This window comes from Ascidiella aspersa, chromosome 8, assembly GCF_963924565.1.
Source record: "Ascidiella aspersa chromosome 8, kaAscAspe10.2, whole genome shotgun sequence".
NCBI classification, from domain to species: Eukaryota; Metazoa; Chordata; class Ascidiacea; order Phlebobranchia; family Ascidiidae; genus Ascidiella; species Ascidiella aspersa.
In genome coordinates, this window is record NC_139454.1 from 18090240 (window position 1) to 18234418 (window position 144179).

The 144179-nt window shown below is 35.9% G+C and overlaps 4 protein-coding genes, 3 non-coding genes and 10 pseudogenes across 7 annotated transcripts; 4 read left to right on the forward strand and 13 right to left on the reverse strand.

The window, feature by feature from the left end:
- Positions 1-3688: 3688 nt before the first annotated feature.
- Positions 3689-14079, reverse strand: LOC146136640 (aromatic-L-amino-acid decarboxylase-like). The gene is made up of 11 exons (XM_083396228.1): positions 13929-14079; positions 13081-13289; positions 12640-12757; positions 9886-10044; positions 9518-9636; positions 8407-8473; positions 8040-8134; positions 7622-7689; positions 7076-7166; positions 5580-5801; positions 3689-3889 (listed from the first exon to the last, which is right to left on the reverse strand). Exons 1-11 carry the CDS (start codon positions 14077-14079, stop codon positions 3689-3691), a joined length of 1500 nt encoding a protein of 499 aa, XP_083252354.1.
- A 2285-nt stretch (positions 14080-16364) lies between these two features.
- Positions 16365-32523, forward strand: LOC146136641 (aromatic-L-amino-acid decarboxylase-like; annotated as a pseudogene).
- Positions 32524-46920: 14397 nt separating this feature from the next.
- Positions 46921-79810, forward strand: LOC146136642 (uncharacterized). Its single transcript, XM_083396229.1, has 22 exons — positions 46921-47083; positions 48651-48859; positions 50400-50520; positions 51067-51225; positions 51296-51414; positions 58443-58509; positions 58627-58721; positions 59538-59605; positions 59726-59816; positions 61680-61901; positions 62195-62308; positions 68411-68612; positions 69357-69565; positions 70637-70757; positions 71060-71218; positions 71450-71568; positions 73036-73102; positions 73266-73360; positions 76899-76966; positions 77117-77207; positions 77672-77893; positions 79583-79810. The coding sequence occupies exons 1-22, from the start codon at positions 46921-46923 to the stop codon at positions 79808-79810; spliced, it is 3009 nt and encodes a 1002-aa protein (XP_083252355.1).
- A 25097-nt stretch (positions 79811-104907) lies between these two features.
- LOC146136643 (elongation factor 1-alpha-like) lies at positions 104908-111865 on the forward strand. Its single transcript, XM_083395953.1, has 7 exons — positions 104908-105120; positions 105687-105866; positions 106818-106990; positions 107185-107477; positions 109015-109271; positions 109884-110118; positions 111460-111865. Exons 1-7 carry the CDS (start codon positions 104971-104973, stop codon positions 111552-111554), a joined length of 1383 nt encoding a protein of 460 aa, XP_083252079.1. The 5' UTR covers positions 104908-104970; the 3' UTR covers positions 111555-111865.
- Positions 111866-118636: 6771 nt separating this feature from the next.
- LOC146136644 (elongation factor 1-alpha-like) lies at positions 118637-124149 on the forward strand. The gene is made up of 7 exons (XM_083396066.1): positions 118637-118792; positions 119267-119446; positions 119954-120126; positions 120324-120598; positions 121116-121372; positions 122031-122265; positions 124017-124149. The coding sequence occupies exons 1-7, from the start codon at positions 118637-118639 to the stop codon at positions 124112-124114; spliced, it is 1374 nt and encodes a 457-aa protein (XP_083252192.1). The 3' UTR covers positions 124115-124149.
- A 9318-nt stretch (positions 124150-133467) lies between these two features.
- LOC146136645 (5S ribosomal RNA) lies at positions 133468-133586 on the reverse strand (annotated as a pseudogene).
- Positions 133587-133636: 50 nt separating this feature from the next.
- Positions 133637-133755, reverse strand: LOC146136646 (5S ribosomal RNA). Its single transcript, XR_014501648.1, has one exon. It is a non-coding gene; the product is annotated as a 5S ribosomal RNA (ribosomal RNA).
- A 50-nt stretch (positions 133756-133805) lies between these two features.
- Positions 133806-133924, reverse strand: LOC146136647 (5S ribosomal RNA). The gene has a single exon (XR_014501638.1). It is a non-coding gene; the product is annotated as a 5S ribosomal RNA (ribosomal RNA).
- Positions 133925-133974: 50 nt separating this feature from the next.
- On the reverse strand, positions 133975-134093 carry LOC146136648 (5S ribosomal RNA; annotated as a pseudogene).
- Positions 134094-135667: 1574 nt separating this feature from the next.
- Positions 135668-135786, reverse strand: LOC146136649 (5S ribosomal RNA; annotated as a pseudogene).
- A 65-nt stretch (positions 135787-135851) lies between these two features.
- Positions 135852-135970, reverse strand: LOC146136650 (5S ribosomal RNA; annotated as a pseudogene).
- A 633-nt stretch (positions 135971-136603) lies between these two features.
- LOC146136651 (5S ribosomal RNA) lies at positions 136604-136722 on the reverse strand (annotated as a pseudogene).
- Positions 136723-136787: 65 nt separating this feature from the next.
- On the reverse strand, positions 136788-136906 carry LOC146136652 (5S ribosomal RNA; annotated as a pseudogene).
- Positions 136907-137720: 814 nt separating this feature from the next.
- Positions 137721-137839, reverse strand: LOC146136653 (5S ribosomal RNA). Its single transcript, XR_014501642.1, has one exon. It is a non-coding gene; the product is annotated as a 5S ribosomal RNA (ribosomal RNA).
- A 65-nt stretch (positions 137840-137904) lies between these two features.
- Positions 137905-138023, reverse strand: LOC146136654 (5S ribosomal RNA; annotated as a pseudogene).
- A 256-nt stretch (positions 138024-138279) lies between these two features.
- Positions 138280-138388, reverse strand: LOC146136655 (5S ribosomal RNA; annotated as a pseudogene).
- A 617-nt stretch (positions 138389-139005) lies between these two features.
- LOC146136656 (5S ribosomal RNA) lies at positions 139006-139149 on the reverse strand (annotated as a pseudogene).
- Positions 139150-144179: the final 5030 nt, after the last annotated feature.

The following is a 144179-nucleotide window of genomic DNA, read 5'->3' on the forward strand; positions in this document are numbered from 1 at the left end:
TTTTGAATTCCGGGCGCACCTGGCGAGCGAAGCGACTGCGATTTTTTGGGGGTATACCGTCATTTCTTTTAAATTTCCTGCTAGGTTTTATTACATTGCCGAAAACAATAAAAAATTGTTAAGAAATATATGTCTAATATTTTTTAATACGTTTTCCGTTTTTGCGCGACGCACTTGGCAGCCTTCCACGGTGCAACGGTAAAGAATCGCTAATCTAGTTGAAAAGGCAGCATCAAAACGTAAACAAACCGGACTTATAATGAACATTTGCGCGAAGCGCAAAAATTTTGGCCTTTACTAAGTTAAAATAGTGAAAAAGTACTTGAAATGGACTCGTGTCTATTTGTCAAAGGGTCGGCGGGCCGATTCGGCCCGTGGGCCGTAGGTTGGCGACCTCTGCTTTAAATATACATACATTTTGCCGCGTATAAAACGGTGAAACGCAACAGCAACCAACAACTTTACAAAAGAAAGCCAATTATTACGTAACAATGGTCGGGAAACTACTACAAGTTTACAGTACCGAAGTTGCCATTTAAGGTTAAAAGTTACCTACAGTGCTGTTTGTTACTATTTTATGTGAACTTTTTATAATTTTTTTTTAAGTATATTCATGTAACGCCTCCTTATGTGCGTTCAGCGCCCCCCAAATAAGAAAAAGACTCAAAACGCCCCCTTGTTACTCGCCAACGCCCACAAGGGGGAGGTACCGCCCACATTGAGAACCTCTGGTCTAACCGCATAGACCAGGGGTTCTTAAACTTTTTTTACCGCGGACCCTTAAAATTATTTTGACGTCGCGTGGACCACGATAGGCATAATGGACCCCAGTTTAAAACCCCTGGCATAGACATACTTAAACCTTGGAAAAAAGGTTGCATACGCCTGTACGAAATAATAGTGAAAGTAATGAGTTCGCGCAAAGAGCGAAACAAAATTTTTGTTGTATTTTCCTGGGCAAAAAAGTTTTGAATGAATTGCATGTTTATAATTTTTCAACTAACTTTCATGGTTAATTCTGGATTGCCCAATAAAGTGTCTGAAAATATTGCTGAAGTATACTACATTAAAAAATCTAGGACATTTTGTTGACGAGAAGGAAGCACGGATGTTCGTGTCTTCTCATAATGGAGCATACATTGAGGATTGCGAACCAGTGAAACAACCCGTTTAACGTTTACTATTATATGTACAACACGGATAAAGCATGCTATATGCATTTCGTTTCTATCGACTGTGGGTCACTGCGAAGTTTTAACTCTCACTGACATTCGGGCCACGATACCTAGTTATAATAGCTGTCTGAGTGTCTGCTTGACAAACGCAACTTTGTAGAAAAAAACGCTAACTATGACTGATTTCGTTTTTATTTCTCATGGCTAATACCGAACTGTTTCCGTCGCTTGAATGACAGACTGTGGATTATTTTTTTTTACAGAAGCGTGCAAAAGCTGCTCAAACAGTGCGAAAAAAGGAGCCTTCATAGGAGGAAAACGTTGCCATATTGAAAGAGATATAATATTCCAAACCAGTATTTTAACCAGTATTTTTTTGTCAAATGACTAATGCCTTACTTCGTTTTAATTTAACTACAAAATGCATCAAAATTGTTATGTTTAAGACTGCGAGTTGACGTTACCCTAGCCATTTTAATATTCTTTTATACGATTGCCAACACATTCTAAACTAGACTTTATTTTTCACACATGTTCATAGTATACAATACCTTAAATTCAACGTCCAAATTTCTATTAGTTGCTGCAGAGTGTTAAAACTGAGTATAGTACCATTAAAAATGCAAGAGATGCTGATTTTTAAAATATGAGACCTAATTGCAATTTGCAGTTATTGCTCTGGGACAGAATAAAGCAAAATATATCTAGACTCCTTTTAGCGTCTCGTTTTTTAATAAAAAAGTTTTTTTACATGTTTCGTTTTCGATAAAACTACTTTATTTATCTAAAATAAATTCACCCTAACATTACGCTAGTAGGCTACCACCGGCAGCTTTAGTCAGAGCGAGGGAGTTGTGTTTTTTTATTTAGCGTAACCTGTGTTTTTATTCAAAGTAAGCCGCCTTTTAAACGTTTTCGAAAGTTTGTTATATAGTATATACATGTTCTTGAACGTTTAATTTAAATCTTAACTTGAAATTTTCTAAAGGGTTTAAAACACTACATAGTTAAATCCGTAGGGTCGTCTGCGTTGCTTGTTGCAAATGAAAAAAAAATATTTTCCCACAATATTATAATGAATGGAATGCGTTTTGATGAAGACCAGTGTATTTCCTCTTTCTCACACTTGTCTTGCTTGCATTGTGCCAGCTCCCATCGGATATGACGTGAAGTTTGTACATGCAAACCGTATAGACCGTATTTGTATGAAAGGTATATAAAAGTTGGGTAAATTTGGGTTTTCGTTTTTTGTTTTTAGTAATTTTTTTATAGTTTTTAATCGCATGTTATTCAAACAATGTTCCTTCATTTAAAACTATAATGGGAATAGCAATAAAGGCAGTTTTGGGCATTTTATTGCGACATAAATGTTTTTGGGATGTGTCGCTAAACACTTCCAATTAAACTTAATATTTATCCAGTTAAACTGAACTTATTTGCGAAAAGCTTTACTACAAACTAAAATAGATGGATAACCCTTAGCTATATACGTGATGTTTGCATGCTGACTAAAAGTAACTTTAATAAATTTTAAATATACGTATTTTGCTCTTGAAGTAACTTCACTGTGAAGTAGTTGCTTCCGGTTTCATGCGTGTTATAATTCCAATGTAAGCTTGTTAAGCGCGAGGAGGGGAGGGGGGAATCATAGAGACATGCAAGAGTGCTGTTTTTTTAACAAATAATACGAGACTTGTAACCTGCACTTTAAATTAATTTTCTACAAACTCATAAAATATAGCTAAGCCACCATTATGGCTACACCGAAAGTATTTTTTAGCTAAATACAATATTACTCTGTTATCTAATCAATAGTGTTTATTTAAGTCTCAAATACTTTACTGTGCGCCTATGGTAATATGAATATTTTTTATAAAATTAAAAAAATATTTGCGGCACCCTTTTTTGGTGATTTCGCGAGGCACACTAATTAGCCGCGGTAAAATTATTTTTGAAAATCACTGTTTTGGAGAATATGTTATTCACTGCGCATTTATATTGTAGCCTATATTTATTAGTTGACTCCACAAAAAGAACATGACAACTGTGCGTTTTCGGGTCCTTGATTTTATATCTATGGAGGCCAAGTTGAAAAGAGTTAACCGATACTTAAGAAACTTAATTAAAAGAAATATTATAATGTACTTCAAGACATATTGCAAACAAACTAGACAAAAGCTTGGATGTAATCATACCAGAATGGCGTAAGCATTTTTGTTGTCGTTCGCTCATTTTCTTTCTTTATCGCCGGGTTATCAATTGTGGTTTGTTTGATCACTAAAAATTTACAATGGATAAAAATTGGCAAACTTTAGGCCTTTTATCTGATTTTATCATTAGAGGATTATAGGCAATCCTTTGAACCACGTGTTATGCTGTTTAATATTTGTGTGTAATATGTAGTTTGAATATATAAAGCTACGCCAATCAAATAATTATATATACAATACAAAACACATTTAAATTGAAAACCAAAACATTAATGTTGTTCCATTGGAAATTCGAGTTTGACGTCATTGTTGTTTCGAAATGTGAACACGTTCTGCGCTGCCTTGAATCACTTTCCAGCAGCCAATCAGCGATTCTCTGGTTGTGTTTATATTCCCTGTCGCAACTCGAAGAAAGTATACTCCGTTTACAAATGATTGTGTTACGTAGACACTTTTCTTTGCCATGACTTCTTTGAAGAGACGTTTGTTCAAATCATTCATCCCCTATATACAGAAATATTTAATTATCCTACCAAATATATCTAATGCAGTAAATCCTACTATACGTAAATAATTTTTCAATGGGCCAAAGCAGTGGTTCTCAAACTGGGGTCCGCGGTCCTTTTGGGGTCCGCGAGACAATTTTCTGGGACCGCGAAGCACCTAAAAAAAATCAAAATTATTGTACACTTTGAGTTGAATTGTCCATTGTGACGTCATAGTATTGCATTGTTCTAGTGAGAGTTACGTTTTTACAGCTTGCTGCGCTGAGCTGTACGGTCACGGTTTTAAAACTGTTCGTGATTGCTTCACACAAAAAAAGTGATTCGTTAGAGGTTAACATAGCCGAGCTGATAACAAAGAAGCAAGCGCAACCGTCCCATTGATACCATTAAAAACAAATTATTATTTTGTGTATATTTTTAAGGGATCGTGAGCAATTTAAAAAATTGCTGAGGGACCGTTGCGCAATTTTTCGAAAAAAGTTTGAGAACCACTGGGCCAAAGAAACATTCTCTTTTATTTTTCGTGTTTGTTTTGGTTGATAGTTTTGCAAGATGCAACGAATTGTGTTTGTAGACTTTGTTGTAATCAGGGTATAGCCCGCTTTGACAGAAATAATTATTATTTACTGCTAAAGCATTAATAAAAACAGCACCACGGCCGCTCACCAATCTAGCAATTAACTCGATTTTGTGTTACATAATTAAATCACCGCAGTGTTTTCCGCCGCTAACATTTCTATTCAAGTTTTCCAAACTATTGGTGAATAAATTGAACACTATTGTTGTTTTGTATAAACGTTTAGTGTTTCCTGTTTAAAAAAAAAACTCTATTTAATTGGACAATACGTTTTTGGTTCGTTTTGTTCTAATAACTTATAAAAACAAAGAAATGAACTTCAATAGAACAAAATTCTAGGTTGAGATTACTGAAACAATCATACTCAGAATTCGGCACAACTACTGTGATCTAGATTCTAGAGTGATCTAGACCTTCAAAAATTGTTAATCGGGTCAGTCGATCACTTAGGGATTTTCATGAAAGAACACTGTAACGACTGATTGGATTATATCAGTGGTCGGAAAACTTTTTTGTCGCGACCCAAAGTACTCTTTTTTAGACTTTTCAGAGCTATTGAAGGCCCACTACAAAAAAGTGGCGTATTCAGGATATTTGATTTTAAGGTAAAATATAACACGGTACATTGGTGCCTAAAACACTGACATATCATAATGTAAAACATAATATAAAACGAAGAATATACGCGCTAACGAGAAAAAATTTACAACGACACACACTTTAGGTTGGCAAAAAATATAGTTGGATAGCTAGGCTCCCAGGTCCACATTTGGCTGGCCTTTCCAAGCTGAGCCAATTTAAAACTTCTATGCCACGTCAACTTTTAAAATAAAGCGCAATGAATGTACGACTATCGCGCGGCCCACAACTGTATGTAACACTGCGCTATTCAGAAGTAACTCGCGGCCCACTAAAAACGGCTCTGCTGTCCACATTTGGGCCGCGGCCCACAGTTCGCCGACCACTGGATTATGTCTTCCGAAAGCTTCCTTTGTAGAAAGCGACTAGTTGGAGTGTATTTTTACTAACAAAAAGCAATTAAAACATTGTTATTAACAAAATGAGCTAGAGGTTGAAGGTACACGAATAAATATGTTTTAATAAAACAAACCTCTTTGTTTAATTCCTTGTTAAACAGACGAAAGCAGACCAATCCCATTGTCACTGGGAATAGAACTTCAAACCTGTGATCTTTGGCGACAAGTCCTTCGAAATATTTTGCCTCGGCAATTGACCGTCGCACATGAGTGCGCAAGCCTGTCAAACCAACCATGCGCATAACAAACCACAGCTTGATTGATCTAAAACGTCTTCCCATGGGAACATGCCAATTCTGAGTCAGAAATTAGGTGTTACATACAATAGGACATTTACCGTTTCTTAATATATGTCGCTTGAAATTGGTAAAAATTGCAACTTAAACAAAATGGCCTCCAAGGTAGCAAAATTCTTTTAAAAAAGGATGGGCAGAAGCCAAGTTTGGTAAGACAGACAAACGAAGGACTATAACTGTGTTACTTTGAAGCGGAGCAGTTTACATTGCGGTTATGTAATTTGTATCTACGGAAGTTTTGATTTATCAAATCCACGTCTCAAATACGTTTTCTATCTGTCTGCCTAAATTATTTTAAACGCTGATATGACTTGTAATGCGTGGCACACATTTTTGGTACGTTTTTTCCTCCCCTTTGTCAATTTTAAGGAAGTGGCTGTCAACTGGGCTGGAACTGTTAAAGGTTATGTTTGTATATTTTATTTAAATATTTTTTTCGTTTTTCTCTCAATTGTATACATCAGTGGTTCTCAAAGTATGCGTCGCGATCTAAACATGGGTCGTGGGGTCAAAAAGTGGGTCGCTCTATGGAGATTCAATCCTGCGCAAACGAACTTTTTTCATTTAATTTTTCAAATATTTCATTTCAATAACAACTGAATTATTGCATCATAAGCTTGTCAAGTGGCTTAAAATCTGTAACCTGGATTATTGCATCATAAGTGGTTTTATGAACGTTTTGATGGCAACAAGCTACAGTAGCTGCTAAGACTGGTGTATGCTTTTAATCACCAAACAAGCCACACTGATATTATAAAGGAAAAAAATTCAGTTTCACCAATCACAATAAAATCTGGTTGTCTGTGTCTTTTTTCTATTTCATGCATATCAAAAAAGTACATTTTTTGATGTTTTTGGCTTGGGTCGTGAGATGCTCATTAAACTCAGATTTGGGAACCACTGGTATACGTGGAAAAAAAGTTAGCTATATAGAGTTTTATAATGTCTCAAAACGGGTTTTCGGGGATTGAATTGCCACCCACGAAATACTCGTCATCAATGAAATAATAAAATGTATTTTCTTAAAAAATGGACGTGATAAAAACACTGAGATTGCTTTTGAAATAAGCATCCGAACATTGATCAGAATAAGAACTTATTTGATAAACATCATATTTTGCGCAAACAGGTGTTATATCCTCGCCTAAGTAGGGCAACGAAAAAGAGGTGGAAACGTAAACTAGTACGTCATTCGTTTATCAAAAGTGGTTTAGTTTTTTTAACTTTACTATTGTTTTATATTTAAATTCTTTTTCTTCAACATTTTTACTCACCATGTAGTCGATTGCCTTGTCTTGATTGTCATGTCGGAGATAATAAGGGTTGTGGTTGAAAGAATTTGAAAGTTCAACGCCGTTCTTTACCCTAAGAATGTAAAATATTAATTACTTATACGATTTTGCAGTCGTAGTTCCGTCATCAAGCAAATGCCTTAAGGTATTGTGTAGCATAATACCATTGCTTTACCTTAATCTTTGCTTTTAAGCGCACCTTACTGATCGTGGTATATTTATCTATTCTTATGTCCAGTTTATGATTATTTTAAAGTAATTATTTATTTGTAAGATTTTCAAACGACATCTTTGCGAGCCAAATGAGTTCAAAAAGCGTCAAACAATTAGGGCCATTTTTTTAAGTACTAAGTGCGTTCCTTAGAAATAAAGCTGGAGCTTTTAAAAACACCTATTTTGTCACAGAGTCAACCTATTCTTAGAACATCCTATTTTACAGTTTTGGAATTACACAACTTGGTCTTTGGTCACAACACAAAATTTGATTTACCTAAATCAACTATACCCAAAAACCTGTGTTATACCCACCAAAATGCCGAACAGTCGAAGTTTACCATCATCAGTTTATGCGGATCAAAACTGAAAGAGTCGGTATACTGCAAAAAAGAAGATCTAAAAAACATTCTCGTGACTAACCTTTTTTAATTGCGCCAAGTTATTGATTAAAAAAACGCGTTAAAGTTATGTGATTAGGGATTTAGGGATTAGGTCGTTATGCTAGGTCTGCAAATGTTCCAGGGGGAAGGGGGTGGGGGGGAACATGAATATATACACATAATTTATTGTATAAAAATTTTAACCTTCATAGGTAATACATATTACACTTATAAACAATAATAATAATAAACGCACTTTGAAATTCCAGATAGGGGCAAGCGCCCATGGGGCCAGCAGAGGTTAAAAAGAACTGATTTAAACCAAGTTAAAATCTGTTATAATCAGTTACCTCGATTCCCTTAGCAATGTAATGCAGCTCTGGGCAGAGCAAACCGACACCAGCATACGCAGCATCCACGTGAAGCCATATGTTTTCATCCTTACCTGTTCGAAGTATTAGATGTATTTTCATTTTTCTATTTGTTTTCTCACTAATATTATAAACCACATAAAGCATTTGCTATAAATAATTTTATATAAAACTAACAAAAACATAAATTTCCAACGTCTTATAGTGTTTTTATGTTCATTTTTTGCTAGGTTTACCGTCTAATTAACAGTGCGTTGGTTTTATCACACTGGGGGATGTAACTTTGCTATACGTTCTTGTTTTATTTATATTAGCGAATACAGTGTTTTGTTCGAAGAATACTTACATACAGGTCCGATCTCACTTAAGTTGTCGTAGGCGCAGCATGATGTTGTTCCTAGCGTTGCACAAAACTATACGCGAAAAACATTATCTTCTTACTTGCCATATTAGCGATTATATTAAATTTGAGGTTTTGACATAAAACGGAACTCAAATATTTTACGCTATATATTTCCATCATTTAGTATATTATCCAGGGTCATAACAGGTAAGGAAAAGAAAAATACCCTTGCAATTGCAGAGTATGATAAGACCCTAAACCAGGGTTCGGCAACCTACGGCCTGCCGATGTAATCCGGCCCGCCGCCTCTTTGACAAATTAGACACGAGTCCATTTCACATATACTTTTTGGCTATTTTAACAATTGCGAAAATATTTCGCGCTATGCGCGAATATTCATTATACGCCGGGTTTGTTTACGCTTGATGCCGCCTTTTCAACTAGATCGGCGATTCTTTACCGATGCGCCGTGGAAGACTGCCAAGTGCCTTGAGTTCAAACAGTTAACAAACACTGAGCTAGATTAACTTGAAATGTTATCGCGTTCCCTCAAGGTAATTTTATTACACTTCTCATTCGCTTTGCATTAACACTTTAATGCCTCTGTAAATGTAATTAAACACGTTTTTAAGTCCAATAAATATCCGAGCCTGCCTGATTCACAGTTGTCCTAACATTTTAATAACACAATTCTTAGTCATCATTTTGTGCGGCTCGCAGAGACCTTTTTAAGTTTGGTCTTGGCGCGCGACTAGAAAAAGTTTGCTGACCCCTGCCCTAAATGATAGCAAAAAAATATCATCAGATTACACCTAAATTTGACGGCAACAAATTTCTAGGCAGTGTTTATGTTTAACTTAATTTTGTCCTTAGGCTCTTCCGTCCTTTCTAGCTGTGACGCTTTTAACCTAGTAAGGTTAAATTTTGCCAGGTTAAGGTCAACTTGTAACATAAAGCATATCGCAAATAACTGGTCACTATAGTTTTAAGGCTTTTGAGCAATATTTTTATGCAGAACATAAGCACGTATTTTGTGCTATATAGCCTTAGTAGCCTAATGGTTAATTCAGCACTGATTGCTTCCTATAGTTTGTTATATAATGACAAAACTTACAAACATTGGGATTTTTCCGCGTTCCTTATCCTCCTTTATAGCCTCTAAAAGTGTGTTTCCCCGAACAGCTCCTGATTCGTCGGTCGGCAGTGTTCGCAGTTTTACAAGAGAAACGCAACCTGCAATTTTTTGGACTTGTTGACACAAAAGTTTCATTAAATAACGTTTTTATTATTGAGGCTAGTGGTAAGACATAGTAATTTAAATGAGCAAGGCATATCCCTGTTTCGATACAGCATTTTTACCTATTACCGGAATGCTATGTTATTTTGTTATTTAGCTTTTTAATAGTTAACGGGAAGTTAGGTTATTTAACACTCCGTTGATAAAAATATGACTATATGATGTTTACAACACGTTTGTCCTACTTGCTTTCTGTACAGATGAGTGACTACACGACGAGGTATAGACAATCAGGCGGTTGACGACATTACAAGGCGTTAGTTCAGAGTTGATTGCAAGTTGCTTTCGAACTGCTCTGCTCCTAGCAGCAAGCAAAGACGTGAGGGTGGCCTCGCTCGCTGATCCTATGATTTAATAGAGTTGAATGACATAAGTTGGCAGATTGCGTTTATTGTTGTTATTGCTATAACTTATTCAATTCAGTGACACTTAGGACGATTCCCACTGGCATCATCAGCCCGTCGTTTATAGGGATGCTCATTCGAGAATGAGAAACCTGGACGACAGAAAGCCAACTGCGTCAGCACATACGGAAATCGATAACATTTTTAAGATGACGTCACAAAGTTAAGTCATAACAGGATTTAAAAATAAGTGCACATTTGCACAATATAATTTAGAACAAATTTGGTAAATAATCCGAATGAACTCAGATAAAACTAATTATGTTTAGGAATTGCTATTCCTTTCAATAGCCAAAATGAACCAAACTTTCAAAAACCAATAACTCCCAAACTAAGGCTTGAATTGGCTATAAGGCATGGTAGTAGTGACATAGTTTTATATACAAATATTTCGCATAAAACAAACCAACTAAAAACTAAAGCCGTAAATTTAGATGGTACTGGGCAATTGACTGGATCTTCCTGAAAGCCGTTGTGATAGTATTTCATTTAGAAGGACATTCAACATTCTTCTCAATTCTGAAATAGGACGAAGAATTAAGAGTAATCCATATTAAAGCAATCAATTTTTAACATTTCCATACATGCTATTTTCCGATGACGATTTTCCGTTAAAAAATACCTGATGAAATTAGATTGTAAAAAGGATTTCCAAAGAAAAAAACATGATGTAGTGGAAATGTCGTTTGGTATTTTTGCTGGAGGATGCCAAAATTTTGACAATTCAATAAACTATATGTTTAACCTTTTTGAATATGGTATTATCGAAAATCATTTTGGCATTTTGGCTGTGTAGGGTGGAACGTTTTATAGTTTGATGAAATGTAAACCTGAGCTTGCAGATATTGCAGTCCAATCAAGTAGTGTACTTTATTATTACTTGCAGTCTTCAGGAAGAAATTTAGTTAACATCACAAAGGAGTCCAAAGAATACATTCCCGGCTTCTGGATAAGTATTCTCCGTCAGCCAACCTCACCAAGTCACCAATTGGGGTCAAACTTTAACGTTAGATAATAATCAGGGTGCATCAGAAATGAACTATGTCAGTAGGCTATCTTTAACACAGTTAGTGCTGTACTATGGCTGTGTTACAAGACTGTTTTTAATGCATGGATTCAACACGTAAGTTATAAATACATTAAGTTTAATTCCTATTATTACAATTTTATTTAATTCCGTCGGACATTGTAGACAGGGGTACGAGAAAATTTCATGAAAGCTCAAAGGGTATGAGCGCAAAAAAGTTAGAAAACACTAGGATAGAGTACACCGAACAAATGGAAAGCCATAAAGTAAAAGCACAGGAACGCCTGTTATGCCGCGGCCGTTATTCAGGGATAGGTAATCAATATTAGTTCAAAAAATCATAAACGTCGAAAATTTTAAATTGGGCTAAAAAGCAAAAGTACCATAACTCGAGAAATCACCCGTATCCAGTAATCAGGCTTTTATCAAAAAAATGTTATTATATTTTTTCACACAACCTGGCCGATCCTGCAATCAGACTCTTATCAAATCTATAAACAAGTTGCTATCAGTTTTAAGTTGGTTTTGCGCGTATTTTATTTATATTAAGTGGTGATCTTTTCGATAGAGTCATGTACAGCCGTTTGTTTTTGTTCGAAATGGTAGGTTCTAAACAAAAATATTCGTAATTAATAGCAAGCAGAAGTGGGTTTAAATTGTTATGCTAAGAGCACAACTGACAAGACAACAACATTTGGGGTGATTACGGTCATGCTCTAGTAGCACCTTCACCAAAACGCACACTGCCCCTGCGGATAGAAAAGCGCAAGTCGTTCTGGCAAACCAGACAGCAATCATCTACAATTTGCTCTACAACTGGCAAGTCAACGTTCTTACATTGGTGGGGATAGTTGTCTATGTTGGAACAATTTGACCCAAAATAATAAGTGGTTCGTGAACTGTTCACAATCTGAGGCGATAAGTCGCACAATCCAGGGAAATTCATTCAAGATTTGGAGGCAAGGAACCGCAAAGCGCCTGCACGTGCGACTCATTATCAATCTAGAATCTATTCCACGAACGACGCGAATACATTTTATCTGTTTTTTTAATAATGAAGTCCTAAAAAGGCCTTTCTGGTATTTTATGAAAAATATTCTTGTGTTTGTGTTAGTTACTTTTACCTAGGCGTATTCAGATTAAAAACTAATTCAAACTGTTTTGACTAAGAGACTAAAAAATGCTGTTGGAAAGAGTAGCATTTTGGCAAAACCAAAATTAGATTAGAAATAGAATTTGATTATAACAGAAACCATTTATAAAATAGATTATTTTTTGAATATATCTGGATTTTACTGTTATTCATTGAATTAAGCAACTGTAAGTGCCTATAGTTGTTCAATTCTGACCATAAGGTGATGCAAATAGATTTTTTTTAAACAGTTGTGGCATTTTCTTGTTTGATTTTTTACGATTATTCTTTTCAGTTTATGCCTCGTTAACAAGTCGGGTGATCCAAAACTATTTATCTCGGCATTTATAATAATGCTTTCATTCGTACTACCAACCTTGAATAACTCCGCCACCATTTCCACTTTCGTGCAAATAGAAATTTGGAAGATGAAGAGCTTTTGCGAGCCAATCCATCATCACCATTTCCAATTCAGTGCAAGCTGGAGAGGAAGCCTTTGCAATACAAGCGTTTCTATTTGATTTTATTCGAATCTACCATTTCAAAGAATATAGTAGCCTCAAAGAAGAAAATATATTTATCCTATTTGTTGTGTTTAAGAAATATACAAAGGCGCCGAAAATGCAACAACTTCACTGTTTACCCGCTGTAATTTTTACAATACATACAGTACTCAATGCATATTTAACAATGAGTTTATAGATATAACTTTACGGTTATAAAGTAATGCAGCGACAGGAGACTATATATAGATGGTAAGTACACACACAAAAAAATCTGTTTTCAAATTTAGAATATCGTTAAACATTAGTCTTACCCAGCTGAATCCCACACAGGCGACCGCAGTTGATAACATGTCTCCCAACATCGCTGGGTAGCTGTTGGCTGTAGGGTACAAGCCAAACATGTTGGGTGAATGCAAGTTAAGAACCTTTTTTGTTATGACTTCATCTAGGTCTTTGTAAACATTTTGCCAATTTTCACTCTCTTCTGGTGCTTCTCGGGAAACTAGACAGCGCAGCAAACCTAAATTTGAAAAACAGCATATTGTGAATTTCTATATGGAAAGCTTGCTTCAATGTATTGGTGTTCGCAACCAATCCAGTGATAAGACCATTGATACCCTGAATTCTTAGTAATTCCAACTATAGGTCTATTAGTATAGCATTACGTGTTTTTTTATTTTTACCCACCCTATGTTTGTTCTCCTAAATGTAAGATTCTTCGCAGTATTTCCGTTTAATAGGGGTGGCTTCAGAGTCTTTGTTAAAAACTCCTGAATATAGGTTACTCACTAACATTTTCATCTGCAACTTAAGTTTGCTTTAGGCCGATTGCACTAATACCTTTTTACGCCTTAAAATTAATGGCGTTTACGTTACCAGTCGTCACCACAGTAAACTCAGTTCAGTTTTGTTTTACTAAAGGCTAGTCATTTTCTACAAAATATACCTACAAGAAGGTTGTGCGCAGTTTACTTGAATAAGAGGATCATTCAAGTAGTAATGCAATATTTGTTTATAAAAAAATTAAACATTATATTGATTCGTTTTGCAAATTTAACATTTTCTTCTTGTTAACATCTTTATACCAAAATAGTATCAATTTGACAATAGCCATGCGAAAAAATAAGTATTTAATTTCTACAACTGTGGCTATACTAACCAGGCGAAACGTCGGGCCTAGGGGGCATACGTCTGATCTCATCGTTATGTTGAATAATATAGTTCACCATTGCAATTGCGGCCTTTCGATATTCTTCGTTTGTCAATCCTCTCCGTGGTAAAGCTTCAGAGATGATATCTTTTTTATCCATGATTTTCAGATAGAAGTAAGTTTTCCAAACAAAGGCGTAATTTGTGACAACTCTAAGTCCTAAAAAAAACGATGACGTAATAAAAAATATTAAAAGTATAATTTAGTCTAAACAGATCGTCCTTTTGCCACAATGAGAGTTGTCTACTACTTAATTTTTTTTTCAGAAGGCAATAATATTAAAATATCTTAAAACACAAACAAATGTCAATGAAGTACTGCCAAAAGGACCTTTTCTGAAGGCAATAATATTAAAATGTATTAAAACACAAACAAATGTCAATGAAGTACTGCCAAAAGGACCCTTAACAATTTGTAGCTATATTATTGTAAACGATGATACTAACCATGTAGCGTACTTTATAAATATTTTTACGCCGCATAACATAAGGAATATTTTAACTCAATAATATATATCGGTTATAAATGCAACATGTCATATAAAGCCAGATTTACTCGTCGCAAATCGGGTTATGACGCCATGTATATGTAGCATGTTTCGACCGTGTTTCGACGTTTTTCAAAACCGCATGTTTGCCTACACCCTACAGGCAAACCACCGACCGATCTGACAACTTTATAAACATCCTGTATACCCTATACATAATTGACCATGCCTATGAAATTGAAAAGACACTACGGACTTTACTTAGATTTTATATGCAGTGATATAATTTTTCATAGTGTCAGTTGACTTGGTTTTCCGTATTTAATATACAACTATTTTTTACAGTTTAAGCTTATATTTTACGAATAGACAGAATTTTAGCTGAGCAGAACAATTTACGTCAGAATCTATGTTAATCTAAATAAAATACCGAAAAAATAACATGTTATCAACCCGAATAAATATTAGGATCTTTAGCGTAACCTTTCGAATAGTAAAATGGTGTAGGAAACACTGATTGTCCAATAATCAAGTAGTAAGAAACACTGGAGAAATTAATTTAAAATATGTACTTATTTGTATCTACAGCTGTATAAATCAAGCAGGATCATTTCTTTAAAATTTTTACTTTTTTCGCAATCAGCGTTTTTTTTACTACGCTGCGAAACATAATTGTCGTGAGATCTAAATTTAATGACTCAATGTTAGTCAGCAACAGGGCTGCGATGGCGACTGTCTGTTGCCTTATGAAGCTTTTATGTGAAAAGGTTCATTGAATTCTCTGTCGTGCTATTGCATTGACCTGCCAACTCAACATTGACTTTAGTAGAAAGAGCAAAACAAGCATCGTGTACAAAATTGAAGGATTTGCAAACGAATTCAGTCTACTGTTTAGTGATACCTGTAGTATTTACGCTGATTGAAGATGTTGCCTCTAACTCAAATGCTATAAATTAGAAAACTTGTGGTATCTTAATTTTGCAAATTTTCTGTTTTATTTAGGATTTTAGGTAGGCCTACATTACTATATATATTGGATTGAATTAGGAGACTTGCGTTGTATGTTTTTAATATCATTTGAAAACGTATTAAATTTATATATACGGTAAGTGTAGATTTTTTGACCTATATCAAGTTTCACTGAAAATTAATAAACTGGTGATCACACTCACTATATTTCTAGCTATACTGAAGAATTTATGGTAACTGTATTAGAGTGTTAAATCTTTTTGCAACAGTTCGAAGTCGTTCAATAAAAGGAAAAAACTTGTGTAGGCAACATTGCGTTCTTTTATAATATTGTCTTGTTGTCTCTGCTGATTTCTCTGCCTGTTTGTTGAAACAAACGACCTGTCAGATAATTTCTCCTCGCGAAGTTGCCTAGAAACAAAATGGGTTGAAGCATGTATTGGTCCTTTTGTTTTAATCAAACTAAAGCTCGACTTACACATTAAACGTTAACTGAATTTTGCTCGAGTTAGCCAGTTTTCTTCGAGAGAAGAACTGTGATTTCGCTTAAGGTTGCTCAAAATTTACGTTTCTTTCTCAAATTTGTTTTTTCGACAATGGCGATTTGTGCGCTACTTATGTTACGCAAACTTTAAAATAAGCAAAATCTAAGTTATTTTAAAAAGTTATTGATACAGTAGGTTAACGGTTTGTTTTGGCTAACAAAAGTTTTTTTTGTAAAAAGCAAATATTTTAACAAATTTATCATGTAGGCCCCTTTAATAGCGGTACACCCTCAACAAAATTAAACGTATTATCATATTTTTGTTTTTCTGGCTTATTTTTGTCGAGAGATCGAAAATCGTATTTTACAACAAAGTCTTTAAATATCACAAGGCATAATGTGCTTTTATTTAAAGTGAAAAACAATTAACATCGCCGTGACAAACATGATCAGGCCTGAAGACAATGTGTTTGAAGCTTTACCACGCGAGGGACTAACCACTGAAGAATATCAACAGGCAGCGTTTGCAATGGTGGATTACATTATTAGGTACAACAAAGATGTCAGTAACGTCCATCCAACACCGAATGTTACACCAGGTAAAAATGAAAACAAAACACAATAGGTTTAAATGCTTAAAAAGGGTTAAAAGTGGCAAACGGGTTTAATGCTTTACATTTTTTACATACATTTTTAGCTAAATTTCCCATGTAAATTCCGGTAATTTTTATGTAGGCACAATGTATTTTCTACATATTTTTAGAGTTAATGATTTGCTCAGGCACTCTTGTGGGAAGGGTCTATACTTGGTCCACTTGGGTATGCTCTTCTGCCTATCGCTACATCCTTCTTGTTCTTACTTTTAGGTTTTATGCGGAATCTAATTCCGGGGGAAGCCCCGGAAATAGGAGAGCACTGGCAGGAGGTATTCAAAGAAATCAATGACGTCATAATGAAGGGGGACCTTCATTGGCAATCGTCTAATATGTTGGGGTTCTATTCCACCGCAACTAGTTACCCGGCGATGCTGGGCGACATGCTATCGACTGCAATCGCTTGCACGGAATCTACATGGGTAGAATTTATTATACATATGCCATTTATAGCTTATATGAAAGGATTTTTTTCATAAAGTCGGAGAACGTTTTTTCCAAATACTAACTTGGTTTATATTACATGAAGTCCTTATCGCCGTCTTGTACTGAATTGGAAATGGTAATGATGGACTGGCTCGCAAAAGCTCTTGCTCTTCCAAAATTTTATTTGCATGAAGAAAGTGGAAATGGTGGCGGAGTTATTCAAGGTCGGTTTAACCTAACATTATTGGCAATAAAGCGCCTTTAACATGACGTTCATAATAAGTAAGTAAGTAATGTTTATTTTTTGTTGGCGCTGAAAATAAAAAACACCAAGTTTTAAAAAAAAAATCATGAACGATAAACCCGAAGCAGCGATGGGTCCAATGGACCTTCCAGTCAGCGGCACGATGCAAGGCTTTAAACTAATCTAAAGTCTTTTAAAGACCGGCTAGTACCCAATTACTGACACTTTTGTTTCAGGCAGGGAGTCGAACCGGAACCGAACCAGAACTTTATGAACCGGTTTTGGGTAAATTTTTTCCGAACCGTAACTGAACCTGAACCGATTAATTTGATAGAACCTGAACCTTAACCGAGCCCGAACCTGTAAACAAAAGCGGTTCACTCCAGCATGACGTCACAACTTGTATTTTAAAGAGTCAAATTACGCCATGTTTTAAAAATTTTATGAAAAAATAAGAATATTAATTGAATAAAACGTTGATTTTTTTTATTTTTCCGATATTGTAATAATGAATTGCTGTTTTTTTAATACGTCACACAACCGATTAAATGACTTATAATTCAAAGATTATATATTCTCTACATTTATTGACCCACATTTTTAGAATTAACGCAACTTATATTGTATCCGAACCGGAACTTTATGAACCGGTTTTGAAATAACGACGGTCGAACAGGAGCTGAACCGGAACTTTTAAATTGCTCGAAACCGAAACCGGAACTGAACCGGATTCCGAAAAAAACCTTAAACCCGAACCGAACCTGAACCGGAAAAGTCAAACGGTTCGACTCCCTGGTTTGGAGGCATTCTAGCAAACATTATGACTGTCCGAGCACAGGTGAAAATTAAAATAACATCACCATTTTCCAGTGTTGTAAACAAATCATATTGAAATGGCTTGTCCCAGTAAACTCATTTGAAAAATAATATAAGCCCAAATCAAGTCTTTTGCAAAAATAACAAGTCAAGTCCCGTTCCAAGTCATCGGTTGCCCAAGTCAAGTCTCAGTCAAGACATATGACATCACGTCCAGTGTTCCTTCTAAGAAAATTTTCTACTGCGCAAATACTTCTTGAAGTGCGCAACAATATTTCTGTAGTGCGCAAGAATATTTTAAGGCTGCGTTGGCAGGGGCTCGCGGCAGATCAATGTTTTTTGTATTGGGGGCGAGGAGTGAAACTTTTAAAGACGACGTCACAAAGCGTGACGAAATGAAACAAGGATATAGAAAACAATGCGATCGCGCGAAAAAAAAATCCGAATATTTGGATTAAATTGAAAAAATGTTTAATTTTGCAAACATAATGCGTGATGCTTTTTTCGCGCACAATCAAAAATCACAAACTATCCGCAGCTGTATACAAAGCATGGAAGATAAAGCCGATTAGACAAAGTAATTTATTACGTCACAATCGTCGATGCGAATTTGAGTTTTTTACTTGCTTTTAGCTACAAAGATCAATTAAAAAATAGCCAATGCGAAATGCTTAAACTTTGTGGCAAAAAAGTGAAGATTTCTGGTTTTAGTTTGAGAATGATGTAAGTGCGCAAAAGCAAATTTTACTGCGCAATTTGTCTGGTGTGGCTGCGCAATTGCGCAGTTGCGCACCTTAGAGGGAACACTGATCACGTCTATTTCAAGTTATGTCACCGACATAAAAATAAACTGTGAAATCATTGAAATTGGTAAACTCGTCCGATTATAAGCAACAATTTAACTAAAAAATAACACAAACCCAATATACAGCAATAAAATCGTTTAATGTGCAAAACTTGAGATACATTAAATTTAATCCCAAGATATTTGACAAAAGGACTTAAGTCCAAGTCAAGTAATTTGCTTAAACGACTTAAGTTAAGTCACGTCATTTGGGTTAAAATACTTAAGTCAAGCCAAGTAATTTGAAAACAGTAACTCAATAAGTTATTACAACACTGCCACTTACTTTAAATGTAGTAATATATTTGGCCAGGAAATGCGGGCCAGGCCACGATCATGTCTTTACTTGCTGCACGCACCAAGGCGGTTCGAAATCATCTCTCAGCAAATTCAGAGCAATCAACGTGCGAAGTTGTAAATCGCTTGGTTGCCTATACTTCGACATTTGGCCATTCGTCAGTAGAGAGGGCAGGTAGGTTTTTTCTCAATGGAAAAACGAACAAACTGTAAGATGTGATATGTAAGTCAATCTTGAAGCATTGTAGAAGTGTCGTACTTTAAAGTTAGGTTTATTTAATTACTAACGACAATATGGGGTGAACATATCGAACTGGGCCGGTTACATATAAATAGACGATATAAGTTGCAAATTGCCTAAACATTTTAGGCAAAAAATAATTTAGTTTAAAGCTTTTACTTAGTACTTTTTTTTGTTATACAACAGTAAAATTTGTACAACTAAATGGTTTGTTACACACACAGATTTTATTGCTTTTTCAAACGCAAGATGTTTTTTAAATCCAGGTCTTATTTCCCTCATTGAAATGCGGCATTTAAAAACCGATGGTTTAGGAGCAGTTAGGGGAGATACCCTTCTGAAAGCAATTGCTGAGGACAAAAGTTTGGGAAAAATTCCAATTTATGTATGTATAATTTGTGGATAACGAGTATATGGGTCGTGATGTGTGGATCTATAGTTTATTTTATTCCATTCCGTCGAGTTTAATTTAGGCTACTCATATAAATTTATAACTGGGTGCTAGTGCGGGACCCATGGAACATGGGTACCAATGGAACACCTCAATATTGCGTCACGTGTTGGCGCAACAGAAAAAAAGTTTGGTTGTAGAAATGAGATTTTGTCTAAATAACTTCATCTAAAAAGTTCTACAGCGTGCTTTAGGAAATGGTTGATTTATTACAATTTTTCAATTTTCGAGGTGAAAAATGTAGGCCTACTTGTTAGCTTGATAAGGTGTTTTGATAGTCTTTAGGTGTTTGTAAAGCAGTAAATTTTTTTGTGGAAAGAGGAGATATCTAGCTACATGTTAAAAGTTAGTTTGATTCATTTGGTTAAGCGTAATGGCTATAGCCACGAGTGATTTTCTTAGAAATGGTGATCAGACGACCTTTGGAACAGTCTGTTCCATTGGTCCCTTGATCACTTTGGAATTATATTCTTAGATTTTAAGGCTAGTGTGTCAACTTTTAAGACCAGAGCATCTAATATAGAATTGTTTTCTAAGAACCTGGGCTGCGGAGTCGGACTCGGGACTTGACGCGGTCGATTTGTTTGGCTGGAGTCGGAATCGGGACTCTAGTTAAACCACGTAAAACTACCTCGAGTCCGACGTGCACAGTACCAAGTTTTGAAACTGATATGGCGCCAACTGTAAATTGTAAAGGTGGAATAGCATAATATGGGGGAAATTTTTCAACCATGTATTGTGAGTTGATGAATTATATGACACCCTTATGAGTGGATTGCTGAGTCCGCCGTATTTAGTTACATAAATTGGCGGAATACAGGCTTTAGAGTCAGAGTCGCACTCGGGACCAGTGTTCCCTCTAAGAAAATTGTATAATGCGCAAATATTCCTTGAAGTGCGCAAGAATATTTTTGTGGTGCGCAAGAGGCTGCGTTGGCAGGGGTCGCGGCAGATCAATGTTTTTTGTATTGTGGTGAGGAGTAAAACCTAAATTTTTTTTAAAGATGATATCACAAAGCGTGACGACATGAAACAAGGATATGGAAAACAATGCGATCGCGCGAAAAAAAATCCGAATATTTGGGTTAAATTGACAAAATGTTTAATTTTACAAACATAATGCGTGATGCTTTTTTCGCGCACAATCAAAAATCACAAACTATCCGCTCATTTGCTTTATCAAGATGATTTTGTCAATTTGTGAAGGCGCCATTATTGACCCCACAGCTGTATCTGCACCTAAATCGCGTAATAACCGTAATTGTGTTAATAAATTTACGCCCTTAAAATAATTTTTGGTTTCATGATTTTGGTTTTCATGATCCCGAAATAGCCAATGCGAAATGCTTAAACTTTGTGGCAAAAAAGTGAAGATTTCTGGTTTTAGTTTGAGAATGATGTAAGTGCGCAAAAGCAAATTTTACTGCGCAATTTGTCTGGTGTGGCTGCGCAATTGCGCAGTTGCGCACCTTAGAGGGAGCACTGCTCGGGACTCGACGAAATCGCACATTTGACTATTATTAACTTTGAAGATATGCTCTCCTGCAGAAGAAAAAGAATTGTTATAATAAATCTGGGTTGCAAATTCTTCCAGAAATAAAAAATATCATTTCTTCATTTTGTGCTGGTTTCCATGTGTTGTTTATTTTATTCTTGTCAATACATTTTCTTGTGCCAATTTCTACAACATAAATTTAGCAGTTATCCGCTTGAGCAATACTCAGCACACTTTTTTTAGATGCAGTCATCCTCTGTTCCATAGGTCCCATGGGTTGTTCCACATGTCCTGTGGGGTGGGACCGATGGATTTTTTTTCTTGTAGGTGCTTATAGCTGTAACCTTTCCAAAGAAAATACCCGCGAGTGTTTTTGAGTTGTAATTCGAAAGATATCACCGAAAAAACAAATCCATTCCATGGGTCCCGCACCTCCCCTACCATATATTGACTTGGATATATGATTTATCGCTATTTCAATATGTTCTAAACCCACTTCCATAAACTTTGTATTTTTGTTAGTTTTGTGCCACTCTTGGGACGACATCTGCTTGTACCTACGATAACCTATAAGAGATTGGACCAATATGTAAGTTGCATATTTATTTTCAAAGTTAATATATGTCGGTTTTACGACCTATGATTGTTATAAAACTCAGGATTATTTAAAATAATGTACTCGGAAACATTTCTTCTGTGCAAATCTCTTCGATTATATTTACCTTGTCGAAATAGTTGTTGCTAAATAAGCGAAGTGATATTTCGGGGCCGTCTGACCGAGATAGATCAAACAAAAATAATGACAGCCCTAAAATATAAGAATAGAATATAAACACAGCATGCCTGCATGGAATCAGGCATGCACACCTAGATACTGCAATTATTGTTTCTATCCCAATAAAGTGGAGCAACATACGGCTAGTTCTATCCGTAATTTAGTTTGTAATTTTCTGGTGTGCTCTATAGTTCTAGTTCTAATCGAATTTGAATATTATGAAAAATGATACTTTATTAAACTTTTTCTCAACGGAAACAAAGGGTTTGATTTATTAGTGTTTGGTCGGATCGCTTTGTAGGTAACTTAATAAATTTTAATCTAATTTTAAAAATCTCAAATAAATCTAGGTAAGGATGAAAACATGTGGCTTCACGTGGATGCTGCTTACGCAGGTGCTGGGTTGCTCTGTTCAGAGTTACGCTACATTGCTGACGGAATTGAGGTGAACTTATTATACCTGGTTTAAGAAATTTTCTTTAAGCAATTACACGACCAGTGTATCCCGGCGTACATCAACCGTAGCATGGATGTTTTTTCCTAGTTGGAACGCGTACCCGTCCGATTGTACCTGTAGTTGTCGCAAATGGCAGACGAAAATTTAGATTTACATCTTACATTAACAAAAATACCGATATTAACAATCTAACATAAACCAATAATTTTACTAAGTAAACGGCTTTGCATTAGCGACAAGGAAACATAACCACAAGAAATGTACCTATTTCTTAGGGATGGAGGAATAGCTTGGATATAATAATACACAGCTAATTTTTAGTTTCCATTTGAAATTTTATCAATAAATGACAAACAAACATTAAACTTAATATTATTAATTTCCTAAAAATTCTTAACTTAAAACAGCTAATCAATACAACAAATCTAGTATAGAAATCAGGGCTGCCACTCTCAAAATTAAAAAAACATTAAATTATACCATAAAAACCACTAGATCCTGAGAAAAACCACTAGATTGTCATCGCGACAACATATTGCCATTTTTATGTTGATTTAACATCTTCAGATGTTTAATCAATGTAAAAACAGACTATTTTTTAAGTCTGTGTACCATAATTGCGTTATTAAAACTACTATTTGCTAAATATACACAACAAAAGCTCTGCTTTTATTACCGTTTTTTGTTGAATATTAAGGCACTACTTAAAAAATGTAGCAACAGTGGTTTTGAGTTTGGCAGTATTATTCTTTTATCCGTAACACTGTCTTTGTACGGTACATTAAACGCCACTTGTGTTTGGTTGTTTTAACTTTATATAGCAAGCTTGGCATATTGCTGTATATCTATCAGTCTTGTCCGGTTTCAGTCAGGCTTTAAATTGTCATTATTTAACTAATTCACGGTAAAACAGGCGATAAAAACTTGTTTTTTCGTGGTGGAGTTATGTCACACTCCGACTACGATATCAATTGAACTGTAAAGTATTTACTATAAATGAGTATAACTGACCCTGGGGGTCCTAGCCAGAGATTGCCAAAAATTCCTCCCTAGAGGTCGACTTTTTGAAAAAGGAATTTTTATTTTGCCGGCTAATTTATCAGCTGTACCTATATACCCTACCTAGACCTGCTCCTTCCTCTGACTCCCCTCTTCTCCCTTTAGCACCTTTGGTTGGCAAGCGGTAATTAAATAGGCCCACACCCTATACAGTGCAGCACTACAGCTGTACAAACTTCTAAATATAGTCTGCTGTCCGACACTAACAGTAATCAGTATAGAAACTTGTTATTAACAAGAATCGAGCCATCGACGATCACCAAACATGATCAGGCTTTTACATTTGATTTAAAAAAGGGAATTTTTCATTCACTTTACCATTTTTAACAATAGAAGCCGGGAAATAACTTAAAGTTTATTACCCATTTCAAGGTTATAAAAACCACTAGATTCTCCAAGAAAACCACTAAACCACTAGATCTAGTGGAAAACCACTAGGAGTGGCAGCCCTGATAGAAATAACCAATTTACAGTAAGGAACTGAGAAATAAGAAATTGCGCCATATAATTCTAGCAACATTTTGCGAAAAAAGGGAGAACAATGGCATTGTTACGTCATTAACATAAAAAATTAAATCAAGTTTCTCCCTGTTACACTTTGGTTAAAGTGTTAATTTTGTCTGGTGCGAAGTGTTGATTTATACTGTTGTGTTATGTATTTTAGCAATAGGTTATTTGTTTTGCCATGTCTCCCTGCTTTGTCAGTTTTTTTGTAGAGTAGCCAATGTGAACGGTAATATTTAAAGGCGATTTTTTGTAAGAAAGCGATTCTGTTATCATGCGGCAACAATAGGTAAATCATACATGTTTGTCTTAAATTTATTACCGCTTTTCTAGTTCACTGACTCCTTCAATTTCAATCCGCACAAACACATGATGGTTAATTTCGACTGCTCGGCATTTTGGTTTGTAGGACAATATCGGTTTATATTTTTCTCGTCTTAATATGTTGACTTATTTTATTTTATTTATTAACTGTGACATGTACCTAAAATAAAATTTGACAATAGTTTGAGTGTATCAGTTGACTTTAATCATTAACTTAAATTTTTAAACCACTATTAACATCATGCCAGGCCTCTTTTAATTTTGTATGCTTTGAACATTCGTCAATTTGTTGTGTGTTGCAGAAAACCTCTGTGAAAAATAATAGGGATCGACTAAATTTATACTTCAAAGATCCACAACAGCGACAATGCAATATTTCTTTGGAATATTTGAAGATCGTAATGAGAGTTGACAATTTTTAGTTCTTTTTACCTAATCATCGTAAAACCAATTTTTAGTTGAAAGACTTACATGAAGATCAATTTGTTTTCAGGCTAAAAAATAGAATTTATTTGACGAATTCTTTCAGCCCCGAACCAAATCAACTCCTCAACGAAAATCAAGATGAAGCAATAAATTACATGGTAAGAAAATTTGCTCGAAATATTTTAGTTAACCGTCAAGAGTCCAGACCAAACAAATACTTCTTAAATGTGTATGCAATAAAACCTTTTTATAGGAATTTTTAAAAAGTATGTTGGAAGCCCGAAAATTGGCTACCGCGAACGCCGGTTTAAATCAAAATACTTTGTCTTCTTAAAAGTTTTGTTTATTTATATAAAGCAGAATCATCTAGAACAGTGTTTTTTACAAATTGCTGTAACTGTGAAGAAATAAAATACTAATATGTAACTGTGAACAAACAGTAGACTTAGCAAAATCTAACAAAAGGTTTATTTTATCAATAAAATTCATTTGGAAAAAGGTATTTTCACTAGTATTATTTACCAGTCTATAAAATAATAGAAGTTGTGCAGACCCCTTCAAACCTTCTGGACGCCAGTTTGAGAACGACTGGTCTAAAATATTATATTTGAAAGATGTAAGTGCAACAATAAAAGCAACATTTTTAACTATACATATAAGTGTTTAGTTGGTATTCCAAATATATTTAGTCGAAAGTAAGTTCAGTCTGTATTTTATGGTGCTTCATGCCAAAAATTTATGCCACCTTTTCAGGTTGCAATCAACTTTTCTACACATCTACTTTTCAGGCTAGATTATAAATATTTTTGGCACATCACAGTTTTGTGTTTTTGAACTAAATGCCCCTTGCTGAATGTTCATAACCCCTTTTTAGCATATCCTAGTGTGCCAATAGATTTCAGATCAAGATGTACAGGCTTATGTATAATGTTTTTTTTTACTTTCGTTTTTTTTCTTTTGTTGAATAAACAGTATATTTTGTTAAATACACAGTATATGTTTTACATGTTCGAGGTAATCCCGAGCGTGTCCAAACATACCCCGGTGTCGGGGTAACATTTAAATTGAGTTGTCTTATGCATATGACTGATTTGTTTAAAGCACTGCTTTTTAACCAGTTGGATGGTATACGCACTTGAGCGGATGAAAAATTTCTAATGCGGATAACAAACGTCTCAGTGGTTTCTTACAGCTTAATTAGGCTATCTATCTTATATTAAGGCTCATAATTGTAATACACAAACCCTTTCATTGTTATTTCAGAAATAGGGAAAACAAAGGTTGCAAACTTACTGTGCTTGTTTTGCAAGGATGAAAATTTTCCGAAATAACAAAGTGTGAACGGTTCTTTTAAAGCAGCGGTTCTTACACTTTTTTTACCGCGGACCCCTAAAATGTTATTTTGCTTTGCATGGACACGGGTAGACAAGAAATGATCCAAAATGACGCCATAAATTGACGTCACAATACAAATAGACTTCATGACTCTGTTATTTCGTTCCGAGAAATGTGAAAGTTAAAGGAGTCTAACTATACATTCAGTACAAAACCGTTTAATTTTTAATTAAAGTGTTTTCTTTTAAAACTTAATAACTTTAAGTATACACTAGTTCTTTAATTGGCCTTCATGGACCCCCTAAAACTAGTTCACGGACCCCCAAGGGGTCCATGGAACCCAGTTTAAGAACCCCTGTTTTAAAGGTTGAAAAGCACTGATTTAAAGGAACTATAATATTATCATGGAGAGACAGACGTTTGCATTGGAAAACAAACTTACGAGCCATTCCCTGTCTACTCTACCAATGTAGTATTCAACTTCGATCTTTCCAAGCAAGATTGCGCCGCTAAATGTGACGTTTTAAAGTTATTTTAAAATTGTAGAACACGGTCAAAATTGAGAAAATTTTCTTTGACTTGTTTTCATCATCGAAAAAAAAAGAAGAAAAAAAGTTTTGTACATTTTTGCAGCCTTTCAAGTGTTCGACGCTCTTTTTAGTTATTCAGACCTTAACAAATGGCTGAAAACTTTAATATTTATTTAGTTTATTGTGTCACCCAGGATTGGCAACTACCTACAGAGAGGCGTTTGCGGGCAATCAAGCTTTGGTTTGTGATGCGCATGGTTGGTTTGGAAGGCTTGCGCACTCATGTGCGACGAGCAGTTGCCGAGGCAAAATATTTCGAAGGGCTTGTCGCTGAAGATCCAAAGTTCGAAATTGTATTCCCAGTGACCATGGGACTGGTGTGTTTTCGTTTGCATGACAAAAACTTAAACGAAGAGGTTTGTCAAATTCAATACTAATTTAAAAACGGTTTGTATATCTTATATAGGAAGGGTTACCATTGGCTCAGACCAAAAAATAAGGACGCTACTCCAAAAATTAAGCACACGACTTTAAGATCCGGGGCAGATCCAGGATTTTGGGATGAAATCCAAGCTTTCAGGAATAACGTCATAAAATAAAATAAAAACCTAAAAACACCTATTTTTGTATAATCGCGCGAGCGCGAAAAAAAATGCGTTTGTTTGGTTAAAATTGGCAAAACCATTTATTTAAGACGAGACTTAATACCTTTAAACTTTTTTCATAAAGAACTAGATAAGTAAGTGCTAACCATCGGGGGGCCAAGTATCACAATTTTTGTATTTTTTGATGCTTTATTCGTAGATGAGTCGATCGAATGACAGCGCAACACAACATGCAACTAGACGGGGGTGCGGTTGTTGTATATTTTGTCAGGGGATATATTTTCAGGGCTTAGTGTTTATTTTCAATTTTTACTTTATTTTAATTTTTTTTTTTTAATTTTTTTTTAATATTTTGTATTGTGTACTTTATATTATATATTTTGTTTTTCATTTTCCTTAACTTGTTTCTGCAAGCAAAAACAGATATGGGCCGAAAACTTCCCCACTTAAAATATGCCTTTGATGCGAAAGGGGTTCAAATATGGCGTAGAATTTGGGGAATGATCGAAACATATATTTGATAAATAGAATTTACTTAGATAATGCATATGGCTATTTTATTAAATTTTGACCAGCTGACGTGTTTGAAAATCAAATATTATCATTCTCTTAAAGACTAAAAATGGTTTAACGCCTATGGTTTGCTATACTTTTGCAAACTTTCACTAGGTAAATTTTTACCATAGCTTGGTCCGAGCAATCACTGTTAAAACAGGCTTTAAATCTGTCGTTTCAAACAATATGAAAAACACTATTACGTGCCTAATACGCAAACTATTAAATCGAAAGTTTTGCTAGATAAGTTTAGGCCTGATGTTGGTATGCTGGTTGAAGCAAGATGCACAACAGGTGCTAACAGAGAGGCGTAGACTGCCTTAAGATTTCGCATTTAAACTTGCGGCGGTAAATACACCCTATTGACACTTAATTATTAGGCGAAGCTTATCGCGAAGTAATTGGTCGCCCCAAAAAATGCTGACGCCGCATTTAAAGCAAGCATTATAAATGTGTCGCCGATATTCTGCCTTGAACATCCCTACTCGAAATGCTTCCCTCCGTTAATTGTACGGTGGGTGAAACTTTATTCACGGCCTTACCTCTTTGTGTATTACCGCGACAATACGATGAAATACGATTTGGAGAATATTGGAAACATCGTATTTGGAGAATATTTGCTATTTGCACCTGTTCTGTATGTTACTCCAATCCAACATATCTACACACAATTATAAGTTGTGTATAATAATATAATAACTTATGGCTTTGAAGCGAAGGGGGTTCAAATATGGCGTAGATTTTGGCAAATGATCGAAACATACATTTGATCAATAAAAATTTACGTAGATAATGCTTACGGCCATGTTATTACATTTTGGTCAGCTAGCATGTTTAAAAAGTCAATATTTTCATTCTCTCTAAATTATTTAACGTCTATGGTTTGCTATACTTTTTCCAACTTTTACTGTGTAAATTTTTACCATGCCTTGGTCTGAGCAATCACTGTTGAAACAGAGTTTAAATCTGTAGTTTTGAGCAATATGCAAACACGTTTATGTGCCTAATAAGCCACGTTTTATATTGAAAGTTTTGCCAATTTAAATCCAATAAACGCAAGATTTATTTATTTATGACGCCATGTTATGACGTAGCTTTGTAACGTCGTCGTTAAGAATGCGTTAAACTTAAGCTTTTTGTTGTTGCGGCCCTTGTATAATTATATTTGCTTAGACCTGGTGTTGATATGTTTGAATGGTGCAACAATTACAAAATGTGCTAACAGAGATGTGTACACTGCCTGTAGGATTCGCATTTAAATTTGCGGTGGTAAAATATTTTGTGTTGTAAGAGCAATAGGTTTTTTTACTTAGAGAGGCCTCTTTATGAAAGGCAAGTCGCATGTGCATAGTTTTACTAGGCAAGCCACTTCCAACACAAATGTTGCACGCGCGGGACAATAGGGCGCAGCAGGGATGCCAGCAGCCGCCTCGTCGCGACGCGAGCTGGACAAAGCAAGCGAATATGAACGAATTTTGTATGAAAGTTTTTCTGCTGCTAGATGGCTGTCGTTAGCTACAAAGTGCTAAAACGCAATATTTCAGGTTTTTACCCCCCAAGCAAAGGCCCCTGGGAGTGCAGCCTCATAAACTTTTACAAAGCACCTACATACCACTCTACGCCATGTCTGAAAATTTGAAGGTTCTACGATGTCTACTTTTTCTATAAAGCTTCGGACAAAACTCGGTCTGAAACATACCATAGGAAACCATAGGAAACCATAGGAAACCATAGGAAACCATAGGAAACCATAGGAAACCATAGGAAACCATAGGAAACCATAGGAAACCATAGGAAACCATAGGAAACCAAAAAAGAATAACGGCAAAAACAAGATGTGTCCCGAAAATAAATTTTCGGCCCATATAATTATAAAGCACAACACAAAAAAGGCAAATTTCAAACTTTGCTAAGCGCGAGCCGACGCGCAACCATGAACGCCACAAACTATGGAATAAAAAGTGTAGTTAACTTTAAGAAATTGTCGTGCAGTTTAAAATGTTATCAAATCATAGTTCTGTATCGCAAACGACAACATTTCAACGGTACTTAACCCGTAGCGGCGGGCCGTTATTTGATGACCCGTAGCCTTGGCCAGTGATTCTCAAACAGTGTGCCTCTGTACAACAGTGTGTATCTGGAGATTCGTTAAGTGTGCCGCAAAAAAATTAGACATACAGGCATTTGCCGAGACCAAAAAATAAGCACGCTGTTCTGTGATAACGTAGTAAGTTTACTTACCAACCCTTTTAAAGCAAGCTTTGTTAACTTTTTTGCGTAAGAGCGCACCTGTACACCTTTTGAAACGTGGTACATGGCAGCATGAAATGCTTTCAGCTGCCCCTGCCTGGTAGTCAAGTTTAAGTTACTTGTCGTAGTTTTGCATGTAATAAAAATATTACTGACACATGTTTGCCTAAAACTGAAATGTTAGTCCTCACGTCAAACCGAAAGTTAACTTGATTACTAAAGGCAAACTACTACACTTATATAGGTTACTATGTACTACTAGGAAAAAACAGATGTCATTATGTAATATAATCATCATCATTCAGTGCCATGCCTGAACCACGCTTCGGCTGCCATGAAACACTGTTTTCTCCATATGTTACTATTTCTTGCTAATTCAAAAATATTCTCTGCTTTGATGTTCAGAAAGTCCCTCAGTTGATTTATAAGCATTTTTCTTTGCCGTCCAGGTGCACGATTTCCACATATTTTGCCACACGAAATTATGAATTCTTGTTTATGATGTCTGGTTATATGGCCGAAAAACTTGAGTTGAAGTTTTATTGTGCTTAACAGTGATCTCTGTTGATTGGTCTGAATCAGTACCTCTTGATTGGTTTTATGGGACGTATAAGATATACGCTGATTTTCCTCAGGAACCACATCTCAGCGGCACTCAGGTTGTCAATCAGTTCCTTTGTGAAAGTCCAACTTTCACACCCGTAGAGAAGAACAGGCCACACATAACTTTTAAGAACTCTCACACGGGTATTTACATTTAATTTTTTGTTTGTCAAAATTGACTTGAGTAATATAATACATTGTTGTTATATTTCTGGGTCAAACTTGGTAGATATAAATTAATTAAGTCTCACACTCCTCCATCAAAGCAAAGAAAAATAGTTATTTAAAACTCTTTGTTCAAAGTAAAATAATTTATAAAAAAACACTTTAAAAAATTAAAATAAGACAAACTAAGCACACAACTCTAAAATAAGCACTTTTCTTAGAAATAAGCAAATATTGGCAAAGGCGCTTTGTCCATAACGAATGCGTATTTTCCAGGTCAAATCATTCTCGAGTATAGGTTAAACAAAATGTATGATTCCATCAAGCTGTGGCCTATTCATAACTATATTACATAATTATTATGTCGTACCCTGCGTCATTTGATAAAGCCGCAAGTTATCGCGGATGAATTAAAAAAGGCAATTTACCATGTTACTAAAACGAAATGTTATGGATAACGTAAAATCCTGCCAAGAGTGCTAAATAGTGTGTAAAGTGGTAAAACATTTTAATGTCCCTAACCGTTACAATGCGTCGAGCTCCACGTTCGGTAAAATAAATGTAATATTATGTGTTTTTTTGTATTTAGCAATAATTAGATGGAAAGCTTATTAAAGTAAAAATGCAATGGCACTGGCGGCTGTTCGTCCCTATGATTTTAGCCGCTGCGGCGCTAACCCAACCGGCACTACATCCAACGTAAGCGAACTCAACCTAAATTTTACGCGGTAACATACTTTAAGAAGTTCTTAAACATAAAAATCTAAATTTGCAAACGAGATAAAATTTTGTTAAGGCAACATACTTTATTTAAATTGATGTCCACGCAGGTAATTGCGCTTTTAGCTAAGGCGATGGTTGGCCCTCACGAAAACCCGTGACATATATTGATAGGGAACCACTCACAAACGTGTAAAACCTTAAGTTGTAGCACCCATTATAACATTGCGTGATAACATATTAATTGAATCAACTGTACTTAAATAACAGATTAAAAAAATAGATTAGATGTGTTTCAATGAGTGACTAATGTGTTTTGGGAAAAAATCTCACACTTTGTGTATAGTTTCCATTTATTTTCTCGGTATTGCTTTGTCCCTAAGGAAATGTACAAATTACTGACTTAGATCGGATTTAAAAAAAAACTTTGCATGGGGACTTTACTTGAATTTTTTAAACCAACTTGACTATAAGCTAAAGCGTTTTGCTTATTATTTTGACTCGGTATAAACCATTTCAAAGTGACTTCTAGTGCTAAATCTTGAGTAACATCACCCATTTGTTGACATGGTAAATGTGAAGATCTAAGGTTCATATCATCAGTATATTGAAACGTGAAAAGATGTAATTATAATTTGATTTTTTCCAGAAACTCAATGATTTAAACAAACGTCTCTACAAAGAAGCTATGAAAAGTATCTTCATCACGCCATCTTGTGAAAACGGAATGTTTTTTCTTCGAGTGGCGACTGGAAATGTTAGCTCTACCAGAGAATCGTTGCTTGCTTGTTGGAAAGTTATTCAAGACAGCGCGAAACACATTATTTAACTTTACAATGCAATGACAGTATTCAATTAAAATTTATATAAATGTCGAAATCCTTGCGTAAACAACGGGAAATTTATTATTTTGTAATATGATTTGTACAAAACTAAAGCACAAGGCAAAATAAAAAAGGCGTCGTCAAGTAGGGAGTTTACCTTTTTCTGAAAAATGTTGTTTAGTGACTAAACAAACTCGGTTTTACGGTGGGGGTAGACCCGGCACAAGGGCAACTACACAATTCTAAATTTGGGCAAAAAGACAAAATATTATGGACTTGCACACGTCAATGCAATTTGGTATGCTAGACGGTCGTAGCTTTTCCAGCCAAATACCCCCAAAAATTGATTATTTTAAGAAGGGCTAATACACTAGGCACTTATAATAACGTTTTGACAAAAAAGTAAGGCTACCCCAAGACTCGACCGAAGTTTCTGAGCTGGCACTTAGTGAAAAATTATTATAATATACGTTAGGTTAATAGTTCCGCTAGACGTCGCACCATGCATATAGTGGTTTTTATTTTCTCTCGCTGTATAGAAGAGGGTTGGATCGTTTTGGCGATGTCTTCATCATTAGTGTAGACCCAGCACAAGGTCAACTACATAATTTCAAATTCGGGCAAAACGCAAACATATAAAGCTAACGACCATAAACCTGTAATAAAATACGCCAACGTGCACTAACGTTTACCAACCAACAACGAACAAAATAACTTTTACAGAATAAATGTATTAATTTAGCACTAGGGGAGTGTGGAGAAATTATTACAGACTGAGAGGTAGAGGTAGCCGCCGAAGAAAGGTGGGTCCAAGTAGTGGCTAAGGAGTCTTGAAGTGAGAGGAGTTTCAGCTGGAAATGAATTGGTTGGAAGTTTAATTGGCTGAACTTCAGGATCGGAGACCAATTCAAACAAATCTGATCGATTTAGAGAACAAAGAGAATATGCAGAACGATTGCTACGATTGTCAAGGGGAGACTACGAACCGAAGGTGGGGAGATCAGCAAGTAAAAGAGGACAAGCAGGCAGACGTATTTGGAGAGGCGCCTACAGCAGGAAAATGTGTTACAAAGGTGCAATAGACCTGGGCTTTGTAAATGGTGCAATACACAGGTGAATCGCCTTTCGCGAAAATTGTGATAAACACCCAAGAACTTACCGCGCCGGCCATGGAAAGCGCGGGAGCTTCGTTGACCAGTAAGCGGACAACAGGGTGTTCGACATACCTCAAGTTGTGCAAAATGTGCGCCCTCACCGAAAATAGACAAATTTGAGCGGCGCACGTTTATTTGGATAATGGTGACGATCAGAGGTATTTAAGTTGAAATGACCCCAGATGTGCATGCGATGTTTCTCGTTTGTTGGTTTTCAATTCGCGATTATTTAAATATGTGTGTTAAAATGAGCCGCTTTAAGAAAGAGTAATGTCACATATGTTATGCGAATTGTCTTACGTGTTTGTTTTGATTTTGCTGGTTTTCTTAAATTTGAGTCTCGGTATAATGTATATATCGCAAAGTTGTTTTAAGTTTGGGTAAATTGTGAAATGTAGTTTGTTTCGATTTTTGCTTTGTTGAAATGAGCCGATTCCAAGAATTTTCTTTAATAGGGAGTAAATGCCACAGATTTGATTATCACAGCCCCTTTTTTGTCCCGACTATTGAACGATGCGTTTGGTCGCGGAAAACGCCATTTCGGAACGGCTATACCTGCCGATTCGGTTTTCCTGGGGAAGTAGTAGTTTGCGTGAATTTTGCAGCCTCTGTTTTATCAGCGCTGCGTGATATCTTTGTGCGTGGTTTTTCTAACCTAAAACCCATTTCCAAATTTTCCCATTATGACCGGATTTAATGTAAATTGATTTATGTTTCAACGAAACTCTGCATCTTTGCAGGTGACGTGTTTGGAATTCAAATTAAATTAGTTTACAGTTATTGGTACAAACGGTTTACACTCACTTTGTTCAAACTAAAATATCTTGACTTTGTTTAAAAACCTTTGTTAAAAATAAAATACCTATTCTTAAATATTAGGTTTGCAATCTAGAATAAAGAATCCAATATATTTTTTCGAATATATAAATATTTAAAAAAAAGGGTAAAAAAGGGCAGTGGGTACAGGAATGTACATTAGTAGTATTGTTGAATAATATTGACTAGGCGATGGCAGGGTATCCACAAGTAATTAGCCTAATTGCCTGAAAGTTGTCTTACGTGAATCTTAAAGCAACACGATAATTGTTTTTCAACAGTCAGGCTTTATTTGCATTCGACACTCGCATAGATACAAACTACATAGTCACCTTATGGGTGGGCATTTGATTATCGTTATTATTGAAAACTAAGTTTATAACCAAATTTTATGACGTGACCCAATGACCATAAAACACTTGACCGTGGCCATAAACCAAGTAACACGGAGATTTTTACCCTTTAACACGCTTCAGTTACCCGTTAACACGCTTTAACTAAATGATTTTATGGCCAAGCGTTGTGTACAAAAGGATTGGCCGCAAGCCAAAAGAACGGAACTGAAATGAACTGGGCTCAATTTAATCAATTAACATAATGTAACAGACAGAAGCTATTATGTTGGCCGTTCGTACTGGACTCTGGACCTTACGCCATTCCAAAAAATGTTGATTGCCGTTCTGATGTTATAATAACAAACTCGTTTAATAAATTGCTGTGGCCTAGCTGTTGGAACACACAACCTAACAAATAAAATCGGATTCAATTTCAGCGTAAACTAGCATCCGAAGCATTTAGAATTTGCCTCTAAAAAAACTCATTTTAGCCCTACAACCCTCAATGTTAAAATGTGGTATGGAAAAAAAGTGCCTCTCTTAAATTGTAATTCTGGCAGTTTACAGAATCGTTATATTCTTTAAGAGTTTTATTATTTAATCCAATTCTAATATTTGCATATTTAAATATGGCATTTTCCTTTTTGTGGTCATCCCAAAAATTATATCGGCCAATTATAACTAGTTAATAGTGCGGTTTGTCTGAGTCGGCAATGTGAACAAATTTAAATTAACCTTGTCTTTATGGCTATTTAAAAGCAGCCCAGGAAAGTAACAGCAGCGTTTAAAATAAACGATTTGTTTATAAGCGAAATATTAGCGAAATATAACATACAATCATTTTTACTGTTATTTTCATTATGTAGGCTACTTTGCAACTAACAACTTAATTTTGCCTTATTTAAAATATCAATATTATCACAAATTTTTAAAAATATTAAACTATAATAGGCCTCCACAGAGCTTTTACTACATTCTTTATTGTTCAGCATCAAGTATCTCACTAATGCACGGTTGAATGACATTTTGTTTTGAATTATGCTTTTATTTGTTCTACACCTATTTTAATATTTATAAAAATGTATTGGGCCACAGAATTTTTGTGCAACCAAAATGGGCCACGAAAGAAAAGGTTAAGAACCACTGCTTTAGTAGGACAATTAATCTGTTAACCAGTTTTATCTGCGGCACTTCAATCATTACGATAACGTAGGTGTGTTCTTAAACCATGAAATTAATTCTATAGTACATGAATTCTTGTGACCTACAAAAACGGAGAAAACTTGCAGTGCCGAGACAATTGGCACTTACCGATTATTGCAGAAAGGTCTGTTGACATATACTCGCAAAAAACAAACTGTCGATCAGGGTCAGTCACCGGATAGCTCAAATTTGTGTCTCGAATTTGCAAATCAACCTTTGCGGACGACTCGGGTGTATGAAACATAAGACTAATGAGCAGTTTTATTGTTTACATTGACCTTGGGTTATAGCCTATAATCCAGCGTTTATTAGCAAGTCTCTATTCGGCCCTTAGGCAACATGTTTTGTATGATGATGACACAAGTTAAAGCATTTTACATTCTTTATTACCGTGTTATTTAAACATCTCGTCAAAGTGACATCTTTAAGAAGAAAAAATATTCAAGGGCCAATGACGTTTTTAGTGCTTTTTGTTGAACGATAGATTTTACTCAAATGCTGCCATGATAGCATAGCGGAACGAAAATTTCCTTTTTAACCATTAATTCTATTTTACTAGAGAAGTGCATGTGTTTTTTTTTTGTTTAAAAGAATTTTCGCTGGCATGTTATATTGGCATGTTATATGTATAATCTGTAAATCGGTTTTCTAAAAAAATCTACCATTTTATTGAAAGGTAACCTAGCTAAAAAATAATCAAAAACGTTTCAATATATATATACGTACAGTCAGTTAGCTTAGTTCCTTTGAAAAAGTTTTGTTGTATCTAGCGAACATTATTTCTTGCGAATTTACCGTACCTCGCCGAGATAACTGCTTTTAATAATTCTTTCGTGAAGACATATTTTGGACCCCACTCGTTTTACTTCTTAAAGTTTGTTTATCTAAATCAGTGGTTGGCATTTAATTGGTGTGCTATTAATTTATCTAGCCATGTGGTTATCGACTACGTAATAGCCGTACACATTCCTTGTATTGTATTTAAAAAATATATTCTGGCTTATTGGTGCATCGGAGGCCAACCTGCTGAGACCCCTAAATTACGCTTTTAGCCAAGCTTATGCAATTACCAATTTGTTTTCGCGCTTCAAGCAAACTATTATTCGCTTTACCCCATAGGCGCTATGCATATAGTAGAGTCTTTTTTGTTAAATTAGTCTATTAATGCCGTTTTTCGAGAAGTTTTTAAATCCCCATCATGTCCTTTATATGTCCAGTTGTTGTAGTGGTTTTACGTTGTTGGCTTTTAAAAGGCTTTAAAATAATATTCTGGGCCACGTCAAAAAACGTTTGCCGACCACTGATCTTATAATAGTCGCCGAAAAAGCACTTCGTAGTTCTAAATATCAGGTTTGTTGGCATTTCTATACCTTATGTTTATTTATTTTTAATCATGCTCTCAGTTTTGGTATTCACTGAAATCGATAAATATTGTGGCGTAAATTAAAATAATTAATACAAAATAAATTATATTAAGGCAAGGAAAGCTCGATTAATCGGTATCATCTTGCAATTAAGTCAAAGTAAAAACTAACTTTGTTTTGAGACAAAGAAAGACGCCTTGAAAAATTATGTTTACAAAGTTGCGACTTGTTGTCAATTGACGACTTAAATTTACTAGATCAAACTGTAGTAGACGAGTTGGCTACTGCTAATATTGTAATGTGTTTGTGGTCATTAAGTATATAGGAGTAAATAAATTTAACTATTATTGCTGTTAAATCTACTAATACGTAACAAATTAATGAATTTGAAAAAACAAAAAAAAACTGGAGTTGCACGTCATACCTGCTTCAATAAGGCAAACAATTATTTTATTACAATTTATTTGCACAACATGCTGCATTTTGAGTTTGGGATTCAGCCTATTGATACCTAAGTTATTTTTGCAACCTCATTTTCTTTTTTCGTATGGACGATCTTCCTGACCTAGTTGAAATTCATAGTAAGCAGTCGAGCAGTAAACCAACCTGATCAGATCATTATCGGAATTTTCTTTGTCACTGCGCTTCAGTAAAGTAAGTACAACTGTAACGGAGGGGGAGGGGATATCAGTAATAAAGTCTTTAATTGGAGTTGGCAGGCCATGCGAAGTTATGGTAGAGTGAATGTTGGTTAATCAGTTCGGTGACCTAGAGATAATGTGGTTCCCACGCGGTATATAGGAGGACTGCCTTGGTTGGCAGTTTCTTGACCGGAGAGCAAGTGACGTTACTGGGACACTTGTTGATAAGATCGTTAATTGAATTTTTGCTCAACACATAAAACAGTATTTAGGTGTGGATGGAAAGAAAATCAGATGCATAGAAAGGATACCAGATGCACACCGAGGTAAATGAGCTTCCCAAGTTCGTTGTATTACACTGTTTTTTAATTGCAAGGCCACCGTTTTGGATTCATTTACCTTCAATCTGTACTTTTTACAACGGTGGTTACCAAACCGTTTTGTTGTTTGGAGCTCCTTTCCAGTTTTTCCAAACCCCACGCGACACCCTAATTTCGTTTACTATACACTTAATCCAGATTACATTAAATCTTGAATCCAGATTACTTATATGAAATCTGAAAGAGGTAGGCCTACACACTTCTAAACAGATTGTTTCGGAATTTCGAAAGAACGTACGACTGTTTATTTTTCGTCATTACGACTAAATCAGTACCATACCTACACCAAATAAATCTTGATTTTTTAGCTTTTCTTAATTTGAATTAATGAAAGTTACGTTGACTAAAGAAAAATAATGGGCCTTCTTGATTTTACCAATAATACTGTTATAACATTACACGGTCGCACGGTAAATGCAGAAAAGACGCCGCTCCATAAATTTGTCAAATGTCCTGCGAACGTGTTCGCTTATCGCGTTCACAAAACATGTTTCTTCGCTTTGACATGTCCACAATTTTTAACAGAAGTTTATTTTTGTTTTCTATTGGTCTGGAATTGTTAATCCCACTTAACATTAAAAAACGTACGGTTCAACTAACCTTATTCAAAACGTCAGATGCCTTGTAATAGGTGAAGTATTGCTGCTTGTCTGGTCACCGAATGAGTGACTATTGGCCTGCCTCTCAGGTTTAACGAATTACATATTTTAAAACATTACCACAGGCTATAGTCATTTTATGACATCATTCCCTTGCGTGCACTATATCTTTGACGGCGAAATGATTTCCGTAACAAATTCGAGGCCGGGTAGTATAGTCTTAATATAAGTGGGTTTAGTCAGTTCGATTTTTGCTATACCATCAGAAGGCTTTTAAAATTCTGCGCAAACAGCTTTTAAGTCTTATGCGTACCGGTATAGATAAAGGCACCGATATTGCGACTGTCGTAAATTATATTCTCTACTTGATACTTTGAATCCACTTATAAATTTAAAACTTGCATTTGACACTTAGAAAGAATTCTTATTTTTGTTGTAGCAACATGAATAACCAAGCAAGTTGTTTTTCCGGAAATTTTTTGAACCATTGCATTAAGTTTTGTGGTAAATTTGACGCGGAAATTAACGAGCAAGTCGTTGTCGTTTGTAGGCTGCATAGTAAACATAAAAACATAATTATGACTGAATGTGTGACAAAGAAATACCTTTATTTTAGTTTTGAAATATCTTAATTGTTTTTGTTGTCTTTTGTTTGAAATCGTTCCGAGCGTTTGGTATACCTTATTTTAGGTTCATGTAATCGTGTTGTTTCCTTTTGAAGAGGCAATATTTTCGTGTTTTAACAGTTTACATATAACGTCGAGAGGATTGCTATTATACCACTCTATGGACACTTATGTTTCAAGAAACTTGCCAATAATTCAAAGTTTTTTTATTCAATTCTTCTTAAAAACTAAATTACGTTCGCAATGCATGCTGGTTGGACCACCTATCTTGTTATCGCATTGCTGACCGCTCGTGCAAAGAAGTCACAAAAGTTTGAAAACCACTGCTGGTCAACATATATATAAAATTATATCTCGCTTCACCAAATCTTTATCGCTTTGTACGATAGGGCTTTGTACGAAGGTTTAATGCAGATGCATGCAAACTTTTATATTTTTGGTATTTTTCGCTGATAGCTACAGTACAATATTGGTTGTCCCTTTTGGTTGATGTGCGTGTTTTCCAGCTGCTTACCAATGTTAGAATATCAGCAGCTTTTTTAATTCTAGAAGTAGTGTTTTATTTTGCGAGTTGTTTTCGTCCTAATTATATTCTTTCAAACCGGTTAAAAAAGTTGCGGTTTTAAGTCTCTTTTCAATATATAAATAACAAGCTCTAGACTATAATTTTTTGTTGAAGCATATACCTATATATGTCATTTTATGAAAATATGTCGATTTACTCAGGTTTTTCGAAATAGTTAAGGCAATTACATGAGAATATAGGTGTAAAAATGAACGGAATTACTGAAAACGGTGAGGCTCTTCCGAGACGAGGCTTGACAACTGAAGAATACCGAAAGGCAGCTTATGCCATGGTGGATTACATCATTCAACACAACGAAGACGTAAAGGACACAACTCCCACGCCCGACGTCATGCCAGGTTATTTTCAAACTAGATTCTCGAGTATATGGTAGTTTTTTTTTAAAAGAGTCACCTGTAATTTAATGGATTTTTTTTAATAAAAATTGTTAAAGGAAAAATATTGGGATGACAATTTTACTATAGGATAATAAAATTGTTTGAATCAAAACTGCGGACAGATGTGTTAGATCAGTGGTCTCCAACCTGTGGGTCGCGACCCCAAGTGTGGTCGCCTGAAATTTTTCTGGGGTCGCCATAATGTGTATTTGTTTTTTTTAGAACGACGTCACTCCAATAAACGTGACCGAGTAGCCTATAGACAAGCGTTTCTTTCTTCTACACCAGGGGTTCTTAAACTAGGCTCCATGGACCCCTTAGGGGTCCGTGAAATAATTTTAGGGGTACATAAACCCTTAATTGAAATATTAGTGTATATTTAGGAAGTAAATCAATTAAAAAAAAAACTGTTTAATTAAAAATAAAACGGTTTTGCGCTTACTATATTAAGACTCCATGTAACTTTCATATTTTTGGACCGAAATCAGCAGGTTTATGAAGTCTATTTGTATTGTGACGTAAATTTATAACGTCACTTTTAAAAAAATTTTGCCTTTTGGTTTTGCCCTACAAAAAATGTTAGAGTACCGTGGTAAAAAAAGTTTAAGAACCCCTGTTCTACATAAAGTAGGTGTTTAGCTCTTAAGAGCTGCTCAGTTAAAACGATTTCAGCAAATAAATATTTACTTTTTAACTTCGATGCAATTAATTTACCCGACTCTGTCCAATTTTGTGAGTTAACTACTCTTTCCGTTTTCAACCACATGCCTTTGTTTAAATTAACGAAATTCAGCGCAATGAGCATATTAAAACCGAAACATCGTAATCGCTCGGAAATAGATTTGTCTGAGTCGGCAATGTGAACAAATTTAAATTAACCTTGTCTTTATGGCTATATAAAAGAAGCCCAGGAAAGTAACAGCCGTGTTTAAAATAAACGATTTGTTTATAAGCGAAATATTAGCGAGATATATATCATACAATCATTTTTACGGTTACTTTTATTATGTAGGCTACTTTGCAACTAACAACTTAATTTTGCCTTATTTAAAATATCAATATTATTACAAATTTTTAAAAATATTAAACTATAATAGGCCTCCACAGAGCTTTTTCTACATTCTTGCTTGTTCGTAATCATGGGTTTTCGTGGCTGTATAAATCCAAAAGTAAATCAAGCTTTTTTGAATATTTAATTAAAAAAAAAACAAAGTGTTGCTCAATTTTAGGATTTTGTTGCAAAAACTAATTTTGTTTTTAGTAATGTTGTTGTTAATTTAGTTTAAAACATTGTTTGTATTATATATACCTCGATTATTATTAAAAAATACCCTGAAAATACAGCGGTTCTTAACCAGTGGGCCATAATAACATTTTGAGGTGAGCCACACGCCATTTTAGAAAAGCTAGATTATTGATTTAGTTGTCACTATACTTAAATGTAAATTTATTGTTCAGCATCAAGTATCTCACTAATGCACGGTTGAATAACATTTTGTTTTGAATTTTGCTTTTATTTGTTCTACACCTATTTTAATTTTTTTCTTTTATAAAAATGTATTGGGCCACAGAATTTTTGTGCAACCAAAATGGGCCACGAAAGAAAAGGTTAAGAACCACTGCTTTAGTAGGACAATTAATCTGTTAACCAATTTTATCTGCGGCACTTCAGTCATTACGATAACGTAGGTGTGTTCTTAAACCATGAAATTAATTCTATAGTACATGAATTCTTGTGACCTACAAAAACGGAGAAAACTTGCAGTGCCGAGACAATTGGCACTTACCGATTATTGCAGAAAGGTCTGTTGACATATACTCGTAAAACAAACTGTCGATCAGGGTCAGCCACCGGATAGCTCAAATTTGTGTCTCGAATTTGCAAATCAACCTTTGCGGACGACTCGGGTGTATGAAACATAAGACTAATGAGCAGTTTTATTGTTTACATTGACCTTGGGTTATAGCCTATAATCCAGCGTTTATTAACAAGTCTCTATTCGGCCCTTAGGCAACATGTTTTGTATGATGATGACACAAGTTAAAGCATTTTACATTCTTTATTACCGTGTCATTTAATCATCTAACATCGTCAAAGTGACATCTTTAAGAAGAAAAAATATTCAAGGGCCAATGACGTTTGTAGTGTTTTTTTTGAACGATAGATTTTACTCAAATGCTGCCATGATAGCATAGCGGAACGAAAATTTCCTTTTTAACCATTAATTCTATTTTACTAGAGAAGTGCATGTGTTTTTTTTTGTTTAAAATACTTTTCGCTGGCATGTTATATGTATAATCTGTAAATCGGTTTTCTAAAAAAATCTACAAATTTATTGAAAGGTATAGCCTAGCTAAAAAATAATCAAAAAAGTTTCAATATATATATATACGTACAGTCAGTTAGCTTATAGTTCCTTTGAAAAAGTTTTGTTGTATCATAGCGAACATTATTTCTTGCGAATTTAGCGTACCTCGCCGAGATAAGTGCTTATAATAATTCTTTCGTGAAGACATATTTTGGACCCCACAATACACTCGTTTTACTTTCTGGTTGGACCACCTATCTTGTTATCGCATTGCTGACCGCTCGTGCAAAGAAGTCACAAAAGTTTGAAAACCACTGCTGGTCAACATATATATAAAATTATATCTCGCTTCAGCAAATCTTTATCGCTTTGTACGATAGGGCTTTGTACGAAGGTTTAATGCAGATGCATGCAAACTTTTATATTTTTGGTATTTTTCGCTGATAGCTACAGTACAATATTGGTTGTCCCTTTTGGTTGATGTGCGTGTTTTCCAGCTGCTTACCAATGTTAGAATATCAGCAGCTTTTTTAATTCTAGAAGTAGTGTTTTATTTTGCGAGTTGTTTTCGTCCTAATTATATTCTTTCAAACCGGTTAAAAAAGTTGCGGTTTTAAGTCTCTTTTCAATATATAAATAACAAGCTCTAGACTATAATTTTTTGTTGAAGCATATACCTATATATGTCATTTTATGAAAATATGTCGATTTACTCAGGTTTTTCGAAATAGTTAAGGCAATTACATGAGAATATAGGTGTAAAAATGAACGGAATTACTGAAAACGGTGAGGCTCTTCCGAGACGAGGCTTGACAACTGAAGAATACCGAAAGGCAGCTTATGCCATGGTGGATTACATCATTCAACACAACGAAGACGTAAAGGACACAACTCCCACGCCCGACGTCATGCCAGGTTATTTTCAAACTAGATTCTCGGTGCTTATAATAATTCTTTCGTGAAGACATATTTTGGACCCCACAATACACTCGTTTTACTTCTTAAAGTTTGTTTATCTAAATCAGTGGTTGGTATTTAATTTGTGTGCTATTAATTTATTTTAGCCATGTGGTTTATCGGTTATCGACTACGTAATAGCCGTACACATTCCTTGTATTGCATTTAAAAAATATATTCTGGCTTATTGGTGCATCGGAGGCCAACCTGCTTAGACCCCTAAATTACGCTTTTAGCCAAGCTTATGCAATTACCAATTTGTTTTCGCGCTTCAAGTAAACTATTATTCGTTTTACCGCATAGGCGCTATGCATATAGTAGAGTCTTTTTTGTTAAATTAGTCTATTAATGCCGTTTTTCGAGAACTGCTAATATTGTAATGTGTTTGTGGTCATTAAGTATATAGGAGTGAATAAAAATAAAATTAATGACTTTAAAAAAAACACAAAAAACTGTAGTTGCACGTCATACCTGCTTCAATAAGGCAAACAATTCTTTTATTACATTTTATTTGCACAACATGCTGCATTTTGAGTTTGGGATTCAGCCTATTGATACCTAAGTTATTTTTGCAACCTCATTTTCTTTTTTCGTATGGACGATCTTCCTGGCTTAGTTGAAGTTCATAGTAAGCAGTCGAGCAGTAAACCAACCTGATCAGATCATTATCGGAATTTTCTTCGTCACTGCTCTTCAGTAAAGTAAGTACAGCTGTAACGGAGGGGGGGGGGGGTCTCAGTGATAAAGTCTTTAATTGGAGTTGGCAGGCCATGCGAAGTTATGGTAGAGTGAATGTTGGTTAATCAGTTCGGTGACCTAGAGATAATGTGGTTCCCACGCGGTATATAGGAGGACTGCCTTGGTTGGCAGTTTCTTGACCGGAGAGCAACTGACGTTACTGGGACACTTGTTGATAAGATCGTTAATTGAATTTTTGCTCAACACATAAAACAGTATTTAGGTGTGGATGGAAAGAAAATCAGATGCATAGAAAGGATACCAGATGCACACCGAGGTAAATGAGCTTCCCAAGTTCGTTGTATTACACTGTTTTTTAATTGCAAGGCCACCGTTTTGGATTCATTTACCTTCAATCTGTACTTTTTACAACGGTGGTTACCAAACCGTTTTGTTGTTTGGAGCTCCTTTCCAGTTTTTCCAAACCCCACGCGACACCCTAATTTCGTTTACTATACACTTAATCCAGATTACATTAAATCTTGAATCCAGATTACTTATATGAAATCTGAAAGAGGTAGGCCTACACACTTCTAAACAGATTGTTTCGGAATTTCGAAAGAACGTACGACTGTTTATTTTTCGTCATTACGACTAAATCAGTACCATACCTACACCAAATAACTCTTGATTTTTTAGCTTTTCTTAATTTGAATTAATGAAAGTTACGTTGACTAAAGAAAACTAATGGGCCTTCTTGATTTTACCAATAATACTGTTATAACATTACACGGTCGTACGGTGAATGCAGAAAAGACGCCGCTCCATAAATTTGTCAAATGTCCTGCGAACGTGCTCGCTTATCGCGTTCACAAAACATGTTTCTCCGCTTTGACATGTCCACAATTTTTAACAGAAGTTTATTTTTGTTTTCGTTTGGTCTGGAATTGCTAATCCCACTTAACATTAAAAAACGTACGGTTCAACTAACCTTATTAAAAACGTGAGATGCCTTGTAACAGGTGAAGTATTGCGGTTTGTCTGGTCACCGAATGAGTGACTATTGGCCTGCCTCTCAGGTTTAACGAATTACATATTTTAAAACATTACCACAGGCTATAGTCATTTTATGACATCATTCCCTTGCGTGCACTATATCTTTGACGGCGAAATGATTTCCGTAACAAATTCGAGGCCGGGTAGTATAGTCTTAATATAAGTGGGTTTAGTCAGTTCGATTTTTGCTATACCATCAGCGGAAGGCTTTTAATATTCTGCACAAACAGCTTTTAAGTCTTATGCGTACCGGTATAGATAAAGGCACCGATATTGCGACTGCCGTAAATAATATTCTCTACTTGATACTTTGAATCCACTTATAAATTTGAAACTTGCATTTGACACTTAGAAAGAATTCTTATTTTTGTTGTAGCAACATGAATAACCAAGCAAGTTGTTTTTCCGGAATTTTTTTGAGCCATTGCATTAAGTTTTGTGGTAAATTTGACGCGGAAATTAACGAGCAAGTCGTTGTCGTTTGTAGGCTGCATAGTAAACATAAAAACATAATTATGACTGAATGTGTGACAAAGAAATAACTTTATTTTAGTTTTGAAATATCTTAACTGTTTTTGTTGTCTTTTGTTTCAAATCGTTCCGAGCGTTTGGAATACCTTATTTTAGGTTCATGTAATCGTGTTTTTTTTTTGAAGAGACAATATTTTCGTGTTTTAACAGTTTACATATAACGTCGAGAGGATTGCTATTAATTACACCACTCTATGGACACTTATGTTTCAAGAAACTTGCCAATAATTCAAAGTTTTTTTTATTCAATTCTTCTTAAAAACTAAATTACGTTCGCAATGCATGCTGGTTGGACCACCTATCTTGTTATCGCATTGCTGACCGCTCGTGCAAAGAAGCCACAAAAGTTTGAAAACCACTGCTGGTCAACATATATATAAAATTATATCTCGCTTCAGCAAATCTTTATCGCTTTGTACGATAGGGCTGAAGGTTTAATGCAGATACATGCAAACTTTTACATTTTTGGTATTTTTTGCTGATAGCTGCAGTACAATATTGGTTGTCCCTTTTGGTTGATGTGCGTGTTTTCCAGCTGCTTACCAATGTTAGAATATCATCAGCTTTTTTAATTCTAGAAGTAGTGTTTTATTTTGCGAGTTGTTTTCGTCCTAATTATATTCTTTCAAACCGGTTAAAAAAGTTGCGGTTTTAAGTCTCTTTTCAATATATAAATAACAAGCTCTAGACTATAATTTTTTGTTGAAGCATATACCTATATATGTCATTTTATGAAAATATGTCGATTTACTCAGGTTTTTCGAAATAGTTAAGGCAATTACATGAGAATATGGGTGTAAAAATGAACGGAATTACTGAAAACGGTGAGGCTCTTCCGAGACGAGGCTTGACAACTGAAGAATACCGAAAGGCAGCTTATGCCATGGTGGATTACATCATTCAACACAACGAAGACGTAAAGGACACAACTCCCACGCCCGACGTCATGCCAGGTTATTTTCAAACTAGATTCTCGAGTATATGGTAGTTTTTTTTTAAAAGAGTCACCTGTAATTTAATGGATTTTTTTTAATAAAAATTGTTAAAGGAAAAATATTGGGATGACAATTTTACTATAGGATAATAAAATTGTTTGAATCAAAACTGCGGACAGATGTGTTAGATCAGTGGTCTCCAACCTGTGGGTCGCGACCCCAAGTGTGGTCGCCTGAAATTTTTCTGGGGTCGCCATAATGTGTATATGTTTTTTTTAGAACGACGTCACTCCAATAAACGTGACCGAGTAGCCTACATAGCATAGACAAGCTTTTCTTTCTTCTACACCAGGGGTTCTTAAACTGGGCTCCATGGACCCCTTAGGGGTCCGTGAAATAATTTTAGGGGTACATAAACCCTTAATTGAAGTATTAGTGAATATTTAGGAAGTAAATCAATTAAAAAAAAACTGTTTAATTAAAAATAAAACGGTTTTGCGCTTACTATATTAAGACTCCATGTAACTTTCATATTTTTGCACCGAAATCAGCAGGTTTATGAAGTCTATTTGTATTGTGACGTAAATTTATAACGTCGCTTCTAAAAAAATTTTGCCTTTTGGTTTTGCCCTACAAAAAATGTTAGGGTACCGTGGTAAAAAAGTTTAAGAACCCCTGTTCTACATAAAGTAGGTGTTTAGCTCTTAAGAGCTGCTCAGTTAAAACGATTTCAGCAAATAAATATTTACTTTTTAACTTCGATGCAATTAATTAACACTTGCTAAAAGAAATCATTTTGGTGCACACGTGTAACCACAGTTCTCTGGAAATGTGTATAATTTACGCATACTCGCACGATTTTTCAAAAGGCATATAATGTAGAGATAAACGAGTTTCGCGCGAAGCGTGAAATATTTTTGCATTTGGGTTGATAAAATAGGCAAAAAATTAGGCTGATACATGACATCCTAAAAACTGTTCCAGGATTATTTAAAATATTTTTATTCCTATCTGAAAACAAAAGGGGGTTGCAATGTAAATTCTGATTGCATTTTATTTAAATTGGGGTCGCTTATTAAAAAGGTTGGAGACCACTGTGTTAGATGATTACAGTTTTTTAAAACTATTGATAACGTTATTCACTAAAACCTACAAAAATAAGTTTCAATTATAGCTGAGAAAAAAATCTAAACTCAGCAAGAATCTATAATGTAGCTTACATAGACAGGACTTTTATACATAAAAATAGGTCATAGACAGTTTAAAGAGGAACTCAAAGATCAAACCTGACAAAATATTTTTCATCATATGTCCGACAATGCAATTGTGTAAATCAGTAGGCTACTCTGCAAGCCTAAAATGAGCTGAAATACTTTCGATATAAGGAATCTCCCGCAGACAATAAAATGTACAAGGAAGATCCTATGGCTTTCGTATCAGATGATGTTAAGGCTGTTTATAAAACTACGGTTTAAAACATAAAATTATTTCCTAAAATTATAACAGAAATATATAATATGCTAAATGTAATTTGCTAAACTTCATATTGCACAGCTTTAGAGTCAACTTTAATGTTTCCTTTTAGGTTTCATGCGCTCCCTAATTCCCGATGAAGCCCCGGAACAGCGCGAAGAGTGGCAGAAGGTGTTTAAAGACATTGATGACGTAATAATAAAGGGAAACTTAGAGTGGCATGCTCCCCACATGTTCGGATTCTTTCCCAGTGCTAACAGCTATCCGGCTATGCTGGGTGACATGTTATCAACAGCAATTTCTTGTATTGGATTTAGTTGGGTAAATTTCTGTTGTTGATCATTTTACCAATTTCAATTATTGAATCAGTTAGAACCCGAACTTTTTTAAATAGTATTGCGATAATTTTTCCTTAACCGTAGACCTAACCGAAACTGAAGTATTTTATGCAAACTTTTTAAGAGCCAACTGCGACTGCCACTGAATCTAAACCTGTCAAAAAGCGGTTCACTCCAGCACGACGTCACAACTCGTGCATTGTGTGGTCAAATTCATACCAGTCTAATTTGGCGCCGTTTGCAAAATATTTTCCACAAATAAAAATATTTTCAAATTATATACGAAAAAGCACAGAAACATTTTTTATTTAATCTAGTTTTTAGCATGCTGGTGTAATTTTCATTAAACGTAAACCATAGACAGGGTTACAAACTGCTAACAACAAAAAATAAGCACAGTACTGCAACCCCCCAAAAGTAAGCACACTACGAATAACCAGTAACGGATCCAGGTTTTGGCGGAGGGTATACAATTTTTCAGGAATAACGTCATCTAACAAATTATCTTAAAAAATCCGTAGTTAAATTTACGGTGAAGTTCTGCTTGTACTAAAATTATTTATTGAATCATTTGTTGCAATGTTTCTAGCAAAAGATTTGTTTTTTTGTCGTAACATTGTGGGCACTATCTGTTTTTCCCATAGTGTCATGGTTGATTTCACACTTGCAAAACAGCAATTATCGTAGTTCTTACCCCATCGACTTCGTTTGACATTAAGAAATTAATTTTCATATTACACAAAAAACGTGCTTACACTAACTTATTCTTTCAATGATGTTTATTGTCTCTACTGTCAAACGTATGTCTAACAATGACAGACCTTAGGTCATGTTGGAAGTTTACTTGAACGCAAACTGCCACACTGCTATGGGCTACTACGTATTTTTTGAAAAGGAAACACAGTTTATTGCTATTACGTAATATATTGCATTGTTGTTATAATCAGATCAATTACCTTAACAATATGAATAAATGAAGCTTTTTACTCCTCCATAAAAACCAATTAATTAAGAACATTTTTAGAAACTAAAATAAGAGATACTGAGCTACAAACCCAAAATAAGCACGTGTCTTTGAAATAAACACATTAGTGTTTTCTAAGCGACTGCACCATCTTAATAATACGCACGGTACGGCAATTCTGTAGATGCTTAGTGTGTCACAGATGAAAGAGATAGAATTACTAATGTTAAACCGGAAATAACTAATGTTAAACCGGAGATAAACCGGAACTTTTAATTGAGCTACTCTTAACCCTTAACCGTGACTAAACCGAATTAAAAAAAGCTTGAACGCGAACCAAACCTTTCAAATAAAAGTCGCAATGCTCAAATTCGTGATTTTATCGCCATAGGCTAACTAAATTAAACTCAAATTTGTCGTTTTTAGTATGACAGATTAGCCTATGTTAAAAAATATGTTTTACAAAGTCAGGACATTTCATTGAAAAGTGGAGGGGAACAAGATCTCAAAGCTAGAGAATCCCTCCGCCTAAAAGCCTATATGCTTTGTTATCTCGCAGGCAAGTTCCCCCTCTTGCACAGAACTGGAGATGGTGATGATGGATTGGCTCGCAAAAGCTCTTGATCTTCCAAAGTTCTATTTACATGAAGGAAGTGAGCAAGGTGGCGGTGTTATTCAAGGTCACACTTAGTTTATAACTCATGCTCCAGCAAATGCACTAAATCATATAACAGATATTATTTATCGGGGTACATCCTTATGAACCTTTTGATGAGTCATAATGATTAGAAATCATTTGACATAAATTTTCAATTAAATACACTGTGATAGCCGACATTTATTCCAGAGAAAATATTGTACACCTTTTCGTTTATTTTATTGTGAATGTTTATGAAATCGTACGTCATTTCAAGCAAGCAAAACGGGCGGATCAGTAGAAAAAAACTTGTGAACTGGCGTATTTGAGCAACTAAACTCTATATAATACAACTGTTTTAAGAAGCTTTGTTAAAGTATATAGGATGGTGTGTTAGCCAAATATATTTTGTGAGCTAAAATTGTAAAGTTATAAATCTCGTCTTAAATTTATTATCAAATATTTCATTTATTAGTTCACCAATTTTTCCTTGATCGAGCTCTGCTTTCTTGGATTCTAGATTAACAGCTAACCGCAATATATTCCTTGCATTAATTTTTCTGAACTTTTTAAAAACCTTTTAAAACAGGAAGTGCGAGTGAATCTACACTCGTGACTTTGCTTGCTGCTCGAAATAGGATGGTTCGCCTTCAACTAGCCACTAACCCTGACCGATCAAGTTGTGAGATCGTAAATAAATTTGTCGCCTATACCTCATCGCTGAGTCATTCTTCTGTGGAAAAAGCAAGTATGTATTTTACCTACCGATACAAACATTTTGGTCTGCGACTGAAATACTATCATTTTGAATCGTCAAGGTAAAATCTCCCTGGTTGAAATAAGACTACTTGAAGTTGATGATTATGGTTCTGTTCGGGGAAATACGCTTCAGGAGGCAATCGCAAAAGACAAGATACGCGGAAAAATTCCAATATACGTAAGAAATACGAATGCTACAGTAAACATTAAGTCAAGAGACACCTTTGACACGTTGTCGCAGACTAGATCGGGACACGATCCCCAAAGTAGCTGCTAAGGATAGGAATGACTTTACTTTCTCGAGCAAAACGTTTATTGGACAGAACGACAATCGTATACGGCAAATAACCATGCACATCAAGTGCTCGCATAAGGCTACAGCTTGTCTCTAACCCACGAGATTGCAAACTGTGCTCAAAATGCGTCCGATTCTCTCGGTATCCACCCGACGAATGATATCAAAACGACACCACGCAATAGAACGAAATCGACACAAAGATATCACGCAGCGCCGAGAAAACCGAGGCTGCGAAATATGTCCTATTCCTGAGGGGAAGCCGACCCAGACGGCAGTTCCCGCAGCCTAGCGCATTAGGTCCGCACAAAGGCGCTACAATAATTAAATTTGTGACATTTACCCCCTCTTAAAGACAATCCTTGCGATTGGCTCTTTTAACAAAACACAAATTTAAAGCGAAATCAAAACAAGCTACAGTCATTTTACCCCAACTTAAAACAACTTTGCGACATATACATTTTAGCAAACATTAATTTGAGAAAACCAGCAAAATCAGGAACCATATAGCAAATTCGCATACGAGAAACGATATTAACCTCTCTTTAAAGCAACCTTACGATACATACATTTCAAAGCAAAAATTGTAAAGATCACGAAATGAAAAACAACAAACAAGAAAACATCATGCACATTTACCGTCGTTTAACTTTAAACAACTCGGGTCATCGCCATGACCCGTTTCAACGCGCGCCGCTCAATTTTGTCTCTGTCCGGTAAGGGCCGCACATATTGCGCAACCGTTGACATGTCAAAGACCCTGTTGAGGTTGTTTGGCGTAATGACCTTGCTTCCAACCTGAACCACCTTCGAAAGCGCCCGTAGACCATACGCAATGCACAAGACCTCCAGCTCAACGTCATCCTCAGAGTAAGGGGTGCAAAGCGTGACCCCGTTTCCGGCTTTTCGAACATCGTCTGCTTCTACGCACTCCAATACCTTCGAATTGTCGGCCGCTTTCAATGATTCGAAGCCCGACTGAACGTCTTCAACCCACCGTTCGCTTGTCGCTTCTAAAGCTTCGCTGTACAACTGGGCGTCATCACCACGCCTTTCGTTTTCCGCTTCCGAAGCCTCGCTGTACAACTGAGCGCCTTCAGAACACTTTTCGTTTGACGTTTCCAAAGCCTCGTCGCACAACTGACCTTCCTCAGTAGAACTCTTCCCGGTCACTTTTTCGTCAACCAAGCTTCCCAAACTGCCCTTGCCAGGCGCGGCAATTTCTTTGCTGTTTATCACATTTTTCGCGACAAGCGACGGATGCAAAGCGTCTGTGTATTGCATGTTTGTGTCACGTATCCCTGTGCTAGGCACCTCTTCAAACACTCCTGCTTGCCTGCCCACTTTGACTTGTCGATCTCCCCACTTTTGTTTCTTAGTCCTCTCTTGACTATCATCGTAAGTATCCGGCATATTTTATTTTTTCTTGAATTCGACCACCTTTAGACTGGACTCCGATACTGAAGTTGAGCTATTTCAACTTCCAACCGCTTCATTTCTAACCGAAACTCGTTTTTTTCTGCGAGCCTCCTTCGCCGCTGCTTCGGCCCGCCTTTCTTCGGCGGCTGCCTCTGCCTCGCGGTAATCTTGAGCTGCTTGGGCCAGTCTTACTCCGGCGGCTACTGTTGCTTTGGTCCGCGTTTCTTCGGCGGCTGCCATTACTTTAACCCACCGTACTCTGATGGATTCCGCTGCTTCGCGGTTTCTTCGAGGTATGTTGTTGGCCCACCATACTTCGAAGCGTGTGTTGCCTTCGCGGTGTCTTCCCGCTTCTTCGACCCGCCTTTCTTTGTTGATTGCCTCTGCTTCGCGTTCTCTTCGAGATGCTCGGCGCGTCTTACTTTAGCGGATGCCTCTGCTTTGGCCCGCCTTTCCTCGGCGGCTACCTCTGCTTCGCGATCCAAGCGAAGGTCTTCGCATTCTGCGGTCAGCCACTGCAGCTGCAGCTGCTGCTGATGCTGCACAAACTTCACCAGGTCATCACATGTAAGTTCCATGCTCTTTCCTGCCTCGATTATCTTGTCCATTTCTACCACGTCTTGAAGAGGTCTCTAAATCAAACCTTGTTTAAATCCCGTACGAGCCCCCAATTGTCGCAGACTAGATCGGGACACGATCCCCAAAGTAGCTGCTAAGGATAGGAATGACTTTACTTTCTCGAGCAAGACGTTTATTGGACAGAACGACAATCAGTATTCGGCAAATAACCATGCACACCAAGTGCTTGCATAAGGCTACAGTAAGGCGACAACCAGTTTATTCAGCGATCAAAACGAAAAGGGCAAACGAGCGGTGACAGCGCGCATAAAAAACGAGAGAAGAGAAAATAAGAAAAAGGTTCACTTCGTGTACACGTATATGTGGGAAATTAAAGGGCCGCTACATGACCCCCTCCCAGAAGTGAACCTATCAAAAACGATCAGGGGGGTGAATCACAAGACCAGCGCGCGTTTATACGAATGTTTGCCCCAATTCGTTGGGCAAAGCTGGTGTCGAGATGTTGCGCGAAGGAGGTCTTCCTCGGCGGGGTGCTTGAGGTACCTCGATCGGTTGTGTCTCGTCGATGTATGCTGGCTTCAAGCGATCAATGGAAATCGTTTGGTTTCGCCCACCTATATCCACTGTGAACGTCTTGTCACTGCGCCGAATTGCTCGAAATGGCCCGTTGTACGGCGGCGTAAGGGGCGGGCGATGCTTGTCAACTCGTACGAAAACGTAATTACTCGTGCCAAGTGATCTAGGCAAAAAAACGCTCCACGAGGCCATTCGCTTGTGTATGGAAACTTGTTGTCCGATGCACCTTAATGCCCAGTAAATCATTTAACGATGTCCACATGGCTGAGGTGAATTGAGCGCCTCTGTCGGACGAAATATCCTGCGGAACTCCAAAACGCGAAATCCAATTAGAAACAAAAGCACGCGCACACGTGATTGTCGTTGCTTCAGGCATTGGTATTGCCTCTGGTCAACGTGTAAAACGGTCAACCATTGTAAGAAGATACATATTACCTTGTGAGGGCGGAAGTGGTCCGACGATGTCAATGTTGACGTGGGTGAAACGACCGCTACACATCGGATAATTTGACAAGGGTGCGCGAACATGTCTCTGGACCTTCGAACGTTGACAATGAACACATTCTTTAGCCCATGAACCAACTTGCTTCAGAAGCCCGTGCCATACGAACTTCGTAGACATTAGCTTCCTCGTTGTTCGTATGGATGGGTGGGAAAGACCATGTATCATGTCAAACACTTTACGCTGCCACGATTTTGGTACTATCGGGCTTGGCGAGCCTTGAGACGTATCGCAGAGAAGTTTTGTACCTGACCGTCCCACCTCAATGTCTTCAAGCTGAAGGTTGGTTACTTCTGTACGATAAGCTTGAACCTCCGGGTCAAGCTGGGCTTTGGCGAACACGACGTAATCCATGTCGAGCGGAAAATGAACAACGTTAAGCGCTCCACAAGATAAGGTATCAGCCACACAGTTTTTCTTACCGGCTACGTGACGTACATCAGTGGTGAATTCCGAAACGGCGCTTAGGTGTCGTTGTTGACGGGCAGACCATGGTGATGAAACTTTAGTAAACGCAAAAGTCAATGGCTTGTGGGCGGTATAAGCAACAAAAGGACGACCTTCAAGAAAATACCTGAAATGCCGCACAGAAAGATACAATGCAAGTAATTCTCGGTCAAATGCGCTATATTTGGTTTCTGGTAGCCGAAACCTTTTACTGAAAAAAGCCAGTGGGCGCCACCCGCCGTCTATAAATTGCTGTAAAACGGCGCCAGCGGCATATTCCGATGCATCCGTGGTGAGGGCAGTCGGGGCCTGAGGTAACGGGTGGTGCAGAAGAGCATTGGCTAGAGCCTGTTTTGCATGTCGAAAAGCTAAATCTAGAGATTTGTTCCAAACAAGGTTTTTAGGTTTTCCCGAAAAAGCGGAATATATCGGGGACATAATTTTGGCAGAGTTGGGAATAAACCGATGATAAAAGTTTATCATACCTGCGAACTGCTGGAGGCCCTTGATGGTCGTGGAAACTTCTGTACAGTCTCAACTTTGTCGGGGAGCGGCCGTGCGCCATCTTTCGTTATTTTGTGCCCCAGAAAATCAATTTCGGAAACGCCGAATTGACAATTGCCACCAGGATATCGTCCAAGTAGACGAACACGAAATCCAAAGGTTGACAGACAGTGTCCATCAGTCGCTGGAAAGCTTGGGCGGCGTTTTTAAGACCAAAGGGCATCTGGATAAACTCGAACAATCCAAAAGGCGTTACGACAGCCGTCTTTGGAATGTCGACCGGTGCCACAGGTATTTGTTGATACCCACGCACAAGGTCGATTTTGGAGAAAACGTTGCTTCCCGCTGAACGAGCAGAAAAATCCTGGATGTGGGGTATTGCGTATCTGTCGGGCTGTGTCGCAGCGTTAAATCGTCGATAATCCCCACAAGGTCTCCAATCTCCGGACGTTTTTGGGACCATGTGCAATGGAGATGCCCATGGGCTAGATGATCTTCGGATAATACCAAGTTTCAACATTTGGTTGAACTCCTTCTTAGCAATCATCAGTTTCCCAGGGGGCAGTCTCCGAAACTTGGAGTGCACCGGTGGGTCGCTTGTGGGAATGTAATGCTCTACACCGTGTGTAGGAAATGATTCTGAAAAATGGGGAGTGGTAATCCTCGGAAATTTGCAGAGTAGACGCGTATACTTTGACGCACTGCTCGCGAGGGCATTTAACTGTGGTGCTGATTGCCCAATCTTGCCAATAGAATTACTAGAGAACGTATGGGCGTTGATTAGGCGTCGGCGTTTGATGTCAACCAAAAGCGCGTGTGCCCGCAGGAAATCAGCGCCCAACAGAGGTTTCGAGACATCGGCAAGAATGAACACCCATTGAAACTTGCCCAAAGGTAAATCCAAGGCAATCTGGCGCGTTCCACATGTACGTATATCGCTTCCGTTTGCAGCAATCAGGGTTTTGCCAGGAGGGTTCAATCGGCGGTTCGCGTCCAGTGGAAGGAAAAACGCTGACCTCGGCGCCAGTATCGACCAGAAAACTGTAACCTGAAGTACGGTCAAACACGTGGAAAAGGCTACCTGTTGTACCGACCGTCGCATCAGCTAGCGCCGATCGGCTTCCTCGTTTCCCGCTTCCCAAGGACAGGGAGGTCTACAACACTTAGCTTTATTTCCAAATCGTTCGTGATAAAAACACAAGCCACTATCACTTGACTTTTTGAACTTGTTTTGCGGCAGCTTTGATTTAACGCTGGCAGAAAAAGCATTCTGGGAATCATGGCGTCCAGCGTGCAATAAAACATCGGCTATCCGAGCCATAGCACGGTAATCGGTAAAAGTCTGTGCAGCAAGCCCTGTGCGTACATACGTTGGCATGAGTTGTAGAAAAAGTTCTTCGAATAAGAAACCTGCTTCTTCCTTGCCCAACAAAATCAGCATTTCATCCATTAGTGCTGATGGCATTTTGTCGCCTAAAGGGGGCATCTGAAGGAGACCCTGCGCTCTCTGCGACTTTGTTTGAGTGAACATTTGGAGTAAACGCTCCTTCAGACTTATGTATTTGTTGTCGTCCGGCGGATTGTCAAAAATGTCTATCAATCGGCCAGCAGTATCTTGGTCCAAAGCGGAGACCACGTGGTAGTACTTTGTGATGTCCGTTGTAATCTTTCGTAAGGCGAACTGCGCCTCGGTTTGCTGGAACCATACTTTCGGCTGAGCAGTCCAGAATGTCGGCAACTTAAGAGCGACTTCCTGTTGCGATTCTATGCTCATGCTTCCGTTAGCAAACGAACTTGCGGGGTCACCAATAAGGCGACAACCAGTTTATTCAGCGATCAAAACGAAAAGGGCAAACGAGCGGTGACAGCGCGCATAAAAAACGAGAGAAGAGAAAATATGAAAAAGGTTCACTTCGTGTTCACGTATGTGGGAAATTACAGGGCCGCTACACAGCTTGTCTCTAACCCACGAGATTGCAAACCGTGCTCAAAATGCGTCCGATTCTCTCGGTATCCACCCGACGAATGATATCAAAACGACACCACGCAATAGAACGAAATCGACACAAAGATATCACGCAGCGCCAAGAAAACCGAGGCTGCGAAATTCACACAATGTCCTATTCCTGAGGGGAAACCGTGGCGACGGGTAGCCGACCCAGACGGTAGTTCCCGCAGCCTAGCGCATTTGGTCCGCACAAAGGCGCTACAATAATTAAATTTGTGACACACGTGGATGTAAAATTTGAAAGCAATTTTAAATTGAAGTATAAATTAGAAAAGGTTAGCCTTCTTTTGCCTTACAATAATATTTTTACAATAAAAAAAATAATAGTTTTAACTGTTTTCGCTGCAGCAAAGCTAACCTGGGCCTTAAACATTGATTTATAAATCCGCTAATCAATAGAAAAGCAACATTAACCAATCTTTAAAAGGTATTTTAGCTTTCAATCTTTGGTGACTTTTCTGTTGTCATGTCATAAACAAAAACAATTCAAAAAAGTGTTGCTTTAATTAGCGTTGGAAAGTGTGGCGAATTAACTCGTGTGCTTCGCCCATAGAGCACATAACACGGAGCTATGACAATAACGAATGGGCGTAATAGTTGTTTGAAAAATCAATGTTGGATTAAAAATATATAACTATTAAACGCAATGACTTAATAAAATACGGTTGTGGATAAGTTTGTCAATAGTGATAGATAATGGTTTCAAAAGTGTCCAAAATTAACATTTTGTTTTTATAAACCAATTTTGCTATTATTTTCTGTTTTTGCCCCTAGAATTTACGAGAAGGGATTGTAATTTACGAGAAAGAATTCTTTATTTCTATAAAGTTTTTCCTTTATACGTTTTCCGAATCTTTATTACTGGAATTTCTTAAGGTTTGTGCATCGCTCGGAACAACTTCATGTTGTACGTATGACAACCTAAAAGAGATCGGACCGATATGTGAGTATACAAGTTGTGTCAAGTCCAAACCCCAAAATTATTTAAAGAAGGAACTAACTGATGTTTTGAAACTCAAGCAATGGCTACATAAAGTTGTGTTATTTATTTTTCAAACAGGTAAAGTTGAAAACATGTGGCTTCACGTGGATGCTGCTTACGCAGGTGCTGGGTTGCTCTGCCCAGAGCTGCGGTACATTGCCGATGGAATAGAGGTGACCAATTTCAATATCTGTTATTTTGTTAAAAAATCTGTAACATAAGATAGTCCAACATATGTAAAGTGGCTTGATAATCAATTGCGAAGCCAAAAAGATCGAGTATATCGACATCATGTTGATTAAGACGTTTCGACACGAGCTTCTATCATTTACAATTAAAGTCTTAATCAAGATGATGTCAATCTACTTGACTTTTTTAGGTTTACAGTTCATTTTGAGATATCCGAATATTTCCATAATATTTTTTTTTACATTAGTTTTTTGAGGGACATTATGATTGGCGAAATGTTAAGTATGTATCTAGTGTGGCCTTATAACGCTTTGTTTAATTGAATCAATAAAGAACTCAATAAGAAAATTCAAGCTTTTATTGATATTTATTCATTGGAAGTGATTTCCAACTTGTGGTTAGTTCGCATGCTAATATTAAAATACTGCATATGCTGTATGCTTGGATCCACATAAGTTTTGCAAAATATTATTCCGTGAGCGGACTAAATAGTTTGGTCATAAGAAAAAAACGAATAGGATTAGTTTACTGGTTATGCATAAATATGGGTAAGGCCCCCTGAATTAAATAATGCATATTTATAGAAAAACATACAATAACCTACATAAAGTAACTCTCTGATTCATATGGATATTTTATACCACTTTACCTTGGATTACGTTTATGCTTGCGTCTGTTTAAACGCAACAGATGCCCAATTGGGTATAGTAGATACTACATCGATTTCTAGCGCATTCACTCATTTAATTCTACGGTGTCAAACAAAACAGTCTTTGGAGGATTCCTTTTCTTTATTTTAGCATACCGACTCCTTTGTGGTCAATCCACAGAAATTGATGATGGTGAATTTTGACTGTTCGGCTCTCTGGTTAGTAGCTTTTTTATTGTCTTAGCATATTGTTTAGAAGTTTGATATATTATGGATAACATCGCTGTACTTTTTGTTTAATATATTACATTTGGATATTGATTTGTGGCTATTTTGCAGGATAAAGGATGCTCGTGATTTGACAAATGCGTTTAACATGGACCGTCCGTATCTCAAGCATCAAAATCAAAATAAAGCAATCGACTACATGGTAAGAAAATTTAAAAACAGTATAATTGTGGCGTAAGCGTCCTGACAAATCTCAAAACGTGACAGCGTAATTCGCAAATTGCATCGTTTGTAAACAGTGTTTATACATAACATTAAACAAATACCGCCTTCAGGTGAGAGCATGTTAGGCACATCGTTCTTCATCACTATACACGCCGGGAGTCTTTAGGGATTAAGGATATTCATGTGCGCAAGGTGGGGCTTTAGAAATTTGACTGCGGTGAGGTATAGACTAACGACTTCAGCCTTACCGACATCGTTACTCTACAGAATGTGATACAAGACTATAATGAGAAGAAGTTGACAAACCATCATGACATCATTGGCTACTGCGTCCATTGGTATAAACAGTTTTATGTTGAAATGGGCTGAGAGTTGCGCATCAAGTCACACTCTGTTTTCTAGATTGACATTGCTTGAATAAAAATCTTGCACGGATATGAAATTTGTAAACTGACTAAATCATTTGATTAGTATCCCGAAGGCATACTATGATGTTGGTGCCATTATTGTTGATAAAGGGGCCCTAGATCTCAGTTGTTTTACACGTATATATGCATTAAGCGTCTAAAACTTTCTTGCTTACCGACCCCTTTATAAAAAATAAACTACTTAATGGGTATAGCGTTTATAGGTATTTATTCCACACAATTAACGCACATTAACCATAAATGCCCCATTTGGAATCTCAAGTATTCGCTTCACTGAAAAAAAATCGCTTAAGATTCCAAATGGACCCGAAATAACCCATTAAAATACAATTTCGTTCATGAAATGTGAAAACACGTCTAATGTGATGCCTTGATGATTGTTACAGATGTCATCCAGCCAAATTAAAGGCTGTATGTACAAAGAATACCTTTCGAAAGTTTTAAAGAGGGTTAGCATTTTATTGCCACGCTTGATAATGCCCATTCACACAAATACATAGGGCAAATTTTCTTAAGTCGTAAGATTAGCTACTGTAATGTATCGTCACTAATTTCAACAATTTGTCTGTAGACAGTATCATTCGATAAGGGAAGTTTGCGAATTTAATCACCATACTTTTTCCGTGTATTGTTTATGACATTTAAACAGCTGAAGGTAAAATGCGATCTTCGCCAACCGTTTGTTGAAGTTTTCGCATAGTTGGCATTAAAATAAATGTTAACTTGGCTACTTCTTGAAAATTGTAAGGTATATAGTGACTAAAAAATATATTTAAGTGTATAATAGACTATTCATTTAAAACAGGTTCCTCTGGCAATATATATTATTTTCTACCAACGTTTCGGCTTATTATCCGGCAAGCCTTCGTCAGGGACTGACACACAAAGCCAACAAGACACAAAGTAAAATCACAATAAGAAAAAAGGAGATAAAAATGTTCGAGATGCGTTCAAAATTCACAGCGATAAAATAACGTTCAAAATATAAAGCGATAAGACAACGCGCAATTTAGTGGTTATCTTTTAGCACCTGTCGGTACGGCGCTGGAAACAAAACGTCCGTTTTGATGTTCATCGTATCCGGCGTTCGGTGAATCTGCCAGGATTCGCGAAACAGACGTTTTCGGTAGTCGCTCTCTCTTGCAAGCACAGTGCCCCCATCGAAATTAATATCGTGTTGACGACTGCAAGCGTGCTTTATGTATAATAGACTAGTAGGATAGTATCAGGACAATTAACTTCCTATAAATTTTGTCCATTGTTTATGTCAGCAAGATTTTTATCCATGATTCACGATCCAACGAAAGCAAATATTGGCCTAATACCCTAAAAAACTCGACTTTTCGCTATCAAAAAAAGGTCTAGTTGACTTACCAGCTGACAAAGTGGTGTAACAGTTGATTTTTTCTCAGGATTGGCAGCTGGGATTTGGGCGACGTTTCAGATCAATCAAGCTTTGGTTTGTGATGCGCATGGTTGGTTTAGAAGGCTTGCGCACTCATGTGCGACGAGCAGTTGCCGAGGCAAAATATTTAGAAGGACTTGTCGCCAAAGATCACAGGTTTGAAATTGTATTCCCAGTCACCCTGGGATTAGTTTGTCTTCGTTTTCACGACAAGAGCTTAAGCAAAGAGGTAAGCGAGACACATTTATAAATGTTTGAAGATGTGTGAAGTATTTTTGGTCACGTATCCCCTTGTGACATTTTTCTGTAGCGGCGTACCACTTTCAAGCGATATATATAGCATTATAGCTTTTAAACGACGAACTACTGATCAAAATAAACCATTGTATATATAATTATGTTACTAACTATTTGGCATATTATTTTCCATTAAAATAAATTAAGCTTCATACTGTTTATTTGTTGCATAACAAAAAGTTCGGATATGTCTCCAAAATTATACAATCATTTTTTTTTTGAAAGGAGTTAAATTACTTCAACAAGCAACTTTGCGATGCGGTTATTGCAAACAATAAAATCTACATTACGCCAGCTTTCGAAAAAGGAACTCACTTTCTTCGAGTGGCTGTGGGTCATGTTAACACAACCGAAGAATCGTTGCTGGATCTTTGGAAATTGATTCAAGACTGCACCGAACGCCAGGGAAAGATTGGCCAATGCAATTCATGAATCATCAACAAAAATCAAAGAAATAAAAATAATATATTTACAATTTTACGATTATTCTTTTGGCAAAATTGTATTAAAGTACCAACGTTTTCGACCACGCAGCAGCGGGTCTCGTTTTTGCATTGTCCGGTTATCGGGAGTTTGTCTCGTTTTTCTCGCATCGTGGTTTGAAGCGTGCTCCATTGAGTTTTTTTCCTTTGTTGCTTGACTTATGTATATATTTTGTTCGCCTATAATTGCAATAATATTGCCTTGAAGAAGATTGCCTGAATCTTTTTTTCCGAAGAAAAATATATATTGTGTGCTTTTGACATAACAATTGACAATAGACTTCCTGTAAACAGGTAAATTAATATTTTAATTCCGGTGATGGAAGGTAACCTATGGGTGTTTAAATTTTTTAAATATTATGGACTGGATTATTCCATGAGATTTATGGACGGGATTACTCCATGAGTTTATTTCCATGCCTTGATGAGATATACATTTTTGTCATCAATTGTTCAAAGTACCTTTAAAAACGCAAAGTAACACACCTCCGGGAACGTCGCGGCACACCTAACATGGTCTCGCGGTACACCGGTTGCGGAGCACTAGTTTACATCATGATACAACTTGATCACTTTGCGTTTAAGTTTGTATTATTGAAAAAAATGTAAACCATCAAAATGCGCCTTTTTGTTTACCTAATATCCGAACATTGTTTCACTTTTAATGTATACAGGATCAAAGTAACGTAAAGGTCAATAGAGTACTGCGTATAACTAACACATAATATTTTGTGGCAATAACTTTCTTAATTCTCCTCAGTGATATGAATTTTGTTTTACCGTTTTGTATTCGGTAAAAAAAACGAAAAGAAAAAAGAAAAGCGTTGACTTTGTCTACGGAAAACAAAGGGCTCTGTGATTGTGCCTCAACATTCTATTCATCTGCATAGTTTTCAATCAATGGCACGTTCAAAGCAGTAGCTCTTTTTAATAAATTGTATTGCCGGTGAAACGTTAGACCTATTAAGACACAGCAAATTCTACTTGAAAATAGCAAGCTATTCGACAAAGTGTGTTTGAACCTCAAAACCCCTAAATCCGCAGCTATAAAATATCATAGCATGCGCACGTACTTTCAGGTTCAAAAATGAAAGTTCGAGATTTTGCCCTGAATCCAGAGGACTGGGGATGAAAAACAGCCCATTATGACAGATTTATGAGCAGCTCCCCCGAACTTCCTTGCGGTCATACGATGTAATTGGACAACGACCAGCTAAACCGTAAAATGTAAGTGCAGAATGCATAATTTGCAATGTAGGCCTACGTTTGAATGCGATCAATGCAAGGTAGTGTCCTGCAGAAATGTTGTTGTCCAAGGAGATATCTTGAACGAAAATCTTTAAGTGGTAACTGTAAATTACATCCATGTGGTCACTTGTGATGTTTAAACATGTTCTTAAATTTTTCAAAATAAACAGAAGTGATATTTTCATCTTGTTTACTGGCCTATTTCAGGCGTGACTTGGGATGGAATGCACCAGGCCATTTTCTGCAAACTATGTATTTTGTCAAGCGTACTATATAAACGCTTTTTTCATGCTTCGCGCTAACGTTTTTTTGCACTTTAGTATGATTTTGTCCGTTGTTTTGAAGGATGTTTTCAACGTAAAGGGCGCCGTTCACATTATACATACTGCGCTAAGCCTATATGCGTCCAATGCGTTACATCTTTGATTTTTAATTCTTTTTTTAAGACTATAAACCAAAAAAATGTGTTTTTTTCGCACAACGTAATTATGCTTGACTTTAATTACTATTTAAGCACGAGTTAATTTGACAACATTTCAGGATTAGGTTGTAAGTTGTTTTACTACTTCACGGTTTTACTTAACAAAGTGACTTTATCTTAAAATTTTTATTCAGTTCAAGGGCTTAGCGGCGGATATAAAAAAAAATATAATTTTGCAGTTTAATATTTTAAGCCCCTCTCTGTACTAAGCAATGTTTGTATAATGCAGGCTGTAAGCTCCACGGGCTTTGTGGCTATGCGACACATTCGAAGGGGCCCCAGTTCCGATCAACTGTGTAAGGGGGGCGCAGTCCATAAAGTTTAGAAATCCATAGCCTAGACCAGTGCTCTTTAACCTTTTTAGGTTGATGGATCGTAAAGTTTTTGTGACAAACTCATGCACCCTGTATACTTACATGTCATAAATCACAATTCAAACAAACTTGAGAAGTCAAATATTAATATTTCAATAATAGTTTGTGGTGTACCCTTATACTCTTTTTCGTACTGGTGCACCCATGCATATTTGGTGCACCCTATGGTGCACCGTGCACACCGGTTGCACTGGCTCAGACCAAGACCTGCTGATATTATAATTGTCGAATAGTGCCAATATTTGCTATTTTGTTTTCACGATCGCGATTTGTTGAATTTTGCATAACTTATGACAACCGGATATTGATGATATTAATTTCTGTTTCTGTAAAAACAAATCGTGATGAAATGACGTGGTTAAGGAAATGTGTTACCAGCAATTGGTGACTAACACTACGAAACGATTGTTTTGTCCATATCGTTTTTGAGGATTTCTGACTGCCAATTCTTGTCATCACGACACAAATGTTGTTTAAAGTAGATACATTTTCGCGTTGTTTAAAGTAGATACATTTTCTGTTTAAAGTAGATACATTTTCGAAGTCAAATATCGAATAAAAGCTTAACCAGGTAAGTTCAATGTGCGGCCAGTTAAAGCCTATAAATTGCTCAAAAGTAAACTAGGTATGTATGTATCTTAATATCGCTAATTAAGACAGCACCTACAATATTTTTTTCTTAATAAGAAATTGTGCTTTAAAAAAAGTGATAAAAGAACATATGTTTAGACATTCTTGAAATGCTAGTTATTTTGATTTAATCGTACGATGTGGGGGTGTTTGATTTTTACGTACGACACAAGTATGTAAATTTACTTTATTTGGCTTACCATAACTTAGAAATAAAAAAAACAATTGATAACCTCTTAGGTGTGATCAAAGCATGCAGTTTTATAGCTAACAGCGTTTTATATTAAACGTTATAGTATGTAACGACTTTGCACCAAAAAATACAAAGGAATCAGACCTGACAATAGCCTAGGGTTGTTTGAGAACGGATTTTTTCATTAACCAGGAATGTGCAATTGTTGTGTTGTTGTAGCATTGATTGCGATAAGATTAAAACTGTATCTTCTAGTATGACACGAAAATTAAATAGAAATTTTTTAAACAAGAAAGTGTGACGCGCGTCTATAAGGATTTTTATTAATACGAGCTTTGCATTTAAAGCTCGAGATTTTATTTTAGTTAATGACCTTCGATTAAAGCATGGACAAAAATATACTGTAAAGGCCTAAGAGCATATTTATCCATTTGTTGCGTGTATTTTATAAGACTAAAGAACTATCTCCTACGGTTCCCTTTAAAAGTTACCACGGAAAGTAGCGATTGAAGGTGCATTGACTAATGTCAACTGTCTGAAAGTACTCTTAAAACACCTATGCATGACGAGTTAACAGATGAAGCTTCATGTGTGTGAAACAAAGCTGAAAATGATTCGGTTATCTTTCGTTGTAGGGTGTTTTAAGAAAATAACTGAGCCAAATTTATAAAAATAGAAAATGTACTTTCTCTTGTTACAAAAACGATTAGATTTAAAAGCCTAGCACAGTTTTCAGTGTTCTGCGTATAACATAGACAAAAAATACCTGCTATTTTCTGTGAAGTACGTTAGCCTAGTCTTGAAAAGTTTTAAAGCGATATATAAAAAAATAGCGCAGTTCGCTGAATTTATTGTTCTCTCGCTTTTCTTATTGTTGTTGTTGAAACAGTTAGTAACGAAATTTGTGATTTCAAAAAAATCTGACTAGAAAAAACTCACTACAACAGATAATTTAAAGTTATACGATACCTGGGCTGCTGTTTATTGTTACAATGTCGTTTAAACCGAACAAACTGTATTTTCGAACCGAACTTTGCAATAAAGTTTCGCATTAATGTATGAATTTGAAAAACATTTTTGTAATGTAATTAAATCGCCATGTTATTTAGAGAATGACCCGCAAAAAGGTTTTGTGAGGTTGTTTGTTGTTGTTGCTTTTCACCGTTTTATCAACGTCTTGGTGCAGAAATTTGAATGGTTTTCTGGGACACCATTTGGCACTGCAAAAATACTGTAATGGTCTTTCGTGATTAGATGTTATGACAAACAAATTTGTCAGGTTTTTTAGTAGTAAACTACTGATGCACTTCGGGGCTGGTCAAACAAAGGCTAGCCACTTTGACCACCGTTCCGTCTTGTTAAACAGGAAGTCTTCCATCTCTTTTGACAGGTATCTGCCAACACCTAGGCTCTTTTATCCTAAAAAATGTTGTCGAACGTCGCTGGCATAAATGTTCCCAGTTTTACTTAGCTACATAGGAAATAAGTTATAACTTCATGCAATTTATCGATTAGAAATTCATCTGTACTTTATATCTGAATAAAAGTTTTATATCCGTATTAAGAGCATATGCCTTCCATGTTGAATTTGTTGTTTACCTAGTACGTTCATTACTTTTGTTAAACACATACACACAAATGTCGCAAAGAAAGTGGGCTTGTAGGCCTACATTGTTTAAAAGCAAAAACAGGTTGTGGTTTATCATAAATCGATGGAGGCATCTGTCATGCTAAAAAAACAGACTGCACACTGAGGCAAGTCAAAATATCCAAGTAGCATACTAGTTTTCCTGTACATTTTATACGGTTTCTATTTTTGAATTTTTTCAATTGAATTTATCGTGATACAAATCCATTAACATTGACGTCGGACGGTCGTTCATAACGGGAAACTCACAACAATGTTTCCTTAACCTTTACCCATTGTGTAGTAGTCCTTTGCCTTAAAACGAATCATGTCATCTAGCAGGTGTACTATAACAAAAGCACGTGTGTTTATGTCGTTAATTCATGAGTAAGATACAGTCATGTCAGCAAAATTTTGGTTTCGCAATTTATTATTGTTAGTGCGCTGCCCAACCAAAGACTGATATAGGAAGATATAAGAGGTATGACAAAATTGCGTCATAATGTAGCACGCAATGATGCAGCTTTTTATATGAACGACTAGTAAACCTATGCATAGTATTTCGAGGGTCTAACAGGCCTTATTATTGACACGATTTCTCATACAATAAAGAAAAGCTTAAAAGCAAGCAAACCGGCAATCAGACAGTAAAAGGACATTGAAGAAACTACAAAAAGCGAAATATTGCAGCTGTAATCTTGTACTTAAGAATTGTTTGGCTCACTCTAGGCGGCGTTCCTACCGGTTAAGAACCGCTGATTGAAGGTGACATTTTACAACGTGCAAATCTTTTGTCTTTTTCTATAAAAAAAAGTATTTAGGAATGGTAAAAATCTGATTAAGTTGAAAAGTATTATCTATATAACGGGAAAAACTATAGTTTTGCCACCCTTTTTCATTAGCTATTTTAATAAACAAACTTGTTAATAGGTGTATAAGCAACTTGTCAATAAGCTAGTTAATTGGTTAAGAAATATTGTATTTGTTTTGGGAATTTCATTTGGAGCGTTGTTGTAATTTATAAAATCGTCGCAATAGCGATATTTTCTTATGGTGCGATTGTTTCCTATTAAAAATGCTAAGTCATTTAAAAAAGTGATTTTGCCGTTTGTACGAAATAACGAGGCTTCAAAATCTGATTTTACTCAGAAAATTTGCATTTTTCCATGCATAACGATCCGATCCGATAAATTATATGGCTTCAAGCAACACGTTGGTGTTGAATTGGTTATAAATCTCCATTTTGACATTACCTACCAATTTGTTTTTAATTTTTCTTTTGGGAAGATGTTGTTTTAAGATACCACTATGGTTCAAGCACACAGTGTGTTCATGTCGTAATAGGAGCGCCATGATATCTTTTGAGTACGGTTTCCCGTTAAAAGTCTTTCTTTGCAAATTTAAAGGTTATTAGCATTGTTAATTTACCGTCTATTATTTGGATATCAAACATGGGCTTCAATGGCGAAAACAAAGTATTTGAACCTTTGGCAAGGATGGGTTTAACAACTGAAGAATACCGAAAGGCAGCTCATGCAATGGTGGAATACATCATTCAACATAACGAAGATGTGAAGCACACAGCTCCTACGCCAGATGTCATACCTGGTCAGTAGACGATTTTGAGACAAAACACGAAACCAAAAAGCTAAATCTGTAAAAATATATTTTTTTATAAAAAAAAAAATATTTTTTTAAGGATACTGACAATTTTTCTCCCAATTCAAAAAAAAAGTATAAAAATACCTCACTTCACCTCAATTGCCACTGTAACACTTTATTCCTGTTATTTATTTAAATCTTAGACAAATAAAGTTAAAAAAATTTATGTAACCTATACATTTACAAACGGCGCTTTCACGATTTTTGTTTGTGGGTGTTGTGAATTTTAAATGACATCACAAATTTTAGTAAGCCAAACTCATGTGTAAATGTGCAAATGAAAATAAATGCAGTAGTAAATCGAGCGAAACGCGAACAGTCTTGCGATTATTACAGTTGGTTTAATTAGCCAAATTTTTTTAGGATAGATGTATTCTTCAAATCCAGTTGGTTTATGTTTTTTAAATGCTTAAGCGATTTACCTAACAGTTGTTTTGGCAGTTTTGACTCTGAGTATCATCGTTTATACTCGTGCATCTCAAAACAGTGCATCGTTGCAATTTTCCTAGGGCCCACGATGGTTTTGTTTCGTATCTCAACTACATTGCGGTAATCAGACCCTGAAAATATTATTATTCCCTGATTTTTATATTCGAAATCATTGCTAAAAATTTAACATTTAATATACATAAGGTATTACCGATTTTCATATACAATCTATCGTGACGGTCTTGTATATTTGCTTGGCAGGTTTCATGCGCTCCCTAATTCCTCGGGAAGCCCCGGAAAGCCAAGAAAAGTGGCAAGACGTGTTTAAAGACATCGATGACGTGATCGTTGAAGGGAACTTCAACTGGTATTCCCCCAACATGTTCGGATTCTATCCCTCGGCAAACAGCTACCCTGCGATGTTGGGAGACATGTTATCAACTGCTATAGCCTGTGTGGGGTTCAGCTGGGTAAATTAAAACAATTTAGTTAAAAAGTAGTCTTACAAAAATATATTTGTAGTATTTAATGGTGTACAGCAGTGCTCTTCTCCCAAATTTTTGCTTCCTTTTAACAACTTATTTATTACTTCGTATACCTCACAGCTAGCAATGTACAAGAACAGAGACATAAAAATTTAGTTTTAGGGTATAATGGTACGTCATTAAACAAATAACCTTCAGACCTTGCTGTTCGCGGTCAAACTTGTGCGCAAATATGCCAAAGAAATCGTGTCAAAATACATTAAAGGATGGAAATGCTTTATCTAGACCACGAAAGATATTTACGTTTATTACTAAATATTTTAAATAGAGTAATATTGACATACCTGACAAATTATGCACGGAGAAGATATTGTCAAGTAAGTTGTGAGCCATATACCAAAAAACATCTAATATAGGTTTGCCTTAATTTCTCGATGGTGTGTTGAAATTTCGAAGATGTGAAAAATACGCATGAGCGAAAAAAATCACTTGTTACGTTGAAAAAAATTCGAGTATGTCATGGAACGTACAGTGCCTTAGGCTAAAAATGTTTTTTCCAAATCGTGCAAATATGTAAAAATTAGCTGTCCGGAGAGTGATTATATTGTGTCTATCTAGCTATTAAAACTAAGTGATTTAACATCGGCCCAAAGCTCAAAAATACATCATATAAGTCAAAATAATAAAAAGTCTCAATCCTCAGCTTAAAACATTGAGTATTTAGGTCAGAATAAATAAAAAAATGTTCTATCCAAGTCGTGGCACCAACACTTACCTAATATTTATTGGCCCAAACTTCGCATAGATTTTGACAGAAAATACTCTAGCTTTGATCAGCTATACGCTTATCATAGAGTATTTCAGGTGAAAGAGCACTGATCTATTGCAAATGAATGGTGAATATTAAAGAGATGCTTAAAATGCGAACATTTCAGTTGTGACTTCGACCAGTTAACCAGCAGTCAAGATTGAACCTGAATTTTTTTTTATTTGAACCTCTTAAATTTGAACCAATATAATTTCAAATAATAGCTTTAAGAACTCAACTTGTCGCAGGCTTCTTCGCCATCTTGTACCGAATTGGAGATGGTGATGATGGATTGGCTTGCAAAAGCTCTCGATCTTCCCAACTTCTACTTGCACGAAGGAGACGGTGCAGGAGGCGGGATTATTCAAGGTCAACATAACTAAATATTACCATATAAAATAAAACAAATTAAATATCGTATTAAAACAAATGAGAGTAATAATTTATTCATGATATAATGTAATAAAAATTCCTAAACGCTATTCCCAGACTTTCATTTTCTTTAAAATGCATAAAAGTGTTTTTTTATTAGATTTTACTTAACTAATGTTATTAGTCATACTGATGTTTTGACAATATCACGTATCTCTTTTAAGCTATGATAAAGCAAGATTTTTGCACACGGAGTTTAGATTTGAAATAACATGTTATTAAAACTTTACTTAAAACAGGAACTGCAAGTGAAGCCACGCTGATGTCATTACTGGCTGCCCGTAGTAAAGCAATTAGAAATCAACTTGTCGTCAATCCTAATCAAACAGCCTGTGAGGTCTTAAATCGCCTCGTCGCCTACGGATCGGTTTTAACTCACTCATCAATGGAAAAAGCAAGTACGTATTTTTGAAATGTCGTACAAACCGGGATTTGTTATTGTTGCGCTAATTGTTGAGCTATTTAATCGAGTTGTGTGACAGTTTTTCAAACGAGGTTATTTAGTACAAAAAAACAGGTAAATAAAACCGTGAATATTTGCTTCGATGTCATGTGAAAAGTTAATGTTAAACACATTCTTGCAGCAAACCCCTTACATTTTCATAATATTTAAATGAGGCAGTTTACAGGTAATATTTCTCTTGTCGAATTGCGGCTGTTGGACGTCGATGAAATTGGTTCGATTCGGGGGAAAACCCTTGAAGACGCGATCAAAAAGGACAAAAAAGACGGAAAAATTCCAATATTTGTAAGACAAAAAGCTAATATAGTTGCATAATTTAGTGCACTTGTGACTATACATGTAAGTCTTGAAACAAAAATTGATGTAGATTCTCCAAACATGGTAATGACTATAGTGATGCACTACAGTAACGAGCCCGAAAATGATCTAAAAAAACATAAAAAAAAATGCACTAGGTAACTCCGAGTAGGCTAATAAAAAAAAACGATTGCTTGGAGACAAATAATGCCACTTCATTAGCCAGTTGGGGCTACTTTAAAGAGTTATAATAAATCTCAAATATTGTTTAATAAAACATTATTTGGAAACAAAAGATTGAAAACTTTTTTAATGACATTTTTGCGTAACAGTTTGTAAGTCTAAAAAAAGAGACCGGGAGCAATATTATCTAGCTCTTTGAACTATTTAAACAAATTTTTGCGACTTTTAAATGAGAATACTGCCAGTTAAAGAATTGTTTTAATTTAAAAATTTGATATGAGTTTGCCATCGACAAATACAATTTATTCCAATTGCATAATCTTTGTCTGACTTACAGTACGACAGCAAGCGGCAGTATAGCACTTGTTTTATTAAATGTAAAGAAATCAACAGGGACGCCGGAGCGATTTCAAGGCAAGGGAGGCGACATTTTTTGGTAAGGGCAACATAGACCGCAGGCGAGGGTCGCGAGCCGAGATAATGGGTTAGTCCAGGGGAACTCCCCCGGAAAAATTTTTGCGGCCACGCTCTCTAGTTTGGCTTAAAATGGTACTAAAAATGTTTTAACAAATGTCAACCATGTCATTTTACAAATTTTTTTGCATTTTTCCGTAGCTCAAACTCTACTCCTGTCGGCCCTGTGTACCAATAAAAGTTACTTGAATTTTCCAATTTTTCTATTTTTAAGTTAAACAAGAGAGCAAGCGAATCCATTTCTACTGGTATAGCGGTTTTTTATGCATACAAAAAACGTTTATTAAGAATTGTACACTTTTTTCACCAGCTTATAAGAGTATATAGGACATAAGGTTTATAAGAGTATATAGGACAAAATTAAGCAATCAAATACAAAGTTTAAACTAGGATCTTCTATATATATTTTGTTTGGCTACTAGAATCTGAAGAGCGTTAGTACTCGGCTTGATCCAAGTATCTTATAAAAAATGCGTGTACAACACTGCATTATGATTTCCGTCGCATAATATTTAACGTTGTGAAAGCAATATATCATTTTTCATATAAAGGGCACTTTCCCCCCCACACTTCTCCCACTTAGCAAAGGGCAGGAGGGGCGCTATTCTACCGCATTTTAGAATTTTATTGAAGTTAAGTAAGTTTCCTTTAACCTACCATATATTTCCTCAAAAAAAAATGTGTTGAAAAATGTAAAAAAAAAATGTGATGGTTGGTTAATAACGTGTTATGGTTGGTTAATAACGGTTAATAACGTGCCTTGAAAAATGTGATGGTTGGTTAATAACGTGTTAATAGGTTTGTGCAACTCTTGGTACAACTTCCTGTTGCACGTTCGACAACCTAAAGGAAATCGGACCGATATGTGAGTATTTTTTGCGACCACATGTTCAGTAACCATTGGTTAAAACAGAGAACGTAAAATGTAGCATAGCTAACTTAAAAATCTTTTAGCTGTGAACCACTAATACAAAACCAGCAATAGATTTATTTTTTCATATTCTCGTGTTATCTTTTTACTTTGAAAGGTAAGGATGAAAACATGTGGCTTCACGTGGATGCAGCTTACGCAGGAACTGCACTGCTCTGTCCGGAGTTGCGTTATATTGCTGAAGGCATCGAGGTATATTTTTTAACGTAATCAGTCACTCACCATGATGATACTATATCGGAAAGTTCAAACTACGTGTATCAATGGTAGTAAAATTGTTAAACGAAATTATCCACACAACTAGCCTATATAATTGCAACTCGGTACCAACAACAAGTACAAAAATAAATTGAAATTAGACTGAGTTGCGGTTGTTGTATTTTTTGTCAGGAGTATATTTTAAATGGTAAGTTTTGCATGCTGGTTTGCCAGTGGATCGTTATAAATAGGTTTATTTACCACAGTTCTTTTTAAAATTGTATGTATTTCACTATGGTTTATTGCAGGGCTTCCCAAACTGGGGGTCGCGACCCCGCAAGGGGTCGCGTAACGAACTTCAGGGGTCGCAGAGGGTATACCAAGTTTTCAGAAGTTTAATTCGAAACACGGTTGCTAAAACTGGTGTAGTTACGCAAAACATATTCTACGTAAATAGGTTGAGCTCTGTTACTAAATAGTGGGACTTCGTAATTGACAGCGGACGAACGTTATCACGTGGCACAGCTGGATGCATAACTTTTTGTTTCGTCAACTCGGTTTATGACGCAATAACTATGCGGGTCGGGAGGCTAGCAATGTTACTAAAAACACAGTTTAAACTTTAAACTAAAGCAGTGCATGCTAGTAGCTAAATATTAAAAAAATAATCAATGGATAGCAGGTTAAAAAAATCGAACGATAAGGGTAATAAGCCTACGGCAGATGGTGTTGAAGCAGCGGTAGAGGCAGATACAACAGCGACTTGCACATTGAAAAAGCGCAAGTTCAATGAGAAAAACGAGGCTAGTCATGCCAAAAAGAGAATGTATAACGAAAGTTTTTTGCAATATGGTTTCACTTTCATTTCGGAAAACAATGAACACCGTCCATTTTGTTTGATTTGCAATCAAGTGTTGGCAAGTGAGAGTCTTAAGCCTGCGAAGTTGAAACGACATCTTCAAACCAAGCATGATTCTCATAGCAACAAGCCTGTGGAGTTTTTTCGTCGCTTTCTGCGAACATCGGAAAGACAAAGACAATCATTTGAAAGTGAATTTGTAAATGAAGGGAAGTATACAAGAGCATCGTTTGAGGCTTCCTTGTTGATTGCAAAAAGCAAGAAACCTTACAACATCGGCGAAGAACTAATTCTACCAGCTGCAATTAAAATAAGAGCAATTGTTCACGGCAAAAAAGAGGCTAATGAAATGAGAAAAATTTCATTGTCAAACAATACTGTGTCAAGGCGAATTTCCGAAATCAGCGAAGATCAACGCGAGCAACTCATTCTACGAATTAAAGAAAGCCGTAAATTTGCCATTCAACTTGATGAGTCGACGGACATTACCAATATGGCATATCTTTTGTCATATATTAGATACATTTACAATAACGACATTCACGAGGATTTACTGTTTTGTCAACCATTGTATGAACGTACTACTGGGATGGATATTTTTCAAAAAGTTGATGATTTTTTCACGGAAGTGGGGCTATTTTGGACGGACTGTGTTGGTGTGTGTACTGACGGAGCTGCTGCGATGACAGGACATACAGCTGGGTTTCATGCACGAGTGCGCGCTGTGAGTGATACGCCTATTACTTTTACACACTGTATGATTCATCGAGAGGCCTTAGTAGCTAAAAAAATTTCTCCTGATCTAAATGCTGTTGTGCAAAATGCTGTGAAAATTATCAACTTTATTAAGAGTCGTGCACTCAATACCCGTATTTTTGCAAATTTATGTGGTGAAATGGAATCGGAGTTTAAGACTCTTTTACTGCATTGTGAAGTAAGGTGGCTTTCAAAAGCCAAAGCTTTAAAAAGGCTATTAATGTTGAAAAATGAAGTCGTGATTTTTTTAACGGAAAAAAATTCAGACTTGGTCTGCTATCTTCGCAATGACAGCTGGCTGTTGAAATTATGCTATTTGTCAGATTTGCTTGAAAAGCTGAACGAACTTAATTTGTCCCTCCAAGGGGAAAACACCAATATTTTTACACTGAAATCTAAAATTGAAGCGTTCATCAAAAAATTAAACATCTGGAAACAAAAGGTTGAAACTGATTCATTTGAAATGTTCTCATCAACAGAAGAGTTTTTGGCTAACAATGATGTGGAATCAAACGTTATTAAGCCTCTTGTAATCGACCATTTGTCAAATCTGTTGAAACAGTTTCAGAAGTATTTTCTTCCAGAATTGAACAATACCAAATTAGATTGGTCCAAAACCCATATGCAATGCAAAAACAAAGTACCGAGCACCTCACTCTTAAATCTCAGGAAGAGCTTGCTGATCTATCTTCTGACTCGAAGTTGCGGCTTGAATTATCTGGAAAAAAGCTTCACACTTTTTGGCTTAGCGTTAAAGCGGAATATCCATCATTATCTGACTCAGCAGTAACCGCACTCTTACCGTTTGTCTCGACGTATCTGTGCGAGTCAGCGTTTTCAACATTCACAGCAATCAAAACAAAATACCGTTCCAGCTTGAGTAACATTGAAACCGCCTTGAGGCCAGCATTAACAAACATTTTGCTTTGTAGCAGAAAGCAGTCGCACCCATCACATTGAATTATTATGTTTGTTTTTTTGTTTTGTTTGCAATAATTAAGCTACCATCGTGTAATCGTAATGTAGTAAGCTTTGAGCATCTGTAGCTTGTTTTCAGTTTCTGCCTTCCAATAATTATCACAACGGCATATTTCGCACTGTTTATCATTGTAACCGTGAAGGGTCGCGAAAAATTTTAGGAGATTAAAAGGGGTCGCGAGCGAAACAGTTTGGGAAGCCCTGGTTTATTGGAATGGGCTACTATTTATTCTAGCTTTCCTTGACTTGTTTCGGCAAGCAAAAACAGATATGGGTGGAAAATTACTAGCCTTTACACCATAACTTTACGGATGCAAAAGGGACAGTTTTCTTCCCCAATTTAAGGCCACTAAGGGAAACACCAAAAACGTCTTTCATCCTCCAAAGCACAAATTAAAGGTTTTCTGTTGCCCTATACATCCCAGCAACCGCCAGATAAATCAATTATTAAAAATTTGTTTTGCGACCCACCACGTATTCCAATACGAAATTAGAATTTTGTATTGGAATATTTGATTTGTAACTCCCTACTCCTGTGTAGCGGTAGTATTACCTTTAGACAGTTGTACAGCCGAGGACTAAATAACTACAAATAACTTTAACGGTGACCTAATATTATGTTTAGGTTTTTTGCCCCCCAATTAATTACCTCTCAGGGGGTAAACTTTTTAGCCCCTAGAACCGCATCTATACACCACTCCTCGAAAAGTCTGCAAACTTAAAAGTTCTACGATTTATTTATTTTTCTATAAAATTATTGACAAAATCGGTCTGAAATATGCCAAACCGAAACAAAAAAGAATTTAGGCAAAATCAAGATATATCCGGAAGAATAAAGTTTCAGCCCATTATAACTAGTAATTTACCAAACTACTGTATTACATCGAACCTTCTATATTTTCTAAATGTTGCAAAAACTTCTGAGATGTTTTGTTTCAGTATACCGATTCCGTTGTCGTGAATCCGCATAAACTTATGATGGTGAATTTTGACTGCACGGCTCTCTGGTGGGTTAATTTTTAATGTTTTTTGTTTTATAGTTTGTTGTTATCCTATATCGTCGTGTTTTATAAGATTTTACACTAGACTTTTGTTATAGTTCTACAGCTTATATTTTAAGTAAAAATTTGTTATGCAAGCCAGATGCAATTTTTCAGGTTAAAGAACAGTTCTGACTTGACAAGTTCGCTCAACGTTGACCGTCCTTATCATATGCATAAAAATCAAAGTAAATCGATTGATTACATGGTAAGAAAAACTTCATATAACGATGTGGGCTAAGAAACTGAAGGGTAGGCCTACATACGTTTTGGATAATACTGGGTAGTTTGTTCACATTTTAGACTTGTTAAATGATATAGTATTGTTTTAAAGGTAAATATATTCATTTTGAAAATTAAGAAGCGTCAGTAATCTTATTTTTTAAATTAACACATCCAGGTCGCGTGATACTAATTTACTCAGCTTTTCAAAAACGCAAAAGGATAACAAGTTTACGTTTCTAAGTTTAACAGTTAAGTGACTAAAGGCTGTCGTTTTGTCCAAGTTAATAAATCTTGATCCAATTCCTTTAACGAAATGTGCCCACCGAAAAGCAGGTTAAATCGGAATGTTAATAAATAAAACTAAACGGACTGCCTTTCTACTAATAACTTGAACTTAAGAGTGGTATTAAACTTATCGATTTATAAATTTATTTAATTTTTATTAAGAACTGGGAAGTCCATTTTGGGCGACGATTGAGATCAATCAAGCTTTGGTTTGTGATGCGCATGGTTGGTTTGGAAGGCTTGCGCACTCATGTGCGACGATCAGTTGCCGAGGCAAAATATTTCGAGGCCCTCGTTGTCAAAGATCAAAGGTTCGAGGTTCTATTCCCAGTCACCATGGGACTTGTTTGTTTCCGTTTGTTCGACAAGGATTTGAACAGTGAGGTTTGTACAAAAAATTATCCATGAAAAAGTTTGTTGGCAAGTTGAACGCAAGTCATCTGTAAAAGAAAATAAGTCAAGTCCCCCAAGTTATTTTCATAGAAAGTCAAGCATTAGTAGTTTATACAGACCCCTGGGTATATTTTGTTAAAAAAAATGAAAACAAACACGTGATATTTAGCAATCAAACAATTTTACACAAAAATAAGGGGTGTAAAAATAATCAGATTTAACCAAATTTGTTTAAAACTATTTCAGGGTAAATAAAGTCATGTGTCTAAATAACTTGTCTAAAGTCAAGTTGTTATGCTTAACAGCTTAAAGTAAACCGAGCCAGTGCATTTATAAAGCGTGAATGAAGTGCTGTTTATGACACTGCTCCACATGATTGGTATAAATGCTTGTTATGCTATATTTTTGCCTATTTTACCTTCATAAATGGAAATGTAAAAAAATAATTCGCGTGATACTCGTATCTTAATTTTTTTTTATTTTAGAATTACTCAATTCAAAAATGGAAATACTTTATCGACAACTGCGTTTTATCAATGTTTACTGTTTTTTCACCACAGAGTATATAACGGTCCTACTCAACTTATGTATATATTACCACTCGGGGGAGGGCTATTTAATGTTTCATCACAATAAAATGTACAATTCTCTATCATTTTTTGCATAATATTCTTCGAATAGAAGAGTCAGGAAATAATGTAAAATAGACGCATGCTACTCCCAATCCTACGTTTGTTTCAAGTGATCTTTCCGTGACGTGCTGACCAGAGATTACGCCACACTCATGTTAATATAGCAAGTGCCTTCGGAAAAGCTCTTACGCTTCATATTTTGACGCGTTTTCATGGAATACATTTGTTGCACATATTGCTAATAGTATTTAATACAATATATAAGAACTGCCTAAACTTAAACGTAACCAATTTTGAACGCACAAAGTTTTGTTTTTTATGTTAATAATGCTACGTAAAGCACTTCCCATAAACCAGGTTGGAAAGTTTGGCCTGCGCGGGGGATTTATCCCCCGCGCAGTAGCACTTTCAGCCGCGGTCACAGCCGCGCATTTTATAGAAAATGTGTTCAGCCGCGCAAATCTGACTCGAGCAAACGCGCAAAACTTCAGCCGCGCAAACTTCTGTATGAAACTTAACAAGCACAAAAAAAATTGGCGGGCCGCATACTGAAGTTGCATAACATTTTTTAACGCTAGTCTAGAAGACGTATATAATATAATGCATCATGTAGAATCACTTGCGAAACGCTAAAAACGCACAGTTCGGCGATTTGGTCACGCATCAGTGAACAACGGTCACGTCTTTAGTGACGTCAAATTAGCCAATTTCGAGTAATATTGCATATTAAATGCTATACTATCCAACTTTTTAAATATTTACCTGCGCACTGCGCCCGCACACCAACCAAAAATTGCGCAGTGATTCGTATTCTATGAACGCTGTAAGTTTAATATAAATTTGCAATTTACAACTTTCGGTAGCCTGATGGTTTATTTTCAGCCGCGCAAGTTCAAATCGAAATTTTATTTTCAGCCGCGCATTTTTTCAGCTGCAAAACATCTCCCCCGCGCAATATCCAAAGTTTCCAATCTGGCCCATAAACACTTGAAAGTTTAACAATAAGATCGTAATGATGGTTATGCTTGTTCTATCAAATTACCTGCAGGAGTTGAACGTTTTGAACAAAAAACTGTATGATGAGATTATGGCTAACAAAGCAATCAGCATCACGCCGTCTTTTGAGAACGGAATTCACTTTATTCGAGTGGCTGCGGGTCATGTAAATACAACAAAAGAATCTTTGCTTGCTCTATGGAAGGTTATTCAAAAATGTGCCGATCATCAGGAAACAATTGGGCGGAGCAAGTTATCAAATCACCTCAATAAGAGTTAGCTGTCAAGCAATTGAATCAAAATTGCGCCGTGCTCAGTTGACGGAACAAACTATTTGCTCAATTTAATCGACTACTCACTTTAAATTTTATTACTCACTCTTCATCGCAATTGTAAATATGACTACACTAGCGTTTTTTTGGTACGACAGTTTATGACCAGTCGCATTGTTTTCAAGTATTTCTCCGTTTTGATATGTTAACTGTTAAAAAGCGTATTCCTTAAAAATATTAGTTATATTTTAGATTAAACATAAAATTAGACAAAATAGCTCTTGGTTGGATATGCAAAATGGCAGAAAATTGTTCTGTAATTACCAGTGACGACTTAATATCACAAAACCAAACTGTTTAAAAAACTGTAATCTAATTTCTACTTTTTTTCTTCTGTGCTTATCTACTGCGTTGAAAATGAATAACAAATATGTGCGTTTTTAATGATATGTATATGCCGCAAAAATCTACTTTTAAATCAGAAAGATATACTGTCGCAATCACATGACATGCTGCAATTTTACACGCAATTTTACAACAAGACCTAATTATTTCAGATATATAAACTAAATAAAATTAAACCCAACTTCAATTATAAATTAAAACAAAATTTCTAAGTGAGTTTTAAATGTAATGTATGTCCTTTTAAGGTGCCCAGAAACCCTCTGGTTTTTGTAGGCTGACAACTATTTTGTCGCCCTTGGCGTGGCGAAAAAAACATCATTATGTATACTGTTGTTTAACAATGTAAACAAGTCAACAAAAGCGGCAACAATTGAACAAAAAACAATCACGTTTCGGTAAGTGTACATGGTTTTCTTCTCTTTCTTCCCCACTTCATTCAAAGTAATAAACCATGTATTTGCACCAAAATATCGCATGAGGATATTCAAAGAGCTACCACAATACATGATAGGATTTACTATAGTGTATGAGGTACTATAGCATTTAGGGGCAGTGTGGTCAGGCTCTAAACGGTTCGTATGTAGTTTTGCTCAATCAGGCGTATCAAGTAAGACATTTCCGTAAGGTTCCTCCATGCCTTTTTCTGTGATTGCCGGTCTCCCAGTATTGTACTTTGGAATGATTTGATATCTGAGGAAAAATAGGGCTTTGTAGAAAAATACGTTAATAACCACTAGAAAAAGTAACTTGCTTCGAATAGAACCAAATTATTTTTTTTCTGCTTTTACTGACATAGTTTAGTTGCTTTTGTTTGTTTTGAGATTTAGAAGGCCGTGAAACGTACTTGAAACTTTTTTAAGCATACATTCTCAACCAAACTACGTTTTGTTTGTCTCATGTAATTATCACTGACTTTAATAACAGTCTGTTTTATAAGCAAAAAGGTGCCAATTGCTGGAAAACCAAAAAATAATAATTGTGAAAAAGGGAAACTATATTGACTGTCTAAATTTGCAAAGCTTTTCTTTTATTAACCATTACGTCTAGATTATTCACTCTTAATAAAAAAAATTCCACAGGTAGTATTTCGACAATTAAGTCTACACTATTTTCCGAACACCATAGCAGTAATTAATGTAAGACATTTCTAAGTCAGTAGTTTGGGGAACGTACTGTTCTCGAACGAAACGGTGTGCCACTGCCAAACTAAAGAATATACAATAGCGCGTAGCGCGAAAAAAAGTTACCGGTATTATTTAGTTTATATTGGCAAATCTTTTATCTTAGAAGTATACTTAAAACGCATTGGTCAAATAAAACGTTAGCGCTATATTACAGTATCTCCACACCTTAATCTTTGCTCCGAAATTACCTAACACGATGGAAATAAAACACAATACGTTTGGCCATATTGCAAATATGTGTATTAAGTGAAACGGGGAAGTTTCCCGAAATTCAAAAATGGTGTTCCGAATTTTCAACTTAGGGATTGCCTTCTTCCGCATGACGTAAATCAAAATACATGAAAGTAAAACGGGGTAGAGGCGTAAAACGATAAGAACACGCAAACCCTACCCATATTTTGTATATTAACGCTAGCTTTATTTTGCTTAATCAACTATCTTAACAAATGTCGTGCGTCGTGCGTCCTTAACACTCTTTCCAGACGCCAGCTGCAAAGCCGCTTAGTGTACAATCGTTAAGTTGGAAACCTAAACCAAGAATTTATGTTTGTTTTCACTATGCCATAACATATACTTGATTTAGCGCATTCTGGTTGTCGATAATTCTACACGAACTGAACTGACCTTTACTGAAATGACCCGAGCCGTTTAATAAATGTGTTCGGATTTTATGCGGGGAAAACCCGATCTTGTTTTTGCTCGAGGTCGTAGTTGGTGGAAGCAAATTTTAAGGCGTTGAAAAGAAATAAAATAGAAAAAGTAGAAACTTGGAGTAAAACAACAACAAAAACTAGACAGAGTGTGCGGTTTTTGTATATTTTGCTAGGGGGTTATAGCGCGGTTCTACTATATTATACCAGGGGGGGTATAGCGCAGTTCCACTATACTTTACCAGGGTGTTATTCCTTAGTTATTCTATATTCTTTAAACGGGTCTTATTTGTCAGTGTCCATATACTACTCCCAATGTTGTGCCTCCAGTTTCGGTGCTTTAGCAGGCAAAAGCGAATGTGGCCCGAAGTTGCGTGTTATAGGTTGGACATGGTACACTTTTACAAGATAGATTGCTGCGAAGCAAACCTATAAGTTGTCTTTATAATTAATAAATATTTGACAATTTTTTCTTGCACCCCTATACGCCTCTAATTGGGGACAAAAGTCAATAGTGTGACTTTTTTTTTTTTTTTTTTTTTTTTTTTTTAGGCTCTTACAAGTTTTATTATTATATAGCGACACAATAAAGCGAGTGCGAAAGAAAAAAAAGAGGCGAGATAAAACACATGTCAGAAAGCGACGAATTAGCAGGAAGGCATTCAAATACAGTTGGGGATTCGGAGTAACATGAAGTGAGCGTTAACATAGCCCTTGCCACTTGCAAAGAAAGTCGTTAATTTTATAATTCCGAATGGCGATAAGATGTTCCGATTTCTGAACAGATAGGAACATATTGAAATTCGGCACGGATTCGGCGTACTTACAGCGGTAAATTAAGAAACGCGCACACAACAACAAACAATTCAAAAGGGTTTCAGATTGATCTGCCACAATACCAAACAACATATGAACAGGGTTAGGGCGTAAATCAATAAGAAGTTTCGCCGAGATCCAGGCAGTTACTTCTTCCCAGAAAGTTACTACTTTGGTACAAAAATAAAACACGTGCGCTACAGTTTCTAATGCATCGCAGCAGAAAACACATTTATCTGAGTCTTTAATTCCAAATGAGCACAGGGCGTCATTGGTGACGATGGCCCTAAGGTTTAATTTTATCTGAAAACTTCTAAGTTTGTATTCCACGGTACAGTCGTAGTTAATTTGGTAAAGTTTGTCCCAAGGGATTTGGTTTGGTAAAACTTGCAAGATCTGTTCCCACTTGATTTGCTGTTTGACTGGTGGGGACAAGCCAGCATCTTTAATAAGTCAATAGTGTGACGTAATCGATTTAGTTCTTTACAGCTATCTACTCCAATCTAGCGGCAGAAAACTTTTAATACAGAATTTGTTCATATCGCTTGCTTTATTCTGGCCGCGAGCGGCTAGCTCCCTGCTGTGCTTATTTTGTCCAGCGCGTGCAACATTCATCGTGCAAAGTGTCTCGTCTCAGTGAAACTAAGCGCGTGCGACTTGCCTTTTAGAAAGAGGTTTCTCTTAGCAAATTAACTTATTGCTTTTACAAAACAACATATTTTACCGCCGCAAGTTTAAATGAAAAATCGGCCAGGCACTGTACACCACTCTGTTTGCAATTTTTATTCCATTAAAAAATCACTTTAATTTCTATATTTTTGGTTAAATATTTTCCCCCGTGGGTTAATTATTTTGAGTTGAAGGTCAAAATTTTGCTGTGAAGCAACCTATAATTTGTCTTTAAAATTGAAAACTGTTTTACAATGTTTTCTTTAGTTTTTTAGACACCTCTAAACACAAAAACGGCCGAATTTTAATTTTGCCCCGCTAAAATACTCCCCTTTTTTCAAGAGGTAAAATGTTTATTTTAACATCAGCTTTAAATGGTTCTCTAACATTCGTGAAATTTTCAGATTTTTATGTCATTTCCTTCTAGTGTAAATATATCATTGAAATTTCCTAAAGTGTTGTGCATTTTGACCCCCCGGATAAACAGTTCAGGGGTAAGGTTTAAAATTTTGTTACTTAGCATTGTATATGTCATGTATCCATCATCCATAAATATATCAGATTTTTATTACATTTTTTTATCTCTGAAAAGTGCCTAAAACCAAAATTAACAAAAAATGACAGTTTTGCCCCCCTAAAAACCACCCCTTAGAACCTAGGCAAATTTTTTTATATTAGAAACAACTTTGGGAGGGTATTGAACAGTTGTGAAAATTTCATGTTTCAACTATGTTTTTTTCCTTGTCAAAAGTGAGCCAAAAAAAATTGACTAAAAAAAAAAAAAAAAAAAAAACTAGACAGGGTGTGCGGATTTTGTATATTTTGCTAGGGGGGTATAGCGCAGTTCCACTATACTTTACCAGGATGTTATACCTTAGTTATTCTATATTCTTTCAACGGGTCTTATTTGTCAGTGTCCACATACTCCCAATATTGTGCTTCCAGTTTCGGTGCTTTAGCAGGCAAAAGCGAATGTGGCCCGTAGTTGCGTGTTATAGGTTGGACATGATGCACTTTTACAAGATTGATTGCCAGTGGTCTTAATATAAATTTTGCTGCGAAGCAAACCTATAACTTGTCTTTATAATTAAAATATTTGACATTTTTTTCTTGCACCCCTATACGTCTAATTGGGGACAAAAGTCAATAGTGTGATGTATTCGATTTAGTTCTTTACAGCTATCTACTCCAATCTAGCGGCAGAAACCAAAAACGGCCGATGCCAGACCGATGTCCCCCGATCGTCTCATACCCTCTACTCACAGGTTGGGCGTTATTTTGGCCATTTAGGCCTTCATCCGATGAATTTAGGGTTTATTCCTATGAATTTAGGCCTTATTCCGATGAATTTAGCACTTATTCCGATGAATTTAGGCCTTATTCCGTTGAATTTAGGACTAATTCCGATGAATTTAGGCCTTATTCCGATGAATTTAGAACTAATTCTGATGAATTTAGGCCTTATTCTGACAGATTTAGGTCTTATTCAGACGATTTTGATCTTATGCTGTACTGGATATTGCTGCGTATTTAGCTTTATTATGTCGTTTGTCTTAATACTATGGAACAAGCCTACTTTTTTCCCTATAAATAAATAAAAAATGCAATAAATGGTCATGCTCGTACATTGAATTACTCTTATTGTGGCAAATTTTCTTAATTTTTTCCCTTTTTGTAAATTTTTCTTGACAATAGTTTTTGTTTTCGCATATTTTTCTTGGCAATTTTTCTTTTTGTGTTTGTTTGATCTCTTCTTAACATAACACTCATGACATTTTGGAATAAAACGAAAAAAGCCTAAAAAGGCCAAATTTAATTTGGATTTTTTTTTGAAAAAATAAAATCCAAAGAGGTTCAAAAAAAGCTTAAATTTTCAAATTTGGCTTTAAAAAATCCTAACTTGCAACCCTGTATTTTTCTGCTTCAGGTATTGTTGCTTTTTAGGTTTTATTGTGTGTTCCCTATGAGAATTGAATGGGGAAATAGAGGTACAAATAGAAAACATATTTGTACTAGTGAGAATAGCTTAGCGAGTCAAAAATTATTGATCAATCAGTTGTGACTGGATGGTTTATATGAGGCACAAAACTGTTAATATTTCAGTGTAAAATATAAAAAAAACATTTCAGTGTAAAAATACAATTACCTAGAACAATCCTAGTCTTACAATTTTTTTATAGGACCACTATGCGTATTTAAGCAAATGAAGACATCATTATAATTTTAGCGCAAAATGGCGCTGATATTTTTAAGCATGCATAAAGAATTCTAAACGTAAAAGTTTGTCTTAAGGTAAAAGTTTGTCTTTTTTTTCTGTTGTTCAACTTATCTCCAGGAAAATAATATGGACGCCTATAAAATGCTTGACATATTGTGCGAAGGTACACAGCAAATAGACGAGCAATAACACACAGCGGGCAAACTGATTTAGATTTCAGTGATTTTACAAAACACTTCATGGTGATTGATATTGCCGACGTGTGCCTTAAGATATATTAAATGAAAAGTTTACGGTTCACAGGAATATATAAACACACACATTATTTGCTGCAACTGGACCGAAAAATCAATATAAAGTGTAACACGGCTGGAAATACAAAAACGAGATACGGGACGAACTCTGAAATGCTTGGTAACCGTAATCCGTGACAGTACTAGGGCGACCGATTCCAAACTTTATAGGATACACCTATCTCAAAACATGAAGAGATAGCCCATTTTCGCAAATATTTTTAGTAACCAACATATTTGTATCTTTGTGCTATTTTTTCTAAGTAAGATAAAAATAAAATTCGCCGATTTTTTATAATCCCATGTACAAGTGAAAGTATAATTTGAACTAGATAACCATTAGTAAATTCGCATTCAATTTTTCTAATTTATAATACTTGTGCTAAAAAGATGTGGTTAATTTTGTGCTCGTGAAAACGTAACTGCTATAATCGGTGTGAGGAACTATACGGGTTGCAAATTTTAAAAACTAGATTTACTTTGGTATTTTTAAATTAGATTAGAATTAAAATAAAGGCTTTTTAGTTTTTCCAAATTAAATCAGAAAAAAATGGAATCATTCTAGTGCTAAGTTAGATTAGGACTTTACACAGTTAAAAATAGATAACTATAATTACCTTTTATTGGCTAACTCTAAAACTGCACGCGTTCATATTGATGTCGAAACTGCACTTCAACAGTACAAAATTTCATTCAATATTTCAGAATGAGTCCTAATTGAAAATATATTAAAATGTAATTGAGAACATCTTTGATTATTATCATTTAATGATAGTTTTATAAATGTGGATATTATTTTCATTAAATTTACCTAAGTTTGCTATAAATGTAATAACAAACCATTTTTCGGGAAATTTTGAAAATATATATATCATATTTTTTTAAATATCCTTCAAGACGCAATGCGTTGTCTTATTTGTTAAATTGTTTTATTAGAAAATGCAGTTGTATGACACGGTATTGGTCATCACTGGCAAAAGGAAAAAGTTACGCGCCGATAACATTCGCGCATTTTACAGTCATAATGCCGATGAGACAAATGTCAAGGATGGTATAATGTTCGTAGTATGCGCCCCGGTCTATGCGCAGAACGCTATATGAGGCTGAATTCTTGTAGCGAAACGCGTCTCTTATTTTCAGCCACTAAAGCTCATTTTCAGTCCTTAAATGAGTAAAGAATCAAATGCGCTCGTCTATGGGGCATGGGCCCAACTAGGTTACATTCGTTAGCTCTACTCTGTATTTAAAACGATATTTTAAGAAAAAATAGACAGCGATGAAGTTATCAACAGATTTGCTTTATCTAAAGCAGGGGTATCCAACTCAAACATGCCGACGTGCCAATTTTTATCTTATAACTTCTTTCTGTGCCAAAATTTAGCAACTATTTTTTTCTAATAATAAAAGAGCTTTTTTACAAAAAAAAAGACGGTGTAATGATAATCAGAAGTAATTGTTAGTTGCCATAATTGCTGCGATTGTTTATATAACGAATAAACAGTGACAATAGGTAGTATAACAAATTTAGCATTATTTGGACAGTTGGCTGAATAAAGATTAAGTATTTTGTGGGGCTTGCGCATAGGCGCAGCCAGGAGGGTCTGAGGGGCTATACGCCCCCCAAAAAAAATTATAAATATTTTACTGTTTTAATTTTTTTTGGGCATTTATGAGCAGTACCACAACAGTCGATCACAGGCGTACCACGCCTCCAATAGTCATGCACTGTTACGTCATAAACGATGTAGTTAATATTACATTTGCTATACATTAATGTATAGTTTTACTACTTTGGGACAGTTTTTGCTTCTTGAATGTTTTTTGAGTATTGCGTTAACAATTAGTCAGTTGCTGCTCGAGCGGTTCGCTAGCATTGGTATTTGTGTTTGTTGCGGCAGTTAATACAACGACAAAAGCTAAACAAAACTTTCAAACTTTTTGGCCTCCCCCAAAATTTTTGGCTGGCTACGCCACTGGGCTTGCGTGCCATTTTTTACTAGGTCGCGTGCCACATTTGGCACGCGTGCCGCTTGTGGACATCCCTGATCCAAAGCTATAAAACATGTTATTAATCTGTCAAATTATAATGAAAATGACCAATAGGCTCCTGCTACCATACAGCCCCAGGTCCATGAAAACCTTAATCCGGCCCTGTTAAAGATTGTTGGCCACGTGTTGTGGAGATGCAAGGGACATAGTAGTTTTGCTTAAGGGCTTTTCTTGTACCATATTTGTGGACTTCTGTCAGAGGAGTGAAAAATTCATCGAATACCCTAGGTCAGGGTTTCTCAACCGTGGCCCTCGGCCCCCCTGGGGGGCCACGGAGCGGTCATTAGGGGGCCACAGGCATAACTCTCTAGCTAGATCAGGGTTTTTCAACTTTTTTTGCTCATGGCCAACTAAATCAGTAAAAAAATGGCGGTGGCCCATTTAACGTTTAATGAAAAACATAAAGTTTCAACAACACAATAAATTAATAAAGCTTGTACATTATTTCAAATGTGTTACGTCGCCCCATACTTAATGACGTGGATTGGGACCGCCCAGGCGAGTAGTTCAATATATAAAGCGGGGCAGGAAATATCATGAGCAGCCAATATAAAAAGAAGTAGTTTATAATAAAATGCGCCAAAGGCGCCGGAAATTTTACGCATTACATTCCTTTATCTTCTGATTTTGCGGTTTTGCAGACTTTCTGAAAATTTCTAAAACCAGTTAGAGTCCTAAAATTGTACTTCCTTGCAAACAGAGGGCTTTTGATAGCATTTGGAAATGAAACCAGACATTTTAACAACTCCCAAGACTAATTATAAAATGCCAATAATATTTTTACAATGATATTTTCGGGGGTTCGAGCGCATGGTTAATCTCCCTTTCAACGTTGGTGTAAAATTTTAAACAATTGTTCAATTTTTATACTCCTGGTAATTCCTGGTTGTTAAGTCAGTATTCGATTTATGACGATGGAACATAGGTTTCAAAAAAGTTTTAATTATTATTGAAGTTCATAAATTTATACCTGAAATATTGCATAAGGTCAAAATACTTAACAATACGACTGATTGAAAAGTACCCTGAAACACAAGTAGGTCTAACACAACTACGGGAACGTCGCGGAACACCGGTTGCGCAGCACTATAAACGTAACAAAAAATAATACGAAAGCAAGGCGATTGCCATTGTAAATAGAAATGATGTTACAAATATAACATTAGGTCGAGGTTTTTGTTACTTATCTGTCGGAATCTAATGTGTTCATAATGACATGCTTTTTGACATCACTGTATGCAAAGCTTTGTGGCCCACTGAAAGCATTGTCATGGCCCACTACATGGCCATGGCCCATAGGTTGAAAACCTCTGAGCTATATATTGCGAAAACCAAAGTTTCACTATTTCAAAATTTACCAGGTAGCTCAATTTCGTGTTTTTTATGACTGTTAACCTTTCTTGTAACGTAGCCATGCAAATTATTACTTGCCGATACCCTTGCCTAATCATTAAATGTCCGAAAAATGCTGTTAGGCAAGCAACTAATGTGCAATGCCAGGTGAAATGGTTTGCAATTTTCAGGCGTTTCAAAGGGGGCACGAAGCATAAAAGGTTGAGAACCACTGCCCTAGGTCAACGCTTCTTAAACTTTCTTAGTTTTGTTCACCCCTAGCATCTTACTCCAGATTTCATTCACCCTTGTCTCATGATATGATAAAACTATGTTGTCTATATATAACAGCATTGGCTATTATTTTAATGATTCTGTTTTGCAGCACGACTATCTGCTGTAAATTTGTCTTATTTTCAAAGCCCCGTGAAATTAAGCCATAAAGTAGGTGTGGATGAACTAATGTGTGGTAGACATTTCTAAGTAGGTCGAATTTACATAGTGTTTAATTTGGCAAGTACTGCTGCTTTGACGAGTTTGCCACTGAGGAATTTTAAATGAGGAACCCAAGAAACTTTTTCATCGAGGATAACACCAAGATATTTAATGGATTTAGTTTGTTAAAGTTATGTCCAATCTATTGTAATTTTTAATTGTGTTCTTGAAGTAACTTTGTTGTTTGAAAATACCATATGTTTGATTTTTTTCTCTCATCCAATCATCAACCTTTTTCATTTCTTTATTGATAGACAGCTGGAGTTTAGTAAGGTTGTTATCAGACATCCACAGACAAGTATCATCTGCAAACAGATGAGTTTCAAACCTTGCAGCCGACAGATCATTGGTGTATATCAAAAATAATAAAGAGCCAAGAGTGGAGCCTTGCGGAACCCCACATGTAATGTCACTGTAACTTCACTGCTGCCCTGAGATGTATGTAGCATGTTTTATGTTTGTTAAATAACTTTGAAAAAATTTAATATGAGCCCCCGAAATCCATATATGTTGCAATTTTTGTATTTTATGATTAACACTATCGAATGCTTTGGCTAAATCTAAAAATATAGCACAAGTTGTAAGTTTTTGATATAATAGAGAAACCAGTCTGTCTTGGATTTCTGCAATGGTTAAATTTGTAGAATAAAATTGCCGAAAGCCATTTTGAAATCTTGTTAATATTTGATATTTTTCCAGATAGTTTGTCATACGCTTGTGAAGAAGTTTTTCGAATATTTTTGAAAATATCGCGCTGGTCACAAACACGACCTTAAGCCTTATAAAATGCAGAAGTGGGTCATTTATTTAATTATTTGCTAATTTTATGCGAAACTTTGCTGCTGCGTCATTTAAGGTGTTATTGTCTGGGTTGATAATTCAAGGTTTTTAAATGATTTCCAAATTCGGATTTCCACAAATATTAGGAACTTAAATACGTAACAAATGCTGCAGCATTTTTTGTGGGATTACAGAAGTTCAGAAGAAAGCGTTTTAGCTTGGTTTATTGGTTTAAGCAGGGTTTTTAGATCTTTTGTTTTAATTTCCCTTAAACTCCTTAAAGGATCACCACCCTTAACGTTTTACAGCGATCAACAAAATGCTTTTAGCTTTTTTGCACGCATTTGTTAAAAACCCTAAAACAAGATATACCCCGAAAATAAATTTTCGGCCCATATAACTAGATAGGAGTCGATAGCTAAAGAGAGCTGAAACGATTTGGTCACAGTATTTTAGGTTTTTTGTTCCCCAAGCAAATGCCCCTAGGGGTGCAGACTCATAAAGCTCTTATACGCACCTAACCACTATACGTCATGTCTGAAAATTAGAAAGTTCTACGATGTATACTTTTTAGCATGCGGTTTATTGGTGTAACCAGGGTTTTAATGTAGGCCTACTCGTCACCCTGAAACACTTTTGCACGACCGACAGATTTGTCCACCCTGAAAAACAGTATAGTGCTATCTAACGAAGAAGTGTTTTTTTACATTTATCCTTTCATGAAAACGATTAAAAGCATAAGTGGGTCATTAAAAGTGTGGTGCGGGACAGTGGTTCGCCATCCAATTACCAACTTCTTTAGACTTTTCTGCCTTAAAAAGAGGAATTACTTTAGCAATTTTCAAACAATCTGGGAAAGTGCTTGCTGAAATTATTTAAAGAGTGTGACAAATTTGGAGTAAGCGAAGGAGCAGCCCAGATGGGAAAGTTTGGATTTTGCGCGTGGTAGACGATTTTGCAGCTTGAAACTGCGCGGCTGTAGTAACATTTCTGCCCAAATTTGCGCGGGACATGTGACGGGTATCTCAGCCGTTGGTACGGGTTATCTCAGCCGTCGGTAAGGCAAAAAAAGGCATAACGGCATCACGTGGCCTTAAAATCATCAACCAATTGGTCAGGTTATTCTAGGTGAGATATCTCTGATCAATCACTGTAAACCATATAGGACCAGACGGCACGTTAGCCGCTAAAGAAAATGCACTTCAGAAGGCGCAAATTCTGTAAGTATCAGAGATAAATATATCTGTTTATAGGCTTAGAGATTAGTTTATGAGAGAAGAACATTTCCTTACGTAAAGTTTCACCTTAAACTAAACAAAAAGGGAAGGAATTTTGCTAATGACTTAACAGCTATGTCGGAAATTTAGTTTAACTCAAATGCGGTTTTAAAGCTGCATTGTGCGACCGATATAGCAACATTATAACGAGCTCACAATTCAGCGACAAAGTACTTACAACTGCAGCGTCTTAGAAAACAGGCGTGGTGCGTAAAATTATTAACAAAGCATGTATCAATATCTGGCAATGCATAGCGTGCACAAAAATTACGAATAAACTATAACTGCCATCATACGAAATGAGACGAATGGAGCCGATGGCAAAGTAACATCATTTTCTGTTAACTTGTCTTCAGAGAACGGAAAAAAAGGTTTAGAAAAAGAGCCTAATTGCCGTCGCCTAAGCTTAGTGAGAGAAAAGTTCGATTTAATGACCTTACTGCCAGGAAAATCATTTTCCTCTTTAATATTACCTAGCATGGCAGCTAGACGCGTTGACGTTTTGTTGTTGCAAGCTTTAAGTTTGCTTGAAACCTTTGAAAAGAATGCAGAAATATTATTCTTCGACATAAATAAGCCGGTAACAATATGGAGCGCAAACCGCTACAGCCTCTTTATGACGTCACACGCATGAACATAAACTTACCAAGAGTTCAGTCAATTGTTGTCAAGAAAAAGCGTTATTTACACTCTTTTAAAAGTTCAAAAGAAAAGGCACTGCAAAACTAGAGCAGTGTAAATACTACATATAAGACGTTATCATGTATACCAGGGGTCGACAACCCCTGGCACGCGTGCCACTTGTGGCACGCCAATTGATTTAACGCTCACGTTATATCACCTTAAGAAAGTGCAACCATTACATCACTACAACATCACTAACATTACTAATACATCACTAACAATAGCGCTAACTAAATGCTTGCACACATTACTAGTTCGTGTCACAAATAAGCGCCTTAACTGTGTTGTATTTAATATTAGATTTTGTGGGCGTACTTGTCGTTTACCACAGTTCGTATTACGTCACAATGCCCCAAATTTGGCGCAACGTTTACTACGTTAAAGCAGGGCATTCTAAATCAGTGGTTCTAAACCGCAGGTCCGCGTCAACTTTCCAGCCGGTCCGCCAAATATATTGCAAACTTATATCTCAATTGCAAAAAGCAAGTTGTTGAAGGCGGCTTGTCCATCCAATTTAGAACTTAGCCAGTTCCGAAATTTGCAGCATTGTGATGTAACATAGAGTTAACGGTCTACTTTGGAGTTTGGACTTCATCTTACGTCATAATACTGCAAGTGTTGTGCCCAACTATTTAAAAGTAGGCTACAACTCGTTTAAATCCTAAACTTTAAGGTTGAGAACCACTGTTCTACATTAAAAGCAAGCACGTGTATTTTTGCGTGACTGAGAAACCAACAAAAACGAAACTGATAGTTAACACTTCTAGGTATCGGCTTAAAAGCGTCGAAGTATATTTCAAAAAAGATACGTGAATTAGATGTCAGATCACAGCAAGGCTGGCTGAGTCGGACTCGGGAGTCGAGTAAGACCAGTTAAAACTACCTGAGTACGACGTGTACGGCATGAGCAGTACCAAATTTCGAAACTGATAAGGCAGAAAACTGTAAATTGTTTAGGTGGAATAGCATATGCTTGTGGCATATTTTCGATGACCATAGAGTGGATTGCGGAATATCCACCTTAATTTAGTTACGTAAATTGGTGAAATACAGAGGTTGAGTCGGACTCAGGACGTGATGAAATCTGATATTTCGCCGGAGTCGGACTCGGGTTGTTTTAACCAACACCGCAGCCCTGATTGCCAGTGCGAAACCAACCATAGCAAAATGTTTGGCACGCGAGTTGTTAATATTTTGACATTATTCATAAACTGGCACACTGCGTACAAAAGGCCGCCGACCCCTGATATACACCAAGCCATAATGCCAGGCGAACTGACTATACTTGTGTCATCGTAGAAACTTTAGCAAAGGTTACATTTACATATAGACATATTACCAGGGCTGCTAACCTATATTAAACACAACGCAACTCACCAAGAATAATCTTCCGAGTAACAAATTCGTCCTGTTACACAATAAACAGCCATACAACTTACACCACGACAGTCAGGCAAAAAAGAAAGACCGCAGGTATCGGAAAGTTAGCTCACAACGGTTACAGCACCAATGTCTCATAGAAATCGGTAATTACTGGCAAATACGATGTAACAGATGGTGCTAGATCTCATTTACTGCAAACCAAAAAAAATAAAACATGAGGCTACGTTTCATTTTTCCGACACATCGCTGTTCTTGATTAGTATTTGCCGTTTTAGCAAGTTCTGCTCTTTCAGTTTGATAATCTCAAACTCGTTCTATCGGTTGGTCATTACAATAGGCTCACTTATGGCAGTGGATTAAAAGGTAAAAACTGAAAATGGTAATGTTGGCAATATAGAATTGAATCACCTTTCCAGAAAAAAGTTCATTTAATGATGCTTACAAATCCTGATAATAAAAACAATTAGAAACCAAAAAAGCTAGAAATCATTTATGTAATAGATTTTATGCGCACTGATCCACGAGCACTGAGCAGATTATGTCTGCTAAACAAACAAAAAAACACTATTGATACGTCAACCCGATTCGTCAGAAGTTAGTGAAGTTCTAAGCTAAAAGGTCTACGTCAATTAAGGCGTCCAATGGCAGAAAGTTTGCCTTTTAGACCTTGAGGTCTTGGCAATGCACTAATTGCACCTTTTGGTAAACTTCCGGCGTAGATAAACTAAATATATTCGCTGAAAATTCACAAAAGATACTAAAAAGTGTGAGATACTAAATAAGAACTAATAACACTTGACCCCAGGGACGTGCAGTCAGGTGAGGCAGTGCCATCTGGCAAAGCAAAAGATATATGAAGCAAAATTATATCAGTTAATCTCTACCGCAAATTTTACGTTTCTATACCTAAAGCGTGCTTTATTTTTTTCTTCTATTTCTGTTGCATTATTCACATTAAGCGTTCAAGCGGTCAAAATCATTGAATACGCGAAGAGAGGCAGCGCCAAGCCGTGCCTCCTCTTCAGACTACAAAAGTGCCATACACTAAATCAGGGTGGTCCAAACCCAGGCCCGCGGGCCACATGTGGTACGCGACATCATTTTTTGTGGCCCGCGAAGCACTGTTGAATTATTGTAATTCGTAAACTTGAGGGTTTAATCGAAGAAATATAACTGAACGACGATCTATTGCAATTGTTTGATTATAGGCCTAGTTACATTATTAAATAAATTGACCAGTGTTTTAATGCAGGGTGACAAAAAAGCTTATTTTTTATGTGTTAGACCGGTTTGAAAGTCGCAGTACGTCCTATATGGAACTTTTCAAAATGGCTGTTTTGCGAACTTGTAGGTTACATTTGCCACTTTAAGGTAAATTAACGATTAAATATATATGAGCTTTGGGAAAGTATTGTTTTACAGGATTTCACTGTGAGTAAAGGTAAACGCCCAGGACCTTTCCATCGTGCAATTCTAGCCAAATATATCTAGTTAAAAAACATTCTAACCTAATAAATGCAGTATTCTGTTTTCTCAAATACGCAATTTTTTTGCGCTTTGCGCGCATCATTTTGCCAGCATTCTCATTATCGCATTACTTTTTGACGATGCTTTCTGTCGTCATCTTTAAACATTTCATGCCCCGACCTTACGAACGTCCACGCTATGTAACCTTTCTTTGTCCTGCTTATATTCCCGCATAGTGCATTTAAGTTGACTTCTTGTAGTGTAAAGCAAAAAAAAAGTTTGAAGTCATAAAAGCAGACCTGTCGCAAATTTAAAAGTTTTGCATCAGACGACTGGACAAAAAAAATAACACGCAACTTTCAAAGAGATTGGTAAAACAGGAGTGGATGTGTGGCTGTCACAGGCGTAGCCAGGGTGGCTATGGCAACCCCAAAATTTATAAATATTGTACTCTTAATAACAATTTGTTTTGTAGCTTTTATGAGCGGTACCACAACAGTTCATCAAAGGCGTGCCACGCCATCAAATGTCATGCAGTGTTACGTTATGAACGATATAGTCATTATTACGTTTGCTCTATTAATGTGATTTTGCTACTGTACGTTTTGGTGATTTTATTTTTGCTCCCTGAATAATTATTTTGAGTATTGCGCTAAAACTCAGTCAGTTGCTGCTCGAAACGGTTTGCCAGCATATTTATTTGTGTTCGATATGCAATTCATACAAAGGCAAAAGCTAAACACAAAAAGAGTTCAAACTTTCTTTTTATTTTTATTATTACTATACCGTTTTTGTGGTTGTTAAAGAAAAACGTGACTCGAAAAAAATTGTGCATCACCATCTAGGAATCTCACCGCACTTCTTCAACGCTAGGGAAAAATCCCAAACTGGGCTTGGCATAAGATAATTTCTTGACCGGGGTATATAGGATTGTTACTTCACGGATTTGTGTATTGGAAACTAAAGCGTTTATGTAATTATTAAAGCACATATTTAGGGTTAGGGTGCGTTAGCGTTTGGGTTAGGGTGGGTCAAGGATATTACACTTAATCTTCTTATGCAGATTTGTTAAGTCAGATTTGTGCATTGTCCAAGACCTCAAAGTCTAAAAGTCAGACTTTTTGATCCTTGCTTAGAACTGTACTAATTTCTGACGGATGGGGTAAAAAGTTTGTATATGTAGAGGCCCGTGACATCAGCCGAAAATGTTACCGATTGATCAACAAGTCTTACGCAACACTAATAATATGTTTCTGTCCTATACTTTAATTAGGGCAAAAAAGTCTAATTTTGGCGAATCTGTAATGCTATATCTCCAGGGTAACGCCAGAAACATGTCTCCCAACTTAACAGTTTAATTGGGTAAAAAACGCATTATTTTATTGCGCTTTGCGCAAATTTTTGCGCGGTTACAAGAAGCAAAATAGCTGTTGGCCGATGAATATGTTCAAATTGCCTTGATACTTAACTATTTTTTTTACCAAAGGAAATGTTTGTCTGTTTAAGCAAAATAAACGCATTTATTACGCTTCGGCCAACGCTTTACCGCCATTTCATAGGTGTTGCACTTTGAACCTAATTAAGTAAAAAAAAAAAGTTTTGGTATCTTGGTGGGGAAACCCATATTTTTTTAGGTTGTTTAAACACAAATTTCGTTGAGTTAAATACTGTTTTACCCCACTAATTTGGCCAATAATTGTTGGGTAAATGTCTAAATTACCTAATTTTTTACTGAAATTTGGTTGGGTTAAATTCTGTTTTACCCAACTGTTTTAGCCAATAATTGTTGGGTAAATGCCAAAATTACCTAATTTTTACTGTTTCCTAATTTGGGTACACTACAATATACCCAATAAACATGCATATTTTAAAACTTTCTTTTTACACATTTATTACTCTCAAATATGCTGCTGAAAGAAAATCGGGAGGGTACAGTAAAACTATAATTACCAACAACACAATATATTTTCCAATTTGTACAGTTTAGAGCTGTGGTTCTCCACCGGAGTTTCACGGACCCCTGGGGGTCCACAAAACGTTTTCAGGGGATCCGCGAAAACTTCTTAATATACCTTTATTAAATTAATTAGCGATAGGAAATATGCTTAATCAGAATTTTGGTAGGTGATGAAATCACATTGTAACATGTTGTAAATCGCATTAAGTGTGACGTAACACTTCCATTGTGATAGAACACAAATATATTGTGATATGGAAGATTATTTCAGCTCACATGTAATTCATTTTAGTTTAGGATAAGTTTCGTAAAGATGACATGCGTTTAGCATAGTCAATACCACAAACACTCATTTCAAGACTTACTTCGGAGTTGCAGCAGAACAAACATTAAAATAAACGTGTCATAACATAATTTGGTGTTGTCTGTTACTTTACCCAACATAAGGTGCACTAGGCAGATATACTGATTTATTAAAAAAAACTAAACGCACATATAACACCAGAAAATGTAAGGGGTCCGCGACTATTTGAAAGCATCAAAAAGGGGCCACGGATACAAAAAGGTTGAGAACCACTGGTTTAGAGAGGTTTACTTGCAAAAATTGTAAGGCTTTTTCCACGTGTGAACGGTATTTATAGTTTAGCACATAATACAACGCAAACAGGTTAAATTATTAGCCTTTAGCAATACCATAAGCACTTAACAAATACGGGGTTTTACTTAAACAACAAGGTTAGTGTTAGGGCGACAAAACAACAAATATGATTTGCTAACGATCACCGAATGCTGCTCTTGTATCTTCAATCGATGTGTTTGCCTAAACATTCAATTTATCAAGCAAACAAACAAGGCAAGCAAAAGTTACCACATTCTTTGCTAAATTGCATTGTGTGTTTGATTTTAAGATTACACAAAACTAGGACTCCAAATATATAATAAAATAATTAACTAAAATAAACAATTTTTTGATGAATTTATTTTGTGTAATGCAAACAAAATATGTTTAATCCATGTATTTTTTATTTTATAGAAGGGTTGTTTTTGTAAATTGATAAACTGAAACCTAAAAACGACATAAAAACAATTAAAAAACAAATTTATAACAATAATAGTTTACAAAATAATAAACGCACATAGTACTTATTTTATTTGGTTGAAAGTAAACCTTTCTAACTTTAAAGAAGGATCTGCAGTTCCACCTTTGATTGAGGAACGCCCGTATCATCGTTTAAGTTTATCAGATAATTTTTTTTAAGCCTGTAGATAAATTCATTTGTTTGAAATACTATTTATTTATGTTGCAATAACCTTAGCATGTAGCTCTTGTGTATTTTTTCAAAAATACATTAATTGGTTTGTTTACAGGTATTGACTTAGTTTGGTTAATAAATGTGTAAAAGCATTAACAGTCATCTTTGTACAAGGTCTTATGTAGTATATACACTTATACTATAATATTATATTTTTTGTCTGAATTTAATTATTCCCGTCCTGATCATTTTCCGTATCCAAATTAAGCAAATGTCTGATAAAATGACGGATGTTCGCGACTAAGCCTATTTTACTTAAATGTGTCGTCAGATGAAAACCTTTTTGAAATGCTTAAAATAATCAGGACGGGATATCCATCCATTAAGTAAGAAAAAGGGAATACATGTTGAAGGAATTTTAGGTGCATAATAATGTATTTTCATCATTTTTGCTATTAAGACCAGTTACCACACATATAAAGAAATGTGGGGCTGGTCAAGAAGCGTATCACTTTTTTACAGTAACAAAACAAGTTGTCAAAATTGAATTTCTTAACGACGTCACGTTAAAACATGTCTTTGTTTTGTACAAGAGTTGAAGGTGTCCAAGGTTAAAAGATTTAAGGCCACTGTTTTAGAACGATAAATTTATAAGAACTGTGTTCGAGGTAATTCAACATAATTTTAGCAAAAGTAGCACAAATATTGTAGTTTTTAAAATTATTGACCAAAATGTGTTAATTTGTTATGTGTTGAGCTAAATGTAACACATTTAGCAACTAAAGTTTCTGATTTGTCGCCCTAATACTGGTAAAGTCCTGCGTATGGGCGTACGATGGTAATAAAGAGGGTCCTTTCAGTTAGTTCAGCATCAAGGTTTTTATATTTGTCGCCGCATTGGATTGAGTATTGACTACTCGGTCTGGTTGCAAACAATGAGGTTGTTCATATTGTCCTACAGACCGTAACTTTTTGGTCTGACGATCTTGAGGCCCACCCTAGCTATTTCCGTCGTCACTATAGATCGCGCCACATACACATGCTATTAAGCATGAACGCTATAGTCACGTAATAATGCGTTAGGGTGCGGGCCATACATAACAAAACGTATTAGTATGCCAGAAATGCGATGATTTGAATGTTTTGATTATGTGTTGTTCGGTATCAGGGTTGCCAGATTAAAATTTTGAAAAGACTAACCGTGAATAAAAAGAGCCAGAAAATGCCAAACATTAATTAAATAAATTCAAAACTTATAAAAGGCTATAAATACTATAAGTTGATTTGTAATAAATAACCTTTAAGGTTCAAACTTGTGTGATATGGCAACATGACTGGACATAACACATTAACAACATACCAACCAAAATGAAAATTTGTATTTTTGTAAAAGCTCAGTTATCCTTCTATCTTTAAGCTGAAAATGATATTTTTTGTCAAGTTTTCTATTGAAAAATACTTCAATTTGATGAGCTCACCCTAAAGCGAGGTGTTTCTCAAATGTTTTGGGCTGCCTGCTAATAGTAATAAAGCGGGGCTTTGCTAATCAATCCACTTCACTGAACTGTATGAGCGACATACAACGTGTTTTGTTTTTGCAGTACTTCCTATAGTATCAAAACAAAATAGCCCCAAAATATTTTGCTTAGATCCAATGCCAATCTTAATAAATCTAAACAAGAACCAACCGAATCAAACCGGTTGGCGACCCATTTTATTATTGTTAAATTCAGGCTAGGTATAGGGCCTATACAGATCTTAAAACAAAAGTTTTGGAACTATGAAAGTAGGCCTATGCAATTTGACTAGTTTTAGCTTTTACAAAAAAGCTAACTGAATTTTCTGACGCCAACCATGTTTAAAAAGAGTCAAACTTGTAAAATTTGCCTTTAAAAAAGCCAATCTGGCAACCCTGCTCGGTATGTTTCACGTTACATGACAATAATTGTCCATGCATTATTTCAGTTAGACTTTACCATAGCATTTTAAATGTAAACAAAAAACAGTTTATGTTCAGCAGTTTTATCATTCTTTTTCCAGAAAACTTAAAACAAACACTTGTTAACTCAAACAAATTGTTAATGCAGTTTAATTTTATTTATTTGAACAACAAAACATCACATAATAGCTATACAGTATATCGCATGGCGGCCAACAGGATATTATGTTTCGTAGAAAAACGTAATAGTCTTCAAAGCAGTAGAGCATGGACTGAAAGTCAGATTTTCACAACTTATATTTACTATGCCGAAAGCCATTGCAGACTCTACACCGAATCTGTCGTGATCGACATTTCGGTATACTAATGATATGTAAGCCGTAATCGTTAGTCAAAAAGCATCTTCAGAAGGGCTAGATTTCAGTTGTAAACACACGCATATGTGCGTTCAGGTTTCACTTCTTATATTTACCAGTAAGAAAATAGTTTTCCAGACGGATTTTGTTTCAACATCGGTTTGATGACAATTGAATATACCTACAGCACAAAAACATACACTATAGCCTACATGTTTTGTGTGATGTTTTCAGAGTTATTAAAAGTAGGATGAATTGTAGATATGTCGGATTTGGCTGAATAATATGCACGTAAAACGGTTGAATTAATTACAAGACAAAAATGCCTCCTCGTTAATGGAATAAAACTGAAACAAAACGATTATAAAAAGGAAGTGAGGTAGAACCCCTCGTTCAGAACTCGCCAGTGAAACAGAATTAACCATACAATTTGGCAGAAACCGTTTTTTAGAGAATATTGGTCTTCGCAGCACCGGGCTATGTGGAATCATGCAAATTGTAATTTTTTTACAGAGTCTTCATGCAAAAACATTTGCATGTCGCAATACAAAACATTAAAATAAATCATTGACACGCGAAACGCATGTTAAAAACGCAAGGTCAATAAAACAAATTTTAAGCTTTTTTTATTTTAATCAGTCTTCTATGCGAATAAGATCGCCGCCCAGTAAAATGAAGCAGCGGGTCAGATTTTGAGTATGGTTGAGCTAGACTGGTCTACGGGTTAACAAATACAAAATAAATATAGCTTGTCTGTTGTGCAAACACAGGAAGGCGGCTAATATTCGTTACATCCGTTTCAAATCAAGTATTGTCTATATATATTATAGAGGCCTTTTGTTCGTTAAGTCTAACGCCAAATTCAAAAATATAGGTAGGCCTACTACTATACTGAGGAGTTCTTCAGCATATTCTTAATCAGAGGTCTCCACAGCCATAATAACATTTTGTAAACCAATGGCCCTCATAATTTGTTTCCAATATTATCTTGTAGACATCGTTAATTTTTAATGGGTGTTTAATACACCGCAGGTTTCTTTGTATGGTGAAAGCCTTGTTAAATTCTAAACCACATTGATGCCTGTTTTTACCGCGTTAGTTTTTAGCGCTCTATCAAGTAGAATGCTATGCACAATCTGCTGGTGTTAAATTATTTTTTTTTGCCGTAAACATTTGTAGTCGTCTTTCTGCTATTGTTTTACACAACACTCAACTACTATATTGCTATGTGCGATGTGGGCTTCATTAAAAGCGAATTTAAAACGATGTTCAACAACTATCTGTATAGCTTATAAACGAAGTTAGATTCGTTTTCTACACGTTCGACAATCAAGTTTGCAAATATGGTGTCTATGTTGGAATCCACATAACCAATCACTATATTGATGTTAGTTTGCTCCATGGATAACCTCTATAGAATTTTAAAAGTATGCGTTGAAAATTGTTTTACTTAGAATAGCTAACACTTCCCAGTAAAGTTTTTTTTGTTATACTGTGGTATTTGTGCATACCTTACCTAGATTTATTAGAGATGTTGCATGTTAACAACATTGCGCCTCGCCTAAGTTTAAGCGATTTTTTCTGCACAGCACTGAAGGACTTGCCAAGTAAATGCATAACGCAGCCAAGGTCTCTAAAACCTGTTGACTTTTGCGCTAAAGATTGTGTGTTGTAGTCCGACGTAGTACGAATATCAAAGCCCGTATAGAAGTAGATTTGTTTTTAAACGTTTCTAATAACCCTTTATTCATTTTTGACAAAATGATACCTACTTCTGTTAGGCTTTGGTATTCTTCTAAGTCTGTTGACTTTATTCTACAAAACAAAATGGGAGAAAAGTAGGAATGGATCCCGAAATTTTGTTTCGGGCATGAATAAAATGTGACACCTTAAAATAAGTCTAGTGTGGAAACAGAAATCAAGAATATACATACATTAAAGGGTATAAAAGGCGACACGGGCTATTGGAAATTCGCAGAGGGTGTAAAATAATAGCCTATAATAATCCTATAGTCCTACAAATCATTTTGTGGACCACTGTGCATCTTTAAGCAAATGAAGAAATTTATTTTAATTTCAGCGCAAATGGCGCTAATATTTTTTAGCATGCATAAAGAATTCCGATGCTCAAGAGTTTGGTTTTATATCGCGTTCAACGTCATAATATAATGTATATAGGCGTAAGGGTGCAGAAAAACACAAATGTTATACTTTTTCTGTTGATTAATTTATTTTCAGGAAAATAATATGGAAGCCTATAAATTATGTAACACAGTAACACACAGCGTGCAAACTGATTTAGATTTCAGTGCTTTTACAAAACACATTCAATCGTGATTAATAATGACGACTTGCGCCTAAAGATATATTGAGTGAAAAGTTCACGGTTCATGGGAAAATATAAACACACACATGATTTGCAACTGGACCGAAACATCAATACGCAGTGTAACGCGGCTGGTAATTTTAAAACGGGATGGGGGATGGACTCAAAAATGCTCAGTAATAGTAATCCGTAACAGTACTGGGCGACCGATTCCAAACTTTATGGGATACATTTATCTGCAAACATGAAGAGATAACCCATTTTTAATAACTAATAACTAACTAATTTGTAATATACTTGTGCTAAAAAGTTGTTGTCAATTCTGTGCTCTTGTAAACGTTATTGGTTTAAACAAGGTAAGTAACTGTACGGGTTTCAGACTTTTTGACAACTATATAGATTTATATTGATATTTTAAAATTAGAACTATATACCACCCCCTTTTGAAAATATCTGTAAACACGCAATGTGTTGTTTTGTTTGTTAAATGTCTTTATTAAAATAGAAAATGTAGTTATCTGACACGGTATCGGTCATCACTGGCAAAAGGGAAAAGATAACAATTGGGGAAGTGACAAACAAAAGAACAGACATTTCATTTCTTTCACATTTTTGCATTTTTTAGTGAAATACCGCTTTAACTTTTAATTGAGCTATAAAAGCAATGTAATTTAGCCATATATATATATATATCTGAAACAAATCATATATATCTGAAACAATAGAATTTGGTCTGACCTGACAAAAGGGTACGAGCAGCAAAAAGGCTGGAAACCCCTGCTTTAGTTAGTCCAGAATCAAGGTTTTTATATTGTTCGCCGCTTTGCGTTGCGTATTTATTTTTCGCTCTGGTTGAAAACAATGAGGTTGTTCTTGGTCTGATGATCTTGAGGCGTACCTATTCCACCCTACCTATTCCAGTCGTCACTGTACATTGCGACAGAAAAACACACGCTATGAGGCATAAAAGCCTTTGTCACCAAATAGGTGTGGGCCATACATAACAAAAAAATGCATGGGCAGAGTTGCGTTGATTTTTCAGAATAGCGTTTTTAGGAAACATAGGTTTAAAGTTAGCTTTTCGCAGGTTATATTTAGCAGTAATAAAATAGTTAACCTGAAAGATAGTATTTCAATACCGGTTAGATAACGAAGATAAAGATTGATAACAACTGAGTATACATTCCATATTTGCACAAATCATAGCCTACGGTTTGGGACGATTTTTAAGAAACTCTTGCAAAAGTTACGTTGTTGTATATTCCATAGATTAGTTGCTACCACGAATGATTTTGCTAATCAAGTATGTCGATCTGGACACCGTATACTATAGCCTACAAGTTTTGTGTGTGATGTTTTCAGAATAAAATTTTTGGGGTCACCACATAAGTTTCTGAAGTGCGCTAATGAAAGTATGTTACTTATATTAGAAACAATTAACTTAAATATAACACAGTGGGTAAAAATTAAGTACTAGGTCAATGCTTTTAAATTTTTTTTTTGTGGGTGATATGCTAGCTAAGTTACAAATTAAAACGCATAACATTTAAATTAACTTTTCAAAAAAAGGTAATTAACAAAGGTATTGAGAAACGTTATATAGGTATCGTGAAGTGTATTTTTAACCTGGAAAAAATGCCGCAAGCAAAGGAAAAGCTTCATATCAACATCGTGGTAATTGGTCACGTCGACTCTGGCAAGTCTACAACGTCCGGTCATTTAATTTACAAATGTGGTGGAATCGACAAACGAGCCATCGAGAAGTATGAAAAGGAGGCTCAGGACGTAAGAATAACTGTTTTTTCTAAACCAACCAGAAACAATCTTACCACTTGGCTATTTTTATATCTGTTATATTACCCGGTAGATTTAGTTACAATTTTCAGATCTGCCTAAAGCTTTAAGCAACGTGCCATGGGCCAACAAAACTTGCATTAATAATTTTCAAAAATAAGATACTTCTACAGAGAAACCAAAAGTTACAAGAAGCGAATTATTTTGACCTGCTTCAAATAATTTCCTAAATCACAGTGGTTGGGTGCATTGAATAGCGATACCCTGGTTTCACAGACAGTTGCAAGTATTTAACTAAAATAGATTTTTTTCTCACGGAGGTTTCACTTAATAATTCTTATAATTTATCGATACGATTAATTTTGTTTGCAACATAATATTACCAAAAAGAAAGATTTTAGTTTATATCGGTAACTATTTTGGCACATTTGGAAATCAGAACATCAATTGCTTTAATCAAAATATCAATTTCCATCGCTTAAATAGATCGCAAAATACAAATAATAATATATGCGGTTTAGTATAGTTGAAACTATCTCTTATTTACCTGTTATCAGATGGGCAAAGGTTCCTTCAAGTACGCTTGGGTGTTGGACAAACTGAAGGCAGAACGAGAACGCGGCATTACCATCGATATTGCCTTGTGGAAGTTTGAGACTACCAAATATTTCATTACCATCATCGACGCTCCTGGACATCGGGACTTTATTAAGAACATGATCACAGGCACATCACAGGTAACTGCTTTTGTAGACTATAAAATAAGCTAGAAATGGGGACGTTCTTCCCAACGTTGGTTAATGTTTTGACGAGTATAAAATGTCGCGCACATTACCAAAAGACAGTATTTTTGAGATACGAAATACTCTTTAATTAACTTTTTGTAAGCTTAAAGTTGTTAACAGAGAAGAAAAAAGACAGCAACATTAATAAAATCGATTTCAATAAATAGGCCTATGTATTCTAATACTTTATAATGTCGATACGATATTGCATAAATCCGAAAGAGGCGACTTCTTTGTTTTTTACTATAAGTTGATAATGCAATAAAATATAGACAAACTTTGAAATTTGTATTACATACAGTTTTGTATACACGCTTAACCCGCCCATTTTATTTTTGGATTCAAAATTTGATAACGCATTACTAAACAATGCGTTATTTTGAGCAACAACATATCATACTTTATGATGTTAAATGTTTTCAAAACATGATTTTTCATTACCTTAACACAAATATATGGTTCTGTAGTGAAAGAGGTTCTTTGATAGCACATTTGCTACCATATTTTTTATTATTATACTCGTGGAGAGTCGACAAAGTTACTATTCACAACGTTGCAGCGGGCCGTGTGTGGCAGATCTTTTAATCACCCTTAGCAAAGCTTTCTAATCTATTACTTTTTTGTTAACCATATTTGTTTTACCAAAAGTCATACTACAATGGCGATCAGCTGCTGGTTGAAATGTTACAAACGCTCTAAAACTTTCTATATTGAGTTAATTGTTCGGTAATTTTTCGTTTTTACATTAAAATAGATTTTTAGCCAACCAAGTTACTTAAAATTGCTCCATAAAATAGTTACTTAAAATCTGCTTCATAATATATTATACCTTTTGCATAGAGATCTGACAGTCAAATAATTTTAGGGAAAAGTAGTGCTACGCAGAAATATGTTTCATTTCAGGCCGATTGTGCGGTTTTGATTGTGGCCGCTAGCACTGGCGAATTCGAATCTGGTATTTCCAAGAACGGCCAAACTCGGGAACATGCCCTGCTTGCTTACACATTGGGTGTCAAGCAGATGATTGTGGCAGTGAACAAAATCGACAATACCGAACCTCCGTACAGTCAAGCAAGGTTAGGCAAACCCTACATAAAAACTATACAGTAATTATACTTCCCATAACAATACAACGAAATTAAGACACGGGATTGGTTTTGCATCCCGATGTTTAAAACAGTCAAATCCCGCCCGAAAAAGTTATAACTTGTAGAGATAAAGTAATTAAATCGTAAAAAACGAGATTGTCTTATATACAGTTTTTGTCAAGGTTTAATGAAATCGTCAAGGAGGTCCAAAGTTATTTAAAGAAAATTGGTTATAACCCGAAGGAGGTCGCTGTTATTCCTATATCCGGTTGGCATGGCGACAACATGTTGGAACGTTCGGAAAAAATGCGTTGGTATAAGGGATGGAATGTTGAAAGAAAGGATGTTGAAAAAAAGGAAATCAAGCCACTGTCGGGATACACTCTCCTTGATGCGCTGGATGCAATTAATCAGCCCAAACGTCCTTACGACAAGCCACTTCGCTTGCCTTTACAGGACGTCTACAAAATAGGAGGTTTTTTTAAGTTCAAACTAAAATAATACTGATGTAAATGAACTTTACGTTGTGAATGTCCTTGCTTACGGAGATAGCTGCGCTTGGTATATATTTTGCAGCAAATTACCAAACCGGCTTTGATTTTCATAATTTTTATGGCCCTTGCCCCCCTGGAATTTAAAATGCGATTAATTGTATTATTTATAAGTGTAATATGTATTACTTGCCCCCAGTAGCGTATCCAGGTGGGCCGTTTTTCGTCTTTTGTTTGGTCGACCGTAAACGCTGAAAGTTTTTCTCTTTCGTTATTTGTTTAGGTTGACTATGATTAGCAAGTGTGTATTGGACAATTGACAACGCTAAGTCAAACCTTTGTTTTTTTTTCTTGCTAAAAAACGAGTTATACGCAGCATGTTCCTCGCTGTTCGGTCTCTGCGTTAATATCCTATGTTGGTGTAACATCGACATTTGTTTAACTGAAGCAGATTCTTAAAAGGAGGTATAATGGTGACTTTCGTGCGCGTTTCAAAGTCCAATTTTAAGTAATGATGGTTAACGCAAAATTATGCTCTTTAAGCATACTCTAAGACCACGTGCTAAGTGTGCAATGGACACAACTTATTTCCCCTCAACCGCAGCTTGTAATTTAGCTGACTTGGCACACAGTTCGGCGCAGATGTTGCGCTAATCTTGGCATAATAACACCCGGAAAAAAACGATATTCGTTTAGTATTGCAGGTGGTGAAAGACGTGCTTGTAATTTAGCGCTCGTTCCGTTCATAAAACTTGAAACGCTGCTGATAGTCGAATTATGTGTGATTCTACCACAATTAATCACACATATTTCACGGTCTTGGTTGATTTTTGCATGAAGTTAACGATTGCACACCGTGATTTAGCAGCTGGCGCCTGACAGGATTGTCGATGACGCACTGGTCGCTTTTGCTGGACGTTTTTGGCTGTTTCTGATTAGTTTTTTATCATGTCTTGCAATCACCATTCTATGACATCATACTCTCACTGTTTTATTACGTCATTATTCATTAACGCCAGACGATTTTTTTTTTGATTTGTTTTATTTTTTTTTCCTTTTTTGATTTTCTGGTTACGCCCCTGATTGCCCCCCCCCCCTGGAAAATTTTCTGCGGGCGCCCCTGCCTATCAGTTGGTTTAAGTCATGAGAGTGTATTCCGTTATAAATTGTTTCGTTAATAATAATTTCGTTGAAATCATACCTATCGACTTTTTTTCCTGTTTCCCAAATTGATATGATATGTAATTATGAAACATCTCTTTTGTTTGCCATATATTTTTAAGTAATAGTACATATAAAACACAAAATCATTTATTTAAGTTTGCTAAAACCATATTACTACATTGTTTTAAAAACAGAAGAGTCAATCTATATTAGTATAGATATGATGGTATATTACTTTTATATTATGTACCTTTTGATAGTTTATTAACAATGACCTTGTTAGGATTATTAAAAAAATGACAAATCCCAAAGTTATGGTAATCAGCAGGCTGCTCTAAAATTTCTGTTCATTTATAGGAATTGGAACTGTTCCGGTAGGTCGCGTAGAAACTGGTATTCTAAAGTCAGGAATGGTTGCTGCTTTTGCGCCAGGCAAAATTGTAACAGAAGTCAAAACTGTGGAAATGCACCATACTGCAATTGCCCAGGCTCAACCAGGAGATAACGTTGGATTCAACGTGAAAAATGTTTCCGTCAAAGATCTAAGACGCGGTTACGTGGCTGGTGATTCAAAAAATGATCCGCCCAGGGCAGCAAGTTCATTTTTGGCACAGGTTCAACTGATTAACTTTTCTGTTTTTTTAATTTATTTTTGATTTTCCCCGATCCGGTAGAAAAATATAATAATGAAACAGTTTTTGTTGGAGGTAATAGTATATATGTAGTACATTCAAAAAAACAAAATCAAGGCTTTAGATCAGGGGTTCTTAAACTTTTTTTACCGCGGACCCCTTAATTTTTTTTTGCTTTGCATGGACCCCGGTAGACAGGAAATGCTCCAAAATGACGTCATAAATTGACGTCACAAAACAAATAGACTTCATGACTCTGTTATTTCGGTCCGAAAAATGTGAAAGTTAAATGGAGTCCAACTATACATTCATTCCAAAACCGTTTAATTTTAAATTAAATTTCTTTAAATATACACTAGTTTTTTAACTAAGCCTTCATGGACCCCCTAAAATACTAAAACTAGTTCGCGGACCTCCAGGGGGTCCATGGACCCCAGTTTAAGAACTCCTGCTTTAGATATACTTTATTAACGTGAGTGATAAAAGTTCTTCCCAAAAACTATGGCAATCAAAGTTATAAAGGATTATAAACAACTTTTTTAAGAAATGTGATGACTGAAACAGAAAAACAAAGTTACATTTTTTCAAAAATAGGTAATTGTTCTCAATCACCCGGGTGAAATTCGTGCCGGGTATTCCCCTGTTTTGGACTGTCATACATCCCATATTTCTTGCAAGTTCAGCGAACTGCAAAAGAAGATTGATCGACGCAGCGGAAAAGAGTTAGAACAAAACCCAAAATTTGTAAAATCTGGTGACGCAGCCATGGTGCTAATGGTACCCAATAAACCTATGGTTGTTGAAAGTTTCTCGGACTACCCGCCTTTGGGTAAGAAAGTTTTTCTTTAGGGTTCGATTTCTTTAGGACTGAAAAAATATTGGAATTGTATGTTGGATGGGCTACGAAAAAATAACAATTATAGAATGATAGTGGCCACACAATTGACACACAGAAAAATGCATTATAATTGGTTGTACCAAAAGCCATCGCAGACTCACCGAATCTGTTAATGGCAGACGCAAGCAAGGCATGCTAGAAAAACAATTTTAAGATATGGTACTGTCACTGTGGCCTTGTTTTTTTCTAGCCTGCCTTGCTTGCACTATTTTGATCAACAGATCCGGTGAATCTGCGAAAGCCTATAACAGTTACATTGGGTTAATCTTTGAAATGGATTATACAAACATTATATTTTGGAAAAACTTTTACGTCCAGTAACATAGAAAAGGTGTAAGTCCTTTCAGAAAGTGCGAAAAATTTAGTCGTGTACCGGTATCCAGTTTAGAAGGTCGAACATTGTTACTTTAATGAGCATCTTAACTAGATATTGCTATTCTGTATTATAGGCGGTAACGCAAAGCTTAACCAAAAATGTCTTTATGAAGTATAAGTTAGTCAAAGTTTTGTTTAACTTATAGGGTGGCGTGACGCACGCAGACCCAAGAAATTTGCATTACAAAATAAAATATAGTGTTAGGGATAATGATCTATACCAGGGGTGGGCAAATGTATTCAATGGAAGAGCCATTTGCAGAAAATACAAGTACCAGAGAGCCTAAAAATTATTTCAATACAAAACCGTGAATAATGTAAGTTTGGCAATAATATAAGAATTGTAATATAACAAGTTTTCATCTTTACATCGTTTTTTGCTAGCATTAGATGTTAACGTTTTCGTTTGGCAGTGTATTCAAGCAGACTAAACTGAGCTAAAGCTTACTGTCTGAGCAATGAAATTACGTTGACTTGCTGTTAACTAACTCTTAGGATTATATGTCTAGTGTTACGTCATAAACGAAATGCTTGCCTAAATAAAGAAATGAAAAGGAGAGGTAGGCTCTTGGTAGGCTTGACAATTTTTTTTGAAATTTTACTATTTGACTAGAAGAGCCACAAGAATCATGCAGAATCATGCAGGCTCGCGAGCCGCAGTTTGCCCACCCCTGATTTCTACTGTACCCCGTTAACAATCAGATTATACTTAAGTATGCTAACGCTGCGGCAATTTTTCAAATTTGTATTATTTGTTTGGAATGTTGCCGACTACCTTGCAGTGGCAATACAAACAAAAAATAGGACTATAACTTTATGTCACTTTTTTAAGATGCAACATTATAAACTTTGTTGTTGGTATTTTTTGACCTGCTTATTTTGCTGTTTCTCATCCAGGCCGTTTTGCAGTCAGGGACATGAGACAAACCGTCGCTGTTGGTGTGATCAAGAATGTGGAGAAAGTAAACGTCGTGGTCAAGAAGAAAAATTAAAATATACAAAATATGCCCAGAAAAAAAATTTGGCCTGTATTAGTAAATCTTTCATTACAAAGCTGTATATTTCGATTCTGTTATGTTAGTTCTAGTGCATATGTATCACCAATGCGTTTGAGAAATGACATAACAAAATATATTGACTGTATATAGTTCGTGTTATATGTTCAAGATTAATTTTTTCCAAAACAAAAATAAATTTTATATTTCGGTCCTAAATCCTTACGCAGAACAATAAACTGCGACCGCTGTTAAGAACAAATCTGTACGTATCGATATTTGACAATAAAAACCCGCAATACGGTCAACATACGCTTGTGTTTCTCAACCTTTCTGACGTCAGGTTTTTTTTTGTAAACCGTTAAAACGTATTGACGCACATAGCGTGCGATGCGAGCGCGAATTTCTTTTTATATTTTATAAATAATAAATTGTTTTTTCTTAATGAGCTATAGGTTTAAGGAAAAGGCTTAACGTATCGATATCAAATGCTTCTAGGGTCAACGAAAATACATCAGACCTGTGGTGACTGAGAGTAGGCATTCAAACTTTTGAAATTTGCGCAAAGTTCTTACTCTTGATATACAAATGAATATTTAGGAAAACATAATACACAACTAAATAAATAAGACAATAATAAAAAAAAACGCTAAAATGCTTGACGTATTATTTTTAGGCGTTTTGTTGACGGGGGTTCGATCGAAAAAGTCTTTTGCAAATATTGCAGTCCAAGTCACCACTTGCCCAAGTCAATTCCATATCAAACCATTAAATCAGAGCAAATCAATTCCAGGTCAAATCACTGACATAATAGCATAACGTTAAACCATCAGCGTTTCTTAACAGGTGCACAATCAAAGAAATGAAGAAAATATGCCAAAACAATCTTTATTATATTTAAAATAAGCGATTGAAAGTAAATTCTAGGCATTAGACCAAAATTAGAATAACATCAATCAAAACACAGTTCAGAATAATACCGAAATCGGGCCAATAGCTAATAGTCGGGACAACGTTAACCCTAGTCGGAATAAGATCTAAATGACCAAAATAAGACTTCAACGTTTTACATAACCGCCAATGCTACCCTTACCTTCATCACTGACTCCCCCAATAATTTTACTCTAAACCCAGATTCTATACCCACGCGCATTACTCTCCCTAACCATTTAGCAATAACAAACAGGTAGGTGTCAAAACAGGGTGTCTAATCGGCCCGTTAATAACATAGTGCATAAACGTCGATATACCAGAACGACCGACGCGGCGGCGCGCTAAATCTTCCCGTACCCTCTCCAGGCAGATTTATACATTATAACCAGTGGCGTAGCCAGCCGAAAATTTTGTAGGGTCAAAAAGTTTGAACTTTTTTCTTTAGCTTTTTTGATTGTATTAACTGCCATAACGAACACGAATAACAATGTTAGCAAACCGTTTTAAGCAGTAACAGACTAAGTGTTTTGGCAATACTCAGTTAAAGGGCAAAAACTGTTTAAAAGTAGCAAAACTACATTAATGTATAGCAGTGGTTTTCAACCAGGGTTCCTCGGAACCTTAGGGTTCCGTTAGTACAGTCCAGGGGTCCACAATTTCGAAAATGTTTTTTGCATGCATGAATGCATAAGACAACCAGATTTTTGCACTGGGGTTCCTCGAGCCAGTGGAATGTTTCCATGGGGTTCCACTCCAGCAAAAAGGTTGAAAAGCACTGATGTATAGCAACGTAATATTAACTACATCGTTTGTGACGTAACAGTGGATGAGAATTGAAGATGTGGCATAACTATGATCGATTGTTGTTGTACTGGTAGGCCTGTCACGCCAAAATTGGTCCGGCCAAAATCGGTCCGGAGTTTCTAGTCTTTCGATAATTTATTTTCGTTTGTACGGTAATATTTAGTAGCATAGTTTACTTTAACCATTTGAACTGTTTGCAGGCTTCTTATCAGATTTTAAAGAATAAATAAGGGATTTTAAAGGCCGGACCAGTTTTGGCCCCGGACCAAATTTCGCGTTACAGGCCCACTGCTCATAAATGCTAAAAACACAAATTATTAAGAGTAAAATATGTTGTTTATATCAAAGTAGTTTTCTATGACTAAATGTTGTCAAAACAATTTATTTACTTCAAAATGTCACAACAATTAGCTCAAAATGTAAAAAAACAATTGCCCTTTTCATAAATATGGTATATCTGGAATGCAATAGCAATTGCTTTACTCAATATTTGCCGTCTTCATAATAAATTTACGACTGCTAAAATAATTTTAGATTATTTTTTTCCTGTCAAGTATATTGGCTCTCTGTTAACCTTAAATACTGGCGTCAATAACACTTATTATTACTAAATTGTTACATCTTTTATAAAAGTAACGCCGATGCTACACGATAAGCGTAAAATTACTTTGTTAGAGTACGCACATAAGCCCCTTTCAAACCGAATGCGCGAAAAAAATTGCAATAATTTTTGGGGGATCCACGATTTCCTTTGATAAAACAGTAAACACCTAAACTGAATTCCTAGTAATTTGTCGATCAATAAAAACCAACACTTTTCGGTTAGTTTGCCCAGAAAATGCGTTTACAACGTGCTGTAAAAAAATAGACAAAAAATGTCAGCACTTTCGGCGCACTAGCGCAGTGGTCTCCAACCTGTGGGTCGCGATAACTCATCATGTTTCTACTGTTTTGGTACGATTTTTGCATTTTTTTTACAATGACGTCACACAATAAACGTGAATGAGTAGATAGCAAAGATAAGGTTTTGTTTCTTCTATACCGAACATAGATGTTTTTAGCTTGAGGAGGTGCTACTGTAGGTTACAAAGATTTCAGCCAGTAAATATTACTTTTTGATTTCGATGCAATGAAAACCCGACTGTTCAATTTTGTGAGTAAACTACGGTACTTGTTTTTTTTTTAAGCACATGGTTTAGCGGAAATTCAGCGCAATGTGCATATTAAAAACGAAACATCGGAAATCGCGTAGAAGTAAAGCATGACGGTTATCTCAAGCAAAGTGAAGTCGCGTTTTCAAAAACTGGTGGATTGATACAATGCAAGTGCAACCAACGCACTGAATGCAATTTAGTGTTAAACTTATAATTGAAATTTTTGGGTTCGTTCCTGATAAAATAAATCATTTTGGTGCATGTATGTAACAACGGTTTCCAAAATATGGTCGCAGTGTAAATTCTGATTTTATTTAAATTGGGGTCGCCTATAAAAAAGGTTGGAGACCACTGCACTAGAGTGAATTACAACATTTGGTTGCTTAAACCAAAGAATAAATCACGAAAAAAGAAATCAGTCACAAATGGAGCAAACGCTTTGAGTACCAGTTTGTTGTCATTCGGGATTCAATATTGCTTTTACTGTAGTTACGTTGGATATCATTCTGTAATTGCACTGAAAGGCTTCGACAAAATAACACTTTGGCTCGGTTCGGCTTGAGTCAGTTTGTCATATTTCAAAATTGAGGAGTTAAAAGGGGATTATGAGTAGTTATGATTTCATGGGGGCCCCAAATGCACAATAATTGATTTTTGCATATCGTATTTGCTTTACAAATTTTATTAGGCCTAAAGCTATGAGCTGTTGTTCAAATAGTTTTATTACAACACGAGAGTATCACGTATTCTTTAGAAATAGATCACCGGTCGGAAAATTTTATGATAGAAAAGGCCATTCGGCCCCGTTTCCGAAAAACTAAAACCACCACATTTAATTTATTATGTACGTACAAACACACAGATATACCTCGTTTTTTAATTATTGTTCATTTAACGATTCATTGACTTTTCCCCCTAAACTTGCCGCGCAATATTCTTGCTCCTTAAGATAAAAAATGGAAGTTATGGAGCGTACATCTCTGTACGTCGGTGGCAAACACTGGGGGGGGGCAAAAGTGCCCTTTTCATGAAAAATGATATATTGCTTTCACAACGTTATTATGCGACGGAAAAATTGTTTAACTTAAAAATAGAAAAATTAGAAAATTCAAGTAACTTTTACTAGTCCATAGGGCCAACAGGAGTAGGGCTTGAGCTTCGAAAAAATGGAAAAAATTCATAAAATTACATGGTTGACATTTGTTAAAACATTTTTGGTACCATTTTAAGGCAATCTAGAGGCCGTGGCCGCAAAAATTTTTCCGGGGGAGGACCACCGGTCCCCCCAAATAGTTCGGTTCGCTACGCTCGCCTGCGGTATATGTTGCCCTTCCCAAAAAAGTCGCCCCCCTTGCCCTGAAATCGCTCCGGCGTCCCTGTCTGCGTTCAATTTGGATTGTTTATCTAGCTAGATTTACAGGAACTCTACTATATGTGTGACATAGACTTGCAGAAAATCGTTTAACTAACTTTTTTAGAGACAGTAAGGTTCATCGCTTTCTTTGACATTGGAAAAGTTTGAGCGCATAATGGCTCGCAGTGACAAATATCCAGCTTACCGTGTCCCCTCCATGCACCCCTGTAAGATTCCGTGCTTAATTGGTAGCAACGTAAACGAAATAATCTGTGTTCTCTCAAAGAATCAGCTCTACAGATGTTTTTATCGCGTGCCTAAACTATAGGCGGGATTACCTTTATTATTTGTTCGTCTTTTACAGTTTACATATTGATAAAACAGCGACTTGTTTACTGTTGCTTATCTCTCTAAACTTATTTTATGCACAATTTAGCATGTTGCACAATGTATCAATATAATCTACAAAAGGCAATTTCTGTTAATTTAAGTCAATGCTTTTCAACACGTCACTTCTCATATTTCTGGCTGAAATTTTTTATCGATTGCAATTGGGATCAAACTTCTAACTGCAATTGGACAATACCAACTACAGAGTTGCTTATACAGTGTTTTATTTAACTAATTACAATTAAATTAATATGACTTTTGTCTGTATAAAGTGAAAAGATTTTTTTCATTGTTATTCTCAAAATTTTTTGCCTTGCCTTTGTAAATATATTAATAACTCATAATCAAGGCTCATAAACACGAAAATGTAACCCTAAGAAAGTGTATTATTGCAAATTTACACTATAGGAATATATTTAGACTTTTTTAAGGTAGGCTACACTAGCGTACTGCAGATTTCTTTATTGCACTTGATTTTTAGATATTTGTATTCTTTCATTGCACTTAGTAATACAACTGCAGTCAGTAACAACAACGTGAGAATAAAACAATATTCGGATACAGGTCAAAATTAAACTAACCATGAAAGTCGTAAACATTCTCGATGGTGTGTGCGTTTTAAGGGTTACTTCAGGTTTCGTATTTTGAATGCCAAAGGTCTCTGTTCTCTGATCAACTGTTGCAAGTGGATAAAATTTTTAGGACTTTGACCAGCTTTAAAAGATTAAGGTGCCAAACCAGAGGACAAAGGAATTTATTCCTTAAATTTCTGGTCGCTTTCGCCACGTTTTTATAGTAAATCGCTTCTTTTACTCTTGGCTGCTTTGGACATTTGCTAACGCCATCTGTTGATCGACATATTTTTCGTTGGTATGCCGCAAGTGGAAAAATGTTTTGGAGCACTGTCTTACTTATTTAAGTTTCTCTAACTTAATCAATATCATTTTTTCGCGGATGATGTACTCTTTTTTGTATGATAAGTATTTTACAACAAGAGTGTAAAAAACGTGAAAATATTTTTGCAGGTGGTTCCTTTGAGAACCACTGGTCTAACATATTACCCACAAAAAATATTATCGAAAAGCATTGGCTAATGTACTTTTTTTACCTACTGTGTTTCATTCAAGTTTATAGTTGCTAATACAAGTAAGCTATCATCTGTTCATTAGCGCACTTCAAAAATCTATGTGGTGACCCCAATTTTTATGCCCTTAACGAGGCTTCTTTAGGAAAGCTCTAATATTCAGTTGTTAACAGTGTTTTAGTCGAACAAATGTTTAAATGATACCATTTTGGCAAACTATTTTCCTACTAGTAAATAAAACCTGTGGAAACCTGACTTTTACCCACATTTACTAAACTACACTTTTGTGCGTTATACACTGTCTTTTTATTACGCAAAATTATATCCTGTCGGCTGACAGGCGATAGACTTTAGCCACTACGTGGTGTTTGGTTGTTTAAATATAGAAAAGAAACATATCATAACAGTGGTAGGAAACTAAATTAACAGTTTGCTTGAGTTAGCAATTGGTTCAGTTCAGTTTTCACTGAAAAAAAAATGATGAAGCTGACGTTTAAAAACGTGTATATATAGTTATGTTATGCGTAACACACCGAGCAACCGAAACGCTCAATTCACTGAGGTGTCGTGAAGTTCGACTATTGTACTAATTTCGAACCCTTAGTAATCTCTAACCTTGGTACACCGGTAGTCCGACCAGCAATGACATGAAAGTTTAACCGGTCGACCCACTTGTCACCGGAAGATGGTAGTTCGACGCATCGAATCTCACAAAGGGCTTCAAGTGCTGCTTCGATATTTACCATGCTCGATATGAGGCTATACTATATTGCATTAACGCACAAGTCGCCAACTGGGTGTGGGCCATACATAACAAAACATAACAGTATAGGCGGAAATGCGATGATTTGAGCGTTTCAGTTTAGTCATATTTGTTGCTCAGTGAGTCACGCATTACGTGTGAATATTGTCCGTTCATGTTTTAGTTAAACCTTATCGTAGCATTTAAAGAGTAATTATGAACAAGTTGTTGTACGTCAGTTTTATCATTCTTTCTATAAGAGAAAACTGAATTAAACCAATTGTTAACTCAAGCAAATTGTTAATGCAATTTACTGCTTCTGAATAATTGGCTTACATAAAAGCTAAAATATATCACAACAGGATATAACATTACGAAGAAAAAAGACGTAGTTTTCAAAACAGAAGAGTGTCTGTTAGGAAACTTGGGTTAAAAGTCAGGTTTTCGCAGGTTATAGCAACCAGTAAGAAAATAGTTTACCAGAAAGATATAATTCCAACATCGGTTCGATAATGACAATCAACACTGCTAACAACTGATAATATCTTTCAAATATAACTGTTTTTTTAGGAACATAATAAAGGTATCGTGTAGTGTCTTTTAAACCTGAAAAAAAAAATGCCTAGTTCAAAAGAAAAGAAAAAGCTTCATATCAACATCGTGGTAATTGGTCACGTCGACTCTGGCAAGTCTACAACGTCCGGGCATTTAATTTACAAATGTGGTGGAATCGACAAACGAGCCATCGAGAAGTTTGAAAAGGAGGCTCAGGACGTAAGAATAACTCTTTTTTCTAAACCAATCAGAAACAATCTTACCACTTGGCTATTTTTATATCTGTTATATTACCCGGTAGATTTAGTTACAATTTTCAGATCTGCCTAAAGCTAAGCAACGTGCCATGGGCCAACAAAAGTTGCATTAATAATTTTCAAAAATGAGATACTTAAACACGGGTTACACAGACAGTTGCAAGTATTTAACTAAAATAGATTTTTTTCTCTCCGAGGTTTCATTTAAGAATTCTTATAATTTATCGATACAATAATTTAGTTTGCAACATAATATAAAAAAAAAGGTTTTAGTTTATATCGGTAATTCTTTTGGCACACTCGTTATTTGGCAATCAGAACATCAATTGCTTTAATTAAAATATCAATTTCCATCGCTTAAATAGATCGCAAAATACAAATAATAATATATGCGGTTTAGTATAGTTGAAACTATCTCTTATTTACCTGTTATCAGATGGGCAAAGGTTCCTTCAAGTACGCTTGGGTGTTGGACAAACTGAAGGCAGAACGAGAACGCGGCATTACCATCGATATTGCCTTGTGGAAGTTTGAGACTACCAAATATTTCATTACCATCATCGACGCTCCTGGACATCGGGACTTTATTAAGAACATGATCACAGGCACATCACAGGTAACTGCTTTTGTAGACCACAAAGAGACTTTAATTCGGCACGTTCTTCACAACGCATAGTTAATGTTTTGACGAATGTAAAAATCGCTCACTTTACCACAAAACTTTAAAACGTCGTACGATATTGCATAAATGTAAAATAGGCGTCTTCTTTGTTATTTACTATAAGTTGATAATGCGATAAAATCTAGACAAACCCTGAAATTTGCATTACATGCAGTTTTGTTCAAACGCATGAGCCACCCGATGACGCTTTACTAAACAATGTATTATTTCAAGCAAAGCTTTCCAATCTATTACTTCTTTGTTATGTATATTAGTTTGCCAAAAGTCATATTAAGTTGACAAAACAGATCCTGGTAAAAATATTTATTATTATTGAAGTAATCGGGATATTTAGCCAAAAAACATACTTAAAATTGATTCATATAACTTTTGCCTAGAAAATCTTACAGTTAAATAATTTTAGGAAAAAGTAGTGCTGCGCAGAAATATGTTTCATTTCAGGCCGATTGTGCGGTTTTGATTGTGGCCGCTAGCACTGGCGAATTCGAAGCTGGTATTTCCAAGAACGGCCAAACTCGGGAACATGCTCTGCTTGCTTACACATTGGGTGTCAAGCAGATGATTGTGGCAGTGAACAAAATCGACAATACCGAACCTCCTTACAGTAAAGCAAGGTTGGACTAAAGCTACATGAAAAGTATACAGCAACCAACTTCCCATAGCAAAAACATTTAAATAAACACATGGGAATAATGTTCGTATATTCCGAATTTGAAACGGCAAAATCGCGCCCTAAAACTGATAACTCTTTAGAGATAAAGCAATTAAATCGTTGATGAGAAAACCGTTGTCTCATATAATTTTTTTTAAGGTTTGGGGAAATCGTCAAGGAGGTCCAAGCTTATGTGAAAAAGGTTGGTTATAATCCGAAGATGGTCGCCTTTGTTCCTATATCCGGTTGGCATGGCGACAACATGTTGGAAAGTTCGGAAAACATGCCTTGGTATACGGGATGGAATGTGGAAAGAAAGGAAGGGAACGCATCGGGAAAAACTCTTTTTGAGGCGCTGGATGCAATTTTGCCGCCCAAACGTCCGACCGACAAGCCACTTCGCTTGCCTTTACAGGACATCTACAAAATAGGAGGTTTTAAGTTCAAACCTAAATTAATATTATTGTAACTGAATTTACGTTGCGAATGTCCTTGCCATAGGAGAGAGCTGCGCTTAGTGCACAGTTTGCAGAAAACGACCTTAACCAAACTGTCTCATTTTCTTCATATTTCTTTTAAAAATTTTCTCTGATTTGGTTTAAGTCATGAAAGTATTTTTCGTTAAGAATTGTTTGGTTAATTAGGATTTCGTTGAATTCGTAATTACAAATTTTTTTCTTATTTCCTTAGCTGACATGTAATTATTTGACGTATATTTGTAGGTAATATATAAACTACAAAATCATTTGTTTAAATTTGTTTGATCTCATAAAACCATATTACTACATTAGGTTTTAAACCGAAAAGTTATTAATCTATATGATCGTGTATTATTTTTGTTCATGTACCTTGGTGTTTCAACGATACCATGTTAGGATTTTAGACAAAAGCCTATAAACCCTAACGTTATGATAATCAGCAGGTTGCTCTAACATTTCTGCTTATTTATAGGAATTGGAACTGTTCCGGTAGGTCGCGTAGAAACTGGCATTCTAAAGCCTGGAATGGTTGCTGCTTTTGCGCCAGGCAAAATTGTAGCAGAAGTCAAAACTGTGGAAATGCACCACGTGTCACTTGCCGAGGCTCTGCCAGGAGATAACGTTGGATTCAACGTGAAAAATGTTTCCGTCAAAGATCTAAGACGCGGTTACGTGGCTGGTGATTCAAAAAATGACCCACCCAAGGCAGCAAAATCATTTTTGGCACAGGTTCAACTGATAAATTTTCTATTTTTGATAAAAAAATTTATTAGACATAAAAATGTGTGCATGTTTTTTTTAGAAAAGTGAAGAAAACGGGTTGTAGCTGTAATAAAGGATTTAACATATACATTTTTTTTGCTCATATTTTTTTAATATGAAATGAGAATCAAATGGCACATTTTGTGTTTTTGTTTTACCGTTTACCAAATTACATTAACTTAAAATAAAACTTATGCACATTGGCGGAATTTAAAAATGATCAGCGGCTGCTTCATATTATTTTCAGCTGAAAATATAAAGATAGTATTCCCAAACCGTAAAATGTAAACTTTTGGGGCTGTTGTATTATAAACACTATAAAAAGCTTTTATTTGCTAATTAGACTAGCGGTTTCTAGTTTTTGACTTTTTAAATTTTCTATAGTTTCGCGGTGTACAGTTAAAATAGTTTTGCTTTTCCCCGATCTGCTATAAATATGTAATAATGAAACATTTTTATTGGAGGTAATAGTATATTTGTATATATATATATAAACAAAATCAATGCTTTAAAACGGCTAAGAACCATACAAGACTATTACAATCAAATTGATACAGTGTTATAAAAAAAATTCGAAATGTGATAATTGAAAGTAGAAAAACAATGTTACATTTTTTGGAAATAGGTAATTGTTCTCAATCATCCGGGTGAAATTCATGCCGGGTATTCCCCTGTTTTGGACTGTCACACAGCCCATGTTGCTTGCAAGTTCAGCGAACTTAAAAAGAAGATTGATCGACGCAGCGGAAAAGTGCTAGAAGAAAACCCAAAAATGGTAAAATCCGGTGACGCAGCCATGGTGCTAATGGTACCCAATAAACCTATGGTTGTTGAAAGTTTCTCGGACTACCCGCCTTTGGGTAAGAAAGTTCTTCTTTAGAATTCGATTTTTTTAAGATTAAAAAAATATTGGGATTGTTTGTTATGTTTGGCAAATCTATCATGGTCAATTAAATTATTAGTGGTTAAACAGTTTTATTTAGAAGTTGGCTCAAATAACAAAAACACTTTTATTTAAAAAGTTAGGTGAAACAATTGACACACAGAAAATTTTTACCATCGTAGTCTCACCGAATCTGTCGATGAATGATGCATGTAAGGCAGGCTAGAAAACACAACCAAGTGATAGTACTGTATATAACTGCAGGCTAGTGTCTAGCCTAGGGCTACCATATCTTCAGCACCCAGAAAGAGGACATTTTTTTTCGGCAAGTAAAACGAAAGTAGAATTGTTACGTTTGAGTTTAATGATGTTTTACGCTGACTTTCGGGATGTTTGATTGTTCTGGGATTCTCGGATTAATTTTTGATGTGAAATTTGGTGTTGCTGGCCAACTCGAGCGCAAATATTGATACATTTGTTCCAAGCGCGATGGTTTCGCTGTTCGTGAATACGAAAAGATTTATAAGGGACGTTTTAAAATCCTACGTTTTAAAGTGAATGGTTTATTAATAGGCCTTTTGACATATGAGGTTCGGATGCAATTGTTTTGGCGCAATGTTTGCAATAACAATCAAGAAGTTAGGGATGGTAGGGCAATTTGTTGCAAAGCCTTTTTGAAAACAGCAGATCAGAATGTTATGTTTCGCCTACAAGTCTGGTTGAAAGTATAAGCAACTTATTCGAAATGCGAAAAAAGAAGACATTTGGACATTTTTGAGCGTCCTCAGAGGACCATTCACTTTTCTTGAGAAAACAGGACTAATCCTCCTTAAAAAGGGCATATGGTAGGTCTAGTCTAGCCTGCCTTGCTTGCATCATTGGTCGACAGATTCGAGGAGTCTGTGATGGCTTCGGTGTACTGATGATACGTAAGCCTTAACCCTTAATCACAACTAGCTTCAGAAGGGCTAAATCACGGTTGTTATACATGTGTGTGTATCTTTCATTTATTTATTGCTTGTTTTAGAAATAATTTGGATGATTAGGGAAAACAGTTGTGATAGTAACCGATCCTGCAGATTTATCGCTGTTGTACAGTGTACGTATAATAAAATAAATAATAAACGAAGCGCATGAAATTTACATTGGTTTATTTTTAAACGGATGATACAAACATTGCTTTTTGGAAAGATTCTCGAAGCCAGTAACATTGAAAAGGTGTTCTTTCATGAGAAAAGGATTAGGTCCATTTCTTTTAACTCGTAATGTGATTTGCTATTTTAAAGATTTTATCGCAAAGCTGAGCAAAATGTCTTTATAACAAATAATTAGGGGAGGTTTTGTTTAAATTAGGGTTGCGTGGCGCACGCATGGCACCTTTGGGATGCAAACATTCCTCATTACGTTCTATAATGAAAAGTCAAATACAATTTGCGCCATTCCGAAAGAAATTTACATTTGCGTATGTTACAAAATAAAATATAGTTTTGAGGATAATGACCTATATTGTAACCCGTTAAAAATCATAATACTAAAGGAAGTAACGCGCAATTTTTCAAATTTGTATTATTTGTTTTGAATCTTGTCTGCTAGCTTGCAGTTGCAATACATTACAAATAAAAATACGACTATAGGCTATAACTTTAAGTCCACATTTTTTAAGATGCAACATTATAAACTTTGTTGTTTGTATTTTTTGACCTGCTTATTTTGCTGTTTCTCATCCAGGCCGTTTTGCAGTCAGGGACATGAGACAAACCGTCGCTGTTGGTGTGATTAAGAATGTGGAGAAAGACATAACCGTTGTGACCAAGAAGGGAAAGTAAAATCAACAAGATTTACCTCTAAAATAAATTGTCTAAAATAAAAAAATAGATCTTTCACTGCAAAACCGTATATTTTAGTTGTGTTCATGTTATAGTAATGTGTATCACCATGCTTTTGAAAATAACAAAACAAATATATACTATAAAAATGTAGTTCGTGTTGTATGCTTAACTTTTTTTTTAAACCGAAATATACTTGATATTTCAGTCTTAAATACTTATGCAGAACACTTGCGTCCGTTGGTAACAACAAATATTTATATATCATAATTTGACAATAAAAACGTGTTTAACTTCCAGCGTATGCACTTGTGTTTCTTAACCTTTCTTACGTCAGGGGTCACCTGTGCCATCCATCAGCTGTACCGGACTATAACATAGATGTTCTACAGACTGGTCTGTTATGATTTGCAGAAACAATAATACCTTGATAATTCCCACCCCTTTGTTCTTTTTTCGAGCATTTTACACTTCGTTAAGATGCTCGTCTTAAGTTGTTATGTGGTTATTTCATATAACGGCCATAACTTGAAAAAAGATGAAAATCTAAAAAAAAACAATAAAAAATCGAAAAACCAATTGGCACTTTTAATCTTAAAGCAGTTTTTGTTATTAGAGACAACTGTATAGTTTGTGTCATATGTTGAACATATTTTTGTCCAAAACCAAAATAAGAGCCATTTTGTTTCTGTTTCGACAAATCAAAACCCACACAAAGCCACAACAATTAATTTATTGCCTATAACCAAATATTACCAAATGGTCATTCTAACAGCTGTCAACATCCTTAGGAAAAATATAAAGTCTGGTATGTACAAACACACCCGGTATACCTATTTTTTTAATTATTGCTTATTTGACGATTCATTTCACCCAGTTTGTGTGATTTATCCCCAAAACCTTGCCGCGCAGTAGATTCGCTGTACATTGCTAATAACGCGTTAAAATTTTGACTATTTGTTTCCCGTTACCTTATTTTTTAAATGGAAGTGATGGAGCGTACATCTCTGTACATCGGTGTTAAACACTGACATCTTACGACCAAAGCCAAAAGCTCCTCCAGCAGATGTAGGACTTTCTTTTCTTTTCAGACATTTGTTCAAGGTGTTAAGATGCCTTCTCAAAACAACCTTGAAGTTCATCTTCTGCTGCATTTAATCTATATTGTCCATCTTTCAGGACTTATTTCATGTGTGGCATAGACAAGCAGAAAATATCGTTTAGCTATATTTGTTTGAGACAGCCACCGCACATTGTTGTGCAGCCAAATATCGGGATATGTGCGTTCAAGTCCATTCAATAGTGCACGGAATTGTCGGTGGTTTAATCCTTGCGTCATTATTTTATGCATTGTTCGAATGTGAGGTTCATCACTATCCTGGATGCTATTGGAAAAGTTTGACCGCATAATGGCTCGCAGTGTGAAATGTACAGTTTACTAGCCATCCGTCGTGACCCCTGAAGTAAACTATCAAACTAACGATCTTAATTGGTAGCAACGTAAACCAAATGATCTGTGTTCTCTTAAGGAATCAGCTCTACAGATGTTTTCATCGCGTGTCAGACGTATAAGCGAGATTGCCTTACTTATTTCCTCTGCTTCTACAGCTGAGATAAATACAAAACAGAACAACTTGTTTAACTTCGCTGACATCTTTTTACCCATCGCAGATAATAATTGTTAAAGTACGAAAAAAATTGATTTTTCGATAAAGGATTTTTTTTCGAGTCCCTAAGCCAACTTATAGCATTAGGCCTAAACAAACGTCGTGCTGATGAAAATGGAACATAGTATGATTTTTCTTTGTGTGTAATACAGTAATCAAACAAGCTGGTTCGCCCGTTTATGCGATAAGGTTCACGATTTCAAGATGTAAACCATTCTATTGTTATTTCACATGTAGGGAAAACTAAATGTCGCAAACTTACTGTGCTTGTTTGATGCGAATGAAAATTTTCCGAAATAAAAAAGTGCGAATTTGATGTCACTTATGTGCCACCGGTTAACCAAAAGTCGGTTAGTAATAATTTATTACAATTTATTGATTTGTGTGAAATAATTATTATTTTAGCCGTTAGGTGCACACGACCCCACCAGAATGGGATTACATGGTGCATAAATTTTGTCTTAAATTATGTCTTAAATTATTTTGCCTTGCTTTTGTAAATGCATTTCATACCTAATAAGAATGAATGATCGTTTACGCTAAACTAATTTATTGAAGCGATTCGCTTTCTTTATAGCTTCGTGTTCGTGCTCCGTGAAAAAAAAAACAATTGCACAATGCGATGCACAGAAAGAGAGTGAATGGGAAAAGTCAACCTGTACGGTTCGGTGCAATAATAAAGGGTGCGTTGATAAACATAAAGGGACGCGCGTGCGTAAGATCTTACCGTCCGAGGGTGGCGGTAACGGAATCTGGTGAAAAAAGAACGAACATCGGCTGTTTGGGAACCGGTAATTTACCAAAGGAGTGTTGGTGGACCTTGGCCTTTTGACAGTCCATTTATTGTTTTACCCATAAACCAATTTGACTTTGCAGGCAGTGCCATACAAACTTTAATCCAATTAGGCTGCGCGTAGCCCGAATCGAAGGACGCGAAACACCGTGAACTATGTCGAAGAACTATGACATTGGAATAATAGGGCGCGAAATTCGGTATATACGTCGCACAGTATTGTTGTTCCGGACTGGTTTAGTTGGATGTCTTCCAGTTGCAGACCAGAAATTGCGGTGCGGTAAGCTTTTGAAGGCTGTGAACCCACGAGTGCGGTGTTGTCCATGTCGAGTATAGTGACGTACTGATAGAGAGCTCGAGACAGCAGTCAAACTTTTAGCTTCCGTAAAAGCCAAACACGAACGGTCATTGTCAGTGACGTGCGGTGAGGTTCCTAGATGGTGAGGCGCAATTTTTTTAGAGTCACGTTTTTCTTTAACAACCACAGCACAAACACGGTATAGTACTAATAAAAATAAAAATAAAGTTTGAGCAACCGTTTCGAAAAGCAACTGACTGAGTTTTAGCGCAATACTCCATTCAGAGATAATAAAAAATGACTTAAAAAGTATTAAAACTACTTTAATATAACCGACATAATAATGACTACATCGTTTATGACGTAACTGTGCATGACAATTGAAGGCGTGACGCCCCTGTGATCGACTGTTGTGGTAGGCTACTGCTCATAAATGTTACAAAACAAATTATTATAAAGAGTACAATATTTATAATTTCTACGCCCATGACATCCACACAGTCACTATTTTTTTTATCAATCTCTTTGAACGTTGCGTGTATTTTTTTTTGTCCAGTCGTCTGATGCAAAACTTTTAAATTTGCAACAGGTCTGGCTTTATTTATGACTTCAACTTTAGAGCTTTACACTACAAGAAGTCAATGTCACGCACTATGCGAGAATTCAAGAATTCAAGCTGGACAAAAAAAGGTTTAATAGCTTGGACGTCAAAATTGAGGCATGCCTCAAATTATAGCTAAATTGTTCATCATGTTTTCCGAGAGAATTCGCAAAAGAAAAAGGCACGCATAATGCAGTACATAGAACTTTTGTGATCTGAGAGAGGCACGGCTTGGCACTGCCTCACTTCGCGTATTTCAACGATATTGCTATGAATAACGCAACAGAATTAGAAGAAAAAATAAAGCACGATTTAGGTATAGAAACATAAAATTTGCGGTAGAGATATAACTGATATAACTTTTGCTCGTCGTATATTTTTCTTTGCCAGATGTTGCCGGGTGAGGCAGTGCCTCACCTTGACTGCACGTCCCTGGTCATTGTGCTTGAGTGCGTCGTATACGGGCAATATAATGCGCTCGGCGTCACGAATAAAACGAAAATTCTTGAAGTCCTCACCTTGCTAGGCATGGCCTTGCACCGATCTTGTCAATCCGATGACCAAGAAAATCAAGCTGTTGTAGGCCAAATTGACACTTACCCAAATTTATGACAAGCCCATCATTGGCAAACTGTTTAAAAAGTTTTGTTTCAACGATATATATGTTCATCGAAACTCTACGATGTAAACCAATTTGGGTAAAACGGTCAATTAGGGCCCAAGAGCAAAATACCCAAGTTATTTGGTTAAAATGTTTCGGTGCCCAATGTTTTTTACCCATATTTGAGTTACCCAAAACTATTTACCCAAAAATAATGGGCAAAAAGTTGTTTACCCAAAATTGTTTGGGTAAAATGGTTGGTACTGTAGCAGTTTGAACTTTGGAGCTATAATTTGGTCACTTCGTCGCCATTCATTCAATTGAAACCGTCTGTTTGCATTGTGGCGTCGTCACACCAGCCTGTGTGAATTCATCAAACTGTCAACATATTGCTATACTCGTGTTTCGTAAATTGCTTAGAATTTCCTGTTTTTCTTTGCGAGGCAGAACCGCAACTTGTTATGAAATTTAATTAACGCCATCTGGTATAAAGTATATAATGGATTTAATTTTACACCAAAAACGAGCAGTCTCAAACTGTTCACTTCGGGAGTCTAGATCGCGTACGTTGGAGGTAACTATTGTACGTATATCGCAAGTACACGCAAGTACTGTTTGTCGCTTGTTTATTTGCAATAAACATTTTATTTCCATTGTGGCTGCGCCCCACAGTACTGCACCCAAGGGATTTGGGTAGTTTCCTTACAATTAATTCAAACTTAACTTAACGAACAATTGTGCCCAGCTGGTCTTTATTTATTCAATAACACCAATACTCTCGACGTGTTCAAATCTGTTTTATGTTTTGCCTCAAATCGCATGCATGAATAGCGAATAAGTGGTCCAATTTTTCTGATAAACCTTGGATACATTAAAAGATAGTGAAACTTGTGTGTAATGGTGCTGTGAGGATACAACATTTTAAATCCTTAAAAAAGTTTTTGAAGGGTAACTCCAAATCCACCAATGTTTTATTTTTTTTTATTCGTGGAGAACATAATATGTTCACAATATTAAGCAATGCCAAAAACATCTCCCAAGTTCCAATACTTGTCATCAACTGGGACTATAGTTTACATTTAACAATGGAAGATGTATCACTATAAGCACCAGTACTGTGAAACTATAAAGATTCTGCAGTTATTTAAGTGTTTGTTCAAATAAATCTTTATTTTTTTTATCCCATCGTTTTGATGAAGGGTCCGCTAGTCTTTGTCCAAAAGCTTGTGTTCAGACAGTAATAAGGTAGGTTTTTTATCAACCCCATTGTCATAGTAAGGAATTTTTGAATTTAAGCCTTCCAAGGTAAAGTACTTTTTTGAGTAAATTAGAGTCTGTCTATGAAAAGGTATATTTGTTAAGATTAATGATATAGTGCTTATTATCACTAGGTATACACCTGTAGCAACACTTTCAGTACATATGGTATATATATAACACCCTCAAAAACATCTTGGTGAACATCAGCCGAATATTTGTCAACAGGGTGAAAATTATTCCACAAAATAGAACATTTCCATTTAACACCAAACTGTGGAGAGATGCACCGTACAACAAGCACTGTTGGTATGATTCCGTTGTCCTTACAACACACTGTTTGTAGGTGTTCTGCAAATAAAAATCAAACTACTATTTTACAACGCATGTTTTCTAAAATTTGAAACATTATACACTATCATTTCGCAAAACATTTCAAAACATTTTAATGCAAAAACATATTCACAAACACATTATCAATCCTCGCAAAATGCACAAGTGGGTCATATATTTTAAGATATGCTAATTTTATGCAAAGCCTTGCTGCTGCTTCGTTGTAAGTGTATTTGTCTTGAGTTGGTAATTCAAGGTTTTTGGGCGATTTCCAAATTCGGATACCCTCGAAAGTTAAGAAACTAAATAGTTAACAAATTGTGCAGCATTTTTATGGTATTACAGGGGAGTTCAGCACAAAACTTTCAGTATGGTTTAACCAGGGTATTAAGAATTTTTAGGCTGCGAGTTTTTAATTTCCCTAAAATTATCGACACCTGCGTTTTACAGCGGATAAACAAAATTAATTTTGGTTGTTCTGCACACATTTTCGATTGTTTTACATTGACAACATTTCGATACTTCTAGACTAGAGACAAGTGGGTCATTAAAAATCTGTTGTGGGTCACTTTGTGACCCGCGGGTCAGTGGTTCGCCATCCCTGCCCTATACACTCACAATATCGTTAAACGTAAGTATTACTGCCAGAAAGCGCAATTTGGGTAATTGTGTACCTTTAACATTAACAACCTCATTTCCAACATTAACTTGAACACCACAACCTAAATACAAATAAAAAAGTCAAAACCAAAATATTATTGAAATATATCACTTACTCACAGTTTCTAGAATTTTGATACCATTATTTAGGGATTCTAAAATACATGGCATGGGTTTGTTAACACCTTTTTTATATTTTTTACCTTTTTATCAATGATTTACCCAAATATATAAAATGGTGCTCATTAATTAAAAAAACGAAAGAAACAATCAAGTATATTCGATGCGACTGCCGGCAAAGAGTTTTTTCTTGTCCAATCATTCCAGTTTAGTCTAGCTTTTGTGTTTTAAGAATGGGTATACTATTTTTTAGACTACATTTTGGTTAGTTTTACAGAATATATAACACAGTACTGCACCCAAGGGATTTGGGTAGTTTCCTTACAATTAATTCAAACTTAACTTAACGAACAATTGTGCCCAGCTGGTCTTTATTTATTCAATAACACCAATACTCTCGACGTGTTCAAATCTGTTTTATGTTTTGCCTCAAATCGCATGCATGAATAGCGAATAAGTGGTCCAATTTTTCTGATAAACCTTGGATACATTAAAAGATAGTGAAACTTGTGTGTAATGGTGCTGTGAGGATACAAATTTTAAATCCTTAAAAAAGTTCTTGAAGGGTAACTCCAAATCCACCAATGTTTTATTTTTTTTTATTCGTGGAGAACATAATATGTTCACAATATTAAGCAATGCCAAAAACATCTCCCAAGTTCCAATACTTGTCATCAACTGGGACTATAGTTTACATTTAACAATGGAAGATGTATCACTATAAGCACCAGTACTGTGAAACTATAAAGATTCTGCAGTTATTTAAGTGTTTGTTCAAATAAATCTTTATTTTTTTTATCCCATCGTTTTGATGAAGGGTCCGCTAGTCTTTGTCCAAAAGCTTGTGTTCAGACAGTAATAAGGTAGGTTTTTTATCAACCCCATTGTCATAGTAAGGAATTTTTGAATTTAAGCCTTCCAAGGTAAAGTACTTTTTTGAGTAAATTAGAGTCTGTCTATGAAAAGGTATATTTGTTAAGATTAATGATATAGTGCTTATTATCACTAGGTATACACCTGTAGCAACACTTTCAGTACATATGGTATATATATAACACCCTCAAAAACATCTTGGTGAACATCAGCCGAATATTTGTCAACAGGGTGAAAATTATTCCACAAAATAGAACATTTCCATTTAACACCAAACTGTGGAGAGATGCACCGTACAACAAGCACTGTTGGTATGATTCCGTTGTCCTTACAACACACTGTTTGTAGGTGTTCTGCAAATAAAAATCAAACTACTATTTTACAACGCATGTTTTCTAAAATTTGAAACATTATACACTATCATTTCGCAAAACATTTCAAAACATTTTAATGCAAAAACATATTCACAAACACATTATCAATCCTCGCAAAATGCACAAGTGGGTCATATATTTTAAGATATGCTAATTTTATGCAAAGCCTTGCTGCTGCTTCGTTGTAAGTGTATTTGTCTTGAGTTGGTAATTCAAGGTTTTTGGGCGATTTCCAAATTCGGATACCCTCGAAAGTTAAGAAACTAAATAGTTAACAAATTGTGCAGCATTTTTATGGTATTACAGGGGAGTTCAGCACAAAACTTTCAGTATGGTTTAACCAGGGTATTAAGAATTTTTAGGCTGCGAGTTTTTAATTTCCCTAAAATTATCGACACCTGCGTTTTACAGCGGATAAACAAAATTAATTTTGGTTGTTCTGCACACATTTTCGATTGTTTTACATTGACAACATTTCGATACTTCTAGACTAGAGACAAGTGGGTCATTAAAAATCTGTTGTGGGTCACTTTGTGACCCGCGGGTCAGTGGTTCGCCATCCCTGCCCTATACACTCACAATATCGTTAAACGTAAGTATTACTGCCAGAAAGCGCAATTTGGGTAATTGTGTACCTTTAACATTAACAACCTCATTTCCAACATTAACTTGAACACCACAACCTAAATACAAATAAAAAAGTCAAAACCAAAATATTATTGAAATATATCACTTACTCACAGTTTCTAGAATTTTGATACCATTATTTAGGGATTCTAAAATACATGGCATGGGTTTGTTAACACCTTTTTTATATTTTTTACCTTTTTATCAATGATTTACCCAAATATATAAAATGGTGCTCATTAATTAAAAAAACGAAAGAAACAATCAAGTATATTCGATGCGACTGCCGGCAAAGAGTTTTTTCTTGTCCAATCATTCCAGTTTAGTCTAGCTTTTGTGTTTTAAGAATGGGTATACTATTTTTTAGACTACATTTTGGTTAGTTTTACAGAATATATAAATTAGTCAATGAAATATTTTTACCTTCACATGCTATTACTTTTTGTTTACATGCATAACCAGCACTGAAATTATAAAGTTGTACTAAATCTTACAGTTATAAAGCAGCCAATAACATCACGGGCACCATGAACCGATCACGAAGCCATGCTTTTAGTTGATTTAATTGCCGAAAAAGATATCCTTAGACAGATAGATTGCCGAAAACAAAGAAAAAACAATATTAGATCATTGGGCAAGCATTTTTTTAGTTTGCATTATTTGAGACTTTTTTGTCTTGAATTAGATAATTTCTTAATCTGATTAGGGTTTTCCTCTCCGGGAATGTTTCAAAATGTTTCCAAATTTTTTTTTTATAATTTCGGGTATTCGGCAACCTAGCAAAACTTTAGAAATATTGCCATTTTTTACTAATTTCAAGTTAACGTCGTTGCCTGAGTTGTTTTATTTGCGCTTACCAGCGGAAAAGCCTAATTAAATTTACATTAACAATAAAAATGGGTCATGCGTCCGCTTTTTAAAAAACAAAAACAAATAAGGGTCCTGACTCGTATTGGAGAAGGTCTTGCGCTCCTTCAGTTATAAACGTATAATAAGAAGTTTCTTAAGTTTTAAATGGAATTGGCTTACTCGTTCGGACAAGATCGGGTGCATTCAACCTGGTATGGTTGTAGGCAGAATTGGTTAGCAATTTTTTGGTCTAAACTATTTAAAAAAGTAAACATTTAATAAATTTAAAAAATCATATTTTGCCTACGACAATTCGTATTTCTAGGCGGTCACCCATCCAAGTACTAACCAATCCCGAGGTTGCTTAACTTCCTAGATCGGACGAGATTGGGTGCATTCAACCTGGTATGGTCGAAGGCAGAATTGGTCAACATTTTTAAAATGTATACATCTAAAAAAAATCAAATTTTGCCTACGACAATTGGTATTCCTAGGCGGTCACCCATCCAAGTACTAACCAATCCCGAGGTTGCTTAACTTCCTAGATCGGACGAGATTGGGTGCATTCAACCTGGTATGGTCGAAGGCAGAATTGGTCAACATTTTTAAAATGTATACATCTAAAAAAAATCAAATTTTGCCTACGACAATTGGTATTCCTAGGCGGTCTCCCATCCAAGTACTAACCAATCCCGAGGTTGCTTAACTTCCTAGATCGGACGAGATTGGGTGCATTCAACCTGGTATGGTCGAAGGCAGAATTGGTCAACATTTTTAAAATGTATACATCTAAAAAAAATCAAATTTTGCCTACGACAATTGGTATTCCTAGGCGGTCACCCATCCAAGTACTAACCAACCCCGAGGTTGCTTAACTTTCGAGATCGGACGAGATCGGTTGTATTCAACCTGGTATGGTCATAGAAAGTATTGTTCAACGTTTTTGGGTCTAAACTATATAAAATTATCAAAATTTAAAGGAATCACATTTTGCCTAATGCAATTAGTATTCGTAGGCGGTCACCCATCCAAGCACTAACCAACCCCGAAGTTGCTTAACTTCCGACATCGGACGAGATTGGGTGCATTCAACTTGGTATGGTTGTGGGCGGGAATTGGTTAGCATTTTTCGGTCTAAACTATATTTAAAAATTTAAAGTAGTCATATTTTTTTTACGGCAATTGCTATTCCTTGGCGGTCACCCATTCAAGTACTAAACAATCCCGAGTTTGCTTAACTTACGAAATCCGACGATATTGGGTGCATTCAACCTGGCATGTTCGTAGGCAGTATTGTTCAATATTTTTGGGTCTAAACTATTTAAAAATGTAAAAATTTAAATAAATCATATTTTGCTTGCGACAATAGGTATTCCTACGCGGCCACCCATTGCCATTGTTACGTGTTTATTAACACTTTAACACCCAAATTGAATAACTGCCATAAGCCAAATCTTAAAGTTCATTAAGTTATTTTACGATGTGATAAATAGGGTTTTAGATAACGCGTTTCAGCTTTCGTTTGCCAAATATGTTCTTCAGTTACATAATATCATATTTGATGATGTAAAGTTTTCCGTATTGTTGTGTGTAAAATTCCTGTGTTTTCCTGCGTCAGTTAGCCTTGTTTCAAACTTGACATGTAACCTTTAATCTCGTAATCTATAACTGTCAGTCTTGCAGGCGGTGTTCTCACGTTCTGCAACACAAGCTACTTGTTTTGCTGGCGTCTGACTCCCGCTGCAATTTGGCCTTAGAATGGCCGCTGTAATGCCTAGCCATGTTTTAGAGTGCCGGCCAGTCTTATTGGCCAAATATGACGTAACTTTCGTGTTCTTTTTCTTCCTACGTATTGGCTATATACATGTCGTTTCTTAGCGGCTTTGGGATTTTTTCTAGAGAAGTCTTTTGCGAAGTCTTAGCCGACAGTCGCTGCAATAGGCGGTGGCTGTCTGTCTCACATTAACTTGAAAATAACGTTCACTAATGCTGTTTGATAACGTTTTAATTCGTTGTAACAATATACTTTTGATTGGTTATGACAGGTAGCATATCGGACCAGAAACCTTTGCAAGCAACAAGAACTCGCGAGGTTGCGACCCACCGAGCAACTGTATGTGGTCAGGGGCTAGGCCCCACTGCACAGGTCGCAGTGCGGCGCAACACCCATCCAAGTATTAATCAATCCCGTGGTTGCTAAACTTCCGAGATCGGACAAGCTCGGGTGCATTCAACCTGGTATGGTTGTAGGCAGAATTGGTTAGCATTTTTTTATCTAAACAAATTTAAAATGTAAGCATTGAAATAATTTAAAAAAATCATATTTTGCCTACGACAATTCGTATTCCAACGCGGTCACCCATCCAAGTACTAACCAATCCCGAGATTGCCTAACTTCCGAGATCGGGTGCATTCAACCTTTTATGGTCGTAGACAGTATTGCTGAATATGTATTGGTCTAAACTGTTTAAAAATGTAAAAATTTAAAAGAATCATATTTTGCCTACGACAATTCGTATTCCTACGCGGTCACCCATCCAAGTACTAACCAATCCCGAGATTGCCTAACTTCCGAGATCGGACGAGATCGGGTGCATTAAACCTGGTATGGTCGTAGACAGTATTGCTGAATATTTGTTGGTCTAAACTGTTTAAAAATGTAAAAATTTAAAAGAATCATATTTTGCCTACGACAATTCGTATTCCTATGCGGTCACACATCCAAGTACTATCCAATCCTGAGGTTGCCTAACTTCCGAGATCGGACAAGATCGGGTGCATTCAACCTGGAATGGTCGTAAACAGTATTGTTCAACATTTATTGGTCTAAACTGTTTAAAAATGTAAAAATTTAAAGGAATCATATTTCGCCTACGACAACTGGCATTCCTAGGCTGTCACTCATCCAAGTACCAACCAATCCCGAGTTTGCTTAACTTCCGAGATCGGACAAGATAGGGTTTATTCAACCTGGTATGGTTGCAGGCAGAATTGATTAACATTTTTCTGTCTAAACTATTTAAAAAGTAAACATTTAAATTAATTTAAAAAATCATAGTTGCCTACGACAATTCGTATTCCTAGGCGGTCACCCAACCAAGTACTAACAAATCCCAAAGAATCCCGAGGTTGCCTTACTTACGAGTTCGGACAAGATCGGTTACATTCAACCTGTTGTGGTTGTAGGCAGAATTGGTTAGCATTTTTTTATCTAAACAAATTTAAAATGTAAGCATTGAAATAATTTAAAAAAATCATATTTTGCCTACGACAATTCGTATTCCAACGCGGTCACCCATCCAAGTACTAACCAATCCCGAGATTGCCTAACTTCCGAGATCGGGTGCATTCAACCTTTTATGGTCGTAGACAGTATTGCTGAATATTTATTGGTCTAAACTGTTTAAAAATGTAAAAATTTAAAAGAATCATATTTTGCCTACGACAATTCGTATTCCTACGCGGTCACCCATCCAAGTACTAACCAATCCCGAGATTGCCTAACTTCCGAGATCGGACGAGATCGGGTGCATTAAACCTGGTATGGTCGTAGACAGTATTGCTGAATATTTGTTGGTCTAAACTGTTTAAAAATGTAAAAATTTAAAAGAATCATATTTTGCCTACGACAATTCGTATTCCTATGCGGTCACACATCCAAGTACTATCCAATCCTGAGGTTGCCTAACTTCCGAGATCGGACAAGATCGGGTGCATTCAACCTGGAATGGTCGTAAACAGTATTGTTCAACATTTATTGGTCTAAACTGTTTAAAAATGTAAAAATTTAAAGGAATCATATTTCGCCTACGACAACTGGCATTCCTAGGCTGTCACTCATCCAAGTACCAACCAATCCCGAGTTTGCTTAACTTCCGAGATCGGACAAGATAGGGTTTATTCAACCTGGTATGGTTGCAGGCAGAATTGATTAACATTTTTCTGTCTAAACTATTTAAAAAGTAAACATTTAAATTAATTTAAAAAATCATAGTTGCCTACGACAATTCGTATTCCTAGGCGGTCACCCAACCAAGTACTAACAAATCCCGAGGAATCCCGAGGTTGCCTTACTTACGAGTTCGGACAAGATCGGTTACATTCAACCTGTTGTGGTTGTAGGCAGAATTGTTAGCATTTTTTGGTATAAACAATTTAAAAAGTTAACATTAAAATTAATTTAAAAAATCATAGTTGCCTACGACAATTCGTATTCCTAGGCGGTCACCCAACCAAGTACTAACCAATACCGAGGTTGCTTAACTTTCGAGATCGGGTGAATTCAACCTGGAATGGTCGTAGACAGTATTGTTCAACATTTTTTGGTATAAACTATTTAAAAATGTAAAAATTTAAAGGAATCATATTTGGCCTACGACAATTCGTATTAATAGGCGGTCACACCCCCAAGCACTATCCAATCCTGAGGTTGCCTAACTTCCAAGATCGGACGAGATCGGGTGCATTCAACCTGGAATGTTCGTAGACAGTATTGTTCAACATTTATTGGTCTAAAGTGTTTAAAAATGTATAAATTTGAAGGAATCATATTTCGCCTACGACAATTGGTATTCCTACGCGGTCACCCATCCAAGTACTAACCAATCCCGAGATTGCCTAACTTCCGAGATCGGACGAGATCGGGTGCATTCAACCTGGTATGGTCGTAGACAGTATTGCTGAATATTTATTGGTCTAAACTGTTTAAAAATGTAAAAATTTAAAAGAATCATATTTTGCCTACGACAATTCGTATTCCTATGCGGTCACACATCCAAGTACTATCCAATCCTGAGGTTGCCTAACTTCCGAGATCGGACAAGATCGGGTGCATTCAACCTGGAATGGTCGTAAACAGTATTGTTCAACATTTATTGGTCTAAACTGTTTAAAAATGTAAAAATTTAAAGGAATCATATTTCGCCTACGACAACTGGCATTCCTAGGCTGTCACTCATCCAAGTACCAACCAATCCCGAGTTTGCTTAACTTCCGAGATCGGACAAGATAGGGTTTATTCAACCTGGTATGGTTGCAGGCAGAATTGGTTAACATTTTTCTGTCTAAACTATTTAAAAAGTAAACATTTAAATTAATTTAAAAAATCATAGTTGCCTACGACAATTCGTATTCCTAGGCGGTCACCCAACCAAGTACTAACAAATCCCGAGGTTGCTTAACTTACGAGATCGGGTGCATTCAACCTGGAATGGTCGTAGACATTATTGTTCAACATTTTTTGGTATAAACTATTTAAAAATGTAAAAATTTAAAGGAATCATATTTGGCCTACGACAATTCGTATTAATAGGCGGTCACACCCCCAAGCACTATCCAATCCTGAGGTTGCCTAACTTCCAAGATCGGACGAGATCGGGTGCATTCAACCTGGAATGTTCGTAGACAGTATTGTTCAACATTTATTGGTCTAAAGTGTTTAAACATGTATAAATTTGAAGGAATCATATTTCGCCTACGACAATTCGTTTTAGTAGGCGGTCACATATACAAGTACTATGCAATCCTGGGGTTGCCTAACTTCCGAGATCGGACGAGATCGGGTGCATTTAACCTTGAATGGTCGTAGAGAGTATTGTTCAATATTTATTGGTCTAAACTGTTTGAAAATGTAGAAATTTAAAGGAATCATATTTTGCCTACGACAATTCGTATTAATAGGCGGTCGCACATCCAAGTACTATCCAATCCTGAGATTGCCTAACTTCCGAGATCGGACGAGATCGGGTGCATTCAACCTTGAATGGTCGTCGACAGTATTGTTCAACATTTATTGGTCTAAACTGTTTAAAATTGTAAAAATTTCAAGGAATTATATTTTGCTTACGACAATTGGTATTCCTATGCGGTCACCCATCCAAGTACTAACCAATCCCGTGGTTGCTTAACTTCCGAGTTCGTTCGGACAAGATTGGGTGCACTCAACCTGGTATCGGGTGCATTCAACCTGGTATGGTTGTAGACAGAATTGGTTAGCATTTTTTGGTCTAACAATTAAAAAAGGTAAGCATTGATATAAATTGAAAAAATTATGTTTTGCCTACGACAATTCGTATTCCTACGCGGTCACCCATCCAAGTGCTAACCAATCCCGAGATTGCCTAACATCCGAAATCGGACAAGTTAGGGTGAATTCAACCTGGTATGGTTGTAGGCAGAATTGGTTAGCATTTTTTGGTCTAACAATTAAAAAAGGTAAGCATTGATATAAATTGAAAAAATTATGTTTTGCCTACGACAATTCGTATTCCTACGCGGTCACCCATCAAAGTACTAACCAATCCCGAAATTGCCTAACTTCCGAGATCGGATGCATTCAACCTGGTATGGTCGTAGACAGTATTGTTTAACATTTATTGGTCTAAACTGTTTATAAATGAAAACATTTTAAGGTTTAATGTTTTACAAACGACAATTCGTATTCCTACGCGGTCACACATCCAAGTACTATCCAATCCTGAGGTTGCCTAACTTCCGAGGTCGGACAAGATCGGGTGCATTCAACCTGGTATGGTTGTAGGCAGAATCGGTTAGCATTTGTTGGTCTCACAATTTAAAAATGTAAGCATTGAAATTAATTAAAAAAATCATATCGTGCCTACGAAAATTCGTATTCCTACTCCGTCACCCATCCAAGTACTAACCAATCCCGAGATTATACGATATTTTGGCCCTAAATAAAACACACACTGCACGAGACTTACAACAACATATATTTTTTTCTAAAACAAATACAATGATAATCGCACACACAAAACAAATCCCCAAAAAGGTGACATTACTCTAATTAAAAACTGGCGTCCGATTTCATTGTTAAACACCAAATACAATAAAAGTAAAACTATAGCTAACAGACTAACAAACAAATAAAAAAACGAAATTTCCTGCTTACAGAGAGATGTGGCTTACCCAATCGCCAACTCCAAGAAATACATTACAATATATCATCGGTAATTGAACATAGCAAAGAAAGAAACTCCCCCCTTGCAATTATGTTAACAGGCTTTGTATACAAGGCTAACATCTAGTTTTTCCTTTTTTTTTTTTTATCTTATATATTATACTCAGGTGTGCAACTGAACCCTTATTGGGTCCAGTGCTACGTAGATTATTTTTAATCTCATGCGGTTGGATCATCATTCGTATAATACATCTTCGGCCGAAACCGGTGCCGTAAGGTGGCGCAAAAGAGTAAGAGTAAGTAATTGGTAATTTTGTAGTACATCTTCGGCCGAAACCGGTGCCGTAAGGTGGAGCAAAAGAGTAAGAGTAAGTAAATAGGTACGTACAGTGATATATATAATAAGGTTAAAATTACAGAGAGGGGAGCGCAGCAACGCCAACCGTCTCTTGGTCCATGAGATTTGTGTTTAAAAGTTCTGTTAGTTTTTCTAATCCTATTTTTATTTTTAGGTCCGAAGTAAAGGTTTGGAATTTGGATATGATTTCATCGGTAAGATTAATTATAAATTGGTTTTTATCCGTAGCATATTCATTTCTAGTTTCCAAAATAGTTTTGAATTTAATTATTGTTGTTTTTATGATTTGGAGGATTTTTAAATTTACGAAATTATTTTGGAAGCCTAATGAATTTTGATTAAAAAGGAGTGCATCCTCGTTTGGCAGGAAACTTTGATTAAAGTTTTGAGTTGTAAATAAATTTAAATTTTGAATTATACTTTTAGTTATTTCGCAATCTAAAATTAAATGTTTGATGTTATCTTTTGTTGGATTGACAGAAGTTACAATTACGTTTGATTAATTGTCCTGTTTTGTTTTGATAGATTTGATGGATGGCGTTTTTGAAAGTCTCCCCAGCAGAAGGCACCTTGGGATATACGATAGGCAATTTGTCTTTCGTTGTTTGTGAATAGGTCTTTTGTTTTCGGTGTTTTGAAGAGTAGGGCTAGCCAGTTGATGTTTTGGTTGGAGTCTGTGAGTTTATGAATGTTTTTTGTTGCTGTAATTTGGTTTAGTGTCTGGTATAAATTTTTAAGTTTGGAGTTTTCCCAATCAAATTCTGGGTCATGGAGGTTAAGTTTATCGTATTGTGTTAATATATATTTCCATTTTGGGTTGGGTTCTAAGCGTTTTGGGTAGTTATTACTAAAGAGGTTGTTATTGATTCTTCTTATTTTAAATCCAATTTGGTAAAGCATCCAGTCATGAAAGATCTGGTTTGTTTCGCTAATATTTTTGATATATTTTATTCTTTCTAGTTGGGCTGCATTTATTTTATTACGTATGTTTATCATCTTAAGTCCGCCTTCTTTGTAGTCAGATTGTAGTTTAGTTCGGCTAAGGGGTTCTATTTTGAGTGGGGTCCATAAAAATTGATTTGCGACATGTTGTAAATATTTTATTGTTGTGTTGTCGGGGATAATTATTCGCGCTAGGTGTATTATTTTGGATACAATTAGGGAATTTATGATATTTATTTTGCCAAACATGGTTAAATTTAGGTGTTCGTATTGTTTTATTATATTTGTGATTTTGCCTTTTGCTGCGTTCCAGTTGATTGCGTTATTATTATTTGTTTCATTATAGATAATTCCTAGTATTTTGATTTGTTCGGTAAAGTATTGGTTGTAGTTAGCAAGTAAAAGCGATTTAAAATCTTGGACAAGCGTTAGTATTTTGTTTTTGTTTTTGTTTAATGTTTGGCCTGTAATTTTTTCATAATTGTCAAGTTCTATAAAAAGGTGTTTGATTGAATTTTGGTCTGATATGAAAAAGGTATTATTGTCGGCGTATTGTTGCATTTTAATTGTGTTTTTTCTAATTTTGATACCTTTGAATTCCGGATTGTTTTGGATTAATTCAGCTAACACTTGTCCAAGGCAAATATATAAAATCATTGATAGAGAACAGCCCTGACGGACCCCTTGTTTTATGCTTATATTGTTTGAATTTTTGCCGTTAATTTCAATTTTACTGCTAATGTTTCGGTAGAGTATGGTGACCCATTTTATTGTAAATTGGTCGACTTTGAATTTTTTTAGAATTTGTTGAATTAGGTGGTGGTCCGCTTTGTCGAATGCTTTTTCAAAGTCTGTTACTAAGAGTGCCAATTTGTTATTTTTATCTTTACTATGTTCTATTGCCGAATTGATATTGTAATGAATTTCTTGCATTTGCCTATTTGTTACGCCGCATTTTTGTGATGTGTCAATTTTGTCGTCGAGTTGTGGCCTCAGTCTATTGGTAATAATTTTATTTAAAATTTTTTAATCAGTGTTTAGCAATGAAATGGGTCTCCAGTTTTTTATGTAATTAAGGTCGCCTTTTTTTGGTATTAGTTTTGTTATAGCCAATTTCATATTATTTGTCATTTCTTTTTTTAAATAAATGTTCGCGTATAATTCAATTAGGTCGTCCATTAGATAATTTTGAAATTTTTTGTAAAATTCGCTAGTAAGTCCGTCAGAGCCGGGGGATGAATTATTGTTTAAAGAGCTTATGGCTAGAATTATTTCTTGTTTATTTATGATAGAGGGAGGTTCTATGTTTTGGTCAAGGGATTTGCTTGCGCTTTTATTTCCTATTTTTTCTAGAATTTGATTTTGTTTGGTGCGGTCTATTTTATTTTCCGTTCCCCATAATTTGGTGTAAAATTGATGTATTATTTTTTCAATGTGATTTGGGTTGTTCGTAATTTGGCCGTTTTCATTTTTTAATTGATAGATACCTGTTTTGAGTTGGTTTTTTTGTTCTAATGTGAAAAATTCTTTGTTTGGTTTTTCTCCATTTCCTATGTGTTTTATCCTAGAGCGTATTTTTTGTCCTTCTAGTTTTTCCGTTTCAATAGATTTGAGTTTTTCAATTGTTTCTTTATATTGTTTATTTATGGTTAGGTCGTTTGCGGTTAGGGATTCTGTTAGAAGTTTTAGTTTTTGTTTTAGGGTTTTTTCAAGTTTTCGTTTTTGATTATTTTTGTATTGCGCATATTTTATTGTATGATTTTTTATTCGTTTTTTTAAATTTTCCCACCATATAAGTTTATTTGGTTCGGTATTTTCAAATTGATATTCTCTTATTAATTTTATTATCGAATCGCAGTAATATTTTTCGTCTAACAATGAGTAGTTGTTTATTTTCCAGAATGATTTTCCCTGTCTGCGTGCTTTACCAAGTTGGATGATGAGGAATGGGGTTTTGAGTGGTCGGAAAAAGTGACGGGTATGTAATGTGAGTTTTTTTGTTTGTTTATTATAGATTGTGTCGCATAAATTCTATCTATTCTAGTGGCAGATTTTGCTGTGACAAAGGAAAATTCTTTTTCATTTTTATTTTGGTGTCTGAAGGTGTCTATTAATTTAAAGAGCTTTTTAATTCGTATCCAATTTTGTTGATCCATTTTTGTTGTTCTGAGTTTATTTATTGTGTCCAAATCATTATATATAAAATTAAAATCGCCTAGTATGATTAGGTTTTCTATATTTTGGTTCTTTATTTTGCTTTCAATTAGGTTTTGTTGTTTTTTCCTTGTGCTAGGGTTTCCGGATTTTAGGTACAAGTTGATTAGGGTTATTGTTTTGTTTTGTGTTTTTCCAGTTAGTTTTATAGATTGTATCCTGTTTTGTTCAAAAAAAATTTTTTGTTTATGCCTCGTATGTTTAAAGATGTTATTTTTATTTCAGATTCAGACTCAGATTCTGCAATTAATTCAGGACCAAGAGGCGGTTTGAGAGAAAAGTGTGAGTCCCCTTGGTAGTCAGCTGTGGAGATCAGGATCTCCAGGTAAGTCTATTCTTCTGTTTGCGTCTCCTATTTTGGCTTTCTTTCTTTCCTGTTCTTCTTTGGGTGTCAGTTTTCTTCCTTTGTGTGGTGTTGATGGTGTGTTGTTTGGTGTTGGTTGAGTGTTTGTTGTTTCGTTTTCTTTTTGTGTTGAAGGTTGAGAATGTTCTTCTTCATCTGGTTGGTTGAGGGGGTTTGCATTTTCGTTTTTTTGGTCGATAAAGACTGAGGAGTCGATATTTGTAAGTTCCAAAAAG

Coding starts and splice junctions, on each gene's coding strand:
- LOC146136640 (XM_083396228.1), bottom strand. CDS start 14,079: ATGGATAAAAAAGATATCATCTCTGAAGCTTTACCACGGAGAGGATTG. Junction 13,290..13,928: donor TAGGCCCGACGTTTCGCCTG/GTTAGTATAGCC, acceptor TTTCAAATTTAG/GTTTGCTGCGCTGTCTAGTT. Junction 9,637..9,885: donor CTCATCTGTACAGAAAGCAA/GTAGGACAAACG, acceptor AAAAAATTGCAG/GTTGCGTTTCTCTTGTAAAA.
- LOC146136642 (XM_083396229.1), top strand. CDS start 46,921: ATGGGTGTAAAAATGAACGGAATTACTGAAAACGGTGAGGCTCTTCCG. Junction 59,817..61,679: donor ATAAAGCAATCGACTACATG/GTAAGAAAATTT, acceptor ATTTTTTCTCAG/GATTGGCAGCTGGGATTTGG. Junction 76,967..77,116: donor TTTGACTGCACGGCTCTCTG/GTGGGTTAATTT, acceptor GCAATTTTTCAG/GTTAAAGAACAGTTCTGACT.
- LOC146136643 (XM_083395953.1), top strand. CDS start 104,971: ATGCCGCAAGCAAAGGAAAAGCTTCATATCAACATCGTGGTAATTGGT. Junction 107,478..109,014: donor GGACGTCTACAAAATAGGAG/GTTTTTTTAAGT, acceptor GTTCATTTATAG/GAATTGGAACTGTTCCGGTA. Junction 109,272..109,883: donor CAAGTTCATTTTTGGCACAG/GTTCAACTGATT, acceptor TTTCAAAAATAG/GTAATTGTTCTCAATCACCC.
- LOC146136644 (XM_083396066.1), top strand. CDS start 118,637: ATGCCTAGTTCAAAAGAAAAGAAAAAGCTTCATATCAACATCGTGGTA. Junction 120,127..120,323: donor CCTCCTTACAGTAAAGCAAG/GTTGGACTAAAG, acceptor ATTTTTTTTAAG/GTTTGGGGAAATCGTCAAGG. Junction 120,599..121,115: donor GGACATCTACAAAATAGGAG/GTTTTAAGTTCA, acceptor GCTTATTTATAG/GAATTGGAACTGTTCCGGTA.